This window comes from Mobula birostris, chromosome 10, assembly GCF_030028105.1.
Source record: "Mobula birostris isolate sMobBir1 chromosome 10, sMobBir1.hap1, whole genome shotgun sequence".
NCBI lineage: Eukaryota > Metazoa > Chordata > Chondrichthyes > Myliobatiformes > Myliobatidae > Mobula > Mobula birostris.
This window is the reverse complement of record NC_092379.1, coordinates 119,193,296-119,337,474: the sequence shown is the minus strand read 5'-3', so window position 1 is coordinate 119,337,474 and position 144,179 is coordinate 119,193,296. Positions and strand designations below refer to the sequence as shown.

General features: G+C 41.0%; 1 protein-coding gene across 3 annotated transcripts; it reads right to left on the bottom strand.

Moving 5' to 3' along the window:
* Positions 1-65,129: 65,129 nt before the first annotated feature.
* amot (angiomotin) lies at positions 65,130-136,476 on the bottom strand. Of its 3 annotated transcripts, none has more exons than XM_072270871.1 (12): positions 136,225-136,476; positions 108,250-109,170; positions 98,820-99,120; positions 95,855-95,999; positions 88,890-88,982; positions 81,732-81,877; positions 77,384-77,533; positions 75,727-75,917; positions 74,406-74,528; positions 73,330-73,562; positions 72,173-72,385; positions 65,130-68,796 (listed from the first exon to the last, which is right to left on the bottom strand). In XM_072270871.1, exons 2-12 carry the CDS (start codon positions 109,110-109,112, stop codon positions 68,696-68,698), a joined length of 2,559 nt encoding a protein of 852 aa, XP_072126972.1. In that variant the 5' UTR covers positions 109,113-109,170; positions 136,225-136,476; the 3' UTR covers positions 65,130-68,695. The 3 variants fall into 3 exon arrangements, with proteins under 3 accessions (XP_072126972.1, XP_072126973.1, XP_072126974.1); XM_072270872.1 differs by having other exon boundaries at positions 136,298-136,476; XM_072270873.1 differs by lacking the exon at positions 136,225-136,476 and adding an exon at positions 136,027-136,110.
* Positions 136,477-144,179: the final 7,703 nt, after the last annotated feature.

Here is a 144,179-nt window from a genome sequence, read left to right as displayed (position 1 = left end):
CTGACCAAAGGCAAAATAATGCATTTCTGATGTGTGGCTAGCTTGGCGTTCATCATTGTTGTTCATTGCAAGCTTTGTCACCTACTTTCTTAGCGACTCCTGCTTTTGGATTGCTGCACAACCTAACTTCACTGGAAATTCATACAGTATTGGTTTACAGCACAGAAACAGGCCCTTTGCCCCACCCTGGTGTGGGTGCTGCACCAACTTATTGGGGTAGATTTTGGTGGAAACGGTGGGTTTTGGCACGGACATTGCAAGGCCTCTATCCTACAAGGTATTGCAAGGACTGCTGAGAGGAACATCAGTCCCTTTTCCATCCATCCAAGATATTTATCGGGTTTGCTGAATACACAGGGCCCTTAGCATTGCCAACAATCTGTCCAATCCGTCCTACATTCTCTTTTACCACCCCACCCACCATCAGGCAGGAGGTACCATAGTATTAGTACAAGGACTGATAGGATGGGAAGCAGCTTCTTCCTCCAGGCTGTGAGATCTCTAACCTCCCTACCACTGCCTTGGTCTCGTCACCATGAAGCGTTATACTGGTTACTTTTTAAACTTGTGTTGTAAATGCACCTCATGCTAAACGTCAGTCTTCTGGGATGTGTTGATTAATTTATGGTAATATTGCTTTATGTGCTGTGCGTGTTATATGCACTGTGTTATGCACCTTTGCCTGGAGGAACGTGGTTTTGTTTGGCGGCATACGGCTGAATGACAATAAACCTGAACTTGAATTTGAACAAACAAGTCGGTGTTTTTAATGAGCAACTTATTAGCATCGAAAGCGGTATGGTAGTGTAACAATTAGCACGGCAGCTGGCTTACCATTAGCGCCAGCTGTAAGATTGCGGTTCGATTCTCCCCACTGCCTGTGAGGAGTTTTACACGTTCTCCCCAGGACTGAGGAGGATTCCTCTGGATGCCCTGGTTTCCTCCCACATTCCGGTGATATAAAAGTTAGAGTTGGTAGTTGCACACGTGCTATGTTGGCGCTGGAAATGTGGCAACACTTACCAACTGCCCCCAGCACATCCTCCATGCAAACTACACCTCTCACCATCTGTTTTGATGTACATGTGACAAATGAACCTAATCTATTTTTTTTAAAAGGAACTAATTTCTGTAGGCACCTGACAGATCAACATGAAGGCGAAAATAAGATGAATAAACACAGGAATTGATGTTTAATTCAATCTTTACGGGAGTTCTCTCCAGGGACTCTCAGATGTGAGGCTGAGTAATTTTTGTACCTGAAGAATTCCTGCAATCATTCGAACTCTCCACTTGGATGGTTCAGTCTACATACATTACTGTCATTCTGAAAATCAGGATTACACTTTGGACATAGCGAATGAAAACTTGATCTCAAACATTAACCCTTTACTCCCTCTGCCAGCATTGCTTGATTTCTGAGTAATTATAGCAGCTTCTGTTTGATATAGGGCCTACTGTGCTGGTGTTCTGCATAGAATCTGCCATTTTGTTCTGCTCCGTCAAGTCTATCTCAGGTCACATGTTGCGGCTGACATGTTTCAGAAGCACCTGCAGCAAGGAATGAGAAACTGGAAACCAAATCCCCTTAGAGTGTTCTGTAAATTAGATCACAGTACTCTTCCAGGCTCGTCCTCAGAGAGGGACAATACATCATCTTCATGGCCAACTCCATGTGGACCATGTGTCAATATGTGTTCTGTTGTCCAGAGGTCACATCATGATCCCTCTGAAGTTACCACTAGCACATTTACAAGGATAAGCAGGATTTCAAATTCTTTGAATGCTTAAACTACGTGCGATTCCCAAACTAAGAAAAGCAAGTACTGGAACCAAACCTGGAACTTTCTGACCCACTTGGTTCTCAATTGTGCTCAGAATCAAATCACTTAGAATTAACAAATTACAAAAGATGAAATTTCTTTAAACCTAACCCAGACAGAATTCAAAAGACAAATTCACCATTTTGAACAAAACTCTGCTGGTAGTGACCATTTTGTACGACTGGGGAAGATTTCACCAATAGTTACAACACTGCCCTCTACAGGACAAATATGCACATGCCTGCAAACTGAAAACCAGATCATATATTAGTCCAATTTATATAGAACATCGAACATAAAAAATGGAGCATAAGATAGTACAGAAGAGTATTGGCCTTTCGGCCCACAGTGTTATACCAACCTTGTCAAAGTAGAAAGTTTATTATCAAAGTACATACAGTATATCGTAACCTGGATAATGGACTACCTGACAGTCTGTGCAGCTTCAGAGCTGTGTGTCGGACATGGCTATAAGCAGCACTGGAGCCCTAAAGGGCTCCCTTCCTATTTACCCTGTATACCTTAGACCTTAGATCCAACACTGAGTCATGTCATCTCAGACATCTCACCTCTCCCAGAAGTTCCAGGAGTCTCCCGCATATTTATAGTGGCTCCCTGACGCCCACAAATTATATACAATATCACGGAAATCAATTTTTTTGAGAGCGAGAGAGCGAGAAAAGGCAAGTGAGAGAGCGAGAGCACGAGAGAGAAAGCGAGAGTGTGAGAGAGAGCGCGAGCGACCACGAGAGAGAGCGAGAGCCCGCCATGGTAGAGTGTTCCAAAAAAAAAGAAAATATAAAACGTACGTCACCCCAGACTACACTAAAGTGTACCCCTGCCTAATAGGGGTCAAAATAATGACAGTGTTGCTCACTGCATTGTTTGCAACAGTGACTTTTCTATTGCCCATGGTGGGTTAAGACTGTTAAAGACATGTTGAGGTGAGTTTAACAGGTGTCATTCGTTCATTTGCATAGCTAATGTTATTTAAACTAGCTGGCTAGCTGCTAAGGAGCTACTCTATTGCAGACATCCCACCTCTCCCAGAAGTCTCCCGCAAATTGGTGGTGCTACCGCCCTGAAATGAGTTTTTGCAGGGTGGGATGTCTGTCATCTGCAGAAATTCTCTGATGACTCAGCAATAGTTGGATGTATGAGGGGAGGACAGGAGGATGAATACAGGGCCTGATGGAGGACTTTGTCGAATGGTGCAAGCTGAATCATCTGCAGCTCAACATCAGTAAGACAAAGGAGGTGGTGATGGGCTTTAGGAAGACTAAGCCTGCACTGCTCCCTGGTAATGTTGATGGTGAGGACGTGGATATGGTGAGGACCTACAGATCCCTGGGGGTGCACCTGGATGATAAGCTTGAGTGGAGCACCAACACAGAGGCTGTTTACAAGAAAGACCAGAGTCACCTCTACTTCCTGAGGAGACTGAGGTCCTTTTGAAGTATGTAGGCCTCTCCTTCACATGTTCTACCAGTCTGTTATCGCTAGTACAATCTTCCATGTGGTGGTGTGCTGAGGCAATGGCATCAACATAAGTGATCCAACAGTCTCAATAAACTGATTAGAAACTGATTAGATGCTCTGTCTGCCAGAGAAAGCAGGACCTCCCAGTGGCCACACATTTTAATTCCACGTCCCATTCCCATTTTGACATGTCCATCCACGGCCTCCTCTATTGTAAAGATGAAGCCACACTCAGGTTGGAGGAACAACATCTTATATTCCGTCTGGGTAGCTTCCAACCTGATAGCATGAACATCGACTTCTCTAACTTCCGCTAGGCCCCACCTCCCCCTCGTACCCCATCTGTTACTTATTTTTATACACACATTCTCTCTCTCACTCTCCTTTTTCTCCCTCTGTCCCTCTGAATATACCCCTTGCCCATCCTCTGTTCCCCCCCCCGTCTTTCTCCCCGGATCTCCTGTCCCATGATCCTCTCATACCCCTTTTGCCAATCACCTGTCCAGCTCTTGGCTCCATCCCTCCCCCTCCTGTCTTCTCCTATCATTTTGGATCTCCCCCTCCCCCTCTCACTTTCAAATCTCTTACTAACTCTTCCTTCAGTTAGTCCTGACGAAGGGTCTCGGCCCGAAACGTCGACTGAAACTCTTCCAATAGATGCTGCCTGGCCTGCTGCGTTTACCAGCAACTTTGATGTGTGTTGCGTAAACTGATTAGAAAGGCTGGCTCTGTAGTAGGAGTCAAACAGGACACACTGGAGGCTGTGGTAGAACAAAGGACCCTACAGAAAATCCTGGCAATTCTGGGCAATGCTTCTCACCCTTTGCATGCCACATTGGCTGAATAGAGGAGTACTTTCAGTAATGGACTAAGACATCTGCGCTGCTCCAAAGAGCGCTTTATGAGGTCATGCTTACCCTCAGCAATTAGGCTCCATAGTGAGTCAACCTGTAGCCAGGGAAGTGATGATCCCCTCCTGTTAGACTGTTTGAGGTAATGTATTTTTTATTTATTCTTCTTATTTCTTTTCTAATATTTGTATATCTGTACACTTGTAATACTACTGTGACACTGTAATTTCCTTTGGGATCAATAAAGTATCTATCTATCTACATACCTACCTATGTCACCATATACTATTTTCAGATTCATTTTCTTGCAGGCATTTATAGTAAAACAAAGAAATGCAATAGTATCAATGAAAAACTACACACACACAAAGACTAACAAATAACCAATCTACGAAGAAGACTAACTGTGCAAATTAAAAATATATTAATACATTGCTGTGCAAAAAGTCTTAGGCACATGTAAAATATTCTGTAAAGTGATGATGCTTCCAAAAATAACGAAATGAAAATTTTCTAAATATCAAAACATTTATATAAAGACCAGTAAACAGTGAAAAAACTAAATCAAATCATTTTTTGGTTTGGCCTTTAAAACTGTATCAAGTTTCTTAGGTACACTGCCATTCAGTTTTGTAAGAAATTCGGATGGTAGGTTGTTCCAAGAATCTTGGAGAACTTGTTACAATTCTTCTTCAGTCTTTGACTGTCTCGCTTGCTTCTATCTCTCCAGGTAATCCCAGACAGCCCAAATGATGTTGAGATCAGGGCTCTGTGGGGGCCACACCATCAGAATCTATGTAAAAAAAATTCTAGGGTGCCTAAGACTTTTGCAGAGTATTGAGAATATACTGATATTATGGAGAATATAAGTTGAAGAATTCTTGAAAATGAGTCCATAAATGGTGGGATCAGTTCAGATTTGAGATGAGTGAAGTACACTAGGATCAATCTAGCCCTTCCTTCCCACATAGCCAATTACTTTTCTTTAATCCAATTAAATTCTCTAATATATTTGCCTCTGCTACCACCCCTGACTGAATATTAATATTAAAATGATGTTTTTCCATCAATTTTAATGGCATTATACATTTTCTGTTTTGACAGGCGCAATTAAAGTTACTTATTTATAACTTTACAAGCAAATAAAGATAATTAATTGTATATACTTTGTTTGCATAAGGTCTGGGTATAATGAGTTCTGGCAATAAGATTTCATAAGACCATCAGACATAGGATCAAAAATTAGGCCCTTGGGCAATTAGTCTGCTCTGCTAATTGATCATGGCTGTTTTATTTTCCTTCTCAACCCCATTCTCCTGCCTTCACCCCGTAACCTTTGACATCCTTACTAATCAAGGACCTATTAATCACTTTAAATGTCCCCAATGACTTACTTCATTAGGTAGCCCCAATGAAATGGAGCCTAGACTGGTGGGATAAAGACCTCTTTAGTTGGCTGACCCAGGTGTTACAGCATTAAAAAGATGAAGATATATCCAGTTTATTGTGACCTTTGAATGACCTGGAATGTTTCACCCTGAAATGGAAATATAATTCATTTTCCAGCACCAACTTGTGAATTCCCAACTGAGGTCACTGTTATGTGATAAATGAGATTTTAATTTCATCTATTTCCATTTGATAGGCCTAATTTTCAAACACAATGTTCTAAAGTTCGTTCTGTATTGCATGTGCATTGGTGTTTATTATATAAGAACAGACATTCCCTGTGAAACCTGAGGCTGATTAACAATCTACCTGTTCTGCAGTTCTGTGTTAACGTCGTGCTTTTATTGAGCAATATCAGCATGAAACTGGAATGAAATTAAAAGTTTCTTCAGAGAACAGAGTCTCGGGAGAAGATTTACAGCACTTGTCACTCCTCCTCTTGGACTCTGTTACTGATAGACTACTTGACATGTTAAGTTATTGGCTTTCAGAAAATGAAATGAGGTCCAAAGCTGTGTTCTTGGGGAATACTACTTAACTCTTCCATAGATGGTAATATGTTTCTCCCTAATGATAATCTAATGCAACATTAGTTTAAAGTGTATTCCCTTCACAATGAGCTCTGACTTCCAATTTTGCTAGAAATTCTGCATGATCCCTAAGCAGAGGTACCCACTATTTAGCCAGTTCCCTGTACTCCTGGACTGAAATAAAAAACTATCCACAGATTAGCTGGTATATGCAAGGCTCTTCAGGAAATCCTGATGCAGGATTTTGACTCAAAACACCACAGTAACGGTCAGCATAACTCTATTTCAATTCTGCCACTGTCTATAAGCAGTTTGTATGTTCTCCCTGTGACTATGTGAGTTTTTTCTAGGTGCTCCAGTTTCCTCCCACATTCTAAAGACGTGTGGGTTAGTAGATTAATTGGTCACATGGGTGGTGCGAGTTCATTGGGCTCGTTACCATGCTGTATGTCTAAAAAAAATCATAGCGTTAACAATGCCTTTCCTCACACAGATGTTGCTCCATCAGCCGAGTCCCCAGTATATCGCCTATTGCTCCAGAATCCGGCATCTGCAGTCTCTTGTGTCTCTGTTCAGGAAGTCCTGGCTGTGCCTTCCATTAAAAAACTGGTGCTGAAAGTATAAAAAATTGCACAGCTAAACTGGATTTAATTCAGGCTAGAGAAAAGCAGCATGAACGTTGAATGTGCACATCAAAATCACAGTATTACTGAGTTAGTCTGTCAGGGTATTCATTAGCCCCAGCTGGCAAATAAGATGCTATACTCAGAAAAGAGAGCTTGGCGCACAGTTACAAGCCTGCAAAATGTGTAAGGACACATTTGCATAAAGATGAGAAAACCTGCAGATGCTGGAAATCCGAGCAACACACAAAATGCTGGAGGAACTCAGCAGGCCAGGCAGCACCTATGGAAAAGAGTAAATAGTCGACGATTCGGGCCGAAACCCTTTATCAGGACATCAGGAATCCTGGAGAAGGGTCTTGGCCCAAAACGTTGACTGCTTACTCTTTTTCCATAGCTGAGGCCTGGTCTGCTGATTCCCACCAGCATTTTGTGTGCGTAACACACGTTCACATAAAAGTTGGTCTGCATATTAAATCACACATGAAATCACCTTTGGCATGTTTAATATGTTTATATTCCATTTCAAATGAAATCTCTCACCCATCAGAAAATTGGTCCAGACAGCTCTAAACATGATGCGCCTACACATGGCTGGGAGTTTGCTGGCATCATTCACACATGGATCTCTGCCTCACCTGAAGAAATGTAATTAATACAGTGTAATCAATGATCTGCATTTTTAATTCATAGTCAAACTAGGAACAAATGCTGCAACTTCCTTAAACGAAGGCACATCACTAATGATCCACTCTCTGTGTGTGCCTGTCTGCTCTACACCTACCAACTAGGCTATGATCCTAATTCCCCAGTACTCAGGAAGTAAAGTAACTCTTTACTATCCTCCTTTATCTATGTCCTTTGGTTGTTGTGCCATCTGGAAGAGAAATAGATCTTCCCAGCTCAGTTAGTCTCGGTTTCTTGTAATTTTAGGCACCTCATTAAATCTTCTTCTATCTCTTGTGTTCCAAACAAATATATATTTATCTTGTGAATAAAAGCAAGAATCAATCATTAAACTGCCTTCCAAACACAATTTACAAGCAGTAATTGATTTTGAAATTTCAGTGACAGCTGCATAAACCAACACCACTGTCTGTGAAGAGAGAAGGCCACCAGAGATATACTTGAGAAACTGGACATGAACTTGAGACATTCTCCCATGCATTAGCCAAACAAATCGACCATAGGGCTATCAAACTCATGCTTCATTAACACTCTAGCCATGACTATACGGAGAGGAAAGTGTAACATCCATCAATACTAAGAAACAGAAGGTGAAGTCCTTGAAGTTCTAGGCATTGAAACTAGGCACCAGGCATCTCAATCTAAGATATTATGCACTATTATGTTACAGACAAAGGGGAGTCCTAAGTCTCCTACCCCAAAACAAGACCAAATGATGTTCAAGTCTAGCTATTTAGCCATTAGCACATCAGATAAGTCAAAGTCATTTTGTTCTGTCAATCAAACCTTGCAGTGTCTGTATATCCAAAAAGCTAGCCATCACAATACTGCGTTAAGAGAAGGACATTTCAGATGACTGTGTTTTGTCTTCCAAGACATTTGTAATATCAACATAAATCACCTTTGGTCTCTGAAAAATTGTCTGTTGGTCTTTTCACTGAAATTCTGTTCCCACCGTAAATGTATACTTTGCTGGAACCATTTGTTCGTACCCAAAATATTAAGAGAAACCATGTATTACAGCAAATCAAGCTTGATCAACTGTTATTACTTTGCACATAAAACATACAGAAACAAATTATTTTGAGTCTGGGGAGATTCTTCCACCTAGTACCCCCTGCAGGCCTCCTGTTACATCTACAACTCTTTGAACCACAATAGCTATTAAGTCAAGAACCAAAACCAGTTCAATACCCATTGTGAAAGCCAGCTAAAACCAGTCTCCTCTTCCATTGAAGACTTTTTTCTCTTTCCCTGTTATGATGAAGGCAACTCTATGACAAGATGGTGCTGGCGAGACATGGCGACATTTTGCGAGCAGCAAACGAAACTACTAACTATTCTATTAATTATACTTTTACATTTTCTGGACTACGACCACTGCAATTTGCAGCCTGCAATTTCCCTTTGGAAGCTGTGCTTTTGAACCATCTGCAGAACCTGGCGTTTTTGCAGAATCCTGAGGGATACTGCCCTCTATATGTTTCAGACATGTGGAGATACCTCAAAGCACTGTCAAGCATTGCTGCCTCCTAAATTAACTGGAAAAATCAACAAATCAACAAACACAAAATGCTGGAGGAGCTCAGCAAGTCAGGCAGCATCTATGGAGGGGAATAAACAGTCGATATTTCAGGCCGAGGCCCTTTATGAGAACAGGAAAGGAAGGGGGCAGAATCCAAAATAAGAAGTTGAGGGGAGAAGAAGATAGATTGCTCAAACTGTGATATGATAATGTCCTTTGTGGTAAGATCAATTAAAGCATAAACATTGGCCTAATGGCAGCATTAACATCCCCTTCCCCCACTTTTCTTTCGAGTAGTTCAATAAGATCTTCTTCTTCCTCCTCATATGGCAATCATCCCATCCCATGGCCTTAATATACAGTGTCTATAAAAAGTATTCACCTCCCCGATAGTTTTTATGTTTATTGTTTTACAACATTGACCCACAATGGATTTAACTTGGCTTTTTTGACACTGATCTACAAAAAAAGACTCTTTTGTGTCAAAGTTAAAATGGTTATCTACAAAGTGATCTAAATTAATTACAAATAGAAAACACAAAATAGTTGATTGCATAAGTATTCATCCCTTTAATCTGACAGAAAATCATCACTGGTGCAGCCAATTGGTTTTAGAAGTCACATAATTAGTTAAATGAAAATCTGTTTTGGAGATCTGTGTGGATTCAAGGTGTTTCAATTGATTCTACTGAAAATATGCCTGTATCTGGAAGGTCCAACTGCTGGTGAGTCAATATCCGGGCGAAAACTACACCATGAAGACAAAAGAACACTCCAAGCAACTCCGCAAAAAGGTTATTGAAAAGCACAACTCAGGATGGATACAAGGAAATGTCCAAGTCACTGAATACGCCCTGGAGTACAGTTAAGTCAATCATCAAGAAATGGAAAGAATATGGCACAGCTGTAAATCTGCCTAGACCTAGAGTAGACTGTCCTCAAACACTGAGTGACTCTGCAAGAAGGGGACTAGTGAGAGAGGCCAAAAAGAAAACTTTGACAACTCTGGAGGAGTTACAAGTTTCAGTGGCTGAGATGGGAGAGACTACATATCCAACAACTGTTGCCGAGTGCCTCACCAGTCACAGCTTTATGGGAGAGTGGCAAAGAGAAAGCCACTGTTGAAAAAAACTCACATGAAATCTCAGCTAGAGTTCACCAGCAGGTATGTGGAAGACTCTGAAATGATTGCAAGAAGATTCTATGATCTGATCAAATCAAAGTTAAGCTTTTTGGCCATCAGACTAAAAGCTATATTTGCCATAAGCCAACTACTGCTCATCATCACAAACACACCATCCCTACCATGAAGCACGCTGGTGGCTGCATCATGCTGTGGGGATGCTCCACTGCAGCAGGTCCTGGAAAGCATGTGAAGGTAGAGAGTAAAATGAATGCAGCAAAATGCAGGGAAGTCCTGATGCAATCTGCAAGAGAAGTGTGACCGGGAGAAGATTTGTTTTCCAGCAAGACAATGACCCCAAGCATAAAGCCAAAGCTACACAGGAATGGCTTAAAAACAACAAAGTTAATGTCCTGGCGTGGCCAAGTCAGAGTCCAGACCTCAATCCAATTGAGAATTTGTAACTGGACCTGAAAAGGACTGTTCGCTCACGATCCCCATGCAATCTGACAGAACTTGAGCAGTTTTGTAAAGAAGAATGGGGAAAAATTGCAGTGTCCAGATGTGCAAAGCTCAAGGCTGTAATTGCTGCCAAAGGTGGATCTACTATATACCGACTTGAAGGGGGCGAATACTAATGCAATCAATTATTATGAGTTTTATATTTGTAATTAATTTAAATCACTTTGTAGAGATCTGTTTTCACTTTGACATTAAAGGGTCTTTTTCTGTTGATCAGTGTCAAAAAAAAGCCAAATTAAATCCATTGTGATTCAATGTTGTAAACAATAAAACATGAAAACTTCCGGGGGGGGGCACAGTGGGATGAATACTTCTCTTAGGCACTGTAATCTCTTGTCTAAATACACATCACCAGTACAACAGCACTGTCTGCCTAGACTTTAGGTGTTTGTCTGGTGCAGGTTTTGAACACATCCCCTTCTGCAGCCAAATCTTAACGCTCTACAATGCCGGTGATCTCCAATCAGAGTTCAATTCCCACTGGTTTCTGTAAAGGTTTTTTATGTTCTCCCCATGACCATGTGATATCCCTCCGGGTGCTCCATTTTCCTCTCACATTTAAAATACGTACGGTTAGGATTAGGGTTCGCGAGTTGCGGGCATGGTATGTTGGTGCCAGAAGTGTGACGACGCTTGCAGACTGCACCAAGGACAATCTTCTGATGGTGTTGGTTGCTGATCCAAGTGATGCATTTCACTGTATGATTCGATGTACTTGTGGTGAATATGGCTAATCTTTAATTCACAATCCTACTACCCAAGGTCTGCAGACGTGCTTTTTACATTTTCATTGCATCATCATTGAAATCATGGAGGCAAGTACGGAGGACGAGCAAGTGTTCAGTGCCTTCTACCAGCCCCTCTCTCACAGCAGCCGGAGAAGTTGTCCGCGTGTGGTGGTTTCTTGCTCTCTTGTATTCGCCGCTCCCGAGGGAAGGCCCCTGCATTCGAGTGATCTCTCCCTCCCTCGGTGCTGTCGAAGGATGGTGGTGGAGGAAAGTTTAATCAACGCGTGGACTGTAAACTTGGACTCCAATTCAGGTTTATGCTGTGCTCTCATTTCTAGTCCTAGCCCTGGTCGCTCTTCTTTAACTACTGCTTCTGGGTGATCTTTGAATCGTGGCGACCTGCAGATAATAAACACTGAGCTGAACTGTACTGAAATATGCCTTTTGATCTTGTGCTTTATATTCTGTGATTTGCTCGTTGTTGTTGACATCCACGCAAATGTTTTTCAGTGGGTAGGGAAGGGGGGGTTGACGTTTTTCTTTGAACAGGTTGGTTCCATGGTTCTTCTTTGTTTGTTGGCTGTCTGTGGGAGAAGATGAAACTCAGATTCAGAATCAGTTTTATTATCATGTGTCGTGAAATTTGTTAAATTAACAGCAGCAGTACAATGCAATGTGTGATAATATAGAAAGAAAAAATAAGTAAATCAATTACAGTAAGTATATATATACTGTATATATAGAAACATAGAAACATAGAAAATAGGTGCAGGAGTAGACCATTCAGCCCTTCGAGCCTGCACTGCCATTCAGTATGATCATGGCTGATCATCCAACTCAGAACCCTGTACCTGCCTTCTCTCCATACCCCCCGATCCCTTTAGCCAAAAGGGCCATATATAAAACAATTAGATTAAAAGTAGTGCAAAACAGATAAAATATATTAAAAAGCAAGTGTTCATGGGTTCAGTGTCTGTTTGGAAATCGGATGGCAGAGGGGAAGAAGCAGTTCCTGAATCACTGAGTGTGTGCCTTCAGGCTTCTGTACCTCCTGCCTGATGGTAACAATGAGAAGAGGGGATGTTCTGGGTGAAAGGGGTTCTTAGTAATGGACCCCGCCTTTCTATGGCACAGCTCCTTGAAGATGTCATGGTTACTACAGAGGCTGGTGCCCAAGATGGAGCTGACTAATTTTACAACCTTCTGTAGCTTCTTTCAATCCTGTGCAGTAGCCCACCCGTACCAGAAAGTTGGAATGCTCTGCCCATTGTTTTAGGTGACAAACCCAGGTTGTATGCTGCATGCATATTTAGATAATAAATGGACTAGAATCCTTGAATTAACCACTTCAACATTATTTATGGCTTATGCAAGCATTTGTTTTCTACATCTGCCAGTTTTTACTTATCCTCATGAATTATTATCGGAGTTTATCCTGTGTAACTCATTCTGCTGATCTTCATCCAGCATTATCCTCACTGTGATCATTTTGCACTGAGTTTCAGAATCCAAATCAATCATGAAAATGAGAAGCAGTTCTCTTATCGCCTGTAAGCTGAATCATTGATCTTGCCCGCGCCCTGAACTCTGGACGTCTGGAGAGAATTCACAGTCCAGCCTTAGGAGTTGGCAGGATTACACCACAATAAACGCTAAAGCAAGATGGGAAGATCCTACTGGCACTTGTGGTATTGAATCTCTCCAGGTCAAAGAAAAAGAAAGCAGGAAAGAACAGAATTATGGAGAAATAGGATATGCTGAATCTGTGCTAATTCAACACAATCAGCTATACTCCTCCAATGCTGAGGTAATTATCCTGGATCACAAATTTAAATCTGTCAGTATAATCTGGGTCATTTGAGTTTGGACAGAAATCATGCTTCACCGTTCAGATAGTACTATACAAAACAATTCCAGCCTTTACAAACATGTCCTAGCTCATCATCTGAGTTTATATGTTTAACAGATGAGCTTTCAAGATAATGAAATAGAAGAATATTGAATATAGAAAACAAGTGGAGGAACTGGAATGTACAGAATGTTTTTGACTGATAGCTATATCAAAACACACAAATTAGGTTTAGTTGACTCAAGGTTTTAATCAATCACTCTACCTTCTGCTGCCCGCTGTAGATTCTAATGGATATATCAGAAAACCCAAGCCAAATATCATAGATCTAATCATATACTGTGTCTACAATGTTGACGCTAATTTCCTGTAACTCTCACAATGAAGCTAGCTTGATAGCACAGAGACAGGGTTCCTCTATTTCACATGTGTTTGATCAAACAAACACATACCTCTCATATATTTTTTCACAATACAGGCAACCATTCGGCCCACTGAGTCAGTGCCAGCTCTCAGAACATTTCCTTTCTACCACTTATCTCTTTTAACATATTCTCTCTGACATACCCATTAACTCCACTCTGATTCTCCCACTGCCCACGTACACCAGGGGTAACTTACTATAACCAATTAATCTATCAACCAGCATAGAACATACAACAATGCAGCACAGTACAGGCCCTTCAGCCCATCGTGTTGTGCCAACCTTCAACTTACTCCAAAATCCATCTATTCTTCCCTCCCTCATAGCCCTCCATTTTTTCATCCACCATGTCCTTATAAATCTCTTAAATATCCCTAATATTTAATCTACAATCACCCTTGGTAGCTCATTCCACAAACCCACCATTCTCTGGAAAAAAAAACCTACATCTGACATTCCCCTACGCTTTCTTCCAAGCGCATTGAAGTTTTACCCCATGGCTTCAGTTTGAGGGAGGAAACCAAGGAAACCACCCAGTTACAGTCGGAACATGCAAACTCTGCAGAGACAGCAACCAAAGTCAGGATCAAACCTGGCTCCTCGGAACTATAAGACACCTGCATCTTTTATTATACAGTGGTTCAGTCCCTAGGAATTAAAGTATCCTTTGAAAAATATTTCACCTTGGAGCCTGCTCCAGTAAATCAAGATGTGATTGATGTGATGGATTTTGGTATTCTGGCACAGTCTCACATGTAGTCATAGCTCATGCTGAGCTTTATTACCACAGCTAGGTAGCAGTTCGGTTACTAGGGCTGGTGGAGCAAATGCAGGCCAAAGTCCAGTTGCGTTCTTCCTCCTGCCTGTTGGCCCATCCCTCTTTGTACAGAATGCTCCTGAGTGGGCAACAGTATTCAGCTTTGGCCTGACTTGACATGACACCAGGCATGGGAGATATTAGAATGAAGCATTTACAAGAGCACTAAAATGCAAGAAAATAGGAGCAGAAGTAGACCACTTAGTCCTTCAAGCTTGCCCACCATACAACACAATTATGGCTGATTTATGCTGGCCAATCTCCTTTTCTCTGCTGGTTCCCCATTACCCTTTATTGTAGGGTATAAGTGTTGCCCAATAGTGTTGCCCAATTGTGTCACAACCATTAAATGAACGAGGAATTTGTTGCAGTGGTCCATGCTGGAATAGGAAAGGTGAACAGGACATTAGCATTGATATTAGGTAGCAAAGTGTCGGTGTCAGTAAAGCAAAAAGAAGGAATTTACATAAAAAAGAGAAAATCTGCAGATGCTGGAAATCCAATCAACACACACAAAATGCTGAGGAACTCAGCAGGCCAGGTAGCATCTATGGAAAAGAGTAAACAGCCAATGTTTTGGGCCATGTTTTACATAAAAAGCATACTTTAAAGCCAATGATTCATTACTGTTATCAAAGGAAATTCCATAAACAGTACTATAATCTTATTTTGGATAATTCTGTCCTCAACCAAAATTCAAATGAACAAGTCATATTTGTAATTTCCTTAATAATAAGTCTTTCATTTCCCAACAGCATTAAAGGAAGCCCTTTGCATTTTTCCTGAGGCGAAACAGCAATCTAGCAATTTATTTGTTAATTTCAGAGCACCACCATGTGGAAATATCTCAGAACTGCAGCCTCCAGTGAACACAGTGGAAGATATTAGGCAACATTTGACACAGCTGAGGGCTAATTTTCACCTTCACCACTCAAGCAGTAAGCTGTCGGATGAAAAATAGACAGTCTTTATAACAGGTGTCAGATTGATCCTGCTAGAAAATGAAGGTGAAAACTATTTCACCAGTTATTTATACACTTCAATCATGGCTGAGCATTAGATCACATAGAAATCAGGTGGAATTTAAATACTAAAATGGATGATTCTAATAGTCCTTGTGATATATGATCTAATTCTAAAATAGCCCACCTACAATTTCTTTATTAACACAAGGTATTATATTTCATTAAGCCTAAACATTAATGATGCCAATACTTGCTTTCATTCTCCCAATGAACACTGAATGGCAACGGTTACTATGGGAACCAGTGAGAAACTATCATTTCCACAACTCAAAAGCTGTGTTAGAATTATTTTTAAACAATGCATTAACAGTATATGAGTGTATGCTTACATACAAAAATGAATGGCATTTGCTACTACAAAAGCGTGTGGACAAGACTGAGTCAGTACTGAACAGTGGCATTGTGGTTAGGCTACAGGACTAGCAGCCAGAGTTCGGAACTGTTGCTCTGGAAATGTGAATTTGAATCCCATCTTGGCATCTGAAGAATTTCAATTCAAGTAATGAAATTTTAAAAATCTGGAATTTAAAAAGGAAAGAAAAGCTAATCTCAGAAGGGGTAACCACAAAACTACAGAACTGTTGTAAAAATCCCATCCAATTCACCATTGTTGAAGGACATCAGCCATCCTTACCTAGATGTAACCCTTAACCAACCAATGTGAGCTTTGTAGCTCAGAGGAAATAAGGGATTGACATTAAATGACTACATTCCCAGCTCACATCCTGGCAATAAGAAAATAAAAACAAGTAAACAGCAATAATTTGCATTTAGGTAAGATCTTGAACATAGAGAGATGTCCCATGCCTCTTCACAAAATAATGGCCAAGTAAAATAGATAGTGAAGAAATGTCAATGACTAAGAATCAAAGAGAACGGCAGGGATGTTTATCAATAGAAATTGTGGACAAATTCTGCAAACTGTGAAGGCTTGCGTAAAGTCTATGAGCAGTAATAATAAAAGTTGGAAAAATAAGAAGCATGAGTAAATTTGAGAAGAAACCTTTGGTACTGGAGAGGTGGTGAGCAAAATGGGTACCTCAGGGTCTTGGTGCAAAGCCTATGATTCCTCCTATTTTGCATAAAAATCTTGTAAAAAACAATGTGAACTAGCCAAGTGGATAAAAAAAATGATCCAGCCCAGAGGGGCCTTGGGATGGGAAAGCAAGTACATGAGCTATGCATTGAATTGGTAAGAGATATAAGAGATAAGATTTATAGTTCAGGAATGGAGCTGAAGTGATTATAATGAAGCTGAAAGCAAAATAGAAGTTTTAATAGGCTTGGCTTTAAACATCACCAACTAACACAGAGAGAGACAGTCAACAAGCCAATTGGATGTTGGGCTTCAGCCAAAAGTGTAGAATGTAAGTCAGATGAAATAATGCCCAGAAGTGTAAATGCTCCTCGAATACAGATCCAGTTCTTGTTGCCTGGAAACAGGAGGAGTTTCCAAGGATTGAAAGAACCCAACTCTTCGCCTCATGGTGCGAATGATTTAAAAAGCTCTGGAGAAAATAAATTTTTCCGCCTTGTGGGGTGAAGGACAACTGAGCTGATCATAAAGACATAGACAACGATATAGAAAGTTCAACCCATGAGCAATTATTTTTGGTAACCCACCAAAGGAGATCAGGGGCATGTGTTGAAACATGAAAGCGCACTTTCAGACTGAGAACAGGAAATTTTTCTTCACACAAAGTGATCAACAGTTTGAATAAATTTTCCCTGACGTATTGGAAATATGCTTCATGAACTACACAAGCTGCCACTTCGACAGTAACAGGCTAGAAAAGGCGTTGATTGGCAATGCTTTTCATGCACAGATCAATTCATCCCAGCACAGAACATGCCAACAATCATTTTCAGGCACAAATGCGCACATCTGTTGCCAGTTACATTTGCAGATTTGATGAATTTCACGTATCAGAAATGCACTTAATGATATCACCGTCAATACAATGTCCATTTCTACTCTAAATGATTCAGATTAGAGCTCAAAGGTATGACCTATGAGCCTCATGAAACAGTCTTCAGAGGAAGTAACATAGCGTTGTGCTACTTTGTTGTTTTTATTGCTGTTTAATAGTGTCATCAGGGAACCTGACCTCATAACTCACCACTGGCCACTCCATCCCTTCCAAAGTTCATAATGTACGTTAAAACTGAAAGGAAGAGTTTTTCTCTGGCATCCACCTGCCAATGTACTGAGTGGTGACATTCTATTAGCATCCTTGCCAGCTGTGGTATGAAAATGGGACAGTGGGATAATAAATCAGCCATGATGGAATGGCAGAGCAGACTTGATGAGTCGAATGGCTGAATTCTGTTCCTATGTCTTAACGTCTTATGAGAAGCCTGCAGCCACCACACCCATATCTATTATTGCACAAAAAAGAATGAGAGGACACATAAAAATGTTAGTTCTGAAGAACCATTCATAGCAACCTAAACCAATCATCATCCTAGCTTGTCACACCAGACAGCCAGCTACTCTAGTGTTGTTTGGTTGACGTTGAGCAGGTCAGTGTCAGCTAAGTCAGGTGAGAGTGGGCAGTTCCACGGAACGTGTTCAATGTTCTGCACCCTTTCGCCACACTCGCAGGATTCGCTGGTCTTTAAACTCCACTTCACCATATCGTCTCCCGTCCTACAAACTCCCGCTCTCGCTCTGTTGCGAGTGCACCACTTCCGTCTGTCAAGCAGTGCCCCGTCTGGTAACATTTCTGTGGGGTCTTGCACTGTATTGTTTGGTGGGGTTCTGGCTTCTGTTTGTTGCCTGAGGTCAATCCTGTATGTTTGGGAGGGATGTTCCGTGCGGTAGTTCCTCCACTGTAGAAAAGCTTTTCCTCAGTTTTAGGTGGTTGGAAACTGGCACATGATGATGTAGTGGGTACCGTGGATCCGAGTTCTGTTTACCTTTTGCAATTTTTGTTGTATTGTGTCTTCGGATCTCTGGGGGAGCAATGCCTGCAAGTCTGTAAATGATGTTAGTGGGTGTGGGGTGCAGTGCGCCTGTGATTATTCGGCAGGTTTCGTTAAGCAATGGGTCTATTTTCTTCGCATGGGCTGATCTGCCCCACACAGGTGCACAGTATTCTGCAGGTGCATAGCAGTGTACTGGGGCAGTTGATCTAAGTGTGTGAGCATTAGCTCCCCATTTTGTGCCTGCTAATTTTTTCAAGAGAGAATTGCGAGAGCCAACTTTTCCTCGGAGTTTTTGGATATGGGTGGCAAATGAGAGCGTCCTATCCATTGTCACGCCCAGGTAAATTGGAGTCGGATGGTGTTCAAACTAAACCAAGATAATGCAAATGTCAATAATCATGTATTTTTATCTTATACCTAACCCCAGTGCCAACAAGTTGGCTTACATGTCCTGCTTCAACCTTGTATTGTCCTTTTTCTGGCTAATCATGGTTGAGGGAAGGCTGTACCCTTTCCCTGTAAGTCTGCAAAGACATGCTTGATAATCTACAAGAGGCTTTAGACTGTTGGTCCCAGACAATTGAAGGAACAATTAGGAAGGCTGGGAGCAAGGGGGTAAAGTGCCTGACAGAAAACAGCCAGTTTCTTTCATGGGGTGGCACGATAATGTAGCAGTCAGCATAACGCTACAACGGTGCCAATGGTTAGTTAGGGTGAGTGAGTTATGGGCATGTTATGTTGGCACCTGAAGCATGGTGACATTTGTGGTCTACCGCCAACACAATCTCCGCCAATTTGATTTGATGCAAACAATGCATTTCACTATATGTTTTGATGTACATGTGACAAATAAAGCTAAACTCTTTAAAAATAAACCACTGGAAGATTTCAATGGGTCTAGCAGCATCTGCGGAGGCAAAAGGGGACAGTCGATGCTTTGAGTTGATACATTGCTTCAGGCCTGACCGTGCAGAGAACAGTAGTCATTTCATAGAAATGGGAGGGTATTGGGTGCAACAGAGGCTTTAAGTTGCTAGGTGGAACCAGATAATAGGGAAATGAAGGGCAGATGGGGGTAGGTAGAGGAGGAAAGGGGGGGTGTTGAGGCAGGGGCTGCTAGGTGATAGGTTTCCATCTATGTGTTCTGTCCACCCATCTTATCTGTTCCCAATTCCGTTGCAACACTGCCCATACCTCCCATCCTTCTAGTAACATAATCCTTCAAAATATCTTTACATTTCCCTTTTGTCTTGATCATTCCTCACTGATATCATTGATGGTGATGTCCAGTGACATCAGCTGCCAATGTCCCTCTCTGGAATTCCTTTCTTTCTTACTGCCCCTTTCTCTTTAAAATCTGCTCTTTTGATCAAGCTTTTGGTTATCTCTTCTCTCTTAATGGGCCAATAGAACTTCTCTCACACATCTTTGGACAATGGCAGAGGAGCTTTCTGAAATGAAACCTCCAGCTATGTGGTTGAAACTAGGTCATGAAACATTTAAAATCTTTAGTGGTTAGGATTGAAGAAATTTGATCTCTTTGAATGGATGAAACAAAGGGCCACATCACGGTCTTCATGGGTTGTTTCTTAAAGTGCCCTGGAGCATTTTTACTGACTAGGTTGTGCCTTTCCCTCAAACCATACTATTCCCACAGTCCTATTGATATTTTCCAACACAAGGCTGCTTCAGTAGATTCATGAGGCAGAGCAGTCTGTGACTGTCAACTAGGCTTCAGGAATAGATCCTGACGCCCCATCCCAGAGATACCTGTGTTAACGTCCATTGCTAGAAGTTAATTAAAAACATGAAGATGGAGATTGGGGCGGTTATCACTATGCTTGACAGTACCGCGACCTGGGTTCAATTCCCACCGCTGCCTGTAAGGAGCTTATATGTTCTCCCCATGACTACATGGGTTTCCAATTTCCTTCCACAGTCCAAAAGTGAACTGGTTGGTAGGTTAGTTGGTCATTGTAAGTTGTCCGGTGGTTAGGCTAGGATAAAACTGGCGGATTGCCGGGTGGCATGGCTCAAAGGGCCAAAGGGGTTTATTCTACACTGTATCAAATAACAAATCATGAACTAGGGCCTCGCTTTTTCATTTAAGTTCCCCACCCCACTGGATTGTGATATATCCAGTCGTGATTGGCATAAAGTTAAGGGTTAAGATGCACTTTACCCTCCAGCCCCAGATTCAATGCAGAGTCCAACAACAAAACAAGTTTTGCAATGCACCAGCGTCTGACTTCCAGCTGATTCCTATCTTCTGTGTTGGTATGTGGACTTTGCAGATTTATATGACAAGATGTTCTGGCTCATTATGTTTAATGCAGTTTTCACATTGCTTCTGGAATAGCAGACCAGATTCCGATAGGCCACCTCTCAGGCTATGATTTCTTTCATCAAAGATCAGCACTCCACGTCTCAGTTCTTTGCTGCTTAATTCAATTTCCTCTCATGCTTCGAATACTAGCAGAGAAACATTAATATGTTAACTGAAGTTGAATTGTCAGCAACGCACACAAAATGCTGGTGGAACGCAGCAGGCCAGGCAGCATCAGGTCTCGGCCCGAAACGTCGACTGTACCTCTTCCTATAGATGCTGCCTGGCCTGCTGCGTTCCACCAGCATTTTGTGTGTGACGCTTGAATTTCCAGTATCTGCAGATTTTCTCGTGTTTGAATTGTCAGCACTAAGGTTTGGAATTTGTCCCACTCCAGATATCTGAGCTCAGTTCCCTAATATGACGCACCAGTGAAGTAGAGGGCTACACTGCTGGATGTTCAACAGAAGTCACATCTGCTTTCTCAGATAGATATAAATTACCTCAAGGCAGCATTTTGAAGAGCAGGAGAATTATTTCCTGCCATCCTGGCCTGTTTTCATCCTTCGGTAAATTCCATCTAAAAGCAGATTATCTGTTCACTTTCATAGTCCTCTTTGAAAGAATGTGCAATCATGATCGCCCTTTCAAATGAAAGTTCTTCAGTGTTTATAAAGCACTGGATCACAAAATGCACAAGATAAATGCATAACTTTTTGATTTGCTTTGTTTAATTACAATAGTGAGTGATTTCAAATTTTGTAGTGAAAAATATCAAATTATATTAAAATTATGTTAACATCATTCAATCAAACTTTGAATGGTTGAATTGTCTTAAAATGACTAGTCAGTCAAAAACCTGAATTAAAATTATTATGTGTTGGATTGTTGCAACTGACAGGGGGGGCACATTAGTAATATGTTTTTTATACCAGAATTTTCTGGAGTCGTATAGAAAATCTAAACCAGCAGCATTTAAACTCCCACAGAAAAGTATTTTTCTTTGAGGTGAACCCATACATAATATACAGCCTCGGGCAATTTCATTCCCTCTCTTGCTATCAGAAGTCATTGAAATCCATGCAGGTCTGGAAAGGTTTAGGTTATCAGATAAAATAAAAGGTTTCTAACAAACTAATGAAGACCAAATGGAGTACTTCTATTTTTTGTTTCGGAAAGCTTAAATGAGAGTGTAAATTTGCTAGGTATTGGAAGGGTAAGCAGGCATCTCCCTCATAAGATTTTAAAGCACAGGAACAGAATTTGGCCATTTGGCCCATCAAGTCTGTGCTGACATTTAACCATGGCTAATTTATTGTCACTCTCAGCCCCATTTTCCTGCCTTAGGGTTGTGTACGGTGACATATATGTACTTTGATAATAAATTTACTTTGAACTTTGAACTCTGAACCTATCCACTTTCACTTTAAATAGACTCAATGACAGCCTCCAGGGCATTCTGTGGCAATTAATTCTACAGGTTCACCACCTTCGGACTAAAGAAATCCCTCCTCATCTCTGTTGTAAAGGGATGCCCTTCTCTTCTGGGGCTGTGCCCTCTGGTCCTAGACTCCCCCACTATAGGAGACACCTTCTTATGGGACAAGCAAGTGTACACAACTGATTTTATATATATTTTCTTGTTGTTTGCTGCAGAACGGATGCAGTGAAACCTTATGATTCTGCTTACCACCAATTTGTTGTCTATACTCTAATTCCATTCACAAATAAAACAAAATTTGGATTTGCACACTTGCTGATAAAACCCTGTTCGTTTCATCACCTTTGTCCACATTGATGCACGTGAAACTTAAATCCATGTTAAAGTATAGGTGCTGTGTTTCTGGAATGTTCAATTTCAAATCGGGGCAGCTGGTTCGAGTTATGCCCAAAATAAGATGATGCACATGCTTTCAATTGCTTTCTGTCGGTGAACAGAAATATCTGTATGGGGGAGTTATGGAATTTCCAAGCAGTTACTTATTGTAGACTTGCTGTGCTCTCAGTTTGTTACCACAGTATGTCAGTTTAATGTTAACAAAGCTGCAGAGCTCCAAAGATAAATTTCTCTGGAATGATTTAGTGGAATGCTCCCCAGCCTCACCCCATAAAACAAGTAAAAGCCTGATAATAAAATTTTTCATAACTTTTGTGCATGAGAGAGGGGAGGAAGATCAGATTGGCAATGGGTAACTGAATGTCATATTCTCTAATACAGATGAATAAATACTGAAAATGTTAACCATTGAATAATGACTTTTAAAAACTTGATATCGCATTTGTACAAAATACCCTTGAGATATTGAATTTAAACGCAAACAACAGGAATTCTGGAGATGCTGGAAATTCAAGCAACACACATCAAAGTTGCTGATGAACGCAGCAGGCCAGTCAGCATCTGTAGGAAGAGGTGCAGTCGACATTTCAGGCTGAGACCCTTAGTTAGTCCTGACGAAGGGTCTCGGCCTGAAACGTCGACTTCACCTCTTCCTACAGATGCTGCCTGGCCTGCTGCGTTCACCAGCAACTTTGATGTGTGTTGCTTGAGATATTGAAGCTGTTTTTGAGTTCAACAGTCCTGTCAAGCCAGGTACAGCACTGTAATTATGTGAAAGTGAACATATTAGGCACATGCAAAGCAAAATATACTGATTGGAAACAGTGTGGGTGAGGAAAAGAACAAAGATAAGGATGCATTAACAGAGTGGAAGTCAAGGCAAATTAATAAAGCTTTTGAAGACATGGTAGAGTGACAAAACAAAGACATTGAGAGAAGCAACGCACACAAAATGCTGGAGGAACTCAGCAGGCCAGGCAGCATCTATGGAAAAAAGTAGGGTTGACGTTTCTAGCCAAGTTCCTCCAGCATTTTGTGTGTGTTGCTCGGATAGCCAGCATCTGCAGATTTTCTCTTGTTTGATATTGAGAGAAATTTTTCTAGAGGGCATGGTATAAGAGATAGTTACAAGTGCCAGAGGGAGAGAAGAGAGATATGTAAAATGATAGGGAGCTAGAAATCAGGCATTTATACTTGGAGTAAGTGCACAAGAATCTTTGTGTCAACCCTGCAGAGCACAGAAGTCAAAAAAGCAAGGTTAGTCAGACGAGGGAATTCTGAATGGCCACTGATGTCAATGATAGAAGCAGAAAGGCAAACAACGAAGCATTGATGTCCAGCTTCAAGGTGATAAAAACTCGTTAGGATTTAGTACAATAGAGCAGGACCAGCAGGAGTGAACATGGGCATGTCTTGGAAAAGAAGCAGTATTAGTAACATACTTCCAGTAGGGTGAGGTTTCGCTGACAGTTGGGTGAAAATGGTTTTCAGAGGTGACTTCACATATTATTCTGTGATTTCTGTACAGATCAAATTCAGAAAGTAGGAAGTTTTTCTCTCTCCTTCACAAGTAAAATTTTGTCCAGGTTTGCCTCATTCAGAATGAACATAAAATTTCCCAAACTCTGCTCAAAGTTTCCCTGTTGCTTCAAGAGCGCAGGAGTAGTTGGGATGTGAAGTGAGTACTTTGGCAGTAGCATAGTCAGGCTGCTTTTAGGAGGGAAACAATTAGCATGCACTGTGAAGACAGAGTAAAAGGATGCTTTGTTGTGTTCCAATTACGTTATACCTGTCCAAGAAGAGCCCAAAATTAGATGGAACTCCTGAAGCACTTGCAGTCTTCCTCTGATTAGAAAGAAAACTCAACAATACTGATCTATTCCAGAAACATGCATTATAATTTCACAGCAAACAGTGATGCTTCAATTTCATTTGCCTCAATACGGTACTTAAGGAAAGCATTGTGAAAAATTGCCAAATACTCTCTCAAAAATACAGTGGCACTTTTATATAAAGCACTTGCATAGAATCAATTAACCAATCTTTTAAACAAATGCAATCCAATTATTCATTCCGTGTATGGGATCTGTTGCTGAGATACAATGACAGGGTAGTTCCAAAGGAATGTTACCCTCCTGGCAACTCTCTTTAACTGTACTGCATAGTGTGGAACTGAGATATGCAGATCAGAAAAGCCCCAGATTTAATAAGAATTTATCCATTGCAAAGCTGGAACTAAATTCCTCCTCTCTCAGCAGGAAGGCAAACATTTATCTACATTTCCTGTTTTGGATTCCTCAAGCTAGGTTTCTGATGGATGGTTATTGAACCAAAATGTTAACTTGTATCCACCTCTTCATTGACGAGAAATGTTAACACTTTCACGCCCCATGTGTGTTGGCTGACTTGCTGAAAATGTCCAAACATTTACTTAAGATAGGTTAATTTCAGGTAGAAGATAGGTTAGTTTCAGGAAGTAGATAGGTTGATTGTTGAACTAATTGTGATCGTTAAGCACAATCAAATAATCAAAGACTTGATTTTTAGTAAATTCAAATGTTGAAGCTCGAGGAAGAGTAGGAAGTGATGCAACACAATTTGTTGTTCAGTTACATGTGACGACAACGCAAGTGGCAATCACAGAGTGATTCCCCATCACTGAAAGCTTATTAACACACAGCTGATGGTAATTGATTTTATTAACATTTAGCTTAGAATTTCAGCAAAATGTCATCATCATGCCATTCACCTAAATTATTTTGTCCTGACGAAGGGTCTCGGCCTGAAACGTCGACTGTACCTCTTCCTAAAGATGCTGCCTGGCCTGCTGCGTTCACCAGCTACTTTGATGTGTGTTACCTAAATTATTTGTCACAATTGCTATTCTACATTAGTCTGCATTCACGTTAACATGAAATTCCCACCCTGTAAGGATATCAACCTTCTGCACACAGCATTCTGCACATTGCTCTTTCCTTCCAAATAAGACAGACCTTTTGTACACTTCATCCTTTTCTCCACAATGTCCCTCCTAAACCTGGAATTTCCTCACAAAGCCCCTCAACTCCATTTCTTTCTTTAAGTAACCCATTAAAACTTGAAATCTTGACCATCCTTCTTTGTCTTGGAATTCATTCTAAATGCATGATTGTCTTTGTCATTTAATCTGTCTTGGCTTCCACCCCATTAACTTTTGATCTTTCCTCTCCTTCTCCACTTCTATGCATCCTTCGCGTTTGTGAGAAGTCACTGATCAGAAATGTCATCTGCGTTTTCTTCTCCACAGATACTGCCTGAGGAAATTAGTATTTCCAGCAATTTTCTATTTTCTAGATTTCAAATTTCCAACATATATGTTTTTTCTTCTTCTCTGTGTTTAGAAATTAATCATCAGTTAACCATTCTAAACCTGTTACCTTCAAAGGAACCAAATTCTGGCGGTAGAGTAGATCTTTCAGAGTCTACTGTACAGGAGGTTTAGTGTTTCTGAACAAGGATGAACTTCAAAATGCAAATTCATTGGGAATTTGTGCTCACTGTAAGGAGGCAGGGTGAGAATCACTTTTCAATTAGTCAGATTGAAGAATGTATATAGAATCCAAACTAGCAAATATAAAGTGTGAAAAAATAATTGGACTTAAATAATATATATAAAATTAAATAAAAATTGAAAAACATAGATACAATTGAGTGAGAGATGAAAGAAGCAGGCTGATGTTAGTACAAAGTTCAAAATAAATTTATTATCCAAGTACATGTATGTCTCCATGTACAACCCTGAGATTCATTTTCTTGTGGGCATACTCAATAAATCCAAAATGGAATAATAACTAAAACAGAATCAATGAAAGAACACACCAACTTGGCTGTTCAACCACAGTGCAGAAAGCAACAAACTGTGCAAATGGAAAATGAAGAAATAGTTATAATAAATAAATTAGCAATAAATATTGAGAACATGAGATGAAGAGTCCTTGAAAGTGAGTCCATAGGTTGTGGGAGCATTTCAGTGATGTAGCAAGTGAAGTTCAATGAATTTACCTCCTTTGGTTCTAGAGCCTGATGGTTGAGGGGTAGAAACTCTTCCTGAAGCTAGTATAATGGCAACAGTGAGAAGATCGCATGTCCTGGGAGGTGAGGGCCGCTGATAATGGATGCTGCTTTCCTGCGACAGCATTTCATGTGATGTGCTCAGTGGTTGGGAGGGCTTTATCCAGGATGGACTGGGCTGTATTCGCTACTTTTTGTAGGATTTTCCATTCAAGGGCATTGGTATGTCCATGCCATGCTGTGATGCAGCCAGGCAATATACTCTCCACCACACACCTATAGAAGTTTGTCAATGTTTTAGATGTCATGTCAATTTTCCACAAACCCCTAAGGAAGTAGAGCTGCTGCCATGCTTTCTTCATAATGGCACTTACATGCTGGGCCAAGGACAGGTCCTCTGAAATATTAACACTGAGGAATTTAAAGTTGATAACCCCCTCCACCTCTGATCCTCTGATGAGGATTGGCCCATGGACCTCTGGTTACCTTCTTCTGAAGTCAATAACCAACTCCTTGGACTTGCTGACATTGAGTAAGGGGTTGTTGTTATGACACCATTCAGCCAGATTTACAAACTCTTTCCAGTGAAGTCATCAGCAAACTTAAATATGTCCATGGAGTTGTGCTTAGCCACACAGTCATAAGCGTAAAGCAAGCAGAGAGCAGGGGACTAAGCACACAGCCTTGGGGTGCACCTGTGCTGATGGAGAGCATGGGGGAGAAGTTGCTACCAATCCAAACTGACTAGGGTCTGCAAGTGAGGAAATCAAGTATCCAACTGCTCAAGGAAGTATTGAGGCCAAGGCCTTGGAGCTTACTGAAAAAATAATTTTAATTATATTTTTGAAATGTTTCCAATGTCAACTTTCTTCTGGGAGAATGAAACTTCACACTTATAAAATTAAAACTTCATTTCCAGAGAAGTCATTTAGCAATAATTGATGCTTATTACATCAGTTTAAAAAATCCATTTAATCCTACATGTGCCATCTAAAGTCATTTCAATCACTTTCAGATGGAATAAATGGACATATTCTCCAGTTTTATGACATTATAGTTGTTACAGTACCTGAATCTACTGCATTTGCTGCAAAAGTACAATTCCCTTCACAATAACATAAAGATTTCTGTTTTTTAATTGTAGCTGGGTCATTGGTAAACATTCTTTGTAATTCATCCTGAAATCATCCTAAGCAGTAGTAAATCACATGGCGGCAGGATCCAGGTCTATAGTGTATCAAAGTGACAGGGCCCAGTTCCTAGAACAAGGAAGAACCCAATGTCTGGACAGTTTAAATGCCGGACCAGATTGAAGGGCCAGGGTGTCAGGACCGGAGGCAGGGGTCAGGCCAGTTCTGCTCGAGGCTGTGCAGTGTTTACTCGGCTCTGCACTGAGCTGAGGCAGAGCCTGTGGCCTGCTCCAGCTGCTCCAGACTTTGTTTTCTACGGACTCACTTTCATACTGATTGCTACTTAATTACTTTTATTGTTTGCACGATGTGTTTGACAGTCTTCTTTTTTTACTGGTTCTCTTAGGGTTTTTCCATGGCTGCCTGTAAAGAGACAAATCTCAAGGTTGTATAATGTATACACACTTTGATAATAAATGTACTTTGAAGTTTGACCCAGCAATATTATCTCCAAATAATGATCTGATGCCTACATATGTTATTATTACTTTATAATTAATAATCTCATTCATTCTCACAGACTTCAACAAGGATGTGCAGATCATTTATTGGTGACTGAGCCCCTTCAGTGACTTTTTTTTAATTCACTCGTGGGATACAGGTATTAATGGAGGTCTGGCCTTCAATATCCATCCTCCAGTTCCCCCTTAAGAAGAATTTGCGCAAGGATGACACGCAAATTTGTGATGCTTTCCATATTTTAATTTAAGGCAGAGGTTGATAGATTCTTGATTAGTCAGGGCATGGAGGTATACAGGAAGAAGGCAGGAGATTGGGGCTGAGAGGGGAAATGGATCAGCCATGGTGAAATGGCAGAGCAGACTTGATGGGTCAAATGGTCTAATTCTGCTCCTATAACTTATGGTTTTATGAGCTGGTGAGCTTACTTTTGAAAGCAACGCACTTCCGGTGATGAATGCACTCCAGCTATACTGACAGCTGAGTTATAGGACTCAGGTTTAGAGATGGAAAAGTACATTTCCTAGTCAGTGAATAACTTGGAGAATAACCTGCAGATGGTAACATTATTATGTGCCATCCTTCTGGGCAATAAAGGCCATTTGTTTGGAAGGTTCTCTTGAAGAAGCTTTGACCAGTTGCTATAAGGAATTTTGTGGATGGCATAGACCAGTGGTGGATGGGTTGAGAGTTTAAACTGGAACATTGGGGTCAATCACGTGACCTTGCGTATTGTTGGATCTGTACTCAACTTGTGTTTTGCAGATGGTGAGAAGGCATGGCGGACATTACTCACTGGAGAGTACCTTATTGTTCTTGCAACCTTACTTATGTCACTTGTTGTAGAAAGTTACAAGTCTTTCATTTTCGTTCTGGAATTCAAGTTACTCAGGTTTGGAAAGAGTTAACCAAATCCAGCACAATAGAACTGATCCTGTGACCTGTGATTATATCCTCCGAGGTAACATGAGCCATACTGCAGTTGCCTTAGCAACAAGTCTGAGTGCGGTCACTGCAACAGCGGTGTGTTCAGGCATTTAGCTCTTGAGACCAAAGCAGGGGAGAGATGCAGTGTGTATTTGGAGCATTAAAAAAGGCAGTTAGGTAAAAGCTAAAACGCAATTACAATGGGCCGGTTCCTTTGTGTTCTCCACAAAGAAGTGGATCAGGGAAGCAGCAAGTACTTCAGAAGAGAGACAACCTAATCTTAATTATGGTTTAAAATTAAAATGAGTGATTGTGGCACTTGAATATTTTAGCAGTGATTCAAAAAATTCTATGTTTGGGAAGTTAACAAAGTCTTATTATTAAGCTGCCTCAGCTTAATAAATTAATGTGTCATCTAAATTGTCCTTGATTTATTATTCCATAGCCAAAATTTAAAATGCCATATTATTTTACTGAAGTCTGTGCAATAACAGCAGCCCAGTAAACTCATTGCCCATTTTAATCACGAGCAGAGCTTAAGACATAGATTATCTATTAGCACCTGCAATATACCACCATTTGCTCGCTTTGGCTCAACCATTTTCTGTTGTTCAGGCCATTCCCCCATTTTCTATTTTCTATAAATTAGAAGTCACTCACAATTAATTTCACCACATGCTTTCTGTCCTACATTGCTTGTACAGAAATATCCATATTTCAAGATGATCATCCCTCACTCCAAGCCCTCTTCCTTAAGTGCATTACTTAATCCTAAACTGAGCTTCAGTGGAGCAGGAGGAGGAGGCTGAGGTCGGAGAGATCCGAGTAGGATTGGACACAGAACCAAAGTGATACATGGCCAAACTCTTTAGACCCACAAACAAGAGAAAATCTGCAGATGCTGAAAATCCAAGGCATCGCACACAAAATGCTGGAGGAACTCAGCAGGTCAGGCAGCATCTATGGAAAGAAATAAGCAGTCAATGTTTTAAGACAATAAGACAACAAGATGTAAGAGCAGAATTAGGCCATTTGGTTGATCCATTTTTCCTCTCAGCCCCAATCTCCTGCCTTCTCCCTGTATCACTTCGTCAAAAATCTATCAACCTCTGCCTTAAATATACATAAAGACTTGGCCTCCACAGCTACATGTAGCAATGAATTTCACAGATTCACCACTCTCTGGCTGAAGAAATTCCTCCTCATGTCCATTCTAAAAGAAAGCCCCTCTGTTCTGAGGCTGTCCTCTGGTCTTAGACTCTCCCAACAAAGAAAACATCTGCTCTATGCCCACACTAATCAGGCTTTTCACCTTTGGATAGGTTTTAATCAGGTCGCTCCTCATTTTTCTGATAAATTAAGGCCCAAAGCCATCAAGCGCTCTTCACATGACAAGCCGTTCAATCCTGGGACAACTTTTGTGAAACTCCTTTGAACCCTCTCCAATTTCAGCACATCCTTTCTGAGATAAGGGACCCAATTCTGTTCACAATACTCCAAGTGAGGCCTCACCAGTACTTCATAAAGTCCCAACATTACATCCTTGCTTTATATTCTAGTCCTCTTGAAATGAATGTTAAGATTGCATTTGTCTTCCTCACCACAGACACAACCTGCAAATTGACCTTTAGGGAATCATGCACAAGGACTCCCAAATCTGTTTACATCTCAGATTTTTATACTTCCTCTCCATTTAGAAAATAGTCAACAATTCATTTCTTCCACCAAAGTGCATGACCATACACTTCCCAACACCGTATTCCATCTGCTACTTCTGTGCCCATTCTCCTAAGCTGTCTAAGTCCTTCTGTAGCCTCTCTACCTCCTCAAAACTTTCTGCCCCTCCACCTACCTTCATATCGTCTGCAAATTTTGCAACAAAGCCATCAATTCCATTATCCAAATCATTGATATATAACATAAAGAGAATTGGTCCCAACACAGACCCCTGGAATACCAACCAGAAAAGTTTCCCTTTACCGCCACTCTTTGCCTGTTGCCAATCAGCCACCACTTTATCCATGTTGGAATCTTTCCAGTAATACCATGGGCTCATAGCTTGTTAAGCAGTCTCCAAGCACCCTGAAACATCAACTGTCCTTTTCTTCCAGGCTTGCGGAGTTCCTCCAGTATTTTGTGTGTGTTGTTCGGATTTCCAGCATCTGCAGATTTTTACTTGTTAGGCATGATACCATCCAGTTTTGGGTCAAGAACCTTCATCAGGATTCTGTAGTTCTGTGCCAACTATCACTCAGATCTCTTTGACCTGAGCTTCCTCCTCCTCCTCCTCCTCTTAGAGTCTGAATTGAATTTAAAAGGTTCCATACAACCTTATGGATTTATCACCAAATTCAAGAATTTCAGAAAATAGTTGTAATGTCATTGTTAAGATTTTTACTGCTATGCTGTAGGTATTTCATTTTAGCAGTTCTGTAAGAGCAGTCTGTACCACTTTCAGCTTGTTTGGGTTTGAGCTGAGATAAGAGGCTTTGTTGTACAACTTAGGATTGTGGTGTCAGCCAATCAGGATGGTAGAATTGGGAGAAGTTTGTAGAGAATGCTGGGCGGAGAAGTCTTTGTTGGCGGGAGCTGGGAGAGGACAGGAGGGAAGATGGCTGGGGATTGCACAAGGTGCTTTGTGCAGATGCATGGCTTTGAGAAGGAAGGACCAATACTGACATGGAAGAGCCCCTTTATTCAAGATGAATTTTGAGCAAATTTCAAAAGGTGGAGTATGCTTTTACGCAGACTATGGGTTCAGCGCATGATTTACAGACAATTTCGAGATCTGAGCTCCACCATGCACATGTGACTGTTTAAGTACAATGAGCCCTTATTGCTTTTTTCTTTCCTTTGATAACTGTTTGCTTAAGTTAACATTCTTAAATATACTTCTTTATAATTGTATGCAGTGTACAACCTGTTATTTCTTGCCAACGGGTGATTGCTGGGGGCAGTGAATCACACAGCATTCACCCAAACTGGAGTTTGGGTGGGCAAGACATCCCAACTTCACGGATCTGGTGGGACCAAAGTCATGTGCACCCTAGATGTATGAAGCCTGAGAAAGGTGGGTTTCTCACCACAGAGTCCAGTGACTGTTATTGAGGGGCTAACAAGCCACATTTCCAGAGACACCCAGTAAAAGGGGTTTCATAATTTTGCCGCTTCCACTTACTTCCTATCAAACACATCTTTCCTGTCTTCATTTGCCCCATTCTTTCACCCTGCACAAATTGTCATTTTCCCTCTCCTCCATTCTGTCCTATCGCAAAGGTTACCTTTTCCTCTTTGCTCCACGTTCTCCTTTAAACCCTCTTAACATTTTCCACTCCTGATGAAAAGCCATAGAGATGAAGGATTAATGCTGTTTTTCTCTCCACAGAAATCACCTGATCTGCTGTTTTCCTGGCATTAGCTTCAAGCACCTAGAGTCTTTTGCCTTTGTATTATTCATTATTTGCCTGAGAATTCAAAAGGTTTGTCCCTGAAGTTTCTAGTAAGTTGCAAGAGCTGCCAAGACCTCCTTTTCCTTGAGAGATATCTCTGAATTGAGTAAGTAAGATAGCTTCCTATTGCAAGTATAGCTATTAATTCTAATGTTCTTGGGTTGTTGGTGTATACGGGAGTTATACCTGAGCTCCTTTGGGAGCAGCTGTTCGGTTGCATTCTTGCTCACTGCGGATTGCAAGACTTATATTGATAGATAGATAAATAGATAGATAGATAGGCATACTTTATTGATCCTGAAGGAAATTGGGTTTCGTTACAGTTGCACCAACCAAGAATAGAGTATAAATATAGCAATATAAAACCATAAATAATTAAATAATAATATGTAAATTATGCCAGATGGAAATACGTCTAGGACCAGCCTATTGGCTCAGGGTGTCTGACCCTCCAAGGAAGGAGTTGTAAAGTTTGATGGCCACAGGCAGGAATGACTTCCAATGACGCTCTGTGTTGCATCTCGGTGGAATGAGTCTCTGGCTGAATGTGCTCCTGTGCCCAACCGGTACATTATGTATTGGATGGGAGACATTGTCCAAGATGGCATGCAACTTAGACAGCATCCTCTTTTCAGACAACACTGCCAGAGAGTCCAGTTCCATCCCCAAAACATCACTGGCCTTACGAATAAGTTTGTTAATTCTGTTGGTGTCTGCTACTCTCAGCCTGCTGCCCCGGCACACAACAGCAAACACGATCGCACTGGCCACCACAGACTCGTAGAACATCCTCAGCATCGTCTGGCAGATGTTAAAGGACCTCAGTCCCCTCAGGAAATACAGACAGCTCTGACCCTTCTTGTAGACAGCCTCAGTGTTCTTTGACCAGTCCAGTTTATTGTCAATTCGTATCCCCAGGTATTTGTAATCCTCCTCCATGTCCACACTGACCCCCTGGATGGAAACAGGGATCACCGGTACCTTAGCCCTCCTCAGGTCTACCACCAGCTCCTTGGTCTTTTTCACATTAAGCTGCGGATAATTCTGCTCACACCATGTGACAAAGTTTGCCACCATAGCCCTGTACTCAGCCTCATCTCCCTTATAGTTCATCCCCTTCCCTTTTCAATACAGATCTCTGTCTGGGGGAAATGGATACCTGACTGCACACAGTATTTCTGGAAAAGGTTGGGATGAAGTGCGGATGGCAGTGGTTAATGCATTGCAACCCCCCATAGCTGTAAAACAAGTCCACAGTGGCAGATGCTTCATGGAGATGTGCTCAGTTGTTGGGAGGGTTTTGCCTGTGAGGTACAGGGCCGAATTCACTATATTTTGTACGACTTTCTGCTCAAAGGCATTGGTGTTCCCATACCAGGCCGTAATGCAGCCAGTTAGCACACTTTTCACCACACATCTTCATCTTCATGATAAAAGAAGAGTCAAATACAAAATAAGAAGTAATGTCAACAGTGATCAAGTTGGTTGCATTCTTTCCTGTGAGACAAAATGTTCTACCTTTAGGGTCTATTCAGACACTTGAACAGAAAAATCTAAGCTGACGTTTCAGTTCTTTCCTGAGGGAACATTGTATGCTTAACAGTGCTATTAACAGATTAAAAACTAAAGAGAGATCCTGCTTGGTTTCACAGGTACTAGTAAAAGATTTATCACTTTAATGAAGAGCAGGGCAATCCTAGCCAATGTCTGCCACCACCAAGGTCTTGACACTCGGTCAGCATGCTGGTTACTGAGTACTGTACCTATTTACTTGTGCTGTATGCATTTTGAATTAAGTCTTATTAACTTACTTATGGTAATAATTTGGTTTATGTTCTATGTGGATTATATATTTTGTGGGTACATTGTGATCCGGCAGAACGTTGTTTCATTTTGATGTATATATGTAACTCAAAAGAAAATAAACTTAGACTTGAACTTTCTGCCCTGGTCAATATTCACCAAAGCTAATTTCAATAAAAAAATTACATTTTGTCTGAGCTTGTCGTGCACAAATTGGCTTGCAGTCTCATTACTAAAAAGGTTACTGCTTGATAGAACTATGAAGTACTTTGTTAGGAAAAATTCTGCAGCGCTAGAAGAACAAAAAATCCTGGTCAAGTAGTATCTTTGAAGGAAAAGGGATGGCTAACATTTTGGGCCAAGGCAGAATGGTGCAGAGTCTTGACACATGAGGGCCAGTAGTCCGTTTGTTCATCTAATTATTTATTGAGACACAGTGCGGAATCGGCCCTTCCAGCCCTTCGAGCCGCGCCGCTCTGCAGTCCCCCGAGTTTAATCCTAGCCTAATCACAAGACAATTCGCAATGACCAATTAATCTGCCATTAACCTACCAATCTTTATACGGTGGGAGGACACCGGAGAACCCAGAGGAACTGCACGTGGTCACACAGAGAATATGCAATCTCCTTCAGGCAGCGGTGGGAATCCAACCCAGGTCACTGATGCAGTACTGTAAAGTGATGTGCTAACCACTGTACTACCATGCCATGCCAAATCATGCAGCTGCTGGTAGCATAGATTACATTTGAAGACCGTATGTAGGCTGGTTCCTGTTTGTAACTAATAGCTACTCTATCTTGCCATTCTCCTTAACAGTGCTTACAGATGGCTCCAACGTTAGGTGATGATTTTCTGTACTGTAGTTTCACAAGGTGTGCCACCTTTTATGACACTGAGGAGCCTTCCAAAGCATTGTTGAGGCTGCATAGAAAGAATGGTGAACTTTCATAAGGCCATGAGACATAGGAGCAGAATTAGGCTATCTGGTCCATCCAGTCTGCTCTGCCATTCAGTCATGGCTGATCCTTTTTTCTATCTCCTCCTCAACTCCAGTTCCCGGTCTTCTCCTCGTAACCTTTGATGCCATGTCCAAACAAGAACCTGTCAATTTCTGCCTTAAGTTCACCCAACGATCTGACCTCCACAGCTGCATGTGACAACAAATTCCACAAATTCACTACCCTCTGACTAAAGAAGTTTCTCCGCATCTCTGTTTTGAAAGGGTGCCCCTCTATCCTGAGGCTGTTCCCTCTTGTCCTAGACTCTCCCACCACGGGAAACATTCATTCCACATCTACTCTGTCTAGGCCTTTCAACATTCAAAAGGTTTCAATGACATCCTCCCTCATCCTTCTGAATTCCAGCAAGTACAGACAGAGCCATCAAACATTCCTCATATGATAACCCTTTCATTCCTGGAATCATCCTTGTGAACCTCCTCTGGACCCTCTCCAATGCCAGCACATCTTTTCTAAGATGAGGGGCCCAAAACTGTTCACAATACTCAAGGTGAGGCCTCAGCAGTGCCTTATAAAATCTCAGCATCGTATCCTTGCTCTTGTATTCTAGACCTCTTGAAAGGAATGTTAACATGACATTTGCCTTCCTCACCACTGACTCAACCTGCAAGTTAACCTTCAGGGTGTCCCACACAAGGATTCCCAAATCCCTTTGCGCCTCAAATTCCTGGATATTCTCCCTGTTTTGAGAATAGTCCGCACATTTATTTCTACTAACAAAGTGCATGACCATGCATTTTCCAACATTGTATTTCATTTGCCACTTTCTTGGTCTTTCTCCTAATCTAAGTCCTTCTACATCCTACCTGTTTCCTCAACACTACCTGCCCCTCCACCAATCTTCATATCATCTGCAAACTTGGCAACAAAGCCATCTATTCCATCATCTAAATCATTGATATACAGCATAAAAAGAAGTGGTCCTAACACCGACCCCTGAGGAACACCACTAGTCACTGGCAGCCAACCAGAAAAGGATCCTTTTATTCCCACTTGCTGCCTCCTACAATCAGCCAATGCTCTAACCATGTTAGTAATTTTCCTGTAATACCATGGACTATTAACTTGGTAAGCAGCTTCATGTTTGGTACCTTGTCAAAGGCCTTCTGAAAGTCCAAAAATACAACATCCACTGCATCCCCTTTATCTATCCTACTTGCAATCTCTTCAAAGAATTCCAAGTTCGTCAGGCAGTATTTTCCCTGAAGGAAACCATGCTGACTTTGTACTATCATGTCCTGTGTCACCCAAGTACTCCATCACCTCATCCTTAACAATTGACTCTAACGTCTTCCCAAACACTGAGGTCAGGCTAACTGGTCTATAATTTGCTTTCTGTGGCCTTCCTCCTTTCTTAAAGAGTGGAGTAACATTTGCAATTTTCCAGTCCTCTGGCACCATGTCAGAGTCCAATGATTTTTGAAAGATCATTTCTAATGCCACCGCAATCTCTAATGCTACCACTTTCAGAACCCTAAGGTGCAGTTCATCTGGTCAGGGTGACTTATGTACATTTAGTTTTTTCAGCTTTTCGAGCACTTTCTCTCTTGTAATAGAGACTGTAACCACTTCTCTTCCTTCACACACTACAACATCAGACACATTGCTAGTGTCTTCCACAGTGAAGACTGATGCAAAATATGCATTTAATTCAGCAGCCATGTCCTTGTCCTCCTTTTTTATTTCTCCTGCCTCATTGTCACTGCCTGCCATTCTGAAAGGGACCCGTTAATCCCTACTCTTTGTTTCCTGTCTGCCAACCAATTTTCTATCCACGTCAGTACCCTACCCCCAATACCATGTGCTCCAAGTTTGCCCACTAATCTCCTATGTGGGACCTCATCAAAGGCTTTCTGAAAGTTCCAGGTACACTACATCCACTGACTCTCCCTTGTCCATTTTCATAGCTACATCCTCAAAAAATTCCAGAAGATTAGTCAAGCATGATTTCCCCTTCGTATAGGAGGGAGCAGAAGATGGCGGCGTGACGCAGCGCGCACAGCCGTTCTGAGTGAATATTGATATCTGTAACTAGGGGTGCCGTACACAATCCACATTTGATGGGGACAGCCGTGAAGTGCAGAGTAACATCTGGAGTAACTTCTGAAATGCCTGCTTCGCTGCCGCTGCTACTGTGCGATCGAGAATCTCCGGAGACGAAGGCCCCAAATCCTCGGCTTTACGTATCATCTGTTGCCGGGGCCGGGGTGAAATGTTCAGCAGGAGGTGGTGCTCAGTGCTCGGTGTCGAATAGGTGGTCGGAGGCTTGGAGTTTTTCGGACGGACTCGGAGTCGGACTGTGGTCTGATGGTTCCGGAATGCTGCATCGGCAAGTTGGCGGCGCTGGGAGTTTACCGTCTGCGTGAGATGGTGGGACTTTCGAGTGACTCTGAGACTTTTACTGTGCCATGGTCTGTTCTTATCAAATTACGGTATTGCTTTTGCACTGTTGTAACTATATGTTATAATTATGTGGTTTTTGTTAGTTTTTAAGTTGGTTTGTCATGTGTTTTCATGATATCATTCTGGAAAAACATTTTTATCACTTCTTAATGCATGCATTACTAAATGACAGTAAAAGGGGACTGTGTGTCCTCATAATCATAATAATGATAAATCCATGCTGACTCGGACCGATCCTGTTACTGCTATCCAAATGTGCTGCTATTTCATCTTTTATAATTGACTCCAGCATTTTCCCCACCACTGATGTCAGGCTATCTAGTCTATAATTTCCCATTTTCTCTCTCCCTCCTTTCTTAAAAAGTGGGATAACATTAGCTACCCTCCAATCTACAGGAACTGATCCTGAATCTATAGAACTTTGGAAAATGATTACCAATGTGTCCACGATTTCTAGAGCCACCTCCTTAAGTAACCTGGGATGCAGACCATCAGGCCCTGGGGATTTATTAGCCTTCAGTCCAATCAGTCTATCCAAAACCATCTTCTGCCGAATGGGAATTTCCTTCGGTTCCTCCAGTACCCTAGGTTCTCTGGCCACTGTTACATCTGGGAGATTGTTTGTGTCTTCTCTAGTGAAGACAGATCCAAAGTACCTGTTCAACTCGTCTGCGATTTCTTTGTTCCCCATAATAAATTCACCTGTTTCTGTCTTCAAGGACCCAACTTTGGTCTTAAATAATTTTTTTCCTCTTCACATACCTAAAGAAGCTTTTACTATCCTCCTTTATATTCTTGGCTAGCTAACCTTCGTATCTCATCTTTTCTCACCGTATTGCCTTTTTAGTTATCTTCTGATGCTCTTTAAAAGAGCAACACTGGCACGTGGCATGGGTAGCAATCCAGAAATTACTATGCGGGAGGTCCTGCTTCTCAGCTTTCTACCTAGCTCTCTAAATTTTCTTTTCAGGACCTCATTGCTTTTCCTTCCCATGTCATTGGTACCAATATGTACCAAGACATCTGGCTGCTCCCCCTCCCTCTCCAAAATGTTGTGGATGCAATCTGAGACATCCCTGACCCTGGCACCTGGGAGGCAACATACCATCCTGGTGTCCCGTTCACATCCACAGAATCTCCAGTCTGTTCCCCTCACTATCGAGTCCCCTATCACTATCACTCCCTCCTTCTCTCTTTTTCCCTCCTGCACCAAGGACCCATGCTCAGTGCCTGTAACCCAGTCGCCGTGGCATTCTCCTGAGAGATCATTCCCACAGAAGTATCCAAAGCGGTATACTTGTTTTTGAGGGGAATGGCCACTGGGTGCTCTGATCTAACTGCCCATTTCCATCTCTCCTGACAGTCACCCAGCTACTCACCTCCTGCAACTTCAGGGTGACTACCTCCCTGTAACTCTCATCAATGATCTCCTCACTCTCCCCTACAAGCCAAAGGTCATCCAGTTGCTGCTCCAGATCCCCAACACGGTCTTCAAGGAGCTGCGGCCAGATGCACTTCACGCAGATGTAGCTCCCCAGGAGACTCTGGGTCTCCCAGTTCTCCAACATCCGGCACAAAGAACACACCACAGCTGTTTAAATCGTACAGTAAGAGAGAAGAAAACAACAAAAAGGAAACCCTAACAGACACTTTACACAGAGCCAACACCTCTTCTGAGCCAAAGCCTGTCACTTCTATGCTCACCACTGGCCTGCTCCTGTACGGTGGCCGCCCTCACAATGGCCACTCCGCTTATCCATTCTGTACCTTTATTTCATTCATAGAGATCTGTTGACGCTGCTAATAGGTCACATGTAATGGACAAATACCCTCAGAGCTCCCTTTTTAAATAACCGCCACCGACCTGCAAGAAATCCCTCTTGGTAAAGCTCTGTTAACACCACTGACAGGCCACATAAAGTGGACAAATGCTCTCGAAGCTCCCTTTTTAAATAACTGCCACTGACCTGCGAGAATCCCTCTTGGTAAAGCTCTGTTATCACCGCTGATAGGCCACATTCATCTGGCAGCAGATCAAATTAGGCTGCCAGGCTTGGAAAATATACGAGGTATAACCAATACATAATGCAGGTGATAATGAGTTTGAATTTGTTATGCCTTAACCACGACCACAGGTAGAACATTCAAAAGCCTGAGAAAGATGCAGTGAGTTGGAAGAAAGCAGTGGTGAGATCAGTTTATAAAGGGCTGAGATGGATATGATAATCTACAGCGTTTTCCCAGTGCGTAGAAAGTCAATAGATGTACGTATTAGCATATTCTCAGGCTTCGTATCCACATGGTACAGAAAACATTCCAATTTAAAACAAGAACTGGGGGACATATAAAAAACTGGCTGCTGAAAAGCAAGCAACAGCTCAGTAATTTGGCAGATATGTCAGAGATACTGGGTTATTCTTTGTGCACTCAAAGTTATGGTGGATTTTGAAAAAGTAAATGATGTGGATTGGTTTCCAGCACAGGAACAAGTTGGTAAACAAAGGATACAGGTTTGGGATTACTGGCAAAAAACTAAAGAAGGAAATGAGAAAGTGTGTTCTGCCCTAGCTGGAAGGTTGGTAGGAGCAGAATTATTAGCAGCTTTTAGAATAAAACACCTTTCAATATTTATTTAGTTTTATTTAGAGATAGCACTCAGTAATGGGCCCTCCCTGTTTGAAAAGCGGAAATTTACCAGGCAATGGAATAAATTGCAGTGTTCTTTGAAAGAGTTGTTATGAAGACAACGGACCGAATAGCCTGATCTGTATCAGCTAATTATGTGAAAAAAGAGGGAATGTGGGAAAGTCACTTAGTTTAAAACCACCTAAATGACATACTTAACAAATTCAGAACCGAAGGATGAGTATGGAATATATTTATACTACATTCATGCACAGAGCCAAGGAACAAGCTTGGAAACAATCCCATCATCTTTATAATTTTTCAGATAGAGGTAATATAACAATGTTCAGCAAATGAGCAGATAAGGCTCAACATGGAAAGCTCACTGAACGAATTATTTTCTCACTGAAGTCAGTTATAAAATCCATAACATTTCATCAGTATGTTAATTACTACTGAGCAGCAGAAATTCAAATTTACTTTAGGTAACCATTGCGCTGTGCCTTTAAGTGTTTATTTTGATGACTCGAGAGGAATTGCAGCTGGCTGCCAGAGCACCTCTCTCTGTCCAAGCTTTGAGTTATTCAACAATCTCTCCTGCAGAGCAATCGAGAGTCCTCTCTTGCCGTGAGAACTCCTGCCCTTCTCTGTTGGTTCTCACAGCCCTTGGTCTATAGACATGCTGCAAATGCCAACACTAAAGTAAAGAAAATTTATTATCAAAGTGCATTTATGTCACCATATACTACCTGGCATTTGTTTTCTTGTGGGCATTCACAATAAACACTAAGAAATACAATAGAGACGATATTTTGCTCATTTAAAGGTAGGCACAAACTTTTCTCCCTGAAATTGATTAACTTCAGGGCAAAGGAAGAAGCATGCTCTAAGTTTTCTTGTTTTGAGATTGCCATGCCATGTATTTTATATATTTCAAAATATCTTTCGATACCAGCGGTTCCCAACCTGGGGTTCACAGACTGCTCAGTTAATGGCAGGGGTCCATGGCATAAAAAAGGCTGGGAACCCCTATTCTATACATAGAACACAGAAAAGCACAGTACAGGCCCTTTGGCCCATGATGGGATATGTCAATCTTTTAACCTACTCTAAGATCAATCTCTCACCTTCCACATAGCCTCCATTCTTCTTTCATCCACATTTCTTAAATGTCCCTAATATATTGTCTCTACCACCGCCCCTAACAGCTCACTCCACACATCCATTACTCTGTGTAAAAACAAAACTTATCTCCAACAAGCTCCCCCATATTTTCCTCCAATCACCTTAAAATTATGTACCCACATATTAGTCATTTCTGCCCTAGGCATAATCTTTCCACTACAGAAATCTCAGACAACATAAGTTAGTAATAGTATAGGCATCCGTCAGCCTCATGAGACCATGGATTTGCGCCTTGGAAGGTTTCCAGGGTGCAGGCCTGGGCAAGGTTGTATGGAAGACCAGCAGTTTGCCCATGCTGCAAGTCTCCCCTCTCCACGACACTAATGTTGTCCAAGGGACGGACACTAGGGCCGATATAGCTTGGCACCGGTGTCGTCGCAGAGCAATATGTGGTTAAGTGTCTTGCTCAAGGACACAATTCACTGCCTCAGCTGAGGCTCAAACTAGTAACCATCAGGTCACTAGACTGACACCTTAACCACTTGGCCACGCACCAACACAAGTTAGTAATGAAAACATAAAATGGTAGTAATACTCAAAAGGTCCAGCAGTATCTGTGGGGAGATAACAAAGTTAATGTTTCAGGTCAACAATTTTCCTGCAGAACCAAAGAAAGTTGGTACTTAGAACATAAAAGAGCACAGCATAGGAAAAGGCCATTCAGTCTGTGTTGTCTGTGCCAAATTAAACTAAATTTTTTTGCTTGTGCATGATCCGTATCCCTCCTTTCCCTACATATTCATTTTGTTTATCTAAAAGGTTCTTAAGTCCAGCAAATTTCTTCAGATGTGGACAGTATTCTGACTGATTGCATCAGCACCTGGCATGGAGGCTGCAGTGCACAGGATTGATAAAAACTGCAGAGGATTGTAGAATCTGCTATGGCCATCATGGGTACTAGCCACACCCTCATTGAGTACAAAAGGCGGAGAATCAAGAAGCTGGCATCCATCACTAAGGTCATCCAGGATATGCCCTCTTCTCATTACTAACATCAGTCAGGGGTATAGGAACCTGAGGACACATACTTAACATTTTAAGAACAGATACTTCTCCACCATCAGATTTTTGAACAGTCTATGATCAGTGATGTTCTCCTTTCTTATTCTTTATTTTTTATATATTTCTTAATGTTAATTACAGTAATTTTTTAAATATTGCATTGCACTGCCTCCACTAAGCAGCAAATTTCACAACATAGCAGTGATAATAAACCTGATTCTAATTCTGATCTCTCCTCACACAAGGAAGTCAAAGCTGTTGACAGTAATCCGAACGTTGTCTCACTATGTCCTGTATCGATTCCGAGGCTCGGTAAAATCCAGCCTTCTTGAATAAAGAATAATTAAAAATGGGAGCACACAATCTTCATAAAAGGATTTAATTGACCGAGCCGGTGAAATGATTGGTTGCCAATTGATGATGTGCTTCCCTTGAAACAGAGTGACTGGACTGGTTTCAAAAATGAGGCTTTGTGAACCTTTCTCTTCCCTTATTCTTGAGAAGGGTTAAGAACACACAGCCTCTTCTCCACGATCTCCAAACGGACTGGGATGTTTCTCACCCAGAGTGAAGAGTACCTAAAAGATGCTGCCAGAGGGAGTGGTGGAGGCACGGTCGCTGACAGCGTCTAAGAAGTGTCCAGACCAGCATTGTTAATGACCCGTCCCATCAATCCAGCAATCTCTTTGACTTCCCCTCACCACCACCCCCTCCACCCCACCATCAGGCACGAGGCAATGTACAAAGTTTGTAGTATTAGGACATGATCTGTTAGGATGTAAACAGCTTCCTCCACCACTCTGGCAGCCTGTTTGAGGAAACTACCACTCTCTGTGTTATAAACTTGCCCCACACATCTTTTCAAGCATTCCATTTCTGACCTACAAAGCTTGTCCTCTTGCACTTGCTATTTCAAAGTCCAAAGTAAATTTATTATTAAAGTACATATATGTCACCATATACAACACTGAGATTCTGTTTCTTGTGGGCATAATCAATACATCGATAGAATAATAACCATGACAGAATCAATGAAAGACCACACCAACTTGGGCATTGAACCAATGTGCAAAAGACAACAAATTGCAAATACAAAAAGAAAGAAATAATAATAATAAATAAATGAGCAATAAATATTGACAACATGAGACGAAGAGTCCTTGAAAGTGAGTCCATGGGTTGTAGGAACATTTCCATGATGGGGCGAGTGAAGTTATCTCCTCAGGTTCAAAAGCCTGATGTTTGAAGAGTGGAAACTGTTCCTGAACCTGGTGATATGAATACTGAGGCTCCTGGACCTCCTTCCTGATGGCAGCAGCGAGAAGAGAGCATGTCCTGGGTGGTGGGGGTCCCTGATGACGGATGCTGCTCTTCAACGACAACATTTTGTGTAGATGTGCTCGATGCTGGGGAGGGTCTGGGAGATCCTGTGAAAAGGATACTGATTCTAGACTATCTACCCTATCTATAGGTCTCATAATCTTATAAACTTCCATCAGAAACCAAAGGTATTTTAAGTAGCAGAGAAAAGATCTGGCAAGAACAAGTGGAATATCCGTGTTAGGTTGAAGACATGTAGACACAATAACATACGGTAAATGGTGCTGTTTGAGAGGGAGTGAAAAGGCATGCTAATTGTTCAAAACCCGACTGGAAGACATGTGCGAGAGGTGATTGATGTGTTTGTGGCCTAAGGTAGAAGGAATCAATTTTAGAAAACCTAGCACATTTATTTTTCAACATAGTCCCCTCCTACATGTACACACTTAGTCCAGCAGTCGTGGAGCATACGGATCCCTTCTTTGTAGAAGTGGTCCACAGCAGGGGTGATTCATAAGTTTGTGGCCTAAGGTAGAAGGAGATGAGTTATTAACTTCAAACTTTCTGCATTATCACTCAAAGAGCTGAACTGCACGTGCATGTAACAAGAGCGTCTTGGACCACCAGGTGGTCCATAGCAGGGGTGATTGATAAATTCATGGCCTAAGGTAGAAGGAGATAAGTTGTACAGCTCTTGTTATGTGCACGTGCAGTTCAACTCTTTGAGTGAAAATGCAGAAAATTTGAAGTTAATAACTCATCTCCTTCTACCTTAGGCCACAAACTTATCAATCACTCCTGCTGTGGACCACTTCTACAAAGACGGGATCCGTATGCTCCGCAACCGCTGGACTCAGTGTGTATATGTAGGAAAAATAAATGTGCTAGGTTTTCTAAAATTGACTCCTTCTACCTTAGGCTACGAACTTATCAATCACCCCTCATAAGTAGGACAAGATAAACAAAAAAGAAAAAGGATAATAAAAAAGAAAAGGTTACTTGAACTGAGAGATATAAAGAGCTGCAGATTATTGAAATCGGAAACAAAACAGAAAATACTGGAAGAACTCAGAAGATCAGGCAACGTCCATGGGGAAAGAAAAACTGAGTTAAGCTTACATTGATAACCTTTTGGCAGAATTGGAAAAGCTGGTTACTGAGACTGTTGAAGGCTGTATTGCTGAGAGCTTTAAGATGCTTATATTGGGCTTTGCTGGAACACTGTAAGTGACCAAGGACAGAGCAGTCAAAGTAGGAGTAGGAAAGAGAATTAGAGAGGCAGCTGACTGGCAGCTGATTAGTCTGTGGACTGAATGGAAAAGTTGACAACACTGACAGGGCAGAGGATCGGGAGATGTGTCTGTTCCTGGTGCCACATCGAACGTGACAGAAATAACAGACATTCTACTAAATGCAAACACTATTGGGAAGGTGAGGCCATATTTACTCTGGATTGGAGGAGAGGGAAGAACATTAGAAATGCTTTGAGAGCCCAGTCATCGGAGAAATAAAGGTACAGCCAATGAACAAGGCCATCAGTCTGGGAAACTCTGCGGGTGAACAATCTATCCATGAGTCCCCAGCTTTAGATTAGAAATATTGAATTCATTCTGTATATGAACTGTAAAACTTCTTACATGTCATGCTCTGTGCTTTGCAGCAGTATACTTTCAGCATTACGAAGTAATAGAGTGAAATAATTATAGGGGTAAATCTGTTTTTACTTCTCTCTGTTTATGCTGATTCAAATGTTTCAAGTCTGTCATTTTCTTCTCTGGTATAGCTTCCAAATTTTTTTTCACATCTTTAAGTAGTTGGTGAACTTGTTCCAATTTGCAATGAAGCCATTCTTAATGTGAAGATTAAAAACCACATCTCATAAATGGTGGGATGTGGAATGCATGCCTTGCAGATTCCAGAGGAATACAGCTTCTAAACTAAAACCACAGACAAGTGAAAAGGAAGGAGGGGGATGACTGAAATTTCTCAGCCGCTCAGTTATAAATGCTCACCAACAGCACTGCTGACTAGGAAATCTGCAGGTTCAAACCCGGTCTGTGCTGACTTAGTTAATCATATCCACAACCAACAGAGCAATTTTTGGTTCGGCTTCACATTCCACTGATGGAAACACATTCAAGGATTTACACACTAAAAAACGCATGTCAGCTGGGTACAGGATGAAGCTCACCTTTTACTGTCCTGTCATCAGAGAGTTCACAACGATTGCATACGATCTGGGTGAAATTTTGAAGAGAAAAGGAGGTTCGTGCTCCATGAGTTTTACTCATCTCTGCGCAGAACGTCAGCTTGTTGCTCTGCTAGGCTTAATCATCTCTGCACTGAACTGCGGCTATGGACTGCAACTATCAGTGTGGACTCATTTTTGTGAACTTCAGTTCTGAATGCTGTTTGCTTACTTTTATGGCTTGCACATTATTTCCTCTTTTTAGTGAAGGTAGGACCAATTAGAGATAAAGGTGGGAAGATGTGCCTGGAGGCTGTGGAAGTGAGCGAGGTCCTCAATGAATACTTCTCTTCGGTATTCACCAATGAGAGGGAAGTTGATGATGGTGAGGACAATATGAGTGAGGTTGACGTTCTGGAGCATGCTGATATTAAGGGAGAGGAGGTGTTGGAGTTGTTAAAATACATTAGGACGGATAAGTCCCCGGGGCCTGATGGAATATTCCCCAGGCAGCTCCAAGAAGCGAGGGAACAGGTTGCCAAGCCTCTGACTAGGATCTTTATGTCCTCGTTGTCCACGGGAATGGTACCGGATGATTAGAGGGAGGCGAATGTTGTCCCCTTGTTCAAAAAAGGTAGTGGGGATAGTCCTGGAAATTATAGACCAGTGAGCCTTACGTCTGTGTTGGGAAAGCTGTTGGAAAACATTTTTAGAGATAGGATGTATGGGCACTTGGAGAATCATGGTCTGATCAGGGACAGTCAGCATGACTTTGTGAAGGGCAGATCGTGTCTAACAAGCCTGATAGAGTTCTTTGAGGAGATGACCAGGCATATAGATGAGGGTAGTGCAGTGGATGTGATCTATATTGATTTTAGTAAGGCATTTGACAAGGTTCTACATGGTAGACTTATTCAGAAAGTCAGAAGGCATGGGATCTAGGGAAGTTTGGCCAGGTGGATTCAGAATTGGCTTGCCTGCAGAAGGCAGAGGGTGGTGGTGGAGGGAGTACATTCAGATTGGAGGATGTGATTAATGGTGTCCCACAAGGATCTGTTCTGGGACCTCTACTTTTCGTGATTTTTATTAACGACCTGGATGTCGGGGTAGAAGGGTGGGTTGGCAAGTTTGCAGATGACACAAAGGTTGGTGGTGTTGTAGATAGTGTAGAGGATTGTGAAAGATTGCAGAGAGACATTGATAGGATGCAGAAGTGGGCTGAGAAGTGGCAGATGGAGTTCAACCCGGAGAAGTGTGAGGTGGTACACTTTGGAAGGACAAACTCCAAGGCAGAGTACAAAGTAAATGGCAGGATACTTGGTAGTGTGGAAGAGCAGAGGGATCTGGGGGTACATGTCCACAGATCCCTGAAAGTTCCCTCACAGGAAGATAGGGTAGCTAAGAAAGCTTTTGGAGTGTTACCTTTCATAAGTCGAGGGATAGAGTTTAAGAGTCGTGATGTAATGATGCAGCTCTATAAAACTCTGGTTAGGCCACACTTGGAGTACTGTGTCCTGTTCTGGTCACCTCACTATAGGAAGGATGTGGAAGCGTTAGAAAGGGTCCAGAGGAGATTTACCAGGATGCTGCCTGGTTTAGAGAGTATGCATTATGATCAGAGATTAAGGGAGCTAGGGCTTTACTCTCTGGAGAGAAGGAGGATGAGCGGAGACATGATAGAGGTGTACAAGATAATAAGAGGAATTGATAGAGTGGATAGCCAGCGCCTCTTCCTCAGGACACCACTGCTCAATACAAGAGGACATGGCTCTAAGGTAAGGGGTGGGAAGTTCAAGGGGGATTTTAGAGGAAGGTTTTTTACTCAGAGAGTGGTTGGTGCGTTGAATGCACTGCCTGAGTCAGTGGTCGAGACATATACACTAGTGAAGTTTAAGAGACTACTAGACAGGTATATGGAGGAATTTAAGGTGGGGGCTTACATGGGAGGCAGGGTTTGAGGATCGGCACAACATTGTGGGCCAAAGGGCCTGTACTGTGCTGTACTATTCTATGTTCTATGTTCTATGTTCTATGTTCTTTATATCTCTGCACAATAGATCTTTGATGGTTTTCTTTTGTTTTGTTGGGTTTGTTTGTTTTGTAAGAAGATGAACCTCAAGTATAGATAATTTGATAATGAATGCACTTTGAATTTTGCGACGAATAAACTAAATGGAAGGAGAAAACCATTCTAATACTGTAGATTGTTAAGCAAAAGAAGGCACCCAAAATGAACGAAGAGCATTTGACGGCTCTGGATCTGTGCTCAGTGGTGTTTGGAAAAATGAGGGGTGGGGGATCTCATTGAAATCTACCGAATACTGAAAGGCCTAGAAAGAGTGATTGTGGAAAGGATGTTTCCAACAGTGGGAGATTCTAGGACCGGCCTCAAAATAGAAGGATGTCCCTTTAGAAGAGAAAGGAGGAGGAATTTCTTCAGCTAAAGAGTGGTGAATCTGTGATATATATTGCCACAGACGACTGTGAAGGTCAAGTCATTGGGCATATCTAAAGCCGATTAGTAAGGTTGTCAAAGGTTATGGAGAGGGCAGGAAAATGGGGATGAAAGGTATAATAAATCAGCCATGATCAAATAATGGTACAGATTCAATGGGCCAAATGGCCTAATTGTGCTTCTATGTTTTATGGTCTTATGGTCTGATATGAGGTAGAAATTCATCTCCAGTCAGTTGTGCTAAACATAAAACACAGTAGTCCATGCACATTGTACCCCACTTATAAAGTGCAGGGCTTTATAATCAACAGAATTGAATTTATAAGGAGAGATGATGGGGGAAATGTAATTTTTTTTTTGCTTTCTGCAGGGACATATGTGCTATTCTTAAGTGATAAAATCCTGAATACATCTCCATAATCTCACATCTCTTTAAGCCAGTTATTGAGGGCTTTGTGTGCCTGGCAGAAAGATGCTCGCTGCCTGCTTTGTTCTGTATTCATTACATCTTCAGACAGTAGACAATTTCAGTGCATCGTCTTAATGTTGGCACCATCTACCAGTAACTTTAGAAATACATACCTCTATATTTACCTAGGATCACATGAGTGAAAATTTAACTGCTTGCTTACTATTTTCTGTTGTTTACAATTGCCAATATACAAACTTGGCAGTAACCTTTCCTGCCAGGAACATGAACTCATAAAATTAACCTACCATTGTCAGCTCTCCCAGCTTAGATGTCAAACAGATTAGATGCAGAACACCTTTCTGTTCAATAATGTGCCTTAGTCCAAATCTCATATGTACAGAAATAAAAACATTTCAATCAGTAACTATGGAGACTGGAACACAGTTAGTGTTTCAGATCAGAATTCTGAAGCGCTGACCTTACCATATCTCAGTCACATAATCTACATCGCATACAAAAAAAACTTTTCGCCATCGGAGAGGAGATTTTAATGGTGAATTAGAGAAAGTGTATCACTATTGGCTCGTGCACTAGTAACTAGGTTCCATCAGATTACTGGATTCCAATTTTATTCCATACAATTTGGGGAAGTGCAGCCTACCATCTTCTCAATCTGGGATGCATTCAGAACCAGGTCCAAGAGATAGAAAAATGCAATAATTAATGGCATGACTCTAAATATCATTGAGTACATATTCAGTATTGGAAGTGATGTGGGTTTAGTCAGTTCCCAACAGTGCCTGCAAAATTATAAATGTGTTGAATAATGTCAGCATACTTACAGACGTTGTCCCAAAGCAAGGGTGGAGCATGTGGTGGGAGGCAAAGGATGTGCTTGTACAATATTAGCCACTGCAATTTGGGGAGATGAGAGAGATCTTCCTACCACAGATATTTAAATACCTCAGCGTGAGTGAAGCTAAGGCTTGGCTACAGGATGCTGCAAGTGGGATGGAATGATATTGCAAAAAGAGGAAGCGTAGGAAGCTCAAATCAAACATAATTAAAATCATGATCTGTCCCTAGAGGCCATAAAGACATTCTGATTTCAATTGAGCACATAGACATATACATCTAAGGCAGGAACAGCTCAGTCGTGTCTTTGAGCTGCTTTAGTATTCAATAACAAGCTGGCAATCGGAATCCGCTTTAATATCACCAGCATACTGTTCGCCATGAAATTTGTTGAATTTGAAGCAGCAATATAACGCAATACACGATAAATATTTAAAAAACGCTCAATTACTGTAAGTATATATATGTATATTAAATAGCTACATTAAAATACATAGTGACAAACAGAAATGTTTTAAAAAGTAGTGAGGTACTAAAGTTGTGATTCAATGCTGTAAAACAATAAAACATGAAAATTTCTGGGGGGTGAATACTTTTTATAGGCAATGTATGTGGAGACTCTGATAATAAATTTTACTTTGAACTTTGAACTTCTGGTGTTCCTAGCAGTATTACAAAACCAAAATCAATGCAGCACCATTTGAGTGGGTAACTGAAAGCTTGGTTGAAGAAAGAAATTTTTAGAAGCAAGAAGGCCAAAAAGTAGAAAGGTAGGGATGTTTACAGAGGTTTGGATCTTATCAGCCACAGGGATGACTGACAGTGGTGGGGCAATGAAATTCAGGGATAATCCAGAGGCCAAAATTTAAGGGGCACAGATGTTTTGGATAATAAAGTTGTGGGTGGTTATAGGGCTGGAGGAAATTACAGAGATAGGGAGAAGATAGAGGCAAGGGACTTATAAATATGAGGGAATCATGAAGTAAAGATGCATGTTATAAATTTAAATATAAAAACTAATCATGATTGAGGATAGTCTTGCTAAGAAGCAGCATGCAAATAAGAGGTGAGCCAGGATAGAGTCAGCAATGTTTTTGTGGGAAGAGAGGTCACTGTAGATAATTGTCTAGCAATGACAGGTTAGCATACACAAGATGAATGAAGCACTACATACCTGGATTTCAATGGAGAAATGCTAACAGCGGAGGTTTTGATCAATCAAAGTCAAAAGTTAAGAAAGAGGATGATGCTGTTATTATGATCATGAGCAATTTTGACAGAGTTGCTTAGAACTGGTGCAGTTATAAAATCTAAGTTGTGAGGATTTGGAGAAGCTAGTTGTAGATGAGAAAATATCTTACAAAGAAGAAAACGGTAATGTCATATTTATGGAGAAAGGATGGTGAAATCATACTTCAAGTGAAGAAGAGCTGTTAGCAATATCAATTATTGATTGGTCAATTGATCTGTAAGAATAGAGTCAAGGAACCAGGAGATATTCCTCATTGATAATTTGAACTGTAGAAAGAACGAGAAGTGAGTTTACAGTGAAACTAGAGAAAGGTGAAAGTTTTATGGTTAGAGATGTTGAGGAAGCATTAGAAGTGGTTTAGGGGAGAAAGGTATGTAATCAGGCACAGCTAATCATCTGGTCACAATTATATTGACAAATTCATCCAAAAGCTCTTCACATATGTTGGAGCTGTTAAAGTAATGACTTGCAGTAGCTCAACAAAGCTTCATTCAATGAAGCCCAAAATGATACTGCAGTACTGAATATGCAATAGGCCAGGTGGTGTTTTATGTAGTCTCTCCAATCTTAATTGTGAATGGCTAATCCAGGTTGTCCCTCAATTGCATTCCAGGCTGGGCCTTGTAAGTTTATGGAGCAGATATAAGAACAATACTGGGTGAGAGACCTTGGTGAGAGAGAACGATGGTTTCAAAGGAGTAGAAACATAGAAACATAGAAACCCTAATGCTGTGCCAAACATGTCCTTACCTTAGAAATTACCTAGGGTTACCCATAGCCCTCTATTTTTCTAAGGTCCATGTACCTGCCCAGGAGTCTCTTAAAAGACCCTATCATATCCGCCTCCACCACTGTCGCCAGCAGCCCATTCCACACACTCACCACTCTCTGCGTAAAAAACTTACCCCTGACATCTCTACTGTACCTACTTCCAAGCACCTTAAAACTGTGCCCTCTCGTGCTAGCCATTTCAGCCCTGGGAAAAAGCCTCTGACTATCCACACGATCAATGCCTCTCATCATCTTATACACCTCTATCAGGTCACCTCTCATCCTCCATCGCTCCAAGGAAAAAAGGCCGAGTTCACTCAAACTATTCTCATAAGAAATGTTCACCAATCCAGGAAACATCCTTGTAAATCTCCTCTGCACCCTTTCTATGATTTCCACATCCTTCCTGTAGTGAGGCAACCAGAACGGAGCACAGTACTCCAACTGGGGTCTGACCAGGGTCCTATATAGCTGCAACATTACCTCTCGCCTCCTAAACTCAATCCCATGATTGATGAAGGCCAATGCACTGTATGCTTTCTTAACCACAGCGTCAACCTGCGCAGCAGCTTTGAGTGTCCTATGGACTCAGACCCCAAGATCCCTCTGATCCTCCAAACTGCCAAGAGTCTTACCATTAATACTATATTCTGCCATCATATTTGACCTACCAAAATGAACCACCTCACACTTATCTGGGTTGAACTCCCTCTGCCACTTCTCAGCCTAGTTTTGCATCCTATCAATGTTCCGCTGTAACCTCTGACAGCCCTCCACACTATCCACAACACTCCCAACTTTTGTGTTATCCGCAAATTTACTAACCCATCCCTCCACTTCCTCATCCAGGTCATTTATAAAAATCGCAAAGAGTAGGGGTCCCAGAACAGATCCCTGAGGCACTCCACTGGTCACCAACCTCCATGCAGAATATGACCCATCTACAACCACTCTTTGCCTTCTGTAGCCAAGCCAGGTCTGGATCCTCAAAGCATTGTCCCCTTAGATCCCACTCCTTACTTTCTCAATAAGCCTTGCATGGGGTACCTTATCAAATGCCTTACTGAAATCCATATACACTACATCTACTGCTCTACCTTCATCAATGTGTTTAGTCAATCAGCCTCGTAAGGCACGACCTGCCTTTGACAAAGCCATGCTCACTATTCCTAATCATATTATGCTTCTCTAAAGGTTCATAAATCTTGCCTCTCAGGATCTTCTCCATCAACTTTGTGCATGAGTAATCAAAATTGTGCATGACCTACTCAATTGGAGGGCTAGATTGATAATCCGAGTGATTTTTGAGGGGCACACATGTGAAGTATATTGAACTATGTTGCAATAATTAGGTGTTAATATTTTAATCTAATTTTTCCAGACACAAATACCAGAACTTACTCGCAACTGAGTTTCTGTTCAGTTTGCCACCAAACAAAAAACTCCTGTTTGAGTACTGTTGGGGGGGACAGCTTACCCGGGGGAAGCGACAGTGGCCGTGCCTCCGGCTCAGAGTCCGGCCCTGTAGCTCAGAAGGGTAGGGCAAGGAAGAGGAGGGCAGTTGTGATAGGGGACTCGATAGTAAGGGGGTCAGATAGGCGATTCTGTGGACGCAGTCCAGAGACCCGGATGGTAGTTTGCCTCCCTGGTGCCAGGGTCCGGGATATTTCTGATCGTGTCCAAGATATCCTGAAGTGGGAGGGTGAGGACCCAGAGGTCGTGGTACATATAGGTACCAATGACATAGGTAGGAAAAGGGATGAGGTCCTGAAAGGATAATATAGGGAGCTAGGAAGGGAGTTGAGAAAAAGGACCGCAAAGGTAGTAATCTCAGGATTACTGCCTGTGCCACGCGACAGTGAGAGTAGGAATGACATGAGGTGGAGGATAAATGCGTGGCTGAGGGATTGGAGCAGGGGGCAGGGATTCAAGTTTTTGGATCATTGGGACCTCTTTTGGCGCAGGCGTGACCTGTGCAAAAAGGACGGGTTGCACTTGAATTTTAGGGGGACCAATATCCTGGCAGGGAGATTAGCGGGGGCTACTGAGGTGACTTTAAACTAGAATGGTTGGGGGGTGGGAATCAAATTAAAGAGGCTAGGCGTGAGGAGGTTAGTTCACTACAGGGGGATGGGAACCAGTGCAGAGAGACAGAGGGGTGTAAAGTGAGGGTAGAAACTAAAAGTACTATGGAGAAAAGTAAAAGTGGCAGGCCGACAAATCCAGGGCAAGCATTAAAAAGGGCCACTTTTCAGCATAATTGTATAAGGGCTAAGAGAGTTGTAAAAGAGCGCCTGAAGGCTTTGTGTGTCAATGCAAGGAGCATTCGTAATAAGGTGGATGAATTGAAAGTGCAGATTGTTATTAATGATTATGATATAGTTGGGATCACAGAGACATGGCTCCAGGGTGACCAGGGATGGGAGCTCAATGTTCAGGGATATTCAATATTCAGGAGGGATAGACATGAAGGAAGGGGAGGTGGGGTGGCGTTGCTGGTTAAAGAAGAAATTAACGCAATAGAAAGGAAGGACATAAGCCAGGAAGATGTGGAATCGATATGGGTAGAGCTGCGTAACACTAAGGGGCAGAAGACGCTGGTGGGAGTTGTGTACAGGCCACCTAACAGTAGTAGTGAGGTCGGAGATGGTATTAAACAGGAAATTAGAAATGTGTGCAATAAAGGAACAGCAGTTATAATGGGTGACTTCAATCTACATGTAGATTGGGTGAACCAAATTGGTAAAGGTGCTGAGGAAGAGGATTTCTTGGAATGTATGCGGGATGGTTTTTTGAACCAACATGTCGAGGAACCAACTAGAGAGCAGGCTATTCTGGACTGGGTTTTGAGCAATGAGAAAGGGTTAATTAGTAATCTTGTCGTGAGAGGCCCCTTGGGTAAGAGTGACCATAATATGGTGGAATTCTTCATTAAGATGGAGAGTGACATAGTTAATTCAGAAACAAAGGTTCTGAACTTAAAGAGGGGTAACTTTGAAGGTATGAGACGTGAATTAGCTAAGGTAGACTGGCAACTGACACTTAAAGGATTGACGGTGGATATGCAATGGCAAGCATTTAAAGGTTGCATGGATGAACTACAACAATTGTTCATCCCAATTTGGCAAAAGAATAAATCAAGGAAGGTAGTGCACCCGTGGCTGACAAGAGAAATTAGGGATAGTATCAATTCCAAAGAAGAAGCATACAAATTAGCCAGAGAAAGTGGCTCACCTGAGGACTGGGAGAAATTCAGAGTTCAGCAGAGGAGGACAAAGGGCTTAATTAGGAAGGGCAAAAAAGATTATGAGAGAAAACTGGCGGAGAACATAAAAACGGACTGTAAAAGCTTTTATAGATATGTAAAAAGGAAAAGACTGGTAAAGACAAATGTAGGTCCCCTGCAGACAGAAACAGGTGAATTGTTTATGGGGAGCAAGGACATGGCAGACCAATTGAATAATTACTTTGGTTCTGTCTTCACTAAGGAGGACATAAATAATCTTCCAGAAATAGTAGGGGACAGAGGGTCCAGTGAGATGGAGGAACTGAGAGAAATACATGTTAGTAGGGAAGTGGTGTTAGGTAAATTGAAGGGATTGAAGGCAGATAAATCCCCAGGGCCAGATGGTCTGCATCCCAGGGTGCTTAAGGAAGTAGCCCAAGAAATAGTGGATGCATTAGTGATAATTTTTCAAAACTCTTTAGATTCTGGACTAGTTCCTGAGGATTGGAGGGTGGCTAATGTAACTTCACTTTTTAAAAAAGGAGGGAGACAGAAACCGGGGAATTATAGACCGGTTAGCCTAACGTCGGTGGTGGGGAAACTGCTGGAGTCAGTTATCAAGGATGTGATAACAGCACATTTGGAAAGCGGCGAAATGATCGGACAAAGTCAGCATGGATTTGTGAAAGGAAAATCATGTCTGACGAATCTCATAGAATTTTTTGAGGATGTAACTAGTAGAGTGGATAGGGGAGAACCAGTGGATGTGGTATATTTGGATTTTCAGAAGGCTTTTGACAAGGTCCCACTCAGGAGATTAGTGTGCAAACTTAAAGCACACGGTATTGGGGGTAAGGTATTGGTGTGGGTGGAGAGTTGGTTAGCAGACAGGAAGCAAAGAGTGGGAATAAACGGGACCTTTTCAGAATGGCAGGCGGTGACTAGTGGGGACCTGCAAGGCTCAGTGCTGGGACCCCAGTTGTTTACAATATATATTAATGACTTGGATGAGGGAATTAAATGCAGCATCTCCAAGTTTGCGGATGACACGAAGCTGGGTGGCAGTGTTAGCTGTGAGGAGGATGCTAAGAGGATGCAGGGTGACTTGGATAGGTTGGGTGAGTGGGCAAATTCATGGCAGATGCAATTTAATGTGGATAAATGTGAAGTTATCCACTTTGGTGGCAAAAATAGGAAAACAGATTATTATCTGAATGGTGGCCGATTAGGAAAAGGGGAGGTGCAACGAGACCTGGGTGTCATTATACACCAGTCATTGAAAGTGGGCATGCAGGTACAGCAGGCAGTGAAAAAGGCGAATGGTATGCTGGCATTTATAGCGAGAGGGTTCGAGTACAGGAGCAGGGAGGTACTACTGCAGTTGTACAAGGCCTTGGTGAGACCACACCTGGAGTATTGTGTGCAGTTTTGGTCCCCTAATCTGAGGAAAGACATCCTTGCCATAGAGGGAGTACAAAGAAGGTTCACCAGATTGATTCCTGGGATGGCAGGACTTTCATATGAAGAAAGACTTAATGAACTGGGCTTGTACTCATTGGAATTTAGAAGATTGAGGGGGGGATCTGATTGAAACGTATAAGATCCTAAAGGGATTGGACAGGCTAGATGCAGGAAGATTGTTCCCGATGTTGGGGAAGTCCAGAACGAGGGGTCACAGTTTGAGGATAGAGGGGAAGCCTTTTAGGACCGAGATTAGGAAAAACTTCTTCACACAGAGAGTGGCGAATCTGTGGAATTCTCTGCCACAGGAAACAGTTGAGGCCAGTTCATTGGCTATATTTAAGAGGGAGTTAGATATGGCCCTTGTGGCTACGGGGGTCAGGGGGTATGGAGGGAAGGCTGGGGCAGTGTTCTGAGTTGGATGATCAGCCATGATCATAATAAATGGTGGTGCAGGCTCAAAGGGCCGAATGGCCTACTCCTGCACCTATTTTCTATGTTTCTAAAAAGTTATCAATATTTTTCAGACATCAAATTTAGGGAATTGTCACTTTTGAATTCATGTGTTTGGTAGCATGATTTCCTTGAAATCATTTAAAGAATTACCTGTCATACAGATTCAATAAACATATGGACCTGTCAAAGCAACATCCATCAGTGATTTTAATATATTTACTACCTCACAAATAACATTCTGATTATTATAACAATAGGAATTTTCTATAGGAATTTCCTCCAAAACTAAATTAGTGAAAATACTAAACTATTATCCACTTTCCTTATACGCTTTACATTTTCTTCCTTTTTTTTCCACATAACCAGTCCCCATTTCAGAATGACCAACACCTTAATCCTGGCAATTTATTGGTTTCATTTTCTGAACATGGTCAAGTAAACCAACAAGAGGATCTAGGACCATTAAATATGCACAAATATGCTTCAAGCATTCACCAACCAAAAATTAAACAGCTGGCCCCAGCAAAAATACAGACTTACAGGTCCGAAGGAACAGATGAAGCTCGTTTTAATGAAAGAAAAATATCCAGGTACAGTACTCCCCTAGAGCTTCTTCCTGGATATACCACGTAAAATTATCAGAACTGTTTCTGAGATGGGGAGAGGATGTTGAACTATGGACATTCAGCATACAGTAACAGTGCTCACCCCATCTTCCCGCTACCTTAACAGGGATAGGGTTCCTTTTGTCCTCACCTACCACCCCATGAACCTCCGCATCCAACACCCCATTCTCCACAACTTCTGCCATCTTCAACGGGATCCTACCACCAAACACATCTTTACCTCCATCCTCCATTCCTCAGATTTCCACAGGGATCGCTCGTCGTGTGATTCCCTTGTCCATTTATCCTTTCCCACTAATCCTAGCACAGCCTTGCAAGCAGCAGAAGTGCTACACCTCTCATTCCTCTCTTCCTCACCTCCATTCAGGACCCCAAACAGTCCTTCCAGGTGTTAGGGTTGTCTACTATATCCAGTGCTCCCGATCCGGCCTTCTCTACATTGGTGAGACTTGATGGGGGGCGGGAGGGGGTTTTTATTGAGCACATCTGCGACAGAATTTCCTATCCCCATTCCCATTCCAACATGTCAATCCACAGCCTCCTCTTGTGTCTTGATGAGTCCACTTTCAGGTTAGAGAAGCAACACTTTATATTCCCTCTGGGTAGCCTCCAACCTGATGGTAAGAAGATCAATTTCTCCAACTTCCAGTAATTTTTTCCCTCCCTCTTCCCTCTTATTCTTTTCCCCACTCTGGCATCTTACTGCATTTCCTCACTGGCCTATCAGCTCCCCATGGTGACCCTCTTGCTCTCCTTTCTCCCATGGTCCACTTTCCTCTCTTATCAGATTCATTGTTCTTCAGCCCTTTGCCTTTTCCACCTATCACCTCCCCACTTCTTACTTTCATCTGCCTTCCTCCACCTACCTGGCATTACCTGTCACCTTCTAGTTTGTACACCTTCTCCTCGCCCCACCTTCCTATTCTGCCATCTTCTCCCTTCCTTTCCAGTCCTGATGAAGAGTCGGCCTGTTTCCATAGATGATGCCTGGCCTGCTGAAATCCTCCAGTATCTTGTGTGTTGCAAATGGAGGTTTAGTGTTTTTTTTCAGCTTTGACCTTGATCAAGAAACTATGGTTTAGGCAGTCATGTTGCCCATGAAACAAAATAAACTTCAATGCTCCAGGGACCATACAGAAGCACCATCCCCATCCATTCAATTTCTCCTTTCTTGGAACCTCCTATCAACAGCATCATCATCATTATCAAACGAATACTGATGATAAGGCATAGAAAGCAGTGTAATTTTTCCTGTGTGGGAACATGGAAAGTGGAAGGATTCTTTTCTTCTTATGTTTTCTTCCCACACTCACCAGACTTGCAGTTTTCCTAGGTCATAGCCACTGCTGAAGCTCCAACAAGTGGCACCAATCCACGTTCAACAGTCAAATATGCTTTGGTTTTAATAGGAAGGCTAGAGTCATTCTCGTCACTCCAGGCTGTGCCCCCTAGTCCTATACTCCCACACGATAGGAAACATTCTCTCCACACTCACTATCTTATCCTTTCAATATTCGATAGATTTCAATGAGATCACACCTCATTCTTCTAAACTCCAGTAAGTACAGACCCAGAGCCATCAAGTGCTTCTCATACACGAACCCTTTCATTCCTGGGAACCTCTGCTGAAGTTTCTCCAGTGCCAGCGATTCTCTTCTTAGATAAAGGATGTAAAAACTTCTCACAACACTCCCAAATCTGCTCTGACTAATGCCTTACAAAGCCTCAGCATGACATCCTTGCTCTTATATTCTAATCTTCTCAAAATGTATGCTAACATTACATTTGTCTTCTTTACCGCCGATTCAACTTGCAAGTTAAACTTTAGGGAATCCCTGCGAGAGGACTCCCAAGTTCCTTTGCACCTCTGATTTCTGAATTTTCTCCCCATTTAGAATATAGTCTACCCCTTTATTCCTTCTACCAAAGTGTATGACCATACATTTCTCTACACAGTCTGTTATTTCCTTAAAGAATTCCAAGAGATTTGTCAGGCGAGTCTCTCCTTTAAGGAAACCATGCTGACTTTGGCCTATTTTATCAGGTACCTCCAAGTATCCCAAAACCTCATCCATAATAATGGACTCCAACATCTTCCCAACCACTGTATTCAGGCTAAATGGCCTATAATCTTGTTTCTTTTCCTCCCTCCCTTCTTAAAGAGTTGAGTGACATGTGCAGTTTTCCGGTCCCCTGGAGCTATTCTGGAATCTAATGATTCATTAAAGATCACAACTAATGTCTCCACAATCTCTTCAGCCACTGCTTTCAGAACCATGGGGTGTAGTCCATCTGGTCCAAGTGACCTATCTACCTTCAGACCTTTCAGCTTCGCAAGCACCTTCCCTTTAGTAATAGCAACTACAGTTACTTCTGCCCTGACACTTCCAAACTTCTGGCATATTTAAAGGTCCCCCACCATCCAGGCTATGCTCTCTTCTTACTGCTGCCGCTGGGAAGGAGATTAAGGGGCCATTGGTCCTACCCCATCAGAATCAAGAACAATTAATACCCTTCAACCATCAGGCTCCTGAATCAGCCTGGATAACGTCTCTCACCTCAAGAATAAACTGATTCCACAACCTATGACCTCACTTTGAAGGACTCAACAACTCGTGTTATCAATATTGTGTATTGATTTCTGTATTTGTGCAACTTGTATATACATACACATATATATACATACACACACTTCGATAATAAATTGACTTTGAACTTTTGTGGAGGTTTTATGAAGTTTCACAAGAACAGATGAACATTTGATAACAGATGCTAAAGGTTCAGTATTGACACAGAAGGAAGGTTAGCTCTAACAGGATTTTCTAGTTCTCGCAGAACCTCTAAATCTGTAATATGCTCTATGTCATTATGTTAGAAGTTTGAATATAGACCAGAAACTATGTTCTTGCAGTCCATTTGTGTTTAATTGACCATATATTGTGCACCAGTGGAACAGAGTTTCAAAAGTAGAGGCAGGGACTGTAAATCAGTAAATGCAGAAACATTTTTGACATTGCAGTTCAGATGTTAACTCTTTATATTTAAATATTCAGAATCTAAAGGAATTTAGAGCAAATCATTTCTGGGGCAGGTTTATGGAAGAGAAGGACAAGTGTGGGTGGGGAGGTGGAGATTGTGATTGAAGCAAGGATTGTGATAAGTATGATGACAAGATCGACGGAGCAACTATGAACATAGATTGAGGATTTTTTTTCTAGGTTTGTTGAAGAGGGAAGAGTGAATTTAGGAGGCAGAAGATGGCTGAAATCATTACAGATGAGAAGCTGTACAGCAAAGAGACTAGGAGAAAGCGGGCTACAGAATCTTTAGACATAAAGCAGATGCAAAAGAGGAGGTGGCATAACAGTGTAGATTTAGGAATCTACAATGAGGGAGGCTCTTCAAATGGAGACATATACACATTGAGGAATGAAAAGGAAGCAATTAATTCATATGGGGGCAAGGGGGGAAGGGAGTGTCTAAAATTGGCCTTCTAATATCCAGTAGAAGATAGAGGAGACGTGAAAAAAAATCACAATATTATAAGAAGTTATAATAATTTCCAAAATTTCCCAATTTTAACCGGGATTATTTTAATGTGAACTGAATAGGAGATATAATTTAGAAGTGTTTTCAGGACGGATTTTTAAACCAGTACATACATAATTCTACTAGAGAGGTGTCAGTACTGGATCTAATCTTAGGGAATGTTGCCAAATAACTGACAGTCAATGGGAGAGTATTTTGGTAATGGTGACCACAACTCTGTAAGTTTCAAGATTGTTATGGAAGGGGAAATAGATGGATTGAAAAACAAAACTGTGAATTGAGGGAAAGCCATAATACAGAACATGGCAAAAGTGATCAGCAGCAGCTCGTTGCAGGAGGTGTATTTGACTGACAAGTCAGAGCCATTCACAGCTGAAATAATGAAAGTCCAAGGCCTATGTAAGGGTAAAGGTGAGGAGAGCAAGTCCCAGGATCACTGAATGTCAAGGGATATTGAGGGAAGGATAAAGGGGAAAATAGAAAGCATATAATAGGTATGGAGGATCTTTAAAAGGGGCCCTTCAGTAGCATAGAAAGCATAGGAGAGTAATTAAAAGGGTCAAAAGGCACAAACTACCATTGGAGACATGATTAAAAGAAATCCTGAGGCATTTTAATTGCACTGAGGGCAAGAGAGTAACCAAGGAAAGAATAGTTAAAATGGCAATCACTCCATGAAGACTTAGGGTGTAGGTGAGGTCTTCAGTGAATACCACTTATTTGTATTCACCAAGGAGAAAGAGGCTGTGGTTGAAGAATTCAATGGGGGGGGGTGAAATTTTAGAATATGTTATCATTTAAAAGGAGACAGAAGATGTTTTAACAAGCTTAGAGGCAGATAAATCCCCAAGTCCCAATGTGATGTACTGTACTCCAGGCCAGTTGTTATAAGATGCAAGGGAGGAGATTGCAAAAACCCTAACAGAGTTTTTTTAAACCTTCACTAGTCAAGGTGAAGTGCCAGATGGTTGCAGGCCGACCAGTTTGTCAATGGCTAGGGAATTATGGAAAATATCTGGAGGGACAGGATGAATCAACACTTATAAGGTAATCAGAATGTATTCATTTGGGAGAAACGTTGTCTATTTAATTTTCCGAAGAAGTAACAAGATATATGGATGAGAGCAATGGACTGCAGTGAAGCATTTGTCAAGATCCTAATATGGAGACTAGATTAAAACATTAAAGGTCAAGGAATCATTGGCAAATTGGAACCAAATATTGGCTTGGTAATAGGTTTGTTTGTCTGATTGTAAGCCTATGACCAGTGGTTTACCACAGGGACCTGTGCTGGGTCCCCTTATTCTCTGTGTATACATTGACAACCTGCATGTGAATATAGGAAGAGCAGGTTTGAAAATTGGTGGTGAAGAGGACAGTCATAGGCGACAGACTATTGATCACTTGGTAAAATATAACCATATAACCATTACAGCATGGAAACAGGCCATCTCGGGCAGAGCAATTGCAGGTGACCTCTCATCTTAATAGTTGATGTGAAGTGTTTTGGGAAGAATGATAAGGATAGAATGAATATCATGCTCAGAAGAACCTTGGGGAGTATTCAGGAACAGAGGCATCTCAACGTACAAGTTAACACAGGAAGATAAGCTAGTGAAAGCAAAGGATATACGAGTAAGGAAAGTACGGTACAACTTTGTACGTAGTACTGCTCTGGCTTAACCAAAGTTTGACAGTCCTGGTTACCGCACTGTAGGAAGGACGTGGTTACACTGGAGTGTAAACAGATGAGGTGCACCAAACCTATGCCTGGGATTGTTTGCCTCAGACTGGAGAAGACAGGAAGGGAATCTGATAGAAGTATGTAGGTGTGAGGGGCATAGACAGGGCACATACACTCAGTGGCCACTTTATTAGGTACCGCAGTGGAACCCAGTGTGGTTTTCTGTTGCTGTAGCCCTTCCTCTTCAAAGTTCAATATATTGTGTGTTCATAGCTGCTGTTCTGCAGGCCATTGTTGCAACACATGGTTATTCAAGTTACTGTCACCTTTCTTATTGCTTGAACCAGTCTGGTCAGTCTCCTCTGACCTCTCTCATTAAAAGGCATTTTCACCCACAAAACGGCTGCTCACGGGATTTTTTTTTTGGTTTCTCACACCATTCTCTGTAAACTCTAGAAATGTTGTGCACGAAAAACCCAGGAGATCAGCAGATTTTGAGGTACTCAAACCACACCGCCTGGCACTAACAATCATTTCACAAAGTTATTCAGATCATATCTCTTCCCCATTCTGATCTTTGATCTGAAAAGCAACTGAACCTCTTGACCATATCTGCATGCTTTTATACATTTCGAGATGCTGCCACGATCGTCTGATTAGATATTTCTATTAACAAGCATCATGCAAGTTCACTGAATAAAGTCATCACAGAGTGTATTAAGGAACTTTTCTCCATGGCAGAGGTATTAAAAGCCAAGGGTATTGAGACAGGAAGTATACCAGGAATCAGATTCACGAAGGCGACTGAAATCAGGAATATGTTGATCAAGTTAAGGAAGAGGCTCACAAAATCTAGATACTATCTAGGCAAGAATTTGAACTGACAAGGCACAGAGGGCTATAGATCAAGTGCTGATAAATGGGATTAGTATAGATATTTAGGCATAGCAAAGGGATTTATAACCTACCACTGTTGGGTAGTTAGTTTGGTATAGAGGCATATCAACATTAGAGTGGGCATTCACATAATTAAGGTTTAAATTTTTGACTATTTATTGGAATTACTGCTTGGGAGTTTTAAGATAGCAGACAGGAAGTTAGCAGTTAGATCTTGGCTAGCATCAGTTGCTCCTTTCCAGTTTCAGGATGGTGGATGATTGCAATCACATTTCAGTCTTGTCCCCGAGGTAACATACTTCAACAGCCAGATTATGCTGCCTTTGGTTTGGTGGAAATTGCATGCTACAATATTATTTTACAAGTTTCTAAGGAAACTAAACAGTGGAATCACATGGTCAGTGTCAATCGGAAGCATGAATTCTGTTTAAAAGCACACTATTAAAACAGTATGTTATAATAAACCAGAGCGCATGGAACCTTGATTATCACGTATCTGCTGCCATCTAGAACCTCCCTATCGCTGGTCCATTGCCCAGTGTTTCAATCACAGCTGTCTTGGCACCCTGGGCCATTGAGGCAGTGAAGTCTAAAGTGCTTCTTACACTGCCAAAGACCACCCAAGGATTTCAAGATTTAGGATAAGTCCTTTATCATTGAAAACACATTTCTGAGGTGGAAAAGCTAAAAAAAAACAGTACTCCCCCCACCCCCCAAGCAAATGTCTGATGAATATTTGCTGACAAGTTACCAAAATAAACTCTGTTCACTAAAGGGCTTGAAATGCACTTGGGTGGTAGGAAGAAGTAGGTATTTGAGAACTGGCACCCAATCTTATGTTTCTAGTAACAAATTATTTGATCAATGGTATACACACTCACGGTTTAGCAACTGAATCAGCGGATCAGATATGTAGTGCTTTAACCTTTCTAAAGAATCTGTATTCTCATGCCTGGTCATGAAATGTCTGAAGATACTGACAACTGTGGCACTGCAACTATGCTTTAAGTTACTGATTGAGGCATACAGCCATCAGAGGCTATGGCACTTCCTGGGTTTTAACTATGCATTCACCACTTAGCTCATTTTCCATTTCACTCCTACAGTAAGGGCATCAAACATTACAGGGAGAAGGCAGGAGAATCGAGTTGAGAGGAATAATAAATCAGCCAGGATGGAATGGTGGAGCAGACTCACTGAACTAAATAGCCTAAGTCTGCTCCTATGTCTTATGGAATAAAATTAATTTAATTTGACATTTTTTGACTTTTGCTGTTTATGTGAGTAGCATTATGCCATAGTACAATTAGCAAGAAAGACAACACATCTGATTTGATTACAATTTAGAAAACATTTCTATTAAATATACAATAAACAAATTACTTAGAAAGTACAAAATGGTTGGTTTTAACTTAAGAGCAAAAAGCCGGCTTTAAAAGTCTAACAATAGTTTTGACTATGTACAACAAAGTAAAAAAAATTAAAAGGCACCACATATTTGAGACTTAATTCCTAATTGTTAAGTGCACATTGAAAATATTCAGATGCTTGCATATCAAAACCTGGAAGATAGGCATCATTGCCAGTTCCTAGTTTTAAAATGTCTGTGCCTGGATGGCTCCTGCACTCCCCCAAACCCTCCCCAACTTACTGAGGCAAATCTTGAAATGTACATAAAAAAAGTTGTTTTTTAAATGTTATAGACTGTCATGACTTAGTATTTCAGAATTAGGTTATTCACAAATCAAAAATGAAATTACTATATATTGATGTCCAGTACAGTGCAATGTTATGGGCTTTCGAGCCAAAGCCATTTAAATATACAGAATGTACACTATATACCTTTGCCCCATTGAAATGGCTGAGTGCCTCAAATATGTGGATACATTGACTTTTTCTGGTTAGCTGGGCTACGTATTTTTCAGGTCTAATCAACTCAATTTATCCATTAATTTCTGACTTTGCTCACTACAATTTCTAGACTTAATTTGCACAGTTTGAGTTTTATTAGCTTGGAATGCTATCTTTTTTTAAAAAAAGAGAAGGCAAACAATACTATTATTGTGTGCAACATTCTGAATTTGCAATTAAACTCTTGGTGGAGCTCATCATAATCCACCACTGCTAAACAGAATCCTTTTCTTTCAATGGGCTCTGTCTGAGAAGAGGGCACAACTTCTGTACCAAGTGTCACCACCTCATCAGACTACTCAGTGCAGCAAATTATATGAACTTTAAAATAAGTAACAAAAAGAAAGGTAAGACTAATTTACATACTGGAGTGTGCACCGCATGAGGAATTTGAATTGCAATCTCCTTAGCATTGTCTGGACAATGCTCAGCATTGAACCAGGACTCAGATATTCCTGTTTTGTAACCCCCTCCTTGGGTTCTTTGGCCTTTTAAAGGGGCACATACATCGCTGTAGTATTTGAGGGATATCACTGTTATATAGCAACATTTCTGTTTTACCTCAGGCAATAACATTATTACACAACCAAAAACTGACTTGTCTACTAAAAGTCACAACTGCAGCAAAAATTATAGATCTACATTTGTTATACACTCTTCTTGTACAAAATGATTGAGTCAAAATATTTTCAAAGATGTTGAATCCAAGTAAGAAAGTGGCCATTAAAACCAAAAAAAAATTATAAATAAAAAGTATGTTTTTACCCTCTTATGAATATGTCCACCCACCAGAAATGGTGCTAAATGGGAAAGAGGGCCACAGCTACACGTGCTCAGGCAGACATTAGAGGGATTCAGCCACGTTAACCCAGGAGCAAGTTAAAAAGGACAGAACATGGATCACATATTTCTTCTCCTAACCTGCAAATGTCACTGATTGGGAGCTGATCAGTGAACAAACTGAACAAGAAAGAGATGATAAATTTAAAGAGGAAGAATTTTCACTCTCAACATTTTAGTGAAGCTGTTTTCTGGACCTACAAATATTTCTCTTAATGACCAAACATCTAGTTGTTCAATTATTTTTAACCCTTCCATAATACTGAGCTGTGTGTCATTAGAATTTACTCTGTATACAGGCCTGTCACTGGTGGTACTTAGGATAACAGTAACAGCAAGAGCTGACCCAGGTTTAATTATTTTCCTGTACTGTATCGGTAACGTTATAATAGACTGCTCACAAGGTTGCAGCTATATTATTATTCCTTTCCCTTAAATTTTGAACTATTATAATAATGAGGAAATGCTCAAATATAAATGCATTAAGTGCATAACATTTCTTCAAATCTGATTTTGCAGAAGAGTAATAGTTTTCTGTCAATAAACACCAAGTTCCAGGTAGACCAATGTGGACTCTACATGATTTACATGCAGGTTTAAAAAAAATGTCTGATGCATTTTAGAATTCTGCTTTAACCAAAAGACTGAAATAGATTTGAATACAATCAGCTTCAGCTACAAGATGTGTTAAGATGGACAATATTAGCAACATCCCAGGATGATATTACAAAACAGTTACCCTGTAAATAATACTCAATGCTAAACCTCATTTGTCAATATACAAAAATATAAGGTCGCAGTATCACTTCTACATTTCTATCCTACACGAGTTAAATAGCAAATGAAAAAAGCAGAATGACATTCTCACTGAACATCTTTATCTGGGGTGTGAGGGAAAGTGGGGGGGGGGGACATCATCATGTTATGAGGAAGTTCTATAATGGGTCCATGTCTGTTTCAAACCCATCATTTATTTAAATAGTTAAATCAGTTTGCTGTATTCCAGAATGAAACATAGCTTGGGTGATCTTTCAAAGTTTGTTGAAACGAAAAGTAGCTGCTTACAGTGAGCTGCCTAATCTTATGGAAGCACGGCAGGGAATGTACAGCTTTTCAGTAAGAGTGTTCACCTCTCATGACAGCACAACGAAACCAGCCTCCGAATAATGCTCTTACACGTTCACCAGTGACAATGTGTTGGAAAGAGTCACAAGGATACCAAGTGCAAACAGAACTGTATTCAGTAGCTAAACTTTCATCATTCAATAACCCTTCTGTCAATATGTTTGTGCATATATTGGGAATAATCATTTTGATGAAATATTGGAAGAAACATCTCATCACAAAACCAGATATTGATAGCAGTTGGTGGCTTGACTTTCACAAAAAAAAATCAAAAGGGAAACTTAGAAACTATTTAAATTTAGTACTAGGATAGAATTTTAGTGAATTGTTCAGAAACAAAAAAAAAATCACATTAGAGACCTCAACACTGGTTTAACTTTGTTGATAAAGGATATCATATTCCTTCACACACAACCCAGGGTATTCAAAATATCTCCCTTTAGATTGTGTTTTTTTTCAATTTCAAATACAAACAGAAGGAAACTGGTTATTTTCTCTGGCTTTGAAAGGACCGAAGGTTTACTCCATTGTTGCCTGTGGCCATTTCTTCTCCTTAAAAAAGTTCTTTCCTCCTTTGATAAGCACTTTGATAGTCAAAAAGTGGCTTTTGAATACACTGTTGCCCAAGGTCTTATCAAATGCCATTCTATTTCTTTGTGTACATAATACTTCCATTTAAATGCATTTGCTTAAGTTGGAATGTTATGTGTGAGGCAGTGCTGGTACTTGTCTAAACAGTTTATACTGAGACAGGTTTATGAAGAGCCAGGTGGATAATTTCACTCTTTTTGTATACTCTTTAAAAAAAATATGAAGAGAAAACATATACATCCTTTCATCCATTTGTTTTCCATCTCTTCCTGCAGTGCTTTTGCTTGAAACACACTTGTGGTTGGATCAGGATCCACTTTATACTCGCTCCATATCCCTGGCCTTAAATGACCCAAGAGATAATGCAATTCTGATTCTCTTGAGTGTTTCCTTTCTCAGTTCTAAATGAGGGGAATTTCATATCAGGATTTCCACCATCTCATTATCTGAAAGATCCTGTCCACAAGGTGAAGGTGGCACTCTCCTCTCAATTGTGCTACTTAGCAATGGAGCACTATCTGTTTGAAGGAACAAGAACAGATTCATTATTAGAATGTGCTTTCGCATCAAATAAGACATTTGAATACACCTCTGCATTTAATGTATACAGTACTCTGACAGTTACTTCAGAACACAGATTTAGGACCATTTCCAACAAATTATACAATATAGTCATATGGCAGTACAAATTTTGTCTTTACTATTAAAGATATAAAAAAGTTATGAAGTGATTATCCTTGAGTACTGAAGAAATATTATTTAATAAATAATCATATAGCTGAAAATACATCACTTGACATATTGGCTGTGCAAGTGTAGCATGGTTGCTCCATGCTAGTTGTTTATCAGTCTTTGTTTGTGTGTAACAATTCTATTGCATTTCTTTTTTCTACCGTGAATACCTGCAAGAAAATGAATCTCAGGATATTATATAGTGACATATACATACATTGATAATAAATTTACTTTGAACCATAATGGGGATGTTTCAAATGAAACTGGATGCTGGAGCAACTTGTAATTTACATTTTAATTAAGCCACAGTAACTGATGTGGCCCAGGAAAGAGAGATTAAAATAGCTTTTCACAAGGAAACATGAAATGAACCAGAGGACTGGAAGAGACACAGATAAATCTGGAATAAGGCATAATTAGGGAAGAGTTTCTGAAATGTATTTAGGAGAATTTTGATCACCAGTGAGGGAAAAGCTTTTGCTGGCTCTTGTTCTGGGGAATGAGGCAGATGGAGCAAGAATCAGCAGGATCCTATTGACGCGGTGAAGGCAGCACTCTCCTCTCAAATGCACTGTTTAGGATCAGGGAACTATCACGATGGAAGTACACAAACACGACAGATTCATTACCACAATTCGCTTTAGCAACTTTAGTATGAAGGAAGCATTTGGACACAAATTAAAATATGCGCCTCTGAAGGGGAAAATAGTGGAACAGTCAAAGCTATAGTGCCCTGAAAGACAAAGAGAGAGGGAAAAAAATAAAGATAAAGCAGAAAATAGGGTGCAGAAATAGAAAATGGAGGCTCCAGTGCATATGATCAAAAAAAGGCTGCAAATGGTTGTAGACTCCACAAGCTCCCTAAGAAAGAACCTTTAACAGGCATGTCAGTAGTAATCCATAAGGAGAGGTAGGGACAAAATATATACTTTCATCATACTTTGGATGAAATGCTACCAAAGTTGCAGCACATAAAATAGTTCAGCTGCTATGTTAGTGAAGTGGAGAACTGCAAATAAGTACCAAATACGAACTCTAACTTACTCAGCCTGCTGCCAGTAAACCACAGAATTGCAGAAACTACACTTGTTCAATAAAGGAATGCAAGAATAATCCCAGCAAACTAATGTGGCTGGTGAGGAAACTGGGAGAATCATTAATCTGGAATAAAATTAATGGTCAGCTGGGCAAGTAAAAGGGGTAACCAGATGAAAGCTAGCATAGAAATGAACAAATATGACAGAAGTTTGGACGATACAACAGTGAGAGTTAATGAAGATGATGCAGTCAACCATTTATGGGTACTTGCAAAAGGCATCTGAAAATTTAGTATAGATAACAGGCCTGTCAGGAAAGAAAATCTCATGAAAAAATAAAAATAGATACAAAATTTAAAGAGGCAAAGTGGGAAATGCTTATTTTGAAGTAGGTAAAAACCTTGTCATAAAGCATAGAAGTCTAAAAGGTAAGGAAGTATTCTAAATTTTAAGGAAGTATTTTTATACATGTTTGGGCATAATTGGAATTAAGTGTTCTAATTCTGGATACTGTACTTCAGAAAGGATGTTATAAAAGAATCAAGAAGGTTCAAAACATGTTTCATGACACAAGAGTTGAAAATGTTCTCAAGGCAGGAAAAGAAGTGTAAGTTTTCTGGAGGTGTTCAAAAGTCAGAAGGATCTTGATCTATTAAATAGGGATTGTGCCAATCTTCAAAATTGTTGAGAACCAGAGAAGAGATTTGAGGTGGCTAACAAAACCCCAGCGACAACTACCAAAGGCAGCAGGGAGATAAAACAGCTTTTTGTAGTTCTGACCTGAAATACATCATTTAAAGCAGTGGGGGAGAGGGTTCAGACATAGCTTTCACAAAAATAAAGTTTTAACTAAGTACTTCAAGGGATGAATAATGAATAATGCAGAGCTACGGGTTTTAAAAAAACACAAAATGGGATAATTGTTTTCAAAAGCATGATGCAGGTTATAGTGGACTGAGTGGTCTCATATGGTCTGATGATTCTTCCTAACAATTTAACAGAAAACTATATGCAAGTTTTCATTTTATTTTATTTGAGATACAGCGCAGAGTAGCCCCTTCCAGCTTTTCAAGCCGTGCTGCCCAGCGATCTCCAAATTAATCCCACCCTAATCACAGGACAATTTACAATGACCAATTAACCTCTCAACTGGTGCACCTTTGGACTGTGGGAGGAACCCACGAGGTCACAGGGAGAACGTACAAACTCCTTATCGACAGCAGCCGGTTCACTAAAACAACTTGATCATGGATTAAAAAAAAAGGTCAAAAGGGGTATTGATACAGATACTCTAGAGAACACAAAGCTTCCAGCCTATCTGAAACAATGTGAAAGTCATCTGTGGAATGCAACCACTCAGGTATTACTTAAGCTGCAAAAGAAGTTCTTGAAGGACATCCTGGAGATCTGTTGTTTGCCTTTGGTGTGAACAGGTAAGCCAAAAATTTCACACAAGATTACGTTTCACCTTCACAGTAAAAGTTTCCACGTCATTGCTCATCAGCTTATTGATTGAGGTCAACAATAAGTTGAACGGCAGACTGCATTTTTAACCATCACGTTTTGATTGTTCCAGGGAATTTCTGTTCCTCTTGGTATTTTAGGACCAGCATCAGATGTCTGCAGATGAGGTATCACATAAAACAGTCTCACTGCCAATAAGATGAAAAGATTTCCACCTCATCGGAGACCCCCACTAGGCAATTACCCCTGTTCAAGATTCCGTGGTCCCTATTGGAAACTAAACTGGCCAAGAACAGAAGTCAACCCTGATGTTAGGTGTCTACATAACCCTCACTCTCCTCAAATTCACACGGTTTATCAAAAATTATTGTTTGTGTCCATACGAGAAGAATAACTACCTCCTTGAAAACTCAAGTGCAGAAAATTTCCACATTCAAACAAGGCACATCGTAATTTTTTTTCTGAAATTCATATCTAGGTCAATGAATTTTTCCTGAACTATGCTCCATGATAATAATAAATCTGAAGGTTAACAAAAGAACGTTCAATTAAGCCAAACTCCACTCACTCCATATTATTAGGTCATGGCACATTTATTAATCACACATTAATTTTCATCTAAATTAGATTACAGAGTATATAGTATGAAACACAATACCTGGTGTTTCCATTTGTGCAGGGCTATTCCTGCCTAGCTTTCCTTGTGTCGGTGACACACTGCCCAATTTGTTGTGCTCAGAACCTTTTTCCGTCTGGGTGCTGCTATCTCGGCTTCCTGTTTTAGAATGCGCTGACAGAACTGGTGTAGATGGTAGTACGGGAGAAGAGGAGGAGGACTGCGACTCATTCTTCTCTGGGCTTAGTAGAAAGCCTGAAAGCATGGGAGAGGAAAAACAAAGTTAAGTGCTATCTTCTTGCTTTCCTAAAAAACATGAACAACTAATCTCCTAACACTTAGCGCTGCTGGTACGTATACCAAATAAACCAACAAGTATACCCGTGTTTGGTCAATTCTATTTCAGTTCTCATTACCCAACACCAGGCAAAATATGGCCCCTCTTCTTGCTGGACTATCTACATATTGATTTAAGAAAAACCTGAATGCACCAAGCAAATTCTTCCACATTTAAAGATCTTGCACTATGGAAGTCCCAGTCTATATTAGGGAAGTTGAAGACACCCTGTTGTTTTTACACTTTTCTTCTGTTTTTCAATGCCCCAGTGGCATTTCAAAACAGATTTCAGTTAAAAATCCAATACTTTTAGAAACATACTTACTTGGCAGACACATGATTAATTGTGTACGGCCAATAACTACCTCAATGCTGTCTTTTATCCTTGGCTATATCTAATTTACCCTGTTCCAATTTAACACTCTTCTCTAAGGTCAATACTTATCCTTATCTATAACTATCTTAGAACTTGAGGAGTTGTGATCACTCTTTCCCAACTGTTCTCCCACTGAAAGGTCAGGGCATCTGCTCAGGCTCATTACCCAACACTAGGTACAGTAGGGCTCCTCCTCTTGCAGGACTATCTACATATTGATTTAAGAAATGCTTCTGAATTCACCTAACACATTCCTCCACATTCAAAGAGCTTGCACTAAGGATCTATATTAGGGAAGCTGAAGTCACCCTGTTGCTTTTACACTTCTCTTCTGTTTTTCAAATGCTCCAGTGGCTACTGGGGGTCTGAAGTACAGTTCCAACACAGTGAAGAGTAAAATGAATCATATTATATTAGTCCTATATCAAGCCACTATGAAGTTCATTTATAGTTTTTGGATTTTTAAAAAAAATTAACCAAATTTACCTAAACTGCCCTTCCAGCTCTTGTCTTCTTTCTTCTCTTCAATTATTGGGTTACTGGACAACAGTGTGGGGTAGGACGAAGGCCCAGATGTCGCATTAGAAATTGAAACTAGGGACTTAGAAGGTCTTAATGCAGTTGGTTGTTCCGTTTTAACTTGTTCCCTTCTTGATCTCTGTTGGAGGACTTTGATCATAGCGTCCTTCTCAATAATTTGAGCATGAAGCGTCTTAATCCTAATATACACACAAACACAAATAAGAAAAAAGTATCATAGTCCATTCAGTAATCTTCCTTTAAAATATTTCAACACATAGGATGATGGGAAACAGAGTGTGGGGGTATTGAGATCCCCAACTTCTTCTGGAGCACTCAGTATCAAAGTGGATAATAGGGTGATGGAATACATTTTAAGCTATAACACCATTGATCTGGCAAGGGCTAGATGTATTACAGGAGATGGGAACATTGTGAGGATGACTAGAAAGCTAATGGGCAATTGATCTTTCTCTGGATCAATAGTATTAAAGGTTCTCTTCCTGGGAAGAAGTGACAAATGGATAGAGTCAGAAAAGTACAGCACAGAAACAGGCCCCTTGGCCCATGTACTCCATGCCAAAACCGTTTAGACCGCCTACTCCCATCAATCTGCACCGGAGCCATAGCCCTCCAATTCTCTACTATCCATGTACCCATCCAAACTTTTCTTAAACATTGAAATGAATAAATGATAAATGAATAAACAGAAAAATGAAAAACAAGTCACAGGCTTTCTATTTTTTGTACGTCTTTGAATACGTTCCAGGATTTCTCTTCTTCCTTTCTGTCAATGCAGTTGAGTGGGATCTGGGATCAGTCATGTTGGCATGGCAGAGCAGATTTGATGGGCTGAATGGCCTAATTCTGCTCCTACGTCTTATGGTCTTTTCCAAGTAAAAAGAGGCAATTTATCAGTATTGCATGCAACACGATTTCTGATATGTAACATCGAAACAGAGAGGTAAATGAATATGTGTACAATTCATTATGCATTTATATCAAAACAGTCACACATTCTAATACGGAGACATTTTGCCCACCTGCTTTCCATGTCCAGGCACCGCCGATTAGCCATTAGGATTTCTTCCTCTTCCTTCTGAATCCGGGCTTCTAAGGATGTTTCATAGCTACCATTTGGTGAATGACCCAGTACAGTAGTATCCCTAATAGTAAAAGAAGCAGCAAAGTTATTATCCCAGTATGACGACAAGTGTTCCAGTGAACCTAATAAGTTTAAAGGGAGCATGGGAAGCAGGGCTCCAGAGTGTGGGGAGTTTAGCAAACATTATCAAACTGGGCTTGAGTTTTGATTATGTGAAACAACAGCACAAGCAAGATTTAGTGCCCTTAGTGAGATTTGGGGGGGGGGGGGGGGGAGAGAAATTGGAGAAAGGTATGTATGCATTTCATTCAAAGATTCATACTTAGAAATGCATCTCCTGTCAGTGGTGTACATTAGGGACTCTCCCTTCAAACTCCCTGTGAAATTACATCGACAGAATAAACTGCAGAGGCAGAATCACACACTCTGACAGAACAAAATAACATTTGGTGCTACCATCTGGAAATGAATTTCCAGGTATTGACTGTCTAACAACAAACTAATCATACACAAAATACTGTGCAGAATCTCTTGTGAAACTCTAATGAAGTTTACTTTATTGTACATCCCCTTTTAAATGCAGTATTTGCAGTTCTGATAAAATTACTCCTTTGAATACACATTGCACCAACTATACTGAAGTCCACCAAGTTTCTGGGGAATTGGAAAATAATAATCTGCCCTCAGACCATCAGGGTTTCTCCTGACCAGCTCTGGGGATTAAGGATCAGATTCAAGTTTTCTGTTCCAGGATTTATCTTCTTCCTTTCTGTCAATGGCGGTCACAAACTCTAAACTGGGCTGGTGGAGGAGGGGGGTGGTGGAATCGATCCTGCTTCATTGTCAGGGTCATAGAGCATTACAGCACAGAAACAGGCCCATCGAGTCCACACCTAGCTTTTATTCTGCCTGGTCCCATCGACTCACACCTGGATCATATCCATCCCTGCTCCTCCCATACCTAAAATGTTGCAAATGAACCCACATCTACTGCTTCTGGCAGCAGCTCATTCCACACTGAATACTCTGATTTATGAAGGCCAATGAGCCAACAACGCACTACACCACCTTATCTACCTGTGAGGCCACTTTCAAGGAATTATAGATCTGTATTCACAGACTATCTTAATGTATTTCAATTATGCTCGTTAAAAAAAAAAGGAAACAAGATGATAATCATATACATGGATGGGCCTGAGAGTGCTGATGCAACTCAGAGCACAGGAGGGATTTTGAGGCCACTCCAGCAAAATCCGTACCTTTGGGCAGCTACTGTTGCAGCCGCGTCTAATGCAAACTGGCGCATTACACTTTCCTCCAGGTACTTCTGTTCCCACTTGGTCATGTCGGCCTCCAAAGCCAGAATTCTCTCCTCCTTTTCACGTAGCAGCTCCATTAAAGCTGTGGCATTATGCTCGGGGGTACTGGCTGTCTGGGTGGTGCCCTGGCGCTAGGTTTGACCCAAAGAAAAGAAAATTAAATGACATCTCACAATTGCATTTCCCATCAGTAGCTCCAATTCCTGGAATTAGACATACCTTTTCAGTAGCAATATCAAGAGCAAATCCACGTTCATATGAATTAATACTTTTAATTCACTGTCGTACTGGCAGAATCTGAACTCCCCTTCATTATGAAGGGCTGTTTTGCATCTTCCACCCTCTTCCCCCCCCCCATTTTATTATCCCAGCTTTTAATCCAACTGTATCATGAATTTGGTTGTAACCTCCCAGATCACAACTAATACCACAATTCCATTCAAGAATTAAAGGCCACTGTAGTCATCACTCACAATTAAGCAAGCCAGGAAGGGAAGCCTAATAACTATTGGTATCAGCTGGATCTGACCTCACCCTGATCCAGAGTCACATACCGGCTATAGCACACTGGTGGATTTCTTTTAAAACACATCAGTGAACTAGATGGGCTTTCTGTTTTCCTGAATCACTTTCACTGCTCGTAGCATTTTAAATAAAAAATTCTAGACATTTAAATTTAAGTATTTAAATTTCTCAGCTGCAACAATGGGACATCTCTGAACTGCTGAATCAAAACCCCTGCACTCCAACTAATTCAGTTTCCAACTATTGTGTTTCCATAATCCTGTGCGATAACAATCATGTAAAGGAGAATATCTTTACTCAGAGTAGTGAGAATATGGAACGTTATCAAAGAAAGTGACATATGTATTTAAAGGGAAAGTCAGGGACACAAGCTAAGACTTTTGTGTCTATCTTTCCCAACATCCATAATACTGTCTCTATATAGTATACCACTACCATTAGGGACATCTTCTAAAGGAGGTGCTTCAAGAAGGCAGCATCCATCATTAAGGACCCTCACCATCCAGGAATGCCCTCTTCTCACTACTACCATCCAGGAGGTGCTACAGAAGCCTGAAGACACACACTCAACGTTTTAGCAACAGCTTCTTCCCCTCTGCCGTCAGATTTCTGAACCGTCCATTAGCACTGCTTCACTATTTTGCTCTTTTTGCACTTTTTATTTTCTTTACATTTCTTATTGTAAATTATAACATTTTTTTAATGCTTTGCGCCATTCCTCTGCCACAAAACAAATTTCACAACACGTCAGTGATATCAAACCTGATTCCGATCAACCAGGGCAAACTAAGTTGACATTTCCTCTCCCTAGGCAATGACACAAAGGATAAATGCAGCTGCAAATTGCATGACATAGTTTAAAAGACAGAACACCAAAAGGACACTTGATCTATTAGTTCAAGCCCAGTTATTTCTTGTGCAGCGTAACATTTAATCATCAGGGATTGGACCCCAAATATCCAACATACTGAGAGAAAGAATTCATCTTCACCTCACTGATACCTCAACAGCAATTCCATAAATTGATTTTAAATGGCACTGACATACAAAGCTGTAGGAATCTGCAGTGTACCTGCTGCAATCGAAGGGATTCCAGTTCCCTTTCAAGCCTGGTTCTTAGTCTATGTTCAAGTTGTTCCCGTTTCTCACAGGCCGCCTGAAGTTGGATCAAAGCCTGCTGCATTCTTTCTACTTTGTCAACATACACTTGCTTCCGCTTTAGCTATAACCAGAAAGGAGAGAAGTGTTAGTGAAAATCACAAGACATTGTCAATAATCACAAAGCATTAAGTTTTCTGCATAATTACTCGCTCACCCTGTGACTGCAAATGTTTTCATTAACCACACATTTGGCAGCACCAGATGTTGCCTAGGCTCTATTATCTACAGCACTCCTAAAAGCTAGATTTCTGTTTGGCATTAACTTGCCACAGTAGCTGCACAGAAAGAGAATTAAACTCATCATCATTCCGTGGCCCGACACACAAATATAAAGGGTATGCTGTTTCGTTGAAGCTCTAAAATTTGCTCATATGTAGTTCAACCTTGCATTTGCTCCTCAACCCAATACCTTCCTCATCCGTCTGCCCAGGCAGGAAAGGATAACCCAGCAAAATAGAGAAATGAGTGTTCGCTAGTGGCTAGTTACAAAGAATGAATCTACAGTATACACTTCATTAACACATTTAAATCAGTTTTCATAGTACAACTGGGAGCCAGATTTAGCTTTTAATACTGCCAGTAGGATTTAAAAAGTAGGACAGGGTTCAAGATGTTAACATCTTTATAGAGAGCCTCGTGGGCAAAGGAGAACAATGGTGACCTCTGACTTCTTAAGCAAACCTTCAGTCTAATGTCTTCAAACACTGCACCTCCCCACCCACACCTTTAAGGCCACTGCCCCTGAAGATTAAAAGATTCTAGCATCCTGCAAGTCAATTCCCACATGGATGCATATCCACGCTAAATTCAATGGGACCTTAGTATCTATGAGCTTGTGAATTTCTTTCCATAAATATTGCAGCATGTGTTTTGGATAGCTATTTAAAAAAAACCATGAACACTAAATAATCAGCAGGAACTTTCAATGTTCTCAGCAGTAACCACTGTTGAAGAAAATTATCACCAAATTAACCAGCAAATTATTAGATATTACTGTATATAGAATATAGCTACCATATTTACCACATTTAGCAACTTAACAAGGATTGTAGCAATACTAAATGCATCATGACTGCATGCTTTCAACTATTACCAATCATTGAAAATTTTTTGATAAAATGTGCAATGTCTAAATTTCATGACAGTGAAAACATTCAGAACAGGTAACATTGTAAATGCATTCCTGAGACACTCAATATTTTGCGTGGATTTCATCATTAGTTGAAATTCTACATGTTGTTTTAGGTTTCCATTTTATCCAGAGCCAGCGTTCTCTATTTGGTATGTCAACAGTTTATGGTTAAGAGATGCAAATAAGACAATAACTATCTGCAGTGAGAGCCAAATCAAATGCATTAAATTACAGTCAGGAAGGGCGATACTTCCTTCAAGCTCTGGGAACTGAGAGAAGATAGCAGCAAAATTGGCCATAAACTATTTTGCAACAGGGACAAGGAATTCATGGAAGATTCACTAATTAGTCACTTTCTCAAAATACATGGGATGACTATGTCAACAGTGCAAGAGCAAAGAGAGGTATGAACTAATTAAAAAGAGCAAATACTGAGAAAAGGCACAGTAAGGTGGCTAACTGAGTGATACATGTTTGTTGACATGCCCCTGCATCTTCTCGTGCCATTGAAAAGCAGGAATTTCTGAACCCAGTCTTCTGTTCCCCAGCTTTGCTTGGTTACGTCACCAGCAGCAGTAGGGAAGGCAAGTGGATGGGTGATCTTACAGACAAATAGCATGGGATCCATGCCAACCATCAAGAACTCATTCATATACACAAATCTCATTTTATTCTCCCCAAATTCATGTCGGGAATAGGCATATTTGATTACGGAGCTTAAGTTTAAGAAGGCATTGCTAGAAATCACTCTGCAGTTTGAGAGAGAGAAGCTAAAATTGGATGTACCACTATACAGGTGAGTAAAGGGAACTACAAAGGTATGAGAGGGGAACTGGTCAAAAATTATTGGAAGGGGAACACTAGCAGGGATGATGGCAGAGCAGCAATGGCTGGAGTTTCTGGAAGTAACTGGGAAGACATAGGATCAGTCCATCCAAAAGTAGTATTCTGAAGAGAGGATGAGACAATTGTGGCTGACAAGGGACATCAAAGACAGCATAAAAGCAAAAGAAAGGGCCTATAATACAGCAAAATTAGTGGAAAGCAAGAGGATTGGAAAACAGTAAGGAATGAAAAAGATAGAATTTGAAGGTAAGCTAGTCAATAATATAAAAAGTTTACCAAAAGTTTTTACAGATATATAAAGAGCAAAAGAGAGGCAAGAGTAGATACCGGACTGCTGGAAAATCACACTGTAGATATAGTAATGGGGGACAAAGAAATGGTAGACAAACTGAGCAACACACACACACACAAAATGCTGGAGGAACTCAGCAGGCCAGGCAGCATCTATGGGGAAAAAGTACAGTCAACATTTCAGGCCTAGACGTCGACTGCACTTCCCTCCCCCGCCACCCCAAAGATGCTGCCTGGCCTGCTGAGTTCCTCCAGCATTTTGTGTGTGTTGCTCGAATTTCCAGCATTTGCAGATTTTCTCCTCTTTGTGACGATCTGAACAAGTATTTTGTGTCAGTCTTCACTGTGGAAGACACCAAATGCATGCCAGAAATTTGAGACTGTTAGGGGGTAGAAGTGATCTTAGTTGCTATTAATAAGGAGATGCTTGGGAAGCTGGTAGGTTTGAGGCAGATAAGTCACCTGGACCAGATGGACTATAACCCAGGATTCTGAAAGAGGTAGCTGAAGAGATTGCAGAGGCATTAGTCGTGAATTTTCAAAAATCACTTGATTCTGGAATGGTTCTGAAATGGATAGGAAAATGGCAAATGTTACTCCATTCAAGGGGGGGGAAGCAAAAGACAGGAAATTATAGGTCCCTTAGCCTAGATTTCAGTGGTTGGCAAGATTAACATCCATTATTATTCTGTGGTTGGCAAGAGTCCATTATTAAGAATGAGCCAGCAGCCTTACTAGCTCCACTATTCTGTGCCAGGTGAATGATTTTGGAATCACAAACCGTTCTTTCTGTGTGTATGATTGTGAAACAAACATACTTTGCATGTAATTGTAGGGTTTAATTTTTGTAAAATGCAAGCATTTAAAAGTGAGAGTATTGTCCAATTTTCATTTCTGTCAAAAGTGATCAGTCACTTCACTGTGTTGTCCAGTTCATACCCAAAAGGACATTCGTCTACTCCACTTCTGATTTTCCCGCCAATAAGGCATCGATTTAGATTGGGTTTCTGGCACTGAAATTTCTTGCCCAAAGGCCATTTTGCCTCTAAGAAAGGATGTGTTGGAATTGGAGAGGGTCCACAGAAGGTTCATGAGAATGATCCCAGGAATGTAAGGGTTAATGTATGAGGAGCAATTGGTGGCTCTGGGTCTATACTCGCTGGAGTTTAGACATATGACGGAGGATACCATTGAAACCTATTGCGTATTGAAAGGCTTATACAGAGTGGATGTGGAGACGATGTTTCCTACACTGGTGGAGTCTAGAAGCAGTGGGATAACTCACAATAGAAGAAATATACTTTTAGAACCGAGATGAGGAAGAATTTCTTTAGCCAGAGGGTGGTGAATCTGTAGAATTCATTGCCACAAACGGCAAAGCAGGCCAAGTCATTGGGTATATTTGAAGCAGAGGATGATAGATTCTTGATTAGAAAGGGTGTTAAAGATTATGGAGAGAAGGCAAGGGAATGGGGAATGTGGTTGAGAGGGATGATAACTCAAACATGATGGAATGGGAAAGCAGACTTGATGGGCCAAATGGCCTGATACTGCTCCTATGTCTCACGGTCAATCCACTTTTCCTGATTTTCTCACCCATAAGGCATAAATTTAGCTGGGGAAAGAAATTCTACGGAACCAGATGCAAACCACAAGAAACCCAGTGATCATGCTGCCTTTGTGACACTGGTGTGTCTGTCAAGCCAAGACATTGTCTTCAGCCACCATTTGCACAATTTCTGGTAGATATAACTTGTTGTTGTTAAAGAGCAAATACACCAGCAGATTTTCCATTTCAATCAACTAAAATCAGGGATCTTTCTCAGTGACAATCATATCCAAGGGGAAAGGCACACAAATTGAATTTTATTAGTAAAAACAAAAAAAATGGATGAGCAAAAATATATTTAAATAGTTTATTTATTTAGTTTTGATAGCAATAGGATTTTTAAGTGACGACATTCCACTCAGGCTGAAGCACTTGTCCTACCTCCTCTTCCAACTTGACCACTTTGCCTTGGGTGTTGTTCAAAGCCTGATCACGGATCTCAATGTGCCGTCTCTGATCCTCGTTCGTAGCCCGAAGGGCAGACAGCTCCATTTCTAGCTTCTCCTTTTCTCTCAAATTCTCCTTATCTGGAAAGGCGATAGGTAAACAAAGGCGGGAGTAAAATCATTCACCGCATGAGTACATAATCTTGAGAAACTATAACTCTAAAGGCAGAGAGTAGAGTGGAGGTTTAAGTTTAGACAGACATCCCACCTCTCCTGGAACTTCCGGGAGTCTCCTGCATATGAATAGTGGCTCCCTGATGCCCGCAAATTATATACAATATCACAGAAATCAATTTTTTTGAGAGCGAGAGAAAAGCAAGAGAGAGCGTTAAAGCAAAGGCAAGCGAGCGAGTGAGAGAGGGAGAGCGAGTGAGAGAGCGCCATTGCAGAGTATTCCAAAAAAAATATAAAACGTACGTCACCCTAGACTACACTAAAGTGTACCCCTGCCTAATAGGGGTCAAAATAATGACAGTGTTGCTCACCGCACAGTTTGCAACAGCGACTTTTCTATTGCCCATGGTGGGTTAAGACTGTAAAAGACATGTTGAGGTGAGTTTAACAGGTGTCATTCGTTCATTAGCATGGCTAACGTTATTTAAACTAGCTGGCTAGCTGCTAAGGAGCTACTCTATTGCAGACATCCCACCTCTCCCAGAAGTCTGCTGCAAATTGATGGTGCTACCTCCCTGAAATGAGTTTTTGCAGAGTGGGATGTCCGAGTTTAGAGAGCTGTGGTTAGGCTTTTGGATGGTATCACTAACCCTTATCTGCATTTCTGGGAGATTGCGGCAAGAGTACTGAACATTATGGACACTTTAATAAATATAGATTAGCAAGTGGCAGTACTTCAAGACAATACAACCTCAAAAAATTGCAAGAGGACTGTAGGTACAATTTTCAACTCTCTACCCTCAACACTTCCTCAAACGCCCTTCACCCCCAATTAAGCAAGGTCATATTTAAAATGTTACGCACAGATTATTTTCTTGGTGTCATACTGAAATCAAATTTTGCCTTCATACCAGATTGCTCCCTTATGTCCTTGTTTACTTATCAAACCTGTTAAGAAATCTCGAGCATCTTATTTACAAAGCTCACACCTACTTTAACAACAGTGGCACATCCAACTGACTTGTAAAAGGTGAAGACGTTTTGTAGACTGACACAAAGAGACCAAAGAAGTAGGAATTAATTTTCAAAGGAGCAAACGTGATTAATTGTGGAGCTAATAGACATTTTCAAATTTAGAAAGGAACTTAATGGAATAAAAGTGAAACCATTTTGACTGGCAGATGGATTGATAGCCAAGGGACACAGGTTCATGATAATTGGGGAAACCACAAGAGAGCAGCTGATACATTGCTTTGATTCAGAAAGGGTTTATTAGGATACTGATTTCTTTTATATACTACACTATGAGTTGTGACTCCTCTAACTTGAACACAGTTGTCATTTCTCTTGTTCTTTCTCCAACAAAATTTTAGTGGATTAGTCTGTTGTGTGCTTGAACAGCAGAGATACCAGAAGTATCGATATAAATGAATAATCTTCAAATCTGTCATTTTAACCCACCCTACCTAAGCAATTACCAAAAATAAGCACACACAAAATGCCGGAGGAATGCAGCAAGTCAAGCAGCATCTAGGGAGGGGAATAGATAGTTGACATTTCAGACCTGATGAAGAGTCTTGGCCCGAAATATCAACTGCTTATTCACTCCTCTCCATAGATTATGGCCTGACTGGGTGAGTTCCTCTAGCACTGTGTGTGTTCTCCTCAAGATTTCCAGTGTCTTCAGAGTATCTTGTTTAACATGCCGTAAGGTTTCACTGCTAATGTAATAATTTCTCCGTAGCAGCAATGTTTGGGTTATGACCAGAGATAATGGGGCTTTGGAATGTGGGACTATCCAATGAGAGGGTTGTTGTTCTTTCTTGTGGGTCTGGAAGAGAGATTTTCATGGTCTTTTGTCGGCCAGAGAGGAAGAAGGAAGATGCATGTGGAGGGAGCTGGTAGACCACTGGACGGAGTGAGGGTCCGAAGGTCGGAGACGCTCGGAGGAGGTCGATGGTTGATGAATGGCTGTATCAGTGAGCTCCAATGTGCACTTTGGACTTTTTCCTTAAAATGGGCCCTTTTTCTTTTTATTTTCTTTACTAACTCTATATACAGATTAAGATTTATAAAGTTCAATCATTTAATTGCATATGGTGTACTGTCTGATATTTTGCGGTGTGGATTTGTAACTGGGCAACACACCACGCAGCATCCACAGAAACGAGATTTCTCATTTTGGCGGGGCCAGAAGCTGTCTTCCCCTGGACGAGCACTTGCTGGCCAAGCCTGAGGGTCACATTTGTATTTGTGAATTGTCAGAAGTCTATGTCTTAGCCATTTCACCCCAGACTGCCTGGAATTTCATATAACCTACAACTCTTGTTGAACTTAGTCTAAAGTTATTTCAACTTATTCACTCTCATCTATTTTGAAAGCCTCTTAAATCTGTGACACTGCTATGCCTGACCATCTTCCTAGGATACACCACCTACCCGGGTGAGAAACGTTGCACTAAACCAAGGTGGTGGATTAGAAACAGTGCATTGCATTGCCCAAACCCAGGCCTGGGGATATCTACTGCATGAAGTCATTATTGGCCAATTTAGACTTTATTAAACATTCCACTTGTCTAACTGGTTTTCAAGTGCTGGTATGGGCACACCCAAAAATTTTCCTGTTGACCTGTCATCATTGAAATTTACACACCATACATACATTGATCAACTTTAGATTTATTGTTTAACCAGGAAACAGCATATACAAGATATGTTTTTCACCAATGCTTATGCTTTAAAGAAAAATAAAAGCTAAATTATAGCACTGTCGATTGTGTTTTAGGATGCATCTCTGTTCCTACACAACCTGTCAATGTGAAAGCACTGGGAAAAGTGTCCAAGTCATTAAAGCACTTCAATGTTTACACATAATTGGTTATAAAATTATAATGTTCTGGATGTACACTCAACTAAATAATATGCAGTTGACTACCAGATAAGCTAAGCCTATTACATATTTCAATGCAAATGAAGAATGAGGCATAAAATATTGCTAAGCAATTTTATTAAGTGTGGCAAGAACAAAGAATGAACAAAGAAAGAGCTGGCAGAACAAGGAAAAGGCAGTTGTGGTCATCTCATTATGAGAAGAAATCAGCCATAACTGAATGGTGGAGCAGACTCGATGGGCTGAATGGCCATATTCTGCTCCTATGTCTTATATGCCCAGAGGTTGGTTTAGAAAGTCATCTGGAGGCATAAATTTGTGATCTGCACAGCACTATGATACTGTAAAGGAAAATGCTTCATTCAGGGTTGCATGAAGTCAACTATAATTTTTCTTCACAGCCCTGCTACACAAGGGTTTGAAAAATTGTAATTTCTACACTACAGGGAAGTAAACAGTATGGAAGCGACTCAAAGAGCATGCAAGAACCATGACCAGAAACACACAAAAAAACTTCAGGGCCACCTCAGGCCTGGACATATGACCCTTCCTCTGGGTGGATACATCATCAAGAAAATGTTGAGATTTGAAGAGTATTTCTTCAAACATGAATAAACAAAAGCCGAATCAATGGGACCAACTAATCAGGTAAACAGTTTAGCTATGAAATACATTAACAAAAAGCCTGACCACCCAAAAGAAAAAAGTGGACAGGAAAACGAATCCAAGTGTTTTGTTTTCTTCAAATAACAAGAACTTAACCATAAAAATTATAATCTTTATATAAAACCTACTGTGAAAACTTCACTTTGAAAATAGTTCAAGAAAGAGGCTTTGTTGGAAATTCTGTGGGAAACTTCGAAATTAGCTATTTGGTATGCACAGGGCAATTTCTGAACTTGTAAGCCAAAAGACTCAAGCAGCTGAAGGGGTAGTTACTGTTCCACACATCTCCCATTTGTCATGGAATGTCTGCTCTCTGCCAAAATACTCAAGGTAGAATTTGAGCATTACAGGCTTGTGTTATTCAGCCCATCATTTATTGGGACAAGCAAGAGAAAAGGAAATTTTAATTCTATGTGCAGGATTCACTTCAGATTGACCCAGGAGACACAGATATTTCACAACACCATAATTATTTTTTTTCCATTTTATAAACACTCGTCTTTTGACTTAATTAGAAAAATCAAAATTCTATTTTGAGAAAGAACATAAAAATTCAAAGATTCCAATATTCTCTGGCCTTCAATAATTCTGATCTTGCCACCTCCCTGCTTCATTGTAGATACGTTACCAGCATAGGTGCCTGGATAACACTTAGACAAGCCAAAATTCAGGACATTTTTAGCAAAGAAACAAGATGGCTGCAGACAGCTCACAAAGCTACCACTTTTAAATATGTTCCTTCTTCTGAACTGCAATCAAGTACAGCCTGTAATTTCCAGTTTGATGATGTAATTTTGAGCCAACCACGCAATCTGGCACTTTTGGTATCTACTGGGGGTTTTGGCGAAGTTTGCAGCAGAGTATTGTTTCCTAATGGCGGAATGTGAGCCTATAGTTGGCTTCACTACTCCTCGACGATCAATGCATCAGGACTTGATAAGGACAAGAGCAGAAGGCATGTGGGTGTTCAGTTCCGTCTGCTTCCATTTGGTGTCCCTCTTAATGCCGTCAGAGGAAGGTGCAGGATTCTTGGACCCCCCCACTGCATGACTTGATCATGGTTTGACCGTGGCTGCGAGACTTTTTTTTGGGTGGGGTGGACTCTGCAGTTTGATGTCTTAAGACCTCAGTGAACAGTTTGTGGCTGTGGACTCGGTAGTGGGGGCCTCTGCAACTGGCCCGAAACTGCTTCTGTGGCTGTAACTTACAGTCACCGCGCAGTGCTAAACTTAAGTGACTTGGTGGCTGTGGCTCCCAGTCCATTTCATAGTTTGATATTTAATATTCAGTGAGTTATTTGTTCACTTCTTGCCCCTTGTGCGATTTGCTCTTTTTTCACACTTTGGGCATGTGTGTTCTTTTAACAGGTTTATGGTGTTTCTTTGCTTCATGGCTGCGTGCGGGAGTAGGAATCTCAGGGTTGTGTACATACTTTGATAATGAAAGTACTTTGAGACTTTGAAAGAAGAGAGTGCCTGACATCAAAGCTCTCTGCACATACCAGATACGGTGTTCTTGGAAATGAAGTGCAAAATATTTGGAGAATCAAAGATTAAGCTTGTAAGCCACATTGCTGTGGAATGCCTTGATGACATGTTGACCAGAATGGAGTGTGGAAACTCAGCCTCACTTGGGACTATTACTCTGATTTAAAAGTTAACCCTGTTAAAAGTACACAATTACCTATACACTATAAAAACGCTAGTTTTTTTTTGCAAAAATACCAAAGGTGTTCACCCCGCCATATTCCATTAAAATGTGTAAACATGCCATTAACCCCACTGATTCCATGCCAGCTCTCAGTACATTCACATCAATCTAATGCCCCCTCCCATTTCCCTGTAATTCACCCTCTTCCACGTGCCCATTAATTTCCCACCACCCAATTTAAGGTAGTGACTTAATCTACCAATGTGTACATCTCTGTAGAACCAGTTGGGAACTAAAAAAGCATAAAGATGTGCAAATTCTCAAAGTAGTGAAAATGTAATTTAGATATTGTTGCAGAGATAGGAGAAATGCTTCACTGAAGTATATAGTCCATATACATAATGAAGTAGATAATGCCAAATATGTTATAAATTATGATGATTAGAATATCTTTAAAATACATTTAGAAATATCACAAAAGTAGTGTAGGAGTAAATGTCAGGAACTTATTTGTGAGAACATGTTGAAGTTACTTTTAATATTAAGTCTAGTAATAAACAAAATGCTCTACTAACAGAAGACAAACTTGTTCCACTGCAGTTTGTTTTAAAATAATTGAATTCACAAGCTCAAATAATTCAAAGACCAATGACAGCATTTCAATGATACAGAATGCTCCGACATAATCCTAAGTGGAAGAATAGAAGGTTTAATTTTTCTGTAGTTCAACTGGGCACAGCATGAAAATTTCACATAGTTGTGCACTGTGTGATGACCAAGTGATGACCTACAAAACAGAAGTGCCATTGTTGCTGGATTATTATTAGCTTCCTCAAAATATGACAGGCATCTCCGACAGGGTCCATGGTTCCAGAATCAGCCGACAAAATACCTGGAATTTCTTAGTTGCCATTTTAGTAAATTTGAGGAGCAGAAAATTGAATCAACATAACCAATAGCTATAGGTGCAATTAATAACAACCCAATATAGAAGCCACTAATAGCCATACACAACAGCAGGCAAATATGGATGCAACTTCAATATAAACCATGATCATATGGTTACACCCACAGAGGATAAAATGTCAAAATACCAACAAGAGTCATAACCTTGATCAGACACTGACATTGCCTAGAGGCTGCTTTTATTAGACAATGGCAGCAGTTGATATTTTATCCTTTTTTTAAAAATTTTATCCTTTTTTTTTAAAATAACAGAAGCCCAAAACCCAACCTCATAGTTTAAGAACAACCAACCAGAGATTTAAGGAATTCAAACATAAAGGAACTTTCCTAAAATCCCTTCCGTAAAAGACAGGAAAGGGGAAGCTAAGGCCAAAGACCAGAATGTCTATTTCTTGGTATAGCAGTAAATTTAAGGCCTACTGGTACCATTGCTTCTTGGGTTCTTACAAAAATGTCTGTGCTAGTCAAGAAACAGAGCTTGGAAAATTAAGTATTATTAGCTATTGCACTGAATGTCAATATATCCAATTTGGCAAGCAAGTGTGTCAGTAGCCAAGGAAAGTCTTGGTTGCATTTTGGATCAGGACAGGTGTCCCAAAAAGTGGGATCAAAGGGTAATCTTATAACAACAGTAGGCTTTACCATATGTACACAGCTTTACTATGACAACACCCACCTCAAAACTTCACAGTTGCTATAGAATCCTTTCAGTGGCTAAATGATTGTGGATTAGTTCCTAGATTTTAGCACTAGCCTTGGTTACTGAATTAATTGTTTCGTAGAGTTCAAACAAGAAACGCTTACTTACTCTGCCCAATAAGCTGAGCAATGGCCTTACGGTTGTCTTCGGAACCTTCACATTCCTTAACAGCAAGCTGTTTGTTAGCAGTTTCCAGACGATCTACGATTCACAGAACACAAGACAAGGAAACAGCTAAGTCTCGAGGAAGTGGATGTTAAGAACTGTATAACAGATAAGTGTCACATTACACCAAGCAAATGTTACAGAACTATATTTCTGAAGCAGTTCCAACAAAACCAGCATCTGGTGCCCGTGCTACAGATACAGACCTATTTATAATCGCACTATACATTAGTTTATTTTATAATTTACAATCATTTGTCTGCATCTACACCAGTTTTGAGAAAGGCCAGTCCAAACCAGGAGTGTTTCTGGCTGTCCTTAATAGTCCATAAGAATGGCAAAGAGCACATAAATGCACTTGAGTCACAATTTATGACCTACCTCAACTTCCAGTGGCAAGCCTGGTTTATATCAGTTGTCATCAAAACCAGCTTTTCACATAGTTGAGAACTTGTTCAATTGTTTAGTTTGCCAATGATAACAAACCAAAGTAACAATCAGACCTTATGGTGATGACTTTACCAGTACATCGCACAGTTTGAATCAACTGAACTGACATCAAGATTTTAAACTTCTGGTGTGTCTGACCTCAGGAGAAACAAAGGTAAATTTGCTACTGAACTCTTGCATACGTACAACAAAATTTTACACCACAGAAGGTAAGCGCAGGAGACCATTGGCCCAGTAATCTCTGTCAGCTGAAAACAATTCTGATTGCAAAAATGCACAGAAAAAGTATTCTTCTACGTCCTTCATTCGACTGGTGGTAGCCATGGTCAAAATTTGCCAAACCACGGAAATGTTCATTTACAAATTACTGTTCCAAGGTTTATCAAAATCTTGAAGTCAAACAAATAAGGAGACTTAATAATGTCCTTAACTGATATTTTTAAACTATTATTTACAATGCATCTCTGTTGGGGTCTATTGTTTCCTCAAAATCTTTATTTTCTTCTGCAATGATTAGAACAAACCTGATTAAAACAAAAGATCTAAAGTAATTGCATTGATGGCCTGCTGATCAACATCCACTATCATCAACAGAAAGAACACGACATGCATGTTGCTGATTTTTCATACTAATAATAGTTATATTGGCTTTATACGATCCAGAGATTGTCATCTGAAATAACAGAAATATAAACAAAGTACGACTAACAGAAGTGGAAGCAACATCCATCAACAGCAACAATTCCATACAACATATTAGCAAGCATGAATTAGCAAGAGTAGGCCACTCAGCCCCTCGAGCCAGCTCTGCAATCACTCCCATTGAGGGTTCTTCGGAGTTTATAGTGGACTGCCAGCAACAGTTTTACAAACTGCTTTTGCATCAGATTATACACAAATCCAACTACGATTAACTATTCAATCAACCACTGTACTATCTATGGTATTGTAGAGTTTCTACAACAGCATCTACAGCAAATGCACTTTGAAAGGTATTGTCCTATAACTGAACCATTAGGACAGCCCCTTCACTGATGAACCACTAGATCAACGGCTGCCAATTAAAACATCTCCAAACATGAAACACTCAAATGACAACTGAAGCATGATATGTAATCAATGAATGGCAAGTGTTAAGTTGCATATTAATACTTGTATACAGTGACATATAAAACTATTCAGCCCTCACCCTTTGATCACAAAAATGAGTACAAAACCAGGGATTTTGATCACTTAACTTGAGAATTTGTATTTGTAAATCATTTTCTCCTTTTGTCAAAGTAGAGCCCAGAAGAGGGGAAATTGTAAAGCTTGGAAAATGGAAATGTCAGCAATTCAAAAGTATTCATCAGTACTTAGTTGGAGCACCTCTCACAGCAATTACAGCCAGTAATCTTTTTGGCTAATTCTCTATTAGCTTTGCACATTGTGATGGAGCAAGATTTGCCCAGTCCTCCTTGCAAAATTGCTCAAGCTGCACCAGGTTAGTTGGGGAATGGCTGTGGACCATCTTGTGGTCTTACCAGAAATGCTCAATCGGGTTAAGTTCAGGTCTCTGACTGGGCCACTCAAGGACAGCAATTTTCTTCACTTGAAGCCACTCCATGGTTGCTCTGGCAGTATGCTTTGGGTTGTCGTCCTGCTGAAAGACAAACTTTGAGCTTTCTGGCAGAGGCTAGCAGGTTTTTATCCACGATCTCTATTCTTAGCAGCATTCATCTTCCAGTCCTGACTGCTGAAAAGCATCCCCATAGCACGATGTTACCTCCATCATACTTTATAGCAGGGATGGTCTCAGTCAGTCCGGATTGGAAGCAGCATCTCCAACACCATCACACTGAGCACAGGGGGCCCCCCCAGGGCTGTGTGCTCAGTCCACTGCTGTTCACTCTGCTGACCCACGACTGTGCTGCAACACACTGCTTGAATCACATCATCAAGTTCGCCGATGACACGACCGTGGTGGGTCTCATCAACAAGAACGATGAGTCAGCATACAGAGATGAGGTGCAGTGGCTAACGGATTGGTGCAGAGCCAACAACCTGTCTCTGAATATGAACAAAACAAAAGAGATGGTTGTTGACTTCAGGAGGACACGGAACGACCACTCTCTGCTGAACATCGACGACCCCGTAAAGATCATTAAGAGCAACAAATTTCTTGGTGTTCACCTGGCGGAGAATCTCACCTGGTCCCTCAACACCAGCTCCATAGCAAACAAAGCCCAGCAGCATCTCTACTTTCTGCGAAGGCCGAGAAAAGTCCATCTCCCACCCCCAACCTCACCACATTCTACAGAGGTTGTATTGAGAGCATCCTGAGCAGCTGCATCACTGCCTGGTTCGGAAATTGCACCATCTTGGACCGTAAGACCCTGCAGCGGATAGTGAGGTCAGCTGAGAAGATCACTGGGGTCTCTCTTCCCGTCATTACAGACATTTACACCACACGCTGCATCCGTAAAGCAAACAGCATTATGAAGGACCCCACGCACCCCTCATACAAACTCTTCTCCCTCCTGCCATCGGGCAAAAGGCACTTAAGTATTCGGGCTCTCACGACCAGACTATGTAACAGTTTCTTCCCTCAAGTCATCAGACTCCTCAATACCCAGAACCTGGACTGACACCAAACTACTGCCCTCTACTGTGCATATTGTCTTGTTTATTACTTATTGTAATGCCTGCACTGTTTTGTGCACTTTATGCAGTTTTGGGTAGGTCTGTAGTCTAGTGTAGTTTTTGTGTTGTTTTACGTAGTTCAGTGTAGTTTTTGTATTTTTCATGTAGCACCATGGTCCTGAAAAACGCTGTCTCATTTTTACTGTGTACTGTACCAGCAGTTGTGGTCGAAATGACAATAAAAAGTGACTTGACTTGACCTGACCTGACCTGGATGATATGCAGCATTAGATTTATGCCACACATACCAATCAGTGTAGAGGCCAAAAAGTTCCACCAGTCTCATTTGACCACAAAACCTTCTTCCATATCTTTACAGTATCTTCTAAGTGACACTTTGCAAAGTGCTTACGGGCAAGGATATGCTTTTTTTTAAAAAAAAGCCAAGGCTTCTTTTTTGCCATTCTTCTATCAATACCCATTTTGTGCAAGACCTTGGAGATTGTGGAGCTATGAACTTCATTTTCAGTTGCAGCTCACTCGCAGTGACTGTTGGCATCACAGGTCTTTCTTACAAGTGCCATTATTCTCCAGTGACTAAGTTTAGAAGGGCAGCCTGAACTAGACAATGTGATTGTGGTTTCACAATGGATTGCACTGAACTCCAAGCTATGTTGAGTGCCTTTGAGGTGGTCTCCAGATTTGTGCTTCTCTATTGTTATTTCCCTGACTTACTTTGAATGCACTTTTGTCTTTATTTTGGATTGCTCTATTGAAAATCTACCAGCAACAAATTGAGCAAGTTGCTAAGGTAATATATAGCACTGTACCTGACAAAAATTAGTAATTACAAAGGAGATGAATACTTTTTCAGCTTCACAATTTTGGTTTTTAGTTTTTAGTAAATTGTTGACAGGTTTTGGATTTTTTTCTTTTCATATGACATGATGCCAAATGTTTTGTAGTTAGCTCAAAAAAAATACTCCAATATATTTTTAATTTAGAAAATGAGACAGTAAAATGTGAAAGTAGTTGTGGGGGCTGAATACTTTTTCACGGCACTGTATGTGAAAGTAGGTTATAATCTAAAGTCAAGCAAAGAGTTACAGGTGGCACAGGCAATAAATAACTAAGTGTAATTTATCCGCCTTCAGCATTACTTGTTGCTTCTAGTAGGATCTAACTTAAAATGAGACTTGGAAACATCATTTTGTATTAATCATTAATTCTTTATATCGGTTCCCGTTTTTTAAAATCACTTTGTGGAGATCTGTTTTCACTGTGACACAAAAGGGTCTTTCTCTGTTGATCAGTGTCAAAAAAGCCAAATTAAATCCACAGTGATTCAATGTTGTAAAACAATAAAACATTAAAACTTCCAAGGTGGGGGAGGGGGTGTGAATACTCTTTATAGGATAGATATAGAAATAAAACATACTTTATATACATATACACACACACACACTGATAATGACTAATACAATAACCCTTTCATAAATCCATTTTCAGCTTTGATTTGTTGTCACACTATTATGTACCAAATAATAATCTAATGTTATATTGTTTTGCAATAATGCTAGTAGTGGTTAACCAAGATCATTTATATGAGGTTACAGGAGAATTGGTACATTTTTACTTACCTACATTACCAAATACCCGTTCCAAAAACTTATCTGAAATCCTCTTCTTATTCCCCAATATGACTCCATGTTTTTCCCTGCACACTTTATCACATCACCTACTCTGCAATATGTTCAGCTTTGTAATTCCTGGCTCAGATTCATGGTGCAATATTTGTATGGTACTATTTAAGAAATAATCAGAACTCTACAAAGTCTATCCATCCATAAGAGTGAACATGGCATAACAAAGCACTAACTTTAAAGAATAACACTATGTTGTTAATACAAATATTACACTTTAAAAGCTAAAATGTAATAATGGTTCAATTTATTCCGAAGATTACAATGACAATGCAGAAAACAGAAAGGGGAAACTGAATGAGAATAGTCATTCATAATGAAGACCATATGTTTTTTATTTTTATTTACCACGATTCTTAGCAACTTTCTAATTGTCAGAAAGAGCATCTTCGATACCCCTCTGCCCTACCCTTTCCACTGCTCAGAAGCTGGAGTTCTCTGTTATCTTCCTTCCCATTTTATCAAAGCTTATGGGAATATTACACCCAAGTCATGCTAGCTTCCTTTGCAACTTTTGAAATCTGTACAAACTCACCTCTTTGACTATGCTTTTGGTAACTTCTAATTCGTCTAATTCTACTTGGGATCAGTTTCCACCTTTGTGAAGTGCCTCAACAAATACAGTCTGTTACTGTTGAGAGTAAAGGAAACGACAGAAGTAGTAGAGAAAGCTCAGCAGACCAAGGCTAGAAGAAAACACACACTTTGGAAAGAGCAAAATGCACACAGGACCAAGGCAGGTGCAGAGGGGGAAAATGAAGTCATTAGAAGTGAAGGAGGAAAACGGGGCAGCAACAAGTATCAATGAGCATTACAGCACTGGGTATTTTTATTGTTAAAAACATCCCTACAGATAAATATTTCACCTACTCTACCTGGAGTTATTGCTTTTGAGCCGAGCATTGTGTGTAGAACAATTCCCTAACAGTTTCATTAAACTTACAGGCCACTGGTCTGGTACCTTGTCCTACTTTGAAAACTTTTTTGAGTACAAGAGGAAGTATAGTGTTGGCATAAGAGAGAGGAAAATGAAGCAATGTAATACTCAGCAGAGAGATCGCTTTCCTGTGTTGGAAGTCCAAAGACTGACACCAAAGGAATGGCGGAATCAGAAATGAATGAACCATGTATCGTGACTATCCAGTTGTGGACCAACCAACAGGTATCCGAAGAAGAAAGTCTATTATGGGAAATAATGCACACAGTCGGCTCTCCGTGATCCTAAAATTGAAGATCAGCTGATACAGCACTTCATTTATTTGCTTTAAGATAATCATTATTGAAGGACTTACTCACTTCCTCAACCCCTTCCATTTTGCCCGACATGCCCTCGTCCAAATAGCATTGTGTGCTGTTTACATTGAATGCAATTATCCAACCACTGAAAGGACTGAGATTAAAACTCATGAATTGCAACAGTGAACTTCTCTGCCAGCATGATGGCAACGGTGACACATTCCTGCAGTTTCAAAACTACAATGACCATTTCACAACAGCTCCTGAGACCTGTGATGTTCAGGCTACAATATTATTCACTTCCCAACATCCATTTATACTCTTTTCAGATATTTATCCTTCAGATTAATACACATTGTTATAAAGTAACATTTGCCACACAATGCAAAATGCTATGTGATCTAATAATTAATGTAAAAATAATGTTAACCTTCCTTATTACCTCTTCAATCCATCTGTGACATCCTCCAGTGTGTCCTAGGTGCTGATATGCCAAGTCACTAGCACCCATTCACAAACCTGAAAAGTCTTTTTTTCCAAACCCTTCTTTAACATTCCCTGCCTTTTCATGCATTACTTTACAGTTCAGCGACAAGTGTCCCATTTCTCAGCAGAAGACAAGTTTAGCTATATCACCAAAAAGACAAGGACACTTCCTCACTTGAGCAAAAGAAAGTAGAGAAAAAAAACTTGATCAGTGTATCAGAACTGCCAGAAGCAGAGGGCCAAATCGTATTTCTGTTTTCTTTCCTGGAAATGGGCTGAAAAGATCAATATTATTTGATGCAATTAGAATCAATAAGTGGTAACATACGCTGCTTTAGAAACCATTAAATGCAGAACTAACTTCTTTTTCCATTTAGTCTGATCTTACTGAAGTACCAAAACTCGCCTTACCTCTTAGATCTCGATTGAAATCATGAAGTCTCCGGATTTCCCCTTCTAGCTTGTTACGCATAGCTTTCTCCAAGCTTTCTTTCTTGGAAGATGACTTGACCAGGTTCTCATAAGCCTCTGACACTCGCTCGATTTCCATTTCCAGCTGCAACAAGGGGAAAACGTTTCTAAGCAGCAGCTCCACCACTGCCTGACCCACAGCATTTGTCATGAACATTCAGAGCATGCAGTCAGAACCAAAAACTTAGTGCAGCTCCATTTACACGCCTATGAATTATTCCATTAATATATTCAATTACCATATCAGTGCTGGTCCTCCCCCCACAGGTAGCTGTCACCATGTTAGAGGATTTGAAATGTACTCACAAGGAAACATTTGTAAATCAATGGGCAGGCCAGTCAATGCTATAGCAATCAAGAAAATGAAGCAGATACCACAGAACTTTACTCCTATTGCAAATTTGTGCACTTTAGGAACAGGGTGCTTAGGCGGATGAGTGGCACCAGCGCAGCTGCACTTACTGACTTAAGCTTATTTTATTTATTTTTACTTTTGTGATACAGCACGGAATAGGCCCTTCGAGCCACGTCACCCCAGCAAACCCCACCCCCGACAAACCCAATTAACCCTGACCTAGTCACGGGACGATTTACCTACCTGGAACAGCTCTGGACACCGGGAAGGAGCTGGAGCACCAGGGAAAAAACATGCATCCCACGGGGAGGACGTACAGAGACACCTTACAAAACGGCACCTGAACTGAACTCCGGAACGCCCCAAGCTGTGGTAGCATTGGGCTAACCCCTATGCTAACGTGGCACCCCTTATGACCTCTGGCTGATAGCTGACCAGGATAACCCCCCAGCTCCGAAGCAATCAAGTGGGTAAATTCTATTGCAGATAGAATTAGAAAAAAACAGGAATAAATTCAAGGTATTAGAGCATCCTCTAACTTGTTTTGTTACTACCTCCTACTTTTTTCAAGCACCCATACATACCAATCAGAAGCTCAGAGATCAACTGCAAATACAAATGAAAAAGGTAAAGTAAGCTGTCAATAATTTGCCCTAATCTTGGTTAATCTGTTTTTCCATCAGGACCTCTTGCTACATACATCACAGTTGAGAAATCTAATTTAGTTCTTATGGTTGGAGTCCAAATACTTATTCTGCATTTATGTTCACCATACCTCCAGTTCAAGTCTCAAAATTCACACAGAGCACTCCTGCTCTAGTCAGCTCTCCCAAAGCTCTTCAAACGTTTGTCCCCTATAACTAGATGTAAGTAAAAACATCTGATTCATTACCTTTGTACACCTTAATGCACAGCTCAGTACCACACTGAACAAATGGTCAGCAGGCATCACAGAAAACACTAACTTCTGACAGATCTGATATGCTTCCATTGTGATCAATAATGCAGTACAATCCTTCTTACAGTTGCATAAGGATCGCACAAGAACTCACTTGTCCTTACCAACTACTGAGCAACCAATTAATAATTACTACTCTTTTGAGAGAGAAAAGGGATGAGGGGAGGTAACTACTAACTCTAGGGCCAATGCACATCCAGCATTATGAGCTTACATTACCATGGTAACTGAGTGTATGAGGACAGCCAAGTATCTCTTATTTGAAGCTGAAAGGACAGAAGGCTCAACTGATACTTGGTTTATCTGCAATAACTCTGTAAACCAATTACTAACATTCTGTATCTGGTCTTAGCTAAACAGATAAATAGATACTGAATTCTGATGTTCATGCAGACTTAGCTGTTTAACCAGAATCCCACACACACACTCACAGAATACATCATCAGGGATTCCCACGACCCAGGTCATGCACTCTTCTTGCTGCTGCCATCAGGTAGAAGGTACAAGATCCTCAGGACTCACACTACCAGGTTCTAGAACAGTTACTACTCCTCAACCATCAGGCTCTCGAACCAAACTGGATAACTTCACTTGTCCCATCACTGAAATGCACCCACAACCAATGGACTCACTTTCAAGGACTCTTCACCTTCTTGTTATTTATTGCTATTTATTTATACCTGCATTTGCACAGTTTGTTGTCTTCTGCACTCTGCCATTGATCCTGTTATAGTTACTATTCTATAGATTTGTGGAGTAGGCTCACAAGAAAATGAATCTCAGGGTTGTTCAAGATGACATATCAACATTGATAATAAAATTTACTTTGAACTTTGAACCCAAGACTAAGTTTACAATTACCATCACTCTGCACCCGAGACACAAGCAAATGTGGTACATCTTTGTGTGGATTCCATATTGGTAATAAGAAAAGTTCTGTTGTTATCATCTCTAATTATCTTGTTTTGAACATCTGATTTTAAAAAAAGGCTTAACCAAGTCTGATGGTTGAGCAGCCAGAATAAATGGATAAAAAGAAATAACAGTAGGGGTACCTTTAACAAATTGATTTTGGAAGAACTAGTCATTTTAATGCAATGAATTTAGTAATAGAAAACAATCAGAACCTACTGCAAACTCCACACCTACAAACAAAACCATGTTGCCCATTAGATTAGTGACATGTCATGTATTTTGATATGCCTATCAGAATGAAGATGTCAATGAACAGGATTTAAACTCTTCACAAGCATTTTCACATCACATCAGACATTGCTGCCTTACTCTTAATGATGTGTCTCTAACTCATTTGCCGAAAGCTCTTTACTAGATTTCCACTTCTTGTAGCATTTCAGCAAGCCACATTAAATTTAAACCAATTGAGAGGCAATTTCATGATTCCAATATATACAATGGATGAGTACTATACTGTACCTCATTTTGTAACCCTGGTATGCTTTATCTTTTTACGAGGTCCCAAAAAAAAACAATTTCGCAACCTACCAGCTATCAATTCCTCAAAGAACGATCTTTTCATCGATATGTTGCTTATACTACATGCTGCGTAAAAGTTGCCCAAAAAGTCTCTTTACCTTCTGCAATTTAGCCACTTTGTCGTAGTATCCCTCCAGCTCCTGGCGAAGAGCACGGTTTTCCTCTGATAAGATCTCCACCATCTGCTGAGCTCGCAAGACAATAGCCAAAGGGTCGCCCTGAAACTGTTGGTGCAAGTGGTTTGCAGGGGGGCCTTGTTGAGGCTGGATACACATTGGTGAGGCTGGGGGCTGCATTACTGATACAGATCCCATGGAGGTCTGAGATGATGACGGGCTGTGCTGATAGCTTCGCTGCTGTAATTGCAGTTGCTGAAGTATCTGTCCCTCTTGGTTTTGCCTGTTAATAGAATAAATATGCATAATATTAATATCAGATATAAAGAGTGTACACATAGTGGTCCCACAGGTTTTATCAAATTACATGGCCTCCTCTACTACCACAATGAGGACACTTTCAGGTTGGAGGAGCATATTTCATACAGCATGAAAAATGATTTCTCTTTCAATAATTTCCCCCTCTTCCCCCTTCCATCTTCTTCCATTCTCCCTTTCTGGTTCCCCTCTTACCTCTCTCCACTTCCCCTGGTGCCTCCTCCTCCTTCCCTTTCTCCCATGGTCCATTCCTCTTCCATCAGATTCCTTCTTCTCCAACCTTTTATTTTCCTACCTATCACTTCCCTGCTTCTCCTTTTATTCCCCCCCACCTCCACCACCCAACCTGGCTTCGCCCATCATGTTCTAGCCACGTTCAAGGACTCTTCATCTCATGTTTTTGATATCTATTGTTTAGTTATTTATTATTATTATTATTATATTTGCACAATTTGTTGTCTTCTGCACTCTAGTTGAATGCCCTAGTTGGGTGGTCCTCCACTGATCCCATTACGGTTATCATTCTCTACTTTTATTGAGTATGCCCACAAGAAAATGAATCTCAGAGTTGTATATGGAGAAGTACATGCACTTGAATAACAAATTTACTTTAAACATCTATATGCCTTCCCCTTCCCCCACCACCTTACTCTGGCTTCTTCCCCCTTCCTTTCCAGTCCTAATGAAGGGTCTCAGCCTGAAATTGTCTACTGATTATTCACTTCCACAGATGCTGCCCGACCTCCTGACTTCCTCCAGCACTGTGTGTGCGTAAACCAAGCGGTCCCACAGATTTTAACCAAATGACTTGTTCAAAAGTACAAACATTAATATGATAACGTGGGGGCTGCATGGTAGTGCAGCAGTGAGCACAATGCTATACATCGCCCACTGTAAGATCGGGGCTCAATTCTCATTGCTGTCTGTAACGAGTTTGTACATTCCGCCCATAACCTCACAGGTTTCCTCCAGGTGATCTGGCTTCCGCCCAATTTCCAAAGATGTACGGTTAGGGTTAGTAAGTTGTGAGAATGCCACGATGGCGCCAGAACAGCAAGCTGCTCAGCACGATCCCTGTTGATTTGATGCAAACAACACGTTTCACTGTATGTTTCAATGCATACGAGACAAATAAAGTTAATCCCTAAATCTTCTATATTACAAAGAAAACACCTATAAAATGGGGAGCTTCCATCTTGTGCAATGCATCATATTTCTACCGATTCAAACAGCTTGGGGGAGCCAGTTCTCACCCTGATCAGAGGTGCACTGTCAAGAGAGTTCAGCTCTTAGTCAAAATCAAGAGCACATTTGTTTGTGAATCCAGTGCAACTCTCCAAGCCAAATGGCTTCCATTCATATTTGGTTAGTGTGTGTACGTAAACTAGAAAATAGTGGCCACAGTAATAGAATTCTCCAAATTCTTGTAGACAAGTAAAACGAGTATATGAGACTTGACTACTCTTGTTATTGTTTGACATGTACCACTGATTGGTGTATTGCAGCCAAACAACCAGTGGTTCTTTCCACTGAACGATTATGATCCCAGCCCTCCAGCAACTGTCAATCACACCTTTTTCCTCGCAATCAACATAATAAAGAGAACATTATTTGGCTTAGTCAGATGAGTCAGGCAGGAAGAAATGCACCTGCTGAATAGGCTGAGGCAAATAGATATTGATGAGGTTTAAAAACAATTATTCAGGTTTTGATACTAGCACTGATTATATATTTTTAAGCCTTTGAAGATGTGTTAACTTGTGGACTATCATTTTTATTTAGAGAAAAAGTGCAGTAAGCCCACGCTATCTAATTACACCCCTGTGACCAATTAACCTACTAACCAGTATGTTTTTGGAGTGTGGGAGGAAACCAGAGCACCTGGAGGAAACCCACATGGTTACGGGGAGAACATACAAAACTCTAAACTTAGAGACAGTGGCTCCCACATCATCTCATTTCCCCAAAAGAACAAAATTTAATACAATTGTCACATGAAACACTGCAGAGTAATCCATAACAAAGATTTGTGTATAACAACTCAAGAGATAAATGATTGAATGAGGCAGGAATATAGGCAGCATAAGCATAAATGAACAGGGTCAACCATTCAGCCACTGCAGCTGGAGCTAACTTTTTTTTTTAAAAAGATGATGCCAGGTCAACACCTCAATTTCATTTCCCACTCTTCTCCAAATGGCTCATCTCCCAAAAATATATCGATGTACAGTAAGTGTACTGAAGATTTCAATTGGCCATGTACATACCTATGATGAAATATAATTATAGTACTCCACTCAAACTCAGACCCAAACTTCAACCTCTCTTGTTCCTGCTTATACAAGTTCACTGCAACAGCACTTGCATCTATGCCGAATCTTTAATGTTGAATGAAGTCTAAGATACGGCCTTGTAAAAGTATAACCAAAGGACAGATCTCTAGACAAAGGTTAGACAGACAAGACTAATAACAGCAATTAGGAATGAGCAATTAATGGTGACCTTGCCTCTGATGCCCACATCCTTTAAATGAATCAGATCTTCAGCTTCTACAGCACAAAGTGAAAGTTTGGTTGGAGGTGTTTAAGAGATTCAAGCATCTAACAGATTAATTATATGACTTCTGCTCCAGTCTTTCCAACTATCAGCATTAACTCTGTGCACAGCCGAATCCTACAGCACTGGCACTTTCATTATAGGAAGGACGTTGAGTCTTTGGAGAGGGTGCAGAACAGGCTCACCAGGATGCTGCCTGGATTAGAGGGCATGTGCCGTAATGAGAGGATGGACAAATGAGTGCTGTTTACTCTGGTGCAGCGGAGGTAGAGGGGAGATCTGATGGAGGTTTATGAGATTATGAGAGGGATAGATGAGAGGACAGATGGTATTCTTCCCCCCCCCGCCCCCAAAGGTAGAAACATCTAATACCAGAGGGCGTGCATTTAAAGTGAGATGGGGTAATTTCAAAGCAGATGTGAGGGGCAAAGTTGTTTTTTTTTAAAAAAAAACACGAAGGGAGTAGTGGGTACCTGAACTGTGCTGCCTAGGGTGGTGGCAGAGGCAGATACACATACACAAGGGATTTTTAAAGAGATGTTTGGATAGGCACGTAGACGTGAGGAAAATGAAAGGACATGGGCTGAAGAGTTTAGATAGCCATTTAATACTAATTCATCTGGTTCAGCACAACATAGTGGGCCAAACAGTCCGTTCTTGTTCTGTGTCCATTTGCAACAAAGGATCTATCACCTCACCTTCTGATTTCAGCAGCAATACCTATGTATGCTCACTTATCTTTAAGTCATTTTACAGGCACGATGCTACTCCAGTTTTATAGCAGTCAAACACAACACGTTCTTGGCTACACAAATCAGTCAGAATTTTCCCAGTTTTACTCTGCTGACAGCTATAGCCTGCACAGGAGATCAGCCCATTCATGGTACTTTTCATAAAAATTACTGCTTTCTTGGATCTGAACATGGCTGATTGCAGCTTAGGAGCTATAGAAGATATTGAAGGCACTTCAAACAACAAAAGTTATTGCATCTAAGTTTCTGATCCCAGCTGTGTAGTCAGGGAAAGCAACAAGGCCAGATGTTTCCCCACAGGAAGGACAAAAAAAAACAATTAATTCAGATTACAAGTCTGGCCAACAAGTGGAAGTTCAAGAGGGCCATGAGTAGCTGGCTAGGGAATAGGCACCGGTACTGGGGAAGGAGGGAGCTGTTCCGTTGGGGTTGGGAGGGAGAGAACGTTGACTCAGACCATGAGAGGCCTGCGTCGGGCACTGTAAGGCATGAAGGGGTTGGCTCCACCTGAATCATGCTGGGTCGAGGGTCTATAACATCGTAAGACCATTCCATCAGGGCTGATTTATTATCCCCCTCGACTCCATTCTCCCCATAAACTTTGATGCCCTTACTAATCAAGTACCTACCAACCTCTGCTTTAGATATGGTGCTGGCAAATCACATAAATAGGGCTGAGGAGAGGGCTTTATAATAAATAGTAGGAGACTGCGTTCAACACTGTGGAAAAGTATTGATAAAGGAATAGGGAAGGAGAGTGCAGGAGAGCTTACAGAAGTCTCCAGGATAAAGGTTAAAGGTTCAAAGTTTCAAGACAAAAAGTTGAGAAAGGGGTAAGAATTTAACTTCAGGAACATTGAAACGAAATTGAAAGGAAGGGTGGCACATACAGGACTAAACATGTTATAAGTGAATGCACACAGTGTTCAGAATAAGATAGATGATCTTGTAGCACAGTTAGAAATTGGCAGGTATGATGTTGTGGGCATCGCTGAGTCATGGTTGAAAGAAGATCACAGTTGGGAGTTTAGCATCCAAGGATTCACAAAGGACAGGCAAGTGGGCAGAAGAGATGGGGTGGCCTTCTTGGACGCAAATCAAATCCATAGAAAGAAGTAACAAAGGACCAGAAGGTGTAGAATTCCTGTGAGTTGAGTTAAGAAACTGCAAAGGGTAAAAAGACTCGGATGGGCGTTAAACCTCAAAACAGTGTCTGGATGCGGGTTACAAATTACGACGGGAAATAGAAAAGGCATGTGAAAAGGGCAATATGGCCATGGTCATGGAGGATTTCAACACATAGGTATATTGGGGGGGGGGGGGGGGGAATCAGGTTGGTGTTGAATCCCAGAAGAAGGAATTTGTAGAATGCTATGAGATGGCTTTTCAAAGGAAAAGTTCTGGTTAGATGTAGTGTAATGAACTAGATTTGATTAGGGAGCTTAAGGTAAAGAAACCCTTAAGAGTTAGTGATCATAATGTGATATAATTCACCCTGCAGTTTGAAAGGGATTTGATAAACTAGGATCTATCGTTATTACAGGTGAGTAAAGTCAACTACAGAAGCATGACAGAGGAGCTGACCAAATTTGATTGGAAGGGAACACCAGCAGGGATGACAGTAGAGCTGCAATGCTTGGAGTTTCTGGGAGTAATTCTGAAGATACAGGAGTGGCTCATCCCAAAGATGAAGCAGCGTTCTAAAGGGACGATGTGGTAGCCATGGCTGATAAGGGAAGTCAAAAACAGCACACAAGCAAAAGAGAGGGCATACAGCATAGTATAAATAGGAAAGCTTTTAAAAACCAACAGGAAGCAATTATAAAAAGCAAGCAGAGAAACAATGAAATATGAAGGTGAGCTAGCCAATAATTTAATAAAGGATACCATAAATCTTTCAGAGAGAGATATATATATGAAAAGGAGATAAGAATAGACATCAGACGGCTGGAAAATGACTCTGGGGAGGTAGTAACGGAAAACAAAGTAATGACAAATGAACATAAGCATTTTGCATCATTCTTCACTGTGGAAGACACCAGCAGCATGATATAAACTTGAGAGAAGCAGGTGGCAGAACCAAGTGCAGTCGCTATCACGAAGGAGAAAATGCTTGGGAATATGAAAGGATTGAACATAGCCAATTCACCTGGACCAGAAGGACTACACCACAGAGTTCTGAAAGTGGGGGCTGAAGAGGTTGTGTAGGGATTAGGAATGATCTTTCAAGAGTCACTAGATCCTGGAATGGTCCCAGAAAGACTGAAATATTTCAAGTATCACTCCACTTTCTAAGAAGGGAGGGAGGCAAAAGACAGGAAATTATAGGCCAATCAGCCTGACGTCTGTGGTTGGAAAGACAATAAGAGTCCATTATTCAGGTACATGGAGGCCACAACAGAATAGGCTAAAGTCACCATGGTTTCCTTAAGGGCAAATTTGCCAAAAATTCTACTGGAATTTTTTGATTAGGGTAAGTTTGGATAGGTATACATGGATATTAGAGATAAGGAGAGTTATGATCCAAGGTGCAGGTCGTTGGGAGTAGGCAGTTTAAATCGTTTTGGTATGGACTAGATGGCCCAAAGGGCCTGTTTCTGTGCTGTACTTCCCTATGCCTTTAAATAGCAGGCTGGATAGATAAAGGAAAGTCAATGGATATTGTTTACTTGGATTTTCAGAAGGCCTTTGACACGGTGCTGCACAAGAAAGTGATAAACAAGAGCCCAACGTATTGGAAAGATACTAGCATAGAAAGAAGATTGGCTGACCTGATGGGCTGAATAGCCAAATTCTGCTCCCATGCCTTATGGAACAGTTTGTTTATTAATTCCAATAAATTGTCAGCATGTTATATTCTTAAGTGCCATTTTAACCCCATTTTTTCCAATATTACAAGACCTATTTTCCTTTGATACTTTCCGAAAAAACAAACCCCACTGAATTCTAAAATATGTGCATGTTTAAAGTTACCCAGAGCAACGTCAAACTGGAATCCCACAGATTCTTGTGGTCTAAATTGGTTTGGATTAAGTCAAATAACCTTTGATTATTCTAGTGGAAACTCTTCATGTTTCTAGATCTTTTCAAAAAAAAGTTTCCATTTTTTGAATGTTTCAACAAACACATTCAACAATATGCCATCATGTTCACCACCTAATTGTAAACAATTCTGACTTGGAATGGTATCATATTACCCAGGTCTAAACCTTGGAATGCCCTCTGAATGCCACTGTGGAAACACCTTCACAAGACAGGTACAGCAGATAAAGTCATAGCTCACCACCATTAGTGCTGGATTTGACACCACCACCAAAACCTGCCAGAACTGTTTAGAACTCATGCACATCCCCCAAATATTAGAAAATTAAGGAAGCAAAGTACAGGTGAAGCTTTGGGAAGAGTTTCAGTTTGTGATCTCTCTGGTCACAGGCATACAAGCAGAGCACCAGAGTAATGGATTTGCCCACTCACCCAACTACAATAGCTGAGTGGGTTTGTTCTTGAAGAATACAATCATAGCCAAAACAAAACTGCCAGGTTTCTGGCACCAACTCATTAGGCTCCTTCATAAATGTAAAGATTTATAAAAAAAATCCTCACAAAATGCAAAGTTAAGCTTTGACCTATAGAATACCAGTAACACAACACAGATTTACAGCAAGGGCTGTAGATTTACTACAATCAGTCTGTGTGTATAACAGTTACTTGGACGTTGTTTTATAGGATTGCTTTTATATTTATTTGTGTTTTCTTTTATTGTGTTCGTTATGTTCATCGTGCTTTTTTTAAAGTTGCCTCAGATCTGGAGTAACAATCATTTTGTTCTCCTTTACACTTGAGAACCGAAGAAAAAACAGTCTTGAATCTTACTGTTCTACGTTCTGATCAATAAATGTGTCATACAATGTCCTCTCACCCAGTTCCCGGACCAAAACGCTAGTTCCTCATCCCATGCAGCAGACCTATTACTTATCTCCAAACCAAAGGTTACGTGATGAGATAGTCACTATTGAATCCAATAGGTAACTCAGAACACACCTCAGAGTATTACATTTGAATGGTATTTAAACAATGTGGGAAAACATAAAAACACGAGAGGAAATAGTAAAATTGATTACAAGGGGTGGGAGCAACTGTATGTGAAGTTTAAATGCCAGAAGATGGTTGACTGACCTCTTTGGAATTTCACTTGCTTCTAACTCTACACAAAACTATGACTGAGACTTCACACCTCAGAAACAACAGGTTATAGGAAGCACATACAAAATGCTGGAGGAACTCAGCACGGGCCAGGCAGCATCTATGGAAAAGAGTAAGCCATCGGCATTTCAGGCCAAGACCTTTCATCAGGCCTGGAAAAAAAGATGGGAAGCTGGAGCGAGAAGGTGAGGGGAGGGAAGAGAAGGGGAGGAAGGAGTACAAGGTGGTAGGTGATAGGTGAAACCGTAAGAGGGGGAAGGGTGAAGTGAAGAACTGGGAAGTTGATTGGCGAAAGAAATAAAGGGCTGGAGAAGGTGGTGGAGCACTAAAGAGAGGTGATGGGCAGGTAAAGAGATGAGGTGAGAGAGGGAATCTATAATGGAAATGGTGTTGGGGGGGGTGGGGGGGGGGGAACAATTACCAGAAGTTCAAGAAATTGATGTTCATGCCATCAGGTTGGAGGCTAACCAGGCAGATTACAAGGTGTTGCTCCTCCAACCTGAGTGTGGCCTCATCACAGCAGTAGATGAGGCCATGGACTGACATATCAGAATGGGAATTGGAAACAGAATTGGAGATCCCACTTTTTCTGGTGAATGAAGCATAACTGCTCGGCAAAGCAATCTCCCAATCTAATATGGTGTATCACCGGTCTACAGGAGGCCACAGCAGATGACCCAACAGACTCACAGGTGAACTGTCGCCTCACCTGGAAGGACTGTTTGGGGTCTTGAATGGTAGTGAGGGAGGAGGTGTACGGGGAGGTATGACACTTGTTCCACTTGCAAGGATAAGTACCAGGAGGGAGATCAGTGGGGAGGGATGAATGGCCAAGGGAGTCACATAGGGAGCAATATCCCTGCAGAAATCGGAACGTTTGGGGCCGGGGGGGGGAGGAGGAAAGATGTGCCTGGTGGTGGGTCTCAGCAAAAGTCTCCCAATCTACATTCTCGGCAAAGCAGTTCACCAACACACTGTCCACCAGAAAAACGGAATTTTCAAGTGGTCACCCACTTCAACTCTACTTCCCATTCTGACACATCAGTCCTCGGCCTCCTCTACCGCCACGAGGCCACGTTCAGGTTGGAGGAGCGCACCCTATATTCCATCTGGATAGCCTCCAACCTGACAGCATGAACATTCCCAACCATCTGGTAATTCGCACCCCCACACCCCCCTTCACCATTCCCATTTCCCTCTCTCATTTCAACACCTCCTTCAGGTACTTCTCCACCTTTCCTTTTTCTTCTACCCTCTATCAGATTTCCCCTTTCTCCAGCCCTTTATCTCTTCCACTTACCAACTTCCCTGTGCCTTACTTCATCCCTCCCATTTTCACCCACCATGTTGTACTTCTTCCTCCACCCCCCCCCCACCTTCTTGCTCTAACCTCGTCTTTTTTACCCCAGTCCCGAAGAAGGGCCTCGGCCTGAAACGTCAACTGTTTACTCTTTTCCATAGAAGCTGCTGGCCTGCTGAGTTCCTCCAGCATTTTGTGTGTGTTGTTTGTTTTTGCAGTGTTTGCAGATTTTCTCATTTTTGTGCTACTTACGGATTACAGGAATTGAAGGTGTTGAATTTACCTGACAGAACCATAATCTGGAGGTGGCTGGTACCTCATACCAGGAGCATCTGGCCTGATATGTGAATTTACACCTGGTTTTAATATCTCAGATACCATTCCCAATCGGAAGTCACTGTAGCAATTTCCATAATCCTGAGCCTTGGAAGTAACAGTTAACGCAGGTGTATTTTTGAACGGATATTCTGGCGGTGGTCCTCGGGGGTCAGTCCCTTTCACAGACGTCTGAGGCAAAACATGGCCAGCACTCATATAAAACTCATTTGCCTGTTGGGATGAAATCACGCCACTTGCAATGGAAGATTGTTCTTTGACACCATTTGTTGCTAAGGAGAGTTGCATGAGGCGTTCACTCAGAGAGCGAACGTGACCTTGTTTCAAGTCTTTAAGCCCATCATCCTGGTGAACCTTCCCAGCTCCAATCCTTTGGACTGTGGACCGGCCTTCAGTTCTCATCTTCTGGTTGTTTATTCCCGTAACAAAGAAAGCAGTTCCCGCTGCTGTATGCTGCTGTCCTCTGAAGAACTGCGATTGGACCTTCGCCTCTTCGTACGTTGGGAGCTCCTCGGTATTCTGCGCTGCTCGGCTCTGCAGCTGCTTCTCCATGGCACTGTTGTCAACCTGCAGCTCCTGGCCCTGGGGTTCCTGTCGTGCAGAATGTGGGACCATTTGACGCTCATCTTGTGTCATGCCATCACTGGAAGCTATCACTGACCCATTGTTGTTGAAGGCAATAACGTTTACCGTGGCCTGCTGGTGCAGGGCAAGCAGGTTGCGATTCTCACTAGGGTTGCCATAACGGAGTTGCTCTTGTAACAAACGCTGTAGAACTGTCCCACTTGTTCCTTCTTCTGAATTTCTCATTTCAAGCTTGTGTGTTCTGTGAATGCCGTCCAGGTATGTACATCGACGTGAGCCTTGTCTTCAAGAGAGAGAGGGAGAGAGAGAGAGAGAGAGAAAGAGAGAGAGAGAGAGAAAAAAAAAGTATAATAGAATTAGAGGTAAAATCATTTGACACAATCTCAGGATTATTTACATTTCTTACATGTACTTAATTAAAATACCTGTTTGAAATTAGGAGTAGAATTTTGAGAACTGCTTTCAGTGACAAATTCCAATGATTCCCAATAAAGTTTTCAGACTAATTTACAAGCAGCTGTGATCACACCCAAAAAATTATATTCCATCCCCACTTCCCCTGAGAATAGCTGCTGTAACTGTACTTGTAATAAGCCAGACAAACCAGATAGGCTGCAACAGCCATTAGTCAAAGTTAGCTAATATTTCTATATTTCCCTAGAGGAGAAAGGGTCGTGGGGTGGGGTGGAGATTTGCTTCAATTGATTTGGCAGGTTCTCTACAGAAGAATAAAAGCAAATCACATTTATTGTTTCCATTGCTATCTGGGGAACCAATATTACATTCGTGAATGCCTAACAGGATCCAAAGTGACAATTCAGGTCTTCGTGCTCAACGCCCGACTCAGAAGAAAGTCCATCGACAAGATACTAGCATTCCAGAAAGCATACCTCAGAATAAGCTGCAACTTTTAGGATAAAGTACCAGTGTGCTGGAGAGCAATGGAGAAAGATCTTCTCTGATACACAGAACTATATTCCTTTAAGTGTTGATATTCCTGGAACTTGGGCAAGAATGTAATTACGTCCACAACAACAAGCTGGCACATGAAAGGCTCCTCTGTCATTTCACAATTCAAATAAGAGGTACTATGTAAAATAGTTTAGTTTCTGTAGAAAAAAAGTGAGTCACTAACAACGTCTTGCTCATTTGTGTGTAATGCAGTGATTACACCTTGTGGTATGTGGTTCCACCTATTAGGGCAGAATTTTATATGCTGTCGATCTTACATTTTACTATAGCTTGTAATGGCATTAAGAAGTGCTATACCATCTTCAAATCCAATTACACTGTGTCACAGATAATTCCAGACATAAATTGAAAAGCAACTCAAAGTAAAATTATGTCACAAAGGAAGGTTAAAAATTTACTAATCGTTTCATCTAATTAAAATAATCTAATTAGAAGACCTCACATCTAAGGTTAACTTGGCTATTTCTTTCAAATGCTACCTTGACATACTTTTTACAAAATTTCCCTAACTCATTAATTTACAGGTGCTTGAACCATATTGGCTTATTGAAATACAAAAGCACATCTTCAGTGGATTCATGAGTAATATTCAATTCATTGTTAAGTTTAATCACTTTGTTTTTCTGGTATATGAATCACTTAGTACTAATGACCTATAACCATGGTGATATACCTAACAGGGCTGATCACTTTACTTAAAGGATATGAATTATAGAGGAGCTTGTACAACACCAGGCAGGTCTCAATGTCCAAGTTCGGCCTTTAAACCTTTCCTATCATGCACCTGTCTAAGTAACTTTTAAACAATTGTATCTGGATCTACCCTTTACTTGGGCAGATCATTCCACTTACCCACCACCCTAGTGTGGAAAAAGTTGCCCCTCAGGTCCCTTTTAAATCTCTCTCCTGTCACCTTAAAACTATGGCCTCTTGTTTCAGACTCCCCTACCCAGAAAAAAAGGCTGACTGTTCACCCTATCAATGCCCCTCACAAATTCATACATCACTGCAACGCCACCTCTTCGTCTCCTATGCTCCAGGCAAAGAAGTCCCAGCTATCTAGTCTTTCTTTAGAACTCAAGCTTTCTAATTCCAGTTGTTAGGGTGCATTCTGGAGTTATGGAATACAATTAATATTAATTTCAACAGCAACCAATCTTCAAACCTGAAAGTGGATTATAGATAGAGTTTAAAATGCAGCCCCAGAACAATAGTGTTCTTGGAGCTGTGGACTGGGGTCAATTGCCTACAAAGAAATACTCCATTTGACATGAGATGTCTGCATATGCATGAATGCAGCCTAGAGTCAGAGAGAATTAACATTCATTTTGGGTGTCTGGAGTGAAGATGGAGGTGCTTGAAAGTTATATGTAATTCAAAGGATGTGTTGTGGATACATTGTAACGATAGAATTGTCCTGCTGTTACCTTTGATCTTTAGCGTATAAAAGTGTCATGTAATATTAGATCAGACAGCCTCTTCTAAGAATGTTTCCAGTACGATACTGCTTGTGTGCTGAATAAAGATGTCTATATCACCAGCTTCAGTGTCTCCTGGTGACTTCTTTCAGTCACATTTTGAGGGCTCGTCTTGTGAATCTTTTCTGCACACTTTCCAACTTATAGCTTAGTGTCCTGAACTGCACACAATTTGGCGATGTTGTAACATTTTCTGGTGTACAAATACACAGTGGAAAGACAAAAGTCTTTTAAGGTAAATTGGTGTTACTGCTTACTAGCACACCGACAGTTGTCCGCAGAAGAGACAAGATTAAAAAAAAATAAATTAAAATCAATTGGTATCCAAGAAAATATATTGGGTGGCAAACAAATGGCAGATGGGCATGCTACAAGAACTGGCACTGACTCAATGGACCAAATAGCCTCCAAAGTCAAAAGAAAATATGGGAAAAATGACATTATTTATTATAATGCCACACTAAACATTAGTTGAGTATTTCTTATCACAAATTTTTCCCTCTATATAATACTTTATGTTCTCTCAAACAACAACTTTAGACCCAAAACACACAATTATCCCATTTTCATCATTCAGGTGAAGGCAATTGAAATTTTCACACATCCATCAACCTTTAATAGCAGCTCAGCAACACTTAAAAAGGTAGAATATTAACAGATACACATTTTCTAAGTGCATAGAACCAGATTATCAGTTGTTCCCCAAGAAGCCCTAAAACAGTAAGAAATAAAATGCTTATTGATTTTTCAGTTTAAGTGCTAATAGGCAACGTAGACAGATTACAGCTCTGCCTTTAATACCATCATTCCAAATAAACTGATTCCTAAGCTCTGAAACCTGGGCCTTAGCACTCAGATCAGCAGCTGGATCTTCAACTTCCTCACAGACAGGACCCAGGCTGTAAAAATAGGGGACAAGCTCTCCTCTACAATCACTCTGAGCACCGGTGCCCCACAAGGCTGTGTACTCAGCCCCCTGCTGTACTCACTGTACACCCATGATTGTGTAGCCAAGTTTCCATCAAATTCAATATATAAGTTTGCTGATGACACAACAATTATAGGCCGTATCTCGGGTAATGATGAGTTTGAGTACAGAGAGGAAATTAAGAGCCTGGTGGCATGGTGCGAAGACAATAACCTATCCCTCAACGTCAGCAAGACGAAGGAATTGGTTGTTGACTTCAGAAGGAGTAGCAGACTGCACGACCCAATTTACATCGGTGGTGCGCAAGTGAAACAGGTCAAAAGCTTTAAGTTCCTCGGGGTCAATATCACAAATGACCTGACTTGGTCTAACAAAGCACCATTCACTGCCAAGAAGGCCCACCAGCGCCTTTATTTCCTGAGAAAACTAAAGAAATTTGGCCTGTCCCCTAAAACCCTCACTAATTTTTATAGCTGCACCGTAGAAAGCATTCTTCTAGGGTGCATCACAACCTGGTATGGAAGTTGTCCTGTCCAAGACCGAAAGAAGCTGCAGAAGATCGTGAACACGGCGCAGCACATCACACAAACCAATCTTCCATCCATGGACTCACTTTACACTGCACGCTGTCGGAGCAGTGCTGCCAGGATAATCAAGGACACGACCCACCCAGCCAACAGACTTTTCATCCCTCTTTCCTCCGGGAGAAGGTTCAGGAGCTTGAAGACTCGTACGGCCAGATTTGGGAACAGCTTCTTTCTAACTGTGATAAGACTGCTGAACGGATCCCGACCCGGATCTGGGCCATACCCTCCAAATATCCGGACCTGCCTCTCGGTTTTTTTGCACTACCTTACTTCCCATTTTTCTATTTATGATTTATAATTTATATTTTTAATATTTACTAATTTAACTATTAATATTTTTAATATTTAATATTTGTATTCCAGGGAGTGTGAAGCGCAGAATCAAATATCGCTGTGATGATTGTACATTCTAGTACCAATTGTTTGGCGACAATAAAGTATAAAGTATAAATACACAAAATTGTAGATGCTTGATATCAGATATAAAGTAGGAAATGTTGGAAACATGCAGGTGAGAAACATTAATTATTTCTCACTCCACAGATACCACCTGACACAACCTTTTTTTTAAAAAAAGCAGAGAGAGGCAACTAGACTGGTCCAAATTGAGAAGAACCAAAAATTCTTGCCGTGTATTTCTATGTGAGGTGGGACAAACCACAACCTAATGTGGAAATGGAGCAAGATGATACTCTTGAAAATGCACATTTATTTTTTAGTAATTTATTAAAATTCTCTTCCATTCTCTCAAGCAAGTTCTCAGACGACTCACATCAGGCGCTCCACTGAGAAAATGCTCCTGTCGTCAGTACTTGCCACTGTTTTGGCCTGAGCTTCTAAGCAATATTGAGTTCCAATGGAGACAGGATTCTAGCGTATAAATACTTTGTACTAAATCTATTATTTATCTGTAAGAAGGCAGCTTCTATCCACAGAATTTTCACACAGAGATAATTACGTATTTATTGTGCAATTATGGCTATCACACTTCCCAAGGTGCATGGATAGCAAAGCAGAGAACACTATTAATTTCCTGCACCCCTCAAATACAAAAATGTTCTCAGTGGATGGATGCACGAGTAGTTTGGGGTCATCATTTCTCAATTTAAGTATCACAGCACTGCCTTTCATTCAAAACCTCAGCCTGATGATGAATTTCTGATTAAAAACGCAAATTCACAGACGTACCCCCATTCCAATTATCTCTTAAACTTCTTCATCGCTAAAATCTGCAGAGCTATGTTACCAAATCTCCTTTCTCTATGTTTCCAGGTAACACTATTCCTTTCTCAAATGCGTACTGTTTTAAAATAATTCATTCAATAGCTCAGTTGGTGGCATTCTTTCTGTGAGGAAGATTAAGGTTTCAAGTTCCAACTCCAGGGACTCCACCATTCACTGAGTAAAATGATACCATTCCCTCATCAATGGAAAGATTCATGAAATAGTTGGATTTTAAGAAAACAGCGGGGGGGGGGGAAAGAGGTGGGGGAAGAGGTCTTCTGAATGGAGCGCCATCGTTTGGATAATTACATTAGAGGGTGGCGGGGTGGAGACACGTCTCTACCAAAGGAGGTGTAAGGCGCTCCTTCCCTCCACTAGCCTACATCTCACCCTTGGGCAAGGTGTACTACTTGCTTAAACCCCCACTCCCCCCACCCCAAATGAGGGTCAAGTGAAGCCATGAAAGCAGGTGGTGGATGGTCACACAAGTAGCTGGAACATAATCTCAAGTCCCGGTTATGGCACCACGGACACCAGGCAGACAATCTTTGAAGGGTATTGATAATGGCTGGGGTCACCTGTCTTGGAAAACACTGCCCAGAAGAAGTCAATGGCACACCACCTCTGTAGAAAAATTTGCCAAGAACAATCACAGTCATGGAAAGACCATAATTGCTCACGTGATACGACATGGCACATAACAAATGAACATTAAACAGACAACTCAACCCTCAATAGGTGCATAACTTTGCATAGCGCCAGCATGAAAAGCAAGACAGTTCTTCCTGGAATGTATTTATCACTCACCTAGTGCCTAGCATTAAATTATCTGACTCATTATCATATGGAATTTTTGTAGTTCCCAAAAGACGATGAGTAAATCTCAAACATACCCAATTGTTGACACAGGAGACTGCAGATGCTGGAATCTGGAACAACAAACAATCTACTGGAGGAACTTGGTGAGCTCAGCAGCATTTGTCAACATTCTGAATCAAAACCCTGCATTCTGGATTGATTGTCGTGTAGCTCTTACAATATGGGGAGGTCACGAAGGACACCACACAAATGCAAATTGGCCCTCTTTAAGAAATCTCAAATTACCATTCATATCCATTGTAAAAGCAAGAAAATAAACACTTGTAGTAATGCGAAGGCACGTCATGAATTTATAACTGGAGGCTTCAGACACCAGCAGAGATGCAAAAAACATTCAGCTATCCTGAGAAAAAGTTGACTTCATGTGCACATGCACATTCCCCATTGTGTTCACATAAAAAGCCAAACCGCATGCAGAATTTCTCTCACTTTTGGCAATGGCCTATGAAGGAAAGAACGTCGACATCATCATAATACAAAAGTTTTAGTTTCAAGTCAATGGCCCTATGTTTTTAAAATTTCAGTCAAATTATGGAAAGTCTGCAATATTGTTATGGTGTTCACTACAGTGGTTACAAGCACCTGTCTCGGTTTCATTCATTATGGCCTCCTTGGCTGCAGTGGAAAGCTGTGGATCTGCAGCTTTTGATCTTGTTTCTCTCGGTAAAGCGGCATCTTGAAAAAAACGCTGTTTAGTTCCTTGTAGGTCAGAGAGCCAACCACTAAGTCTTCATACCTTTATGACCACCATAAAGAAATTCAATTTCAGCAAATTAAACTGTCCAATTCCCTCATTACCCTATTGTAAACTTCAGCACTACACTGGCACAAGATCAAAGGCATAGCAAAGAAATGAGGTCACCTGAATTGCCCAGATAAGTCTTCAAACAATAGTACCTGTAATTCGCTTTAGAGTTAATATACCTGTTGTAGATAAACATAGGAACAGCACAAAATATGCACTTCTAACCAAAGATTAGATCAGAACCAAGTTTAGGTACATTTTCAAACCTAGAATGACCCAATAACTCTGAAGATTCAGCAACCATTTATCTAGACAAAATGCTCCTTAACTGCAGACGCTGAAGGAGTGGGTCATGCAGCCTCAATGCAGGGGGGAGGGGGTTGTTGAGACCTTTCATCAGGACTAGAAAGGAAGGCAGCAGGAGCCAAAATAAAAGGGGAGGGATGAGGTAAAGAGAACAAAGTGGCAGGTGAAAAGGGCTAAAGGAGGATCGTGATAGGAGAGGACAGCAGGCCATGGAAGAAAGGAGGTGGGGCCATCCAAACTCCAGCGCAACAGCACCTTTCCTGATGCTTCAAGTTATTCAGCCACAGGATTTAATTAACCATCAGCACTGGGCGAGCAGGAAATTCTCAAACCTATCTCAAGCTCCATTCTTCTGCCATCATTTCACCCTAGCTATCAAGATGAACTTCAGGCCATGAATCCACGACTGCCTAGTCTCACCCATAGTATGACCCAATTCTGCTTCTGAAACAGGGTCAATGCTGCAATACATCACAAGTAAAAGTTTTTAAAAAATTTAACAGGCTGCAAGTTCATACAGGAGTTGTAAAGGCAAGAAGAGTAGTGAGTAAAAATGATCAGAGCTGTGAGAATTCCCCCCCCCCCATAACCTGACAGCTTCAGACCACTTTTAAATACTCAGTCGTTGTGTGCAATTAGGTTTGAGGATTCAGTGGGTGAGGACAGAGGAGACTCACTACCGGCAAGTAGGTTAACTATTTACTTACAAGACAAGACACACTAAACATTCAGTAAACTCTTCATGCCACACTCAGTTACAAATACTAATCTAAAGTGAGCACCTGAAGTGAGAGGACAAAACAGACCCACAGCTGTGTAACCCTCTCACCGGGCTCGGAAGCAAACTTGGCTCGTTAGCAAGCTCAGCTAACAGCCACGTGACCGAGCGATGAGAAGGCCACCTTTCATAAACAATATATGTCTAGGGTTGGCATGATATGGGGTTCAACCAAACAGGAACATCGTGATGTTCCAATTAAAGAAACCTGGATTTGAGCAAATGCTATGTAAAAGCTGCCCATACAGTACTGTCAGTCGGCCAGAAATAACATTTCATACACTACATATATAAAGAAAGTATATTTACAAATTTCAACTTGTTTTACTATTTATTGTTATGTTTATTATTTCGCGTTGCGTTTGTTATGTTATGATTGCACTGCTCCTGGGAAACGCTGCCTCATTCTGCCCTGCAGAGCTGATGTACGGTCAGAATGACAATAAAATTTTTTTGAATCTTGAAATCTTGAAAGGGGTCCATTATTGGTGCTCATACTGCAGTCATCTTTTACCCACACGCGGGACCCACAGTCTGTATGAAAGCACACACCACATTCCGAACTTCCCTCAAAGTTCAATTCCAGGAAATTGGCTCTCTCAGGGGTATTGGCCCTTCCTCCTTGGAGCCAGTCATCTGCACAAAGCAACGGGGACTATATTTCCAACGGCATTCTAGTCATCTTGCCCCAAGGTCCCGCTCACCGCTCCCATCAAAAACCCCCGAACCAGACTACTGTCCTTCAGAAAACTCTTCCCCACAATCCTGATTGGCTGTCTCACATTCCTAAGTTGGACAACGTATCCTCATCTTAGCCGAAGCCAAAACACTTTCCAGCTTGGCACACTGCTCTTACAGAAAACTGCTACACTACCTCACAGCATAGCAGTAATCATAACCAGGGCATTACAGTGCAAATACTAATTAAAAATATGTGCCCGGGACCCCTTTACTGCAGCACACCTCCACTGTTTACCACTTCTGTCACACTTTCGAATACCTGGTCCACGGCAACCCAGAGAGCAAAAAGAGAACAACTGGTTTCCACGTGCTAGATTTAAACTCTACCGGCACGGTGATGTCATCAACCAAATGACAGTTAGTGGGAGGGGCTACAATGAAATTCCCACCTCCCACGGGGAGAGTGGTTTTTGATGAGCAGGTAAGTTAGATACTTACTGCAAGACCAGGCTGAAGGAAGACTGGAGAACTGGTAATGTCACACGCACTGCTGCTTAAAAAAAGGGGAAAAAAAAGACAAACCAAGTAGCCTTGTTAGTTTAACTTCAAAAGTGAGCAAGTTCTGAGGTTCAAAATAAGCTTTCATTCAGAAAGATAAAGTTTAGATTCGAATGTTGTTTAAATTTGCTGCTAGTTTATTTTTCAATCTGCTTGGACAAGATGGGCCAAAAGGCCTTCTGGGTCATAAGTTTTCTATGATATTCATTGCCATAGAATTACAACTGAAACAGCAGTGGCCCTGAGCTCAGAACAACTTTTAAATGCAGTCCCAGTCCACTGCTCCCTCCCTGCAAAGCACTGAAGTTTCCCACAACCTATGGACTCACGCTCAAGGACTTTTCATCTCATGTTCTCAATATTTAGTTTTTTTGTTATTTGTACTATGTTATCAACACCTTTTGTACATCCATAACATTTTTGCCTCCAGACACTTTTTGAAAATCATAACATTTTCAATTTTGCAAACCTCAACACCATAAATGTTTGAAAGAGCACGGCCAAGTTTTAGGTACCTTTTCCCAATCAGCAACCAGAGAGGCCACCTGTCTGGGCCAGCTGAGTTATCCACTTTAAGCACAACTAACATGAAAAATTCTGCAGATGCTGCAAATCTAAAGCCACACACAGAAAATGCAGGTCAGGCAACTTCTAAAAGAAAAAGGTGACAGTCTATGATGGGCCAAGACCCTTCTTCAGGACTCCAGCGTTTTGTGTGTGCTGCTTTATATTGTTATATTTAGCCTCAACAGAATCTCAGCTGCATCTTCTGTTGCTGAGAGTCCAGAAACAGCATATGCCTTGGCGAAGACTGATGTAAAGCACTTGGTAATTTCCTCAGTAATGCGCTCAGCCTCCCAGAGATTTTCTTTTTAGTATCTAATTGACCCCATCTTTCTCCTTACAAGCCTTTCCCTCTTCACGTGACAAGAAATATATTTTTGAATTTCCTTTTCTAGGTTTGCTGCCAGTTGTTTCGCATGCTCTCTCACATTTTTACTTCCCCTCTGTTAGCACAAGAACTTGGCATTGTCACAGACATAAATATTACTTGTTCTTATTTTAGGCATTCAGGGCTCTGGCTTTACTTCTAGTCATCAGGAGTTGAAATGGAAAAGAAATGAGATAGCAAAAGACTATCACCTTTTCACAACTCCAAAATGTCTGATACCAACCCACCTTGGATATCTATTGCCATCACATTATTGTTACCACGTTAGAAGTCTGGGACCCACGAAACCGGAGCAGGACATGTTCAACTACCCACTCACACTGACTTTGCCATGAAGCAGCCCGTGCAAAGCTTTCATTGCAATAGCTGAAGGCAACAACTCAGCACCATCTAAAAATGAGTAATAAATACAGGTTTTTCCACTGATGTTCACACTCTGTAAACATGCTGGTGTTAGAGCAGATGTTGAACAGGACCTTGCAATAATGGCATCAAGAACAACATTTTCTGCTGTTTCTGATTCTGCCCCAAAAACCTTTAACAAGGAGGGAAATGAACGATCCTAAACATTAAGGCAGAAGACACCAAAAAAAAGACCTGCATCTTAACAGCCAGACACCGGAGGTTAAGTTTGCATTTTTTAAATATCCAGACAGCTTGCTCAGAAACCAGACTGTCCAGTCCCAAATTAAGCAGATGAGAACCCCAGAGGACAGGCATTAAATTGCCACTTCAATTTATTAAATTCAGCAAGAGCCCTTTCTTTTCACCTCTGGAACACAGGTTAAATTCCAGAATGAGCTTAAAAATGTTTAAGAATATTTAAAAACAGGAAAGCAATGTCAGAGATTTTTACAGACAAGAATATAAGGACAGCTGCCATTAATAAAATGAAAGTAGGAAGCAGAATTGGAAAAAAAAATGGAGAGTGCGAGCAGGAATGTATGGACTAGCAGGATTATTGATGTGTTCATAATCAAAAAGTTAAAGATCTTGAAAACAATTTCCAAGAATAAGAAGGAACCTATAATGCTTGACAAAAGACTAATTGAAATGCAAATGTGTAGACACATATTCAATATGACTGTAATGTTTGGAGGACAATTTTGCAGAAGACAAATTGTATGGTTATAAGGGCACAGAATAAAATTTTAGTAACGGTGAACACAGATGTTGGGCAGGGGGGGGCTAATTGCAATTACTGTTCTAAACAATGGGAGACTGCAATTTCACAAACCCCTAGCATTGGTTATCATGGCTTAGTCTCCAATTCCTTCAGCCACCCATGCCACAGTAACACAGCAAATCTAAAGCTGTCTTTACATCAACACGCACACATTTCTAAACACAAGACCAGGAATTAGTCCCATTAGGAAAGAAGAAAATAATTTCCTAATGCATGTAAGAATGAAAGCATCTAATGTGACTAAATCAAAAAAGTGTACTTGGCTCAAGATTTGTTGTGTACTGAAGGCCGCTACGAGTGTGCCTACTACCACTTTCTCAGGTACAGCCATGCAAATAACTCCTATTAGCAGCTAGTGCAACAGTGGCTAAAGGTACATTGGTTTGCATGTATGAATATCAAACTAAATGTTTTCAATGAAACAAAAGAAACCTGTAGTGATCCAATCCTGGATATTAGTGTCTTTCTGTGGAAAAAGTGTCTGCAAAAGGGTTAGTGAACTAAGTAGCTAACTTGTAATTTTTTTGCATTTGAGTTTTGAAACCCAATGAAATTTTGTAAACAATGACCCAAGTTTAGACTTGCATATAGTCTTTCATAATCAGGACGCAGCACTGAGTGCAGATGGCCGAAAAGAAGAACACCAACTCGTATGATTTAGTCACTTGTTCTATGAATAAAAATATTTTGTGCTAAGGATGTACTCAACTGCTCCTAGTTACGTACATCTGCTTGTGTAACAGATTCACTTGCATGCCAGTAGTCCGTTCATCAGTACAAATATATGCCAAAATTGCTGGGCAACTCAGGGCCTTGCACATTTCTGCAGACACTCCATGATTTCACAAGTCTGCCACTCATGTCTTTTCACAGGCAAAGCAAGTGTATTTTTGATAATGTCAACTATTAATCTATGTTATTTCACAACAAATCAAACAAAAAATTCTGCAGAGTTTATATACAAAACATTGTTCATGATCAGGCACAAATCAAATTAGTACAACTGACAGCAAGGCCAATGTCCAATAAGGCCTACTCATATCCGGAACCTCTCAGCACAGTGGGTGCATGGGATTCATCAATTATCAAGGTAGGCTGACAAAATGAATATTGATTAAAACTGCTGGGGATTTCAACTCAAAGGTCATGATCGCTCAGAAAACAGAGTGCCCAGCCCCAATCCTAGCAGACACTGACCCTGCAGAATATGCCCCGATAATTAGCGTCACAACCAGATTCTATTCCATTCACTTAATGTGTGAATTTTGCTTTAATATACATTTTCCCAAATCCGGGGATGGACAGAATGGTCAATAATACACAATACTGCCACAGTACATTATGAAAACTTTAAAAGGTACAAATATCATTGAAAGCAGAAGCTGCAGATTCTGGAAACTGCTGGATGCTACTGGCCTCAGTATCTGTAGTATTTTATTTCACTTCATAGGTCCAACAACGACAGTACTTGGTACCTCAAAGAGTGTCAGCTTTATTTTTACATTTTACACTCAGTGGCTACTTTAAGAGGTACAGTACCTCCTGTACCTAATAAAGTGGCCACTGAGTGTATGTTCATGGTTTTCTGCTGCTGTAGCGCATCCACTTCAAAGTTCGGCATGCTGTGCATTTGGAGTTGCTCTTCTTCACAAAGGCAATGTAATGCGTGATCATTTGAGTTACTGTCACCTTCCTGTCAGATTGAACCAGTTTGGCCACTCTCCTATGACCTCTCATTAACAAGGCATTTTTACCCACCCAGAGAACTGCTGCTGCCGAAATTTTGTTTGCACCATTCCCTGTAAACTCTAGAGACTGCTGTGCATGAAAACCCAAGAGATCAACCAGTCTCTGAGATATTCAAACCATCCCACCTGGCACCAACAATCATTCCATGGGTAAAGTCACTTAAGTCACATTTCTTCCCCCATTTTGATATTTGGTCTGAAAAACAAATAAACCTCTTGACCACATCTGCATGTTTTTTATGCACCAAGTTGCTGCCATGTGATTGGCTGATTAGATATTTATAAAAACGAGGTGTACAGGTATACTTAATAAAGTGGCTACTGTGTATATTTTCCCTCTCCGCTCACTGTCACAGCCAACTACCTTCCTGTCTGTTTTCATTCAGCTCATTGCTACCAGCAGGTCAGCTGACAGTAATAACCCTGCACCATCCCATGCCAGTGTCATCACTAATGGTGTCATTGTAATTGTCTTTGTCTCCACCCAACCACAGGCATTCCAACAGGAATTCTGCAGATGCTGGAAATTCAAGCAACACACATCAAAGTTGCTGGTGAATGCAGCAGGCCAGGCAGCATCTCTAGGAAGAGGTGCAGTCGACGTTTCAGGCCGAGACCCTTCGTCAGGACACATCAGTACTGTCGAAGGGTCTCGGCCTGAAACGTCGACTGCACCTCTTTCTAGAGATGCTGCCTGGCCTGCTGCGTTCACCAGCAACTTTGATGTGTGTTGCACAGGCATTCCATTTGTTTTCACCCCTCCATCTTCTCTACTGCATAGAACATGTTTGCTTCCAAATTTTTTCTGGTTCTAACAAAAGATAATTGGCCTGAAATGTTTCTCTCTAAAGGTGCTGAATATTTCTTTGTTTTTATTTTATAAATGTCCGATGGCTGGCCTTAATTAGTGGAGAATTGAATACTGATTAATTCACGCTCAGAATTCTAGTTTTCTTAGGCCACAGCTCATGACCAAGAGTGACCTGTCTCTACTCCGCTTAGGATGCAAGCGGATAGCTTGAAAGGTAACGCACTTTCTTTCACTCACAAACCGCTTCTTTGTATGACCAACGCATGGACTTGAAGTTCCTAATACCATCCCAAATGCTACTTTGCCGAAATGAACAGGAAATAAGACCATAAGATATAGGAGTAAGATTCGGCCATTTGGCCCATCAAGTCTGCTTCATGGCTGATTTTTTTTTTAAAACTCCATTCTCCCAGCTTGTCCCGTAAGCCTTAATTGCTTTATTAATCAAGAACCCATTTCTGCCTTAAATATACCCAATAAGTTGGCCTACACAGCCTCTGTGGCAACCAATTCTGCCAATTCACCACTCCCAGGTGGACAAAATTCCTCATCAAGTTTTAAACGGACATCGCAGTACCCTCAGATCCTTAGACTTTCCTAATTATGGAAATATCTTCTCCACGTCCACTCCATCTAACCCTTTCAATATCCAGCAAGTTTCAAAGAGATCCCTCCTCTTATCCTTCTGAGCTCTATCAAGTACAGGGCAGGCCCAGAAACATCAACTGTCCCTCATGCACTAAGTATTTCATTCCTAGGATTCTTGTGAACTTCCTCTGACAAGAGATGGTTCACAAAACCATCGAGGTTCCAGGAATCAGTGGGAATTTGCAAAATTTTCAAGGGGGCCATGGACACATCCTGGAATCTTTTCCTGTCTGCCTGGTAATATCTTCCCATGACGGAGGTCTGAGTAGAATTGGGAGTCCATTGTCGGGAATATGAATGGGAGGGACTGGCAGAGCAAGAGAAAGGGGAAAGGAATTTTAAATTACGTTGTGTGTAAATGAAATACATTTCCAATAACCAGACTCTTTTAAAGTGGCAATGAAAGGAAATGGGTGGAGATGACGAATCTCTTTAGTAAAACATAGCTGACTGCGCAAATGATCATACGATTCAGCCCTAAAAAATGTATCAGAACAGTGCAGTGTTTCAACACACAAACACGTTACTTCATTCACAAGTTTTTTTTAAAAAAAAGCTATTTACTTTGAAAATTAAATTTGTTCTGCAAAGTCAAATATGGTTCAATTCCCAAGTTTTCTTTCCCCTCCATTTCCTTTAGTACTTTCCACCCTGGACAAGTTATTTTTGGCCAGGAAATAGCATTCTTGTTTCTCTTTCCGGGAAACTATGACCAGCAAGACCTGTCGCCTTTTGAATTCAGAAAACAACGCATTTGAGATGGCTATTATTGATGTGAGGCATGCCTGTATTTAAAGTCAATGTCCAATTGACATAAAGGATAAATGAGAATATGTATACCATGTTCATTTGTAGCATTGATTGCCTGAACATAAATGAACCTGCCCTTCATAAGATGATATCAACCCGTCCAAAGCAAAGATCACATGTGAATAAAGCTACCTTTAAAACTCAAGGCATCACCAAGTTCCTGCTTTTCTGTGAGAAAAGTCTTCCATTTGCAAATAAGATTTACAAGCAGCTAAAGACAGTCACCATTCAAAACTTATTCCAGCTTGGTAACAAAGTGATCTATTATGTTTGAAGGTTTATCTATGTTTGGCATCTCCACAGCAAATGAGATAGGAAAAAAATCCTAATTTCCCTATCCTCAATTCCTTCAATTAAGATCTTGTGCACCTAACTGAAAAAGACAGAAGCGATATTAACAGAAGGCCCAGAATATATTGTGGAATTTTTTTCTCTGAGTAGGAATGTCTGTGTGCAAAGAGAAAAAGCTGCAGCAATAACAAAAAATAACCCAAGCCAAGGAAATGAGAACGATAATAATTAACTCAAGGGATTCTGCAGATGCTGGAAACCCAGAGTAACACATACAAAATGCTGGAGGAACTCAGCAAGACAGGCAGCATCTATGGAGAGGCATAAAGAGTTGACATTTCAGGCCAAGGCCATTCAGTCCCGATAAAGGTCTCAGCCTGAAATGTCCACTCCATTCTTCTCCAAAGCTAATTATTAAAACTTGACACTTAAAGTTTTATTTGCTGAATCAGTATTTCAACCTCCTTGCTCCCATATCCTCTGTTGTGAAACTACTGTTCTTTGAAAACTTTCCTCGCTCAGTAACAGAAAACCATGAAGCTGCTAGATTGTCAATGAAAGTCATCCAGTTCATTTAAATTCAAGAAGGAAATCTGTAGACCCTGCCCAGCGTACGAGTCCAAACGCACCAAAGTGGTTGGTTCCAAACTGCATCCTTACTTCGGGAGTATTCAGATTCAGCCAATAAGTGTCAGCAAAGTCCGCATCCAATAAGTAAATCCTTTTGTATTTATCTAGACAACATAAATTTTCTATGGTTTTAGAACAATGTGTTTGTAAATTTGAACCATCATTATTTAAACATTAACAGTAGAGCCGTGAATTAGCCCAAAATACCAGCTACTCAGTAACAACTGGATGGTACTTAACATTCTGAAAGCTGCTTAGATTCATACAGCCAAAAACAGGCCCTTCAACCCCCCAACTCTGCTGAACATCAAGAAACCATTTAAGCAAAACAGCTTTGGGGCAGGCCACAGTTCATGACTTTCAGATTGTTCAGTACAATCCAGTTGTTACTGAGTAGCTGGTATTTGCACAAGTCCTACTTTATTTTCCCACATTCCCCTCAGGTTTTACCACTCACTTACACACAAAGGGCCCATTAACCTACCAGCCCATACATCTTTGTGATGTGGAAGAAAACAAGGCGGCTTTGGAGGAACCCCACACCATGGTAAGGGGGGAACTTGTATGCTCCATGCAAACAGCAACAGAGGTCAGGAGCGAACAAATCTAGGCCATTAGACCTGTGAGACAGCAGCTCTATGAGGTTAGCCACAATAACTTTCCAATATCATCCATATCACTGCACAGAATCCTCTCTGTTAACCCACAATAGTATATTTTCAGAAATCTCACTCAAAAACCAGCAACTCGCAAAGCCATCATATTTTGCCCAGTCTTTATGATCTCTAATTTTCTTTTCCTCCTGGTGCACATGTTTGAGTTGGAATGGCCTTTGTTGTTTACATTCTAAACTATCATGACAAAAACATTGGAAGTACTTAATATCCATTGCAGGTGAGACATTTTTTTAAACTACAATGACACAAGAGGAAATCTGCAGATCCTGAAAAATCTGAGCAACACACACAACATGCTGGAGGAACTCAACAGGCCAGACAGCATCTATATGGGGGGGGGGGGGGGAGAGAACAGTCGTACACTCTCCTCCATAGATGCTGCCTGGCCTGTGAGTTCCTCCAGCATTTTGTGTGTTGCTTGGCAGATCCTGAACTGTTTTCTGAGCAGTAACCATCCACGCATTGCAACAATCAAAGTATTGGTAAAATCTGGCTAGACTGATTCATTTAAGCAATTAAACTTTTAAACTTGTATATTCTCAAACTCCAAACTTAACAACATCTTGACTGTTTACCTAATAATGCTACCAGTAACATTTTTTGTATATTTTTCTTGAAACTCAAATAAACAAAAAAAAATATCAGGCTGAAGTCCCAAGGTTTTAAAAGCAGGTGATTTAAAAGCAGTTTGCAAAGAGTCAGCATGGTATCTAAAAATCTGCCAAACTTCTGCAGGTACGTGGCTGCATCCTGGTGTGGAAACAACAATGTGCTTGATGGCAAAGCCTACAAACCAGACCAGTCCATCACATGTAAAGGTCACGCCACCACTCAGCACATCTACAAGGAGCACTGTTACAGGAAAGCAGCAGCATCCGTCATCAAGGACCCCCACCATCCAGGCCATGATCTCGTCTCGCTGCTGCCGTCAGGAAGAAGGTACAAAAGCCTTAGGTCCCACAGTACCAGATTCAGAAACAGGAGAAAATCTGCAGATGCTGGAAATCCAAAGCAACACACCAAATGCTGGAGGAACTCAGCAGGTCAGACAGCGTCTAGGGAAAAGAGTAAACAGTCGACGTTTCAAGCCGAGACCCTTCATCGGTCCTGTTTACTCATTTCCGTAGATGCTGCCTGACCCAGAGTTCCTCCAGAGCATTCTGTGTGCCACCAGGTTCAGAAACTGTTGTTACCCTTCAGCCACCAGGCTCCTGAAGCAGCGTGGATTACTTCACTGATCCCAACACTGAACTGATTCACAACCACTAATTTATATTCCCACTATTATTTTTATTTATTATTGTTTATAATTTTGTATTTGCACAATTGTTGTCCTTTGCACATTGGTCGCTTGCCCATCCTTGTAAAGTGCGGTTTTCACTGATGGTGTTTCTTTGCACCTACTGTCAATGCCGTGAGTAAATGTATATGGTGACATATGTACTTTGACAATAAATTTATTTTGAACTCTTCCATATCCATTTGAACTGAGACTGTAATGACGTCTGGAGCCAAGTAATCCGGCATAATCCAAATGCTTGAAAGCACTGTTGCTCCATTCATCACAGTGCTGGTGATTGAGACGAGACTTGATGAGACAGTAATTGGCAGAAACAGATTTACCTTTTTTTGTGAAAGACACATATCTGGGCAATTTTCCATATTTTCAGGTAAATATCAAAGTAATAATCACACAACATAATAACTAGATGTCATGCTGTCAACACTCATATGCAATTAGGGCCCATTACATGGAATAAACAAGTTTGTATCAGATGAATATAAATCAGACATTTTTACCTTAAAGCATGATTTGATTGTGATTTTTAAGATTTTGAAAACAGTTGTTTGGGTACCCACTGAAAATCAATTTTCACTAATTCAGCAGACTAGGGCAAAATCATCTGGAGTCAAGGTAGGGAAAGCCACTTCACACAAAGTGTACTCCAATTAACAGATGACTAAATTAGTCATTTTAAAACTAAGATGGGCAGATTTTCCTTAACATAAAAATGAAAGGGTGTCCATGAAGCCAAGATTCAGATCAACCACAATTTCAATGAGTGACGCAAAATATTTTGAGGTACTAAGTAAATTGTTCCTGTTCCTATTCCTTCACTACCTCGATGACAGAGTGATGAACAAGGAGTGAGAAATCAGACAAAGGTCAGATGCTGCTATAAATAGAGAATTACCGGTTTATTCCAAGAAAGAAAATCCAAGCACAGTAACAGTTGACACGAGGAAATCTGCAGATGCTGGAAATTCAAGCAACACACACAAAAAGTGCTGGTGAACACAGCAGGCCAGGCAGCATTTATAGGAAGAGGTACAGTCGACGTTTCGGGCCAAGACCCGTTGTCAGTCCTCTTCCTATAGATGCTGCCTGGCCTGCTGCGTTCACCAGGATATTTTGTGTACAATATCAGTTGATGCACTTTCTTCATAGATAATTTCTGATTAGCTATACAAACATGTTACTGCTTTAAAATTTTCAATATTAGCATTAAACCTATTGATAAAATGTATTTTTAAAGCATAACTATGATTTTTTTTTTTAAAGTCATGGATAGGTCCAGGTTTGACCCCAAGTGCACACCAAGTTTGCTGACTATCAGGATTCAATACGATTATGACAATATGATTTTAATGTCTCCAAACTGGGAGAAAAATGAAATAAAATTATTAACAAATACTCCTGTTCCCGATCACCATCACACAAAATACATTAAAATGGAAACACTTGTAGACTTAGAGCAAACAACAGCATCATGCTTGGCTTAAATGCAAGAGATTCTGGCTGATGCTAGAAATCTAGAACAACACACGCAAAATTCTGAAGTAACTCAGCCGGTCAGGCAGCTTGAGGGCTTAAACACCTGATCAAGAGCCTTGGCCTGAAACGTCAACTGTTAAATCCCCTCCATTGAAGCTGCCTGAGCTGCTGAGTTCCTTCAGCATCATGCTTGGCTACAGTGCCCCAAAAGTTGAATAACCTATTAACAATTAACCTTTAAATGGGAAGAACAACTTAGTAAGCAAGATTCAAGAAGCTGAATAATTCACAGTACGAGTAAAAGTTGCAGGGAAACAGAACTGGAGAAGTGATAGTTCTCCTTTCGCCTTTATCTACTGCTGTAAAAGGCAACTATTTTACGACAAAGTGCTTAAGAAATGATCAACAGATTTGTTGTCATTAGCCTTTGATAACTGACGTTCTTATAATTGATCAACATGCAACTATCAAAAAGGAAAAAGAATGCTATTTTCTCTCACAGGCTGCCGCTTTAACACATTTTGCAGTGAGTTCTTTACAAGAGTTCAACTGCTCATTAACAAGGATACTTTACAAGACTGCAACAGACCATTAAAAGAGTGCCTGGATTGTCAAACACAGAAAGAGGAACAGAGGATAAATATTTCCAGAAGGAGCCAAAAAGGTCCTTAAAAAGACAATGGTCGTTGATAATGTTGCAAGTGGGGTATTATGACTCGGACTAGCAGAGACCAAGGAAGGAATATTGTCTGGTCCGTCTGAATAGCAAACAAAGAGGCTGGTGTGGGAAAGGCCTGCTTTCGAGTAGTTCAACTGAGACCTTTAAGACAAGGTGGAATTCAAGAACGCAAACTTAAGAGAAAAATCAGTCAAACTAATGGAACAAGGACAGAAACTTTGAAACAGTGACATGAATATGAGAACTTTAGTCAAAATGGCTGTACAGGTAAAATCAGTCAAAACAGGAGCAGAAGAAAGATGATGACACCTACTATAATCCAAATAAAGATTTATTGTACTGTAACTGACCCCTACATTAATCAGTAATGGCTCACATTTTGACTTTTTTTTTGCATCATTCGCTGCATTATCTTCCAAGTGTAGAATGTGATTGGACTTTGAATAAACGGAAGAACAGACGCATTTAGAGGGTCATGATCAAAGGACATTAAATACCTGTACAATTTCTAATCAACTGGATCAGCTATGATTATCTAGACGGAAGGCCAAAGGTCTGTTACTCAGGTAGTAATTATATTAGCAGTGAATATTGGCAACAGTTAGAAAGCATCCATATGTTCTGTGCACACATGTACTTGATTTTAAACTGGAGTGTTCTGAGCAGTTTCAGCCTCCACAGAGGAAGGTTCAATAGACAGCACATTGCATGGCTGCACAAGGAAAATGCCAGACAATGAGAAACTAATACCTTGAAGAAATTTTTTTCCTTAATTAGTGAGACACAAGAGACTGCAGTTGCCGGAACCTGGAGCAATACTGGAGAACTTGGCAGATTGAGCAGCATCTATGAAAGCTTTGGGGGGGGGGGGGGAATGGGAGGAGAGAGAGGGGGAAGGGAGGGAAGGAATTGAAGGAATTGTCAACATCTTAGATAGAAATTACCTAATCCTAATACAGGGTTTTCACTTGAAATGTCAACATTTTCTCCACCATCAGTGAGGAGATGCGGGGGACTGAAAACCCACACGGGCATTTTAGAAACAGCTTCTGCCCCTCTGCCATCTGATCTCTGAACTGTGTGGACATGCACGTTTCCTCACTAATCCTTGCTTGCACTATTTATTGTAACTTATAGTAATTTATGTATTGCACTATACTGCTGCCACAAAATAATGGAATTCATGACAAACCTCAGTGATAATAAACCTGATTCTGGTTGACTGCTCACTAACTTTCTCCTGCACCCCCAACTTTCCATCACCAAAAATGTTCTTCCAACCCACCAAGTTTCTCCACTAGCTCATTTGTTCCTCTTCATCAGGAATCACATCCTAGAGGTACAAAAAATTAGGAACCGACTGGATAGAGAAATCAGAATAATATATTTTTCTGGTAATGGTGGGGGGGCATAAAAACGGTGAAGGAACATATTTTTTAAGAAAAACTTTAATTAATTTAGGACCTGGAACAGAAGAAACTCCTGGGACCTGCGAAGATGTGAAAACACTGCCAGAGTTGGTCTACAGAAATACATCAAAGGCTGCAGGGTAAGTCGGGGGACTGAACTAAAGATGTGGAATTCCATTCTTAAATTTGTTTTTTCAGGATCTGGATATCACTGAGAAGACCAGCAATTGTTACCCATCCCCAAGCGGCTTAAAGATTAGCTCTATTCATCTGTTACACGTAGATCAAAATGTGCCGTTTGCATCAATGACCACCGCAGTCCAAAAATGTACCTGAGGCAGCTCACAACCGTTGTCACGCTTCCGCAATTTACCAACCCTAACCCGTATGTCTTCGGAATGGGCGAGGAAACCGGAGCATCCAGAGGCAACCCATACGGTCAGAGGGAGAACATTCAACCTCCTTACAGTCAGGGGCAACAATTGATGCTGTTCAGCATTGCACAAACTGCTGTGCTACCATGCCACCCGACTTGAAAAGGTGAGCTGCCTTCTAAAATCACTGATGCCTTTGTGATGAAGCTCCTCCCACATTGTTAGGTAGCAAATGCCAGGATTTGGAACAACTATCATGAAGGAAAGGGAACATACTTCAATTCTGATTTTGTGTTACCGGGAGGAGATCCTTAGTGGTGTTCCCATGTGCCTAATGTCTTTGTGGAATAAGGTGAGCATATGGGATCAAAACTCACAAAGCAGATAAACACCAAGTTATAAAAGCTGAGCCAAGTACCCCTCTATTATATTGTTTACCCGTTTCATTCAATAAAAAGACTTCCTATTTCTCGACACATGCAAAACAAGATCTTAAATGTCTCTCCTGGGAAACTTTTTGAAATGAGGGAAACTTCAGTTTCCCTCTCCATCTTCAAATCCATAGTACACCGCTGTCCGGCATACACAGTCTCAATGGGGAACTATCTGGAATTCCACTCCAAGGAGGTTATTTCAATGAATCTTTACTGGATTATTTATGATCTATTGTTTTCGATCTAATCACTTCCACATTCCAATTATATTGTTTCACTCCTAACAATACTCCTTGTTTAAAATGTTACTTGCTCAAGCACCTTCCCCCACCACAGAAGAATTGAGCACGTAAGCTATTCTACTACAGTGCATCACTGGAGTACTGTAAAAATGCATTTTGTTTTTAGTGGGTCAATCATTTATAAAATATATATATTTCAAGGCATTAGTGAAAGAGAAAGCAGTATTCCCCCCCCCCGCCCAGCATCTAAGCCAACACATCTCCTTCACCAACACCACCACCACAAGGCAGACTCTGCAAAGAATGATTCACTACTATGGATCTTGCTGTGTGTAAACAGGCTGCCCAGCTCTCCAATACACTCTAGAGTAAACCTGTACTCCAGAGGCTCACTGAGATATCCTGAGGAAAAGCAAAGAAACTCTGCTTATGAACATATGAACAGAAATTGGAGAAGGTAAACGTGGTGAAAGAATCACGAGATGCTACAAATGTTTTCCTGAAAAGTTACTGCAGGAAGGATGCTGAGACTTTGGAGAAGGTGTAGAAGAGGTTTACCAGAATGTTGCCTGATTTAGAGGGCATGTGAGATTATGAGAGGCTGAACAAACAGGTGGCTTTCTTTGGAGCAATAGAGGCTGAGGGGAGATCTGATAGAGGTTTATAAGATTATGAAACGCATAGATAAAGTGGACAGAGAGTATCTTTTACTCAAGAGTAGAAATGTCTTAATACCAGAGGGTATGCATTAAAGGTGAGAGGGGGTAGGTTCAAAGGGGATGTGAGGAGTAATTTTTTTTTAAGAGAGTGGTAGATGCCTGGAATGAGCTGCCTGGTATGGTGGTAATGGCAAATACATTAGAGGCTACTAAGAGATGTTTAGATGGGCACATGAATGTGAAGAAGATAGAAGGGTATGAACATTGTGTGGGTGGGAGAGAAATCTTTAGGGATTTTTGATTTAATTTTTAGCTGGTTCAGCAAAACATTGTGGGTCAAAGAGCCTGTTTCAGTGCTGTACTGTTTTATGTTCTATAAATTTCTAGGTTATATAACTGAAAGATTTTCTGAAAACCCAAGCAAATTATTCAATGTACCTCCACCAATCCATCAGCCCCCGTGACTAGATTTTCTTCACCCTCACCACTACCTATTTCTAATTTGCACCATTATTTCTTTAAATACTTATTCTCTTATGAAGTTACTCGCTATTTTCAGTAATTATCTGCCAGTAACTTTATCTTGCACCTTCTATGTTTATTTTATTTCTGCTGCACAATGCTTTTTTATATAGCGTCATTTAACCTGCCAGAGGAACTCCAAAGGTCGAGTAGTATCTGTGAGGGAAGGAGAGGTGGGGGGTAAGGAACTGACAAACATTTCAGGTCAAAACCTGATTTGGTGCTTCGACCTGAAACGTCAACAACTCCTTCCTGCTCTCCCTCCCATAGATGCTGCTTGACCCACTGAATTCCTGCAGCAGAGTGTTGCTCGTTCAGATTCAGCAAATGTAATCCCTTGTATCTCCACATTTCATATATTGTTTGATTTACTTGTGTTACGTTCCTGAATTTGTCTTAGCTTATTTGTCGAGTATTTTTCTATTCATTCATAAAAATTACTGAACCTCTTTCATTCTATTGGAATTATTCTAATTTGCATGTTATTATGAGGTCACTGAAAGAAAAAAAAACATGGCTGAATGGCGGAACAGACTCGATGGGCCAAATGGCCTAATTCTGCTCCTCTGTCTTATGGAAAACTTCAACCCACTGAGCCAATTATCAACCACTCATTTTACACTATTCCTATTTTTTTTTAATTTAAAAACATCCCCCCCCCATGCCAAAATTTACCTCTGCATTATATGGTCAATTAAGCCACCAACCTATAAATAGGCATCCGTTAATCTTGTGAGACCATGGATTTGCGCCTTGGAAGGTTTCCAGGGCGCAGGCCTGGGCAAGGTTGTATAGAAGACCGGCAGTTGCCCATACTGCAAGCCTCCCCTCTCCACGTCACCGATCTTGTCCAAGGGTAAGGCATTAGGACCCATACAGCTTGGCACCGGCGTCGTCGCACAGCAATGTGTGGTTAAGTGCCTTGCTCAAGGACACAACAAGCTGCCTCAGCCGAGGCTCGAACTAGCAACCTTCAGATCACTAGACCGACACCTTAACCACTTGGCCACTAACCTATACATCTTTGGGATGAAAGGATCCAGAAGGCAGCCGAGTGGTCACAGGAAGTGCATGCGAACTCTACACAGGCAGCAGCCAAGGTCAGAATTGAATTCAGCCTGTCAACGCAAAGCAGTCACACTCTAATGTCCTTTTTGAAAATTAGCATTCACCTGCCTCCCACGCACCAGTTTGTTTGAAGCTGCTATTTTTGTCACAAGTACCTTTAACCTGTTTTCTTTTTAAACTTTCCCATTTGACAATTAACTTAAATCTTAAGATCATATTTCTTACACGTTCCTTTATTAACAACATTAAAGCTTTTGCTGCCTGAAACTAAACGCACTTCTCTGAATGTGCAATCTTGGCTGATCTGACCTATGGAGTTCAGGCCAAAACTCAGATCAGCCAGGATTTTATTGTGTGCAGGCTCAAGAGGCCAAAAGGCATGTTGCTGCTCTGGTTTCTTACAGCATGTTGATCTCTCGTGGGTAATGCTGGAACTATGGGGGGGCTGGACCACACACAATAAAGATGTATTATATAGCATCTTTCACATCCCTTTCCGGGTGTCCCAAAGCACTTTCCAGTCAGTGCTCACTCCTGAAGTGTAGGCACTGTTGCTGTAATATTCTCTATCTTGAAGTTCTCATGAACATCAACGTCATAGTGATCAAATAGTCTATCTTGGTGCCGATGCCAAAGTTGAAGCCCCATATTTCTTTTGAATTAATGCCCTGGGACTCTGTACTTCTCAGTTTAAGGTATCATTACAGACAAAATACCTCCACCAGTGTAGCATTCAAGTATTACTGCATTAGAGTACCAGTGATGCTTCCAAAAATATCTAAAATTTCCCAAATGTATTAAATACATTACTACTAGGAGAAACAATAAAGAATGAAATCTAGCCCAGGTTTAACCAAGTACATAAATTCCACTTCTCTTACTCAAAACACAATCTGAGGTCCTTTGTTATAGTAACTTAATCACATGCATCTAGTCCAGACAGAACAAAGCAGTAGAGGATGCAACAGCATCCACGAGAGTCAGAAGCAGGTGGGACCGCTATCAAAGTTCTCACACAAAGATTCCATCTATCGCTGAACGTTTCTACTTCACTGACCACCTTACCCCTTCCCCACTCAGATGTAATGCCAAAAAAAAACACAAGTCTTAAAAATAATTTGAATACCAGCAAGGAGAGCGCATCGTGTTCAGCGGATTGCAAACAGACTCAAATACTGCCCTCAGAAATCCTTTTAGATGTTCAACACTGAACTTACAACGCATCCTCCTGATGTTTTCTTCCACCAACTTTATCTTGCAATGAAAACGCAATTGCACTTTATATCCAGTTATTTTTTGAGAGACATTAGAATCCACAGAGATAAAAACCCTTCCCAAGAACTGTAATCGGCATGCACTTCCTGTTACGCTTTAGCACTGACAGCCCCGTGTAAAACAGCACATTCTAATTCACTGAGTGATAATGCAAAAACATATTTTCCTTCAATCTGTTACAATAGTTTATAGTGCAGGATCACTTTTAATTAGGCCAGAGGAAAAAAAAGCAAGCAACTGTGTTAACTCTTATCATGATAAAGGGTTATCAAATTATGTTGTTAAACTATATTTGTTCCCTAGAAACAAATTCCACAATCAGATCCAGTGAACTTTATTTCCACGAGTGTGAGAACCGAATAGTCACCATTTGTCACTACGGCCATCACTTTTCTTCAGGTAGTTAAGTGAAATGGTAATGCGAGGACATTACTCCTTTTTTTTAAAAACAAATCGAATTGGCAATTCAGATCATGTGCTAACCGAGAACGAGATATTCCGCGCAGGGAAAAGAATGAATGTGTTATCTGCACCTCTCGCTCCGTGCTTTCCGAGATGATTACAGGTAGCCCCCAAAATGGGGACAAACCGCTGGGCAGAAATTTTACAATGATGATGTAGGCGGGAATAAGAACAATGGAGCAAAATCAGCTCCAGAAAGTCGATGTTAGTGGTGGGGTGGGAGAACAAAGTCACTCAGATCGGGAACGCGGGACTCGGAGAGCCGGGCGGCCGCGGTCTCGCCTCGGACGCGCGGTCTGGATCCACCAGCCCCGGCTGACAGCTGGGGTGCGTGCCCACCCCGAACTTACCTACTTCGGAGGTCCCGCGGTCACTCCTGCCACATCGCCACGTCGGGGCACATCCTTCCAGGCACGCCGCTGAGACAATCTCCGGCCACAATGCAACCCCCACCACCCCTCTCCCTCTCCCTCTCCCCACCCTCCAGCAGCCCTTCAACGGGATGGAATGTCGACCATAACTATCCCAACCGAAACACTGCTCCGTACCTTCTACAGTTAACAACAACGTTTCGCCGCTTACAACTTCTCAAGAATATCGAGTAAAACAATTAAGTCATACTTCTTTCTTGTCCCCTCTCCTTGTCTCCCATCTAGCTCCTTCCTCTGCCTTCAGGAACCAAGCTGGTAATAATTATTAATCTGCTCTCGCTCATTCTGGGAGTATGACAGGAATGCAGGAAATGAACCTCCCCTCGGAAACCACAGCAACCGCGCACAGATCTCGCACCAACTTCACAGCTACCAGGACGCACAAAGAAAGTTGCATTTGAACTCCACGGCGGGTGGGTGGAGAGGAGGTGGGGGGAGCCCAGGCCACTCAGGAAGTCCCGCCCACGCACACTCCCATTGGGCCTCTGGCAGAGAACAGAACGTCTGATTCGACAACCGCACATCAATCCTGTCGGTGGGCCAACAAAGATTGCTCTGTCGCCGCTCTCCACAAAGATACATTATCCCTGGAACAGGGCGCCCACCCGCCCGCCGCTTTGCGGTGTCCTTTTACTGAAAGGTGAAGCTCGAGTGCTTTGCAAATTTTAATTTACTTTCACAATCACTGAGTTAATCTTTTTACATGTTCGGGCGGGACTGCAAACAGATAGATGACAGTGAGCCATAACCACAATTTTAGAAACAAGTCTTTAATTTAAAAAAAGGTGACGTCCGGCTTTTGTTCCAGTCAGAGCTGTCCAGCATTGTGAAATTGGGATGGATCTGAACTGGGCCGGTTAAAATGCATTCACCATTCAGTGCAGTAATACAATTGCACCACGCATTTAGTTAACTTATATCAACACCAGGAGCCCAGAATGTATGTTATGTTGCTATCTTCACATGATATCGGTCAGGAAAAGTGGAGTATTGTGCATTGTGCACTAGCAGATAAAACAACAGGGCTGCCCTGAACTCGCAACGATCCCCATCACGGGAACCCGGCCAGAAGGTGAGATTTGGCCAGAACATCTAAGGTTCACCATTACATCCTAATCACTTCCTTAACGATTTTCGATGTTTTGGCTCAGTTGCTTTACTTGCTTAACGCCCTTGTGGGGGGAAAACCTTTTCGCTAAAACTCCTAAAAGTTTTCGTTTGTTACTTTGAACATTTCTCGTTACTTTACAAGCCAGTAGCATTCCAGACCGGCAGAAGAGGTGTGGGGATTGTTTCGTTTCTTTATCAGCAGTTAGAAATGTGACACAGTGCTCCAGGCGTGGACAGACCAGAGTATTAAACGGTTTCATCATGTAGCCAAAACAGTGAAACACAAACAAGAGTTTAACATTCTATTTGTCCTTCCTTTGTTCTCTCCTCCATGACTAGATATGTGGACCAAAGTCCAGGAAAACCCCTTGGTTCTCCCACTGTTATGCAACGCAGTTATAATAAATTTTCACTTTCCATCTGTTCGATTACATATTTTCTTGGTGCATCAAATATTTCCAGGGCTTGAACTCTGTTTTTCTGTCCACGTAGAAGCATTTGCATTGAGCTTTTTGTTACAAATCATAGCATCATTTTTTAAAGAGACAGAGGCCATTGGACTCCAATCATGTCCATGCCAGCTACCCACCCTATTCCCACCTTCCAACACTACCTCCATACTCCTGCAGGATGCAGCTCTTCAAGATTCAGATGGTTGAGACACAGATAATGATTTTTGGTGCACTCCTTTTTCAGCCCTTCTCTAGAGGTCCCCACTGCTTCCCATTTCAGAATGAGCAGGTTCCAAAAACCCTAAATGAAGAAAGACATTCTGGACTCAATCTTTAAATGTCCTTGCTCTTTTCTTGACATTTCAGCAGTGGGACAGTGTCTGGGCTAATGTTCCACAGTTTTACATTGAAGATCAAAGTTCAAATTAAATATATTATCGAAGAATGTATTTGTCACCATATACTACTGTATGCTGAGATTCATTTTCTTGCGGTAGAACAAAGAAATGCAATCGAATCACTGAAAATCTACACACGAAGACTGGCAAGCAACCAGTGTGCGAAGAAGACAAGCTGTGCAATTACAAAAGAAAGAAACAAATGAATTCCAACAGAGCAGGTGGGAATTTAAATACAGTTAAGTAATTTGGAGGCAAAACGTTAGTAATCAGTAATGTGACCATATAAACCAGTGAACAGTAGGAAAGAAATGCAAATCATTATGGTATCTCAGAATAAGGAATCCGTGAATTTTTTGTGGCCTCATTGAAGTGTTATCCCAGATTAGCAAATGCCTTCCAGTCATTTACTGAGTGGCACTAAAAAGAGAAAATACTGAGAACACTCAACAAATTCTGTGGGAAGAATCTGTGGGAAAATAAGAATGCTGATATTTAACATCAAAGAACCCTCATTGGAAGTTGTGAAATTGAGGGCTTTGAGACATGCCCAGCAGATCTGGCTGCAGAGGGAGAATAACTGAGCCAATTTCATAAATGGATTATCTGGTGAAGAAATGGCAAAAAAAGAGTTTAACTTGAAATGGCAGAACTTAATACAGTACTGAATTTGGAAGGCTGCTACTTTCCCTATCCAGCTCCCGCCTTCATCTCTTTCCCTACTGCATCGATGACTATTGGTACAGCTTCCCGCATTTGTACAGAACTCAAAAGAAGTATTATTGTTGCTGCTTTTTATTATGTTCACATGGACCATTTCTGCCCTTTTCCATTCTGGATCTCTACCTCCATTTCACGGGATACACTAGTGACAAATATCCATTAAAACCTACAGATTTCCACAGATGTAAAGCAAATGATTCCTCCCAACCTGCATCTAGTAAAGGTTCCATTACATTTCCCCAGTTCCTCTGATGGTAAGATCTTCCTCAAGTATCTCTGAGATAACTTCGTTATTTTTGAATTGTGGGTTTCCCTGTCACCAAAGTTCATAGAGCCCTTGCCCGCATCTCTTCAATCTCTAGCATCTGTTTTCACACTTTCTCTTTCTGTGGAGATCAAGGATAGAGTTTCTTTTCTCCTCGCCCTTCACCCTACTATCATTCAAGTGGTCATCCTTTGCAATTTCTGCCAGCTCCAACAGGAATCCACCGCCAGGCACATCTTCCCCTCCTGTCCCTTCCTTTCATCTCTTCCTATCCTACTAGCCAGGACCCAAACAATTCTTCCAAGTAAAGCAGCAATTCAGTTATGGTGATGTGCATTTAGAGCTCACAAGGTTGGAGACCATTTTGTGAAGCATCTACTTTCAGCCTGCAGAAGGGACTCACAACTCCATTTCACTCCCAATCTCAGCTATTTGTCTGTGGCCTTCTTCACTGTTTTAACTTGGCCCAACATAATCTTGAGGGACATAATCTCTTCTGTCTGGCACATTGCAGCTTCCAAGGATTAATGTTGAGTTCAGATAACCCCTTTTCTCTTTCTGAATCAGAACGGGTCTCTCTGGCGTGAGTCATTTGTGATATTGGATCAGATTTTATCTGTCCATTAATCCCCCATGACCTGCTGCGTGTGCCACAGATGGTGCCCAGCAGAAGCTTCTTTCATAGTCATAGTCATACTTTATCGATCCCGGGGAAATTGGTTTTCGTTACAGTTGCACCATAAATAATAAATAGTAATAAAACCATAAATAGTTAAATAGTGGTATGTAAATTATGCCAGTAAATTATGAAATAAGTCCAGGACCAGCCTATTGGCTCAGGGTGTCTGACCCTCCAAGGGAGGAGTTGTAAAGTTTGATGGCCGCAGGCAGGAATGACTTCCTATGACGCCCTGTGTTGCACATGTTACATGATGCAAGGTAGGCCTTGATCTGAGGTAAGTGAAGGGAAGTTGCAGTAAGGCAAGGATTAAAGACAACGTACAGGCGATAACAGCCTGGGTCAGCTGCAGTCAAGTGAAACCTTTGAAGTGAGACTGCAGGATGCACCTCTGCTTTCTACAGACACGATAGGCTGGGGTGACTGTGCCAATGTGTAGTCAAGCCAGACAAGTGAGGCCTCTGAAATGAGACTGCTCTAGAAAGGACGTATCCCTGTACAGAATAGGGGCTGCTGGAGAGAGACGAGATAGAAATAACGGAAGGATGTGAAACACACCCAACAATTAAGGGACAATTGCTTTATTATCTTCAAAATGTTGTCAGTTGTCAGCTTGAAATTTCAATTGACTTTTAACACTTCTATTGGGAATGGTGATTGATCTTCCAAATAAGAAATTCAAACATATATAATTTACCAAATAGTCAATATCAGTAACAGATAAGCCAATTCTGTTTAGAATAGCAGTTTTCTGTCCTGGCTTCGAAACGGTGTGGGTGACAGGGGCCCATGCTGTGCCCCTTGTGCACCAGTAAAATAAAAAGGATGCTTGAGTCGTAAGAGTGCGTGTCTTGGGCCCGGTTATTTTAGTTATCTTATTTAATTTAATTTATTTTATTTTTGGAAATGGCACATGTATGGCAATATTTTAAACACATTGGAACAGGCTGCTGATGGACAAGTAAAATTAGCCCACAGGAGAACCAGTACATAGAACTTATAGCAGTGCGGCACACTACAGGCCCTTTGGCCCATGTTAATGTGTGGTCTGGAATCTCCGGAGGAGAAGGCCCCGCATCCTCAGCTTTGCTTGTTTTGGCGGCCATGAGGTCGAAGGCGCCTGGCAGAGGATGGTGCTCGGGAGGCTGTATCGGAGGGGCTGGTCGGAGGCTCGAAGTTTTTGTATGGACGGACTCAGCGTCGGCTGTTGTCGGGTGCTTCCAATGCATCAGCAGTTGTCGGTGCCTGGAGGTTTATGGCAGGGAGTTTCTCCCTTTTGCTGCCTGCTATCGGGGACTCGGGAGTCGATCGGGACTTTGAGACTTTTTTTTACTGTGCCCATGGTCTGCTCTTTATCTAATTATGGTATTGCTTTGCACTGCTGTAACTATATGTTATAATTATGTGGTTCTGTCAGTGTTAGTCTTTGGTTTGTCCTGTTTTTCTGTGATATCACTCCGGAGAAACATTGTATCATTTCTTAATGCATGTATGCATTTCTAAATGTCAATAAATGAGGACTGAGAGTTCTCATAATCTAAATCTCTTAACCTACTTTGAGATCAATCTAACACTTCTCTCCCGCAAGGCCCTTCATTTTGCTTTCATCCACGTGCCTTCAGCTAAGTACATTCCGCTAACCAAATTTTTCAATGCTAAAGTTTGGACTATAATCACCATTTAAAGACTGGGGTACATTCATGCAGCGTGGCTTTTCTTAAAGAGCTAACTTGATCTAGGAGCATTAGGTTTTTAGGGTACAAGATGGGAAGAGACATTAAGAAGCACAGAATTTAAATTTCAATTCCAAATCCAAAGGTTTGGACAGTGGAAACTCTAACTGAGCTGCTATTATCTGGCAATCTGTGTTCCATCCTGACCTTAGGTGCTCTCTGTGTGGATTAGCACATTCTCTCTGTAATATATTATGGGTTTCCCTCCCCCTCACACACCTCAAAGATGTTTGGGTTGTAGGCTATCGTGGCCATTGCATGTAGGAGGTGGTAAAATCTGAGAGAAATTGCTGGGGATATGGACAGAATACAATGATTAGTGAAGGAATAGTATAAATATTTGTTGTGTACATTGTGGGCCAAAAAGATTTGTTTCTGTGCTCCTTGACATTAAAGATAAACAATAATATTGCAACCTCACATTGAGATTTGTTTTCCTGATGCTGAGATAAATGTCCGGGATTACCAAACGTGATTAAATTCTGATGAAGGGTCGTGGCCCAAAACATCAACTCTTTATTCCATTCCATAGATGTTGCCTGATCTGCTAAGTTCCTCCAGCACTTTGTGTGTATTACTCTGGATTTCCAGCATCTTCAGAATCTCTTGTGTTTGTAATTAAATCCATTCTTGTTTAACCACTTGTTATAGAAGCAGTTGCATTTCAAATAATCAGTAGAAGAGATCTTCAAATGTTCAAAGGTTCATTTATTATCAAAGTATACAACTCTGAAATTCTTCAATTCTCTGGGTAGCCATGAAACCAAGAAAGAAAAGAAAGGCAGCATGATTATCAAACCGGAAATCCTACCTCTCTGCACAAAAAAACGAGCAAAATGTATCAGGCACATTGACCTCCAAATTCCTCCTCAAGCATAAAAAAAGCAAACAAAATGGATCAGGCACCTCAACCCCTAAATCCCTTCTCCCACACACAAAAAAAAACAAATAAGATGGATCAGGCACCTCAACACCCAAATCCCCCTCCCTGAACAAAAAAAACCCGAGAAGACTGGTGAAAAAAACACGGAATACAAAAACCGTAAGTCTGAATAAAAGAGTCTATAGCCCAAAGTCCAAATGCTAAACACAGAAAAACCTTGAGCTTGCTGTAACGCTTAGCCTTGCAATACCGTAACTCCAGCTCAGCATTCAATCGACAACAGCTCAGCAATCAATACCAGCATCCTCTCAAAACTAATCAATAAGCTCCAAGACCATGGCCTCAATACCTGCTTGTGCAATTGGATCCTCGATTTCCTCACTTGCAGACCCCAGTCAGTTCGGATTGGCTACAACATCTCCTCCACAATCTCCATCAGCACAGATGCACCACAAGGCTGTGTGCTTAGCCCCTTGCTCTACTCACTTTACACTTACGACTGTGTGGCTAAGCACAGCTCCAATGTCATATTCAGGTTTGCTGACAACAACACTACCATAGTCTGAATCAGTAAATAGGAGGGAGATTGAAAATCTGGCTGAGTGGTGCCACAACACCAACCTCTCACTCAACGTCAGCAAGACCAAGGAGCTGATTATTGACTTCAGGAGGGGGAAACCAGAGGTCCATGAGCCAGTCCTCGTGAGAGGATCAGAGATGAAGAGGGTCAGCAACTTTAAATTGGCATTTACTAATAACTGGTGTTATTATTTCAGAGGGCCTGTCCTGAGCCCAGTATGTAAGTGCAATTACAAAGAAAACATGGCAGCACCACTACTTCCTTAGGAGCTTGCAAAGATTCAGCATGGCATCTAAAACTTTGACAAACCTCTATGGATGCGTGGTGGACGGTATGTTGGCTGGCTGCATCACAGCCTGGTATGGAAACAGCAATGCTCTTGAATGGAAAATCATAAAAAAGTAGTGGATAAGGCCCAGTCTATCATGGGTAAAGCCCTCCGTCACCATTATGTTATGGTTATTATTCTGTGGTGAATTTATTGAGTATGCTTGCAAGAAAATGAAACTCAGGATTGTACATTGTGGTATATATCTACTTTGACAATACTTTTACTTCCAACTTTAAACTTTGACACATAAGACTTTCAATTTCTCAGAGAGAGGTAGTATATTCATGAAGGTTCCGTTTGTACTTCCACACCACCCTGCAGTAGATGCCTTTGAAATGTCAAAAAACCCAATATTTCATTAAAACTTCTTCTGGTTATAACAGTTTACATTATACACTGCAATTTCAGAGTGAAGCAGGAACATGCGTTCAACAGTAGCTATCTGTTGCATTTACATTAGAGTTACTTCTACCTGTGGATCTCATCCTCCGCCAGCTGAGGATGTTGCATTGCCAAACCTCACTGCTGCTGCCCCGCCCCATATATAACCATTTCCATCCGGAGAGACTGGCAGCACTGAGATTATTGGTCGCATAAATCCAGAGCATACGCTTCGAATAGATTAATGTCAACTGAATTCCCTAATAAGTCCCCAAGCAGCAATACACTGAATTACTCTATGAATATAGATTACCTGTTAAAAACATTCACCCATAAAAGCTAATTCTAGTTATCCCAAAGCATATGGAAATGATCATAGAGCTCCAGTCTTTTTGTTAATTCTATTTCATAGCGTAATGCGCTGTAATGGCTTCTCTGTGATGTTTCACTGCTAAGGCTAATGAAATGGCTTCTCTGTAATGTTCACTGCTGAAGTAACTGCTTCTCTGTAGCAGCAATGTTTGGGTTATGGCTGGA

What these genes read in the sequence shown, in the direction of transcription:
- amot (XM_072270871.1), bottom strand. Translation starts at nt 109,112, where the DNA reads ATGAGAAATTCAGAAGAAGGAACAAGTGGGACAGTTCTACAGCGTTTG. An exon ending in TGCTCAGCTTATTGGGCAGA is followed by an intron (nt 81,878 to 88,889) that starts GTAAGTAAGCGT and finishes TCGCCTTTCCAG; the next exon opens with ATAAGGAGAATTTGAGAGAA. An exon ending in GAGCTGGAAGGGCAGTTTAG is followed by an intron (nt 72,386 to 73,329) that starts GTAAATTTGGTT and finishes CCATGCTTTCAG; the next exon opens with GCTTTCTACTAAGCCCAGAG.